A 144,179-nucleotide genomic window follows, 5' to 3' on the forward strand; every position below is an offset into this window, starting at 1 on the left:
TTTGACTTTTTGTTACGTTACAGCCTTATTCTAAAATTGATGATTTTTTAAAAAATTATTTTAATTATCACAAATACACAAGTATTCAGCCCATTTACTCAGTACTTTGTTGAAGCACCTTTGGCAGTGATTAGCCCCAAATCTTCTTGGGTATGACGCTACAAGCTTGGCACACCTGGATTTGGGGAGCGTCTCCACTTTCTTCTCTGCAGATTCTCAATCTCTGTCGGGTTGGGATGGGGAGCGTCGCTGCAAAGCTATTTTCAGGTCTCTCCAGAGATGTTTGATCGGGTTCAAGTCCGGGCTCTGGCTGGGTCACTCAAGGACATTCAGACTTGTCTCGAAGCCGCTCCTGCATTGTCTTGGCTGTGTGCTTAGAGCCGTTTTCCTGTTGGAAGGTTAACCTTCGACCCATTCAGAGGTCCTGAGTGCTCTGGAGAAGCTTTTCATCAAGGATCTCTGTACCTCTTTCCCTCGATCCTGACTAGCCTCTCAATCCCTGCCGCTGAAAAACATCCCCACAGCATGATGCTGCCACCAAGATTCACCATAGGGATGGTGCCAGGTTTCCTCTAGATGTGACGCTTGCATTCAAGTCAAAGAGTTCAATCTTGGTTTCATCAGACCAGAGAATCTTGTTTCTCATGGTCTGAGAGTCTTGAGGTGCCTTCTGGCAAACTCCAAGCGGGCTGTCATGTGCCTTTTACAAAGAAGTGGCTTCCATCTGGCTACTCTACCATAAAGGCCTGATTGGTGGAGTGCTGCAGAGATGGGAGAACCTTCCAGAAGGACAAACCTTTCCACAAAGGAACTCTGGCAGAGTGACCATTGGGTTCTTGGTCACGTCCCTGACCAAGGCCCTTCTCCCCCAATTGCTCAGTTTGGCTGGGAAGAGTCTTGGTGGTTTCAAACTTCTTCCATTTGACAATGGTGACCTTCAAATTGCACAGAAATGTTTTGGTACCCTTGTGCCTTGACACAATCCTGTCCCGGAGCTCTACGGACAATTCCTTCAACCTCACGGCTTAGTTTTTACTCTGACATGCACTGTCAACTGGGGGACCTTATATAGACAGGTGTGCCTTTCCAAATCATGTCCAATCAATTGAATTTACCACAGGTGGACTCCAATTATGTTGTAGAAACATCTCAAGGATGATCAATGGAAACAGGATGCACGTGAGCTCAGTTGAGTCTCAAAGGTTCTGAATACTTATGAAAATAAGGTGTCATGCCTCTCGAGGGACGGAGTGGTCTAAGGTACTGCATCGCAGTGCCACTAGACATTCTGGGTTCGAGTCCAGGGTCTGTCGAAGCAGGCCGTGACCGGGAGACCAATGGGTCGACGCACAATTGTCCCAGCGTCGTCCGGGTTAGGCCGGCAAGGATGCCCTTGTCTCATCGCGTACTAGTGACTCCTGTGGCGGGCCGGGCGTATGTTTCATCCGACACATTGGTGCGGCTGGCTTCCGGGTTGTATGGGCATTGTGTCAAGAAGCAGTGCGGCTTGGTCGGGTTGTGTTTCGGGAAGACGCATAGCTCTCGACCTTCGCCTTTCCCGAGTCCGTACGGGAGTTGCAGCGATGAGACAAGACTAACGATTGGATACCATGAAATTGGGGAGGAAAAAAAAGGGGTGAAAAATAAGGTTTCATTTTTTTTAAATAAATTAAGTAAAATTCTGTTTTCGCTTTGTCATTATGGGGTCCGGGAAAAAAGCAAATGACATTCCCTTTGTGTTGGGGGGAAATTATTCAATCAATTTCAGAATAAGGCTGTAACGTAACAAAATGTGGAAAAAGGAAGGGGCCTGAATACTTTTCTCCTTGAAGAACTTGGATAGGCAAAGGGAATGTCATTTGCTTTTTTTCCTTCTAGTTTTTCAAGCTATATTACTGTTGTCTGTCCCTCTTGAGACACTGTAGCAACATCAGCTATTATTAGCCAGTAACACAATTTCACAGCTAGCAATGTTGTTTAGACCACAATTTTATCTACATCGGTTATAAAAACATGTGCCATGAGATATCTTAAAAAGACCCAATTGTACCATCTGGCAGGCTAGTTGGGAACATTTTCTACAAGCCTGGTCTGATAAGTACTAGCGTCGGGCTAGCTTAAAATGTCCATCCCTGGATGAAACACACTCTTCATCAAAAGAGAGAAGAGCCGAGTAACAAAACAACCAATCAAACTCAACCCTCATGGGAGATGCCGAGTAACAAAACAACCAATCAAACTCAACCCTCATGGGAGATGCCGAGTAACAAAACAACCAATCAAACTCAACCCTCATGGGAGATGCCGAGTAACAAAACAACCAATCAAACTCAACCCTCATGGGAGATGCCGAGTAACAAAACAACCAATCAAACTCAACCCTCATGGGAGATGCCGAGTAACAAAACAACCAATCAAACTCAACCCTCATGGGAGATGCCGAGTAACAAAACAACCAATCAAACTCAACCCTCATGGGAGATGCCGAAACAAAACAACCAATCAAACTCAACCCTCATGGGAGATGCCGAGTAACAAAACAACCAATCAAACTCAACCCTCATGGGAGATGCCGAGTAACAAAACAACCAATCAAACTCAAATGGGAAGAGCCGAGTAACAAAACAACCAATCAAACTCAACCCTCATGGGAGATGCCGAGTAACAAAACAACCAATCAAACTCAACCCTCAAGATGCCGAGTAACAAAACAACCAATCAAACTCAACCCTCATGGGAGATGCCGAGTAACAAAACAACCAATCAAACTCAACCCTCATGGGAGATGCCGAGTAACAAAACAACCAATCAAACTCAACCCTCATGGGAGATGCCGAGTAACAAAACAACCAATCAAACTCAACCCTCATGGGAGATGCCGAGTAACAAAACAACCAATCAAACTCAACCCTCATGGGAAGAGCCGAGTAACAAAACAACCAATCAAACTCAACCCTCATGGGAAGAGCCGAGTAACAAAACAACCAATCAAACTCAACCCTCATGGGAAGAGCCGAGTAACAAAACAACCAATCAAACTCAACCCTCATGGGAAGAGCCGAGTAACAAAACAACCAATCAAACTCAACCCTCATGGGTTTACTTCCTGGTCCACTCAATTTGACAAATATCTCTGTCACATGGGGCGGCAGGGTAGCCTAGTGGTTAGAGCGTTGGACTAGATAAGAATTTGTTCTTAACTGACTTGCCTGGTTAAATAAAGGTAACATTTTTTATTTTTTAATCGGGGGCCCTACAGCAGAACAAAGTAATTGTTTATGGGGAGGACTTTTCAAATTTGAAGTATTTCCCGCTGTCAGTAGGCAAAGTACACTCCCATTCTGGGCACATGTTTAGACAAGGACCTGATCGTATTTCACTCTGCCTGCCGCAGTCCCGGTCTGCATGTCAAATGGTACCCTATTCCCTAAGAGTCCTGGTCGGAAATAGTGCACTAAATCGGGAATAGGGTGCCATTTGGAACTTGGCTTGCGTGTTCACGGCTCTGGGGAAAATACCAGGCACTGCATTCCACCAGTGGGCTGTGGGGGCTCTGTGTCTGGGGTGGGACTAGCCTTCCACAGATGACTTAGTGAGGCGAGGGCTTGACAGACTGGCTGCTTCAACTATCACACACACTGGAGCAAATTGGTAGCCAAGTCATCCATTACAAAGAGGTAAACAAGAACACTTAAAAAATAAAGGAAAAAAAAGTATGAAATGCAACTGCCTGCACACTTGTGATTTTGAACTTGGGAACAGACAGGAAAATGTCTAGATTGGAAGGCTCAAAATCCAATCCAATAAATTGTTCCTTTGTTAATACTCTCTCCTCATAGCTTTGCCAGGAAAATGAGAAACTGGCGCTGGATCGAACCTATCTTTCCCTACCAATCCATCCAACTTCTACTTTAGCCACATGCTCCAACAAACAATAACTGAGGCGGGGGGGGGGTTGCAGTACAATGCTTTATGACATGGGTTATTTCCCAAATGGCACCCTATTCCCTAAATAGTGCACTACTTTACCAGGGCCCATAGTGCTCTGGTCAGAAATAGTGCACTATATAGGGAATATGGTGCCATTTGGTAAATAACACTCTATTCCCTAAATAGTGCACTACTTTACCAGGGCCCATAGTGCTCTGGTCAGAAATAGTGCACTAGATAGGGAATATGGTGCCATTTGGGAAATAACCATGGGTTACAGATGTATCCTACATTAAATAAGTCTGGTGGTCCATACTGGGGAAACTACATACAACACAGGGTTACTATGATAAATGATCTGACAAAGTTAATGTTTTTCTGGCAGCGAATAACATCAGAAAGGCATTGGGTTTCCCAAATGAATCCTTCTTCCCAGTTTTAAAGCAGTGTACTGTGTACATCATCGCTACCATAGAATGCTTCTGGTTTCTGACTGTACATCCAAGTATGTGGAACTGCTAAGCAATGTTCTGACAACGTCATCGAAACATACGAAAGACCTTCAGAGTAAAGATATTGGTTCAATCTAACGGTGTAGCTACTACCTGATATAAAAAAAATAGGTTTGACGTAAAAAAAACTTCTATTCAATGTCGTTGCTACATCACGTGGGATTTTCCTTGTTGCACATAAGAGACAACAACAAGAAATCAGCTCCAGGTGATTTTTTTTCATTTAAGAAATCTGTTCATGTATTCCCACGCAATAGTAGAAATACACAACGTGAAATTGTACAAATGTAAGCAAGGTTTGAAATGACTGTTTTCGTCAAATATTATATCCGTTTGTGGCTTCTTGCGGTCAATTTGCAGTCTACAAATGATTTGTAATTATGTTCCGCCCCAACTCACCCTCCAACTATCCGCTCCAGAAGAAAGAAAAAAAGAAGAGGAAAAATAATCTAGTTGAAGATCCCTGGGGTAGACTGCCGTGTCCTTCAGCTACTGTATATGGAACCCAAAACACCAGAGCGATAACATGGTGGCCAGATGCTTAACTCATTAGGAGTAAATGAAAGGTAAATGAAAGCCTTTGTGGTAGGTGACTCACCACTCGAAATAAAAATCCTCTATAAAACTTCAAAAGACAAGTCCCGTCAAAACAGGCAAAAGTTAATTAAGAAAAATGGATAACTAAGAGCTTGATAACATACCTAGGTATATGTTTCCTATTGACGTCAGGCTGCAAAAACAGTTTAAAACAGATAACGAAATACTTCACATGCCATGTAGATGAGCATTCACTTTAGTTTCCATTCAAAAACTAAAATGCCCCTGTAACTACTGGCAAACTGACAACAGTAAAGGTTCAGTGCTTTGCATCAAGGTGCTGGTAGGCTATACAACATACACACCGCCATCGCAGAACTTTACTAACATCTTGGATATAAAAGCTTTAACACATTGAGAGAAAGAGAAATGAACCACGGGCCCGGGGGAGTGTAATCCTACCGTGACAACTTCATGTCAGTAACTCTGGCCAGATTTCAATAGGAATTAGATAGATAGAAGATAGATAGAAGCACTCAAGTACAGGGATCTCGTGCCTCCCGACAGATGTGTGTGCTTGTTTTGGTTAGACAGAGATCTAAATTCAGAACAGCCAAATCTAATACAGACTGTTTATTCAGTTTGATGGTATCGCTTAAAAAAATACCTTGTACACGTCTCCATACGTGCCGCTCCCCACTCGTTGAATAAGCTCGAAATCCTGCTGTGGGTTTTTTCTTTGAATTTCTCCACTAGGTCTTGGAAAGATGTCCATAGCAGCTAGCTAATTGGCTGGATAGCTTGTCAACACCTAGCTACTTTACATTTAGCTAGCTAGTTAGCTTGTGCAAATACACGTCACTATCATTCGAGGGGAGTACTTTTCAAGTTGTGATAACTTGCTTCTCTAAAGCTGCAGAAGTGTTGCTTCCAAATCTGGCCTCTGGTCCATTTCCTGCCAATGAGACAGAGAAGAAAAGTTAATGAGGAAACCTCTAGCTAATAGCTTGGTGCCTTGAACTGCACACACACACACAGTGTTGCTAAACACTTTCCCACCACCACCCCCCCCACTTCCCAAAACACGTTAAAATTGCACTATAAATTGTGCCTTCCATTATACTAATGTTATAACGTTTATTATAGTTTGAGATTTACTTTATGTTCGTATTCTTATGTTTTGTCATTTATTTTTGTTGTTGCAAAGGTACATGCAAGTAAAGCATTTCGTTGGACGTTGTATAGTAAGTTATAACATGTGCATCCTGTACATACTAACGTTACTAATGAAACTTTAAACTTTAAAAGGTAGCTACAAACCACAGATATAATTCCACAACAAAGACCGTCAAGAATCAACTGATTTGCTGACCAGCCGGTTAGGTAGAGGATAGCAAGCTAGCTAACAGTAACTAACTTCCAAACGGCTAACGTTAGCTTACGAAAGAAAGTCAGCAGATAAACCATATAGATTGATCATTGAATGTATATAACGTTACAGTTCAACAAAATTGCTTAACCCTCTGCAACGTTAGAGAGTTAATCAAATTAGTTGGTTACTATAGCTACCGGAGCGATATTATTAAACTGTTTTTTCCAAAACACGTAACGTTATCTAAACTTCTGGTTTTCATCCTCCTTCTCTAATAAAATATACACATTCAGAAAATGGGACACCAGACGAGTGCAATTAACTACCATGTAGAAACTAACAAGTGTCTCGGCCTTCCACTCCATGACCAAGAATAGTCAGCCTTGCTAGCAATCTATTTAGCATTACCCCGCAACTAACATGCGCTAACTAGCCGTTAGCTAATCCAACGTCTGCTCCACTTACCAATTACTCCATCCATATACGTTGACATACAAAAAGTCATATGTTCAATTCCTTTTCATCCCCCCCCAAAAAAACAAAACAAAAAAACATTAAAGTATTATTTATTCCTCAGAGAAAGTGTAAACTTGTTGCTGGCTGCTCACTCAGTAACTGCAACAAAAAAAAACGTATCTCGGCTGGAAGTCCCAACCTCACGTTTTCGACGTTATCACGTCATTTCCTCCTGTTGACAGTACGAGCTGCTACTAACTAGGGGAAATTGACTTTATTGTCACCTCACGTTTTCGACGTTAACACGTCATTTCCTCCTGTTGACAGTACGAGCTGCTGCTACTAACTAGGAGAAATGTACTTTATTGTCACCCATGCGTTCAACTGTAAACGCTAACTAGATTGCAAGAATAACAACAACTAGCATCATTGAATCGATCAAAAAAAAAACTATTGAAAGCATTGTTTTTGTCCAGACGAAATGACTGATATATGACGTGCGACTACTGCCACCTAGTGATACAAGCAAGCAACTGTAACAGAGAAGAATACAACTAGAAATTCCTGTAGAAATTACAACTAAAATTAGAGATTAATTTGGGATCTTCTGTGATAAGACCATTCATATTTAATTGTTGAATTGTATTATTTTTTAGAGTGGTAATTACACTTTCTTCTTCAGCTCTCTACTCTACTCACATATTTTCATAAACATTTTCCAACCTCATATTTAAAAAGCTCCCAGTTATTACTGTATGAATTGTCATTTATAGTTCTAAGTATTGTGAGGTGTCCTCAAATATTTTCTTTTTTTTGACTCTCTGGGGGATGTGAAATCAATTGGGGAGGCTGAGGGGGAACAGTTTAATCACCCTATTATATTTGAACACATCATGTATTCTATTGAACACCTTCAAAACAATAAGTCTCCTGGGACTGATGGTATATACCTGCTGAGTTTTACACAACGTTTTCTCCATTTCTGTTAGAGGTCTTTTCTAAAAGCATTGCAAATAATGCTTTCCCTCCCAGTTTGACTCCAGGTCTGATTACATTAATACCTAATCCCAAGAAAGACTTGCTTCTCCTCGATAATTGGCGTCCAATCTATCTGGTCAATAACGACTACAATAACGACTACAAAATATTAGCCTCTATATTTGCAAAAAGAATGAAGGCAGTATTGGACTCAATTATAGAAGAGACCCAATCTGGATTCACGAGGAACAAACATATATATTTATCTCCCTCACCAACTTCAAACATCTGCTATCTGAGCAGCTAACCGATCGCTGCAGCTGTACATAGTCTATCGGTAAATAGCCCACCCAATTTTACCTACATCATCCCCATACTGTTTATATTTATTTACTTTTCTGCTCTTTTGCACACCAAAATCTCTACCTGTACATGACCATCTGATAATTTATCACTCCAGTGTTAATTTGCAAAATTGTAATTATTCGCCTACCTCCTCATGCCTTTTGCACACAATGTATATAGACTCTTTTTTTTCTACTGTGTTATTGACTTGTTAATTGTTTACTCCATGTGTAACTCTGTGTTGTCTGTTCACACTGCTATGCTTTATCTTGGCCAGGTCGCAGTTGCAAATGAGAACTTGTTCTCAACTAGCTTACCTGGTTAAATAAAGGTGAAATAAAAATAAAATAAATTTAAAAAATCTAATCATATCCGACTGGTGACTATTCTGATCTAATCTTCAAAGATAGTTTTATTGTCTTCACAGACTTTTATAAAGCCTTCGATACAGTGGAACATGAGTTTATATTTCTCTCCCTGGAGAAATGTGGTTTTGGGGAATTCTTTTGTAGTACTATTAAAACTCTTGAATCAAATCAGATGTTATTGGTCACATACACATGGTTAGCTGATGTTATTGGTCACATACACATGGTTAGCAGATGTTATTGGTCACATACACATGGTTAGCAGATGTTATTGGTCACATACACATGGTTAACAGATGTTATTGGTCACATACACATGGTTAGCAGATGCTATTGGTCACATACACATGGTTAACAGATGTTATTGGTCACATACACATGGTTAGCAGATGTTATTGGTCACATACACATGGTTAACAGATGTTATTGGTCACATACACATGGTTAACAGATGTTATTGGTCGCATACACATGGTTAACAGATGTTATTGGTCACATACACATGGTTAGCAGATGGTATTGGTCACATGGTTAGCAGATGTTATTGGTCACATACACATGGTTAACAGATGTTATTGGTCACATACACATGGTTAACAGATGTTATTGGTCACATACACATGGTTAGCAGATGGTATTGGTCACATGGTTAACAGATGTTATTGGTCACATACACATGGTTAACAGATGTTATTGGTCACATGGTTAGCAGATGTTATTGGTCACATGGTTAGAAGATGGTATTGGTCACATGGTTAGCAGATGTTATTGGTCACATGGTTAGCAGATGGTATTGGTCACATGGTTAGCAGATGTTATTGGTCACATGGTTAGCAGATGTTATTGGTCACATGGTTAGCAGATGGTATTGGTCACATGGTTAGCAGATGTTATTGGTCACATGGTTAGCAGATGTTATTGGTCACATGGTTAGCAGATGTTATTGGTCACATGGTTAACAGATGTTATTGGTCACATACACATGGTTAGCAGATGGTATTGGTCACATACACATGGTTAACAGATGTTATTGGTCGCATACACATGGTTAACAGATGTTATTGGTCACATACACATGGTTAGCAGATGGTATTGGTCACATGGTTAGCAGATGTTATTGGTCACATACACATGGTTAACAGATGTTATTGGTCACATACACATGGTTAACAGATGTTATTGGTCACATACACATGGTTAGCAGATGGTATTGGTCACATGGTTAACAGATGTTATTGGTCACATACACATGGTTAACAGATGTTATTGGTCACATACACATGGTTAACAGATGTTATTGGTCACATGGTTAGCAGATGTTATTGGTCACATGGTTAGCTGATGTTATTGGTCACATGGTTAGCAGATGTTAATGATCACATGGTTAGCAGATGTTAATGATCACATGGTTAGCAGATGTTAATGATCACATGGTTAACAGATGTTATTGATCACATGGTTAGCAGATATTATTGGTTACATGGTTAACAGATGTTATTGATCACATACACATGGTTAGCAGATGTTATTGGTCACATACACATGGTTAGCAGATATTATTGGTCACATGGTTAGCAGATGTTAATGATCACATGGTTAGCAGATATTATTGGTCACATGGTTAACAGATGTTATTGATCACATGGTTAGCAGATATTATTGGTCACATGGTTAGAAGATGGTATTGGTCACATGGTTATGTTATTGGTCACATGGTTAGCAGATGGTATTGGTCACATGGTTAGCAGATGTTATTGGTCACATGGTTAAGATGTTATTGGTCACATGGTTAGCAGATGGTATTGGTCACATGGTTAGCAGATGTTAGGTCACATGGTTAGCAGATGTTATTGGTCACATGGTTAGCAGATGTTTTGGTCACATGGTTAGCAGATGTTATTGGTCACATACACATGGTTAGCAGATGGTATTGGTCACATACACATGGTTAACAGATGTTATTGGTCGCATACACATGGTTAAAGATGTTATGGTCACATACACATGGTTAGCAGATGGTATTGGTCACATGGTTAGCAGATGTTATTGGTCACATACACATGGTTAGCAGATGTTATTGGTTACATACACATGGTTAGCAGATGTTATTGGTCACATACACATGGTTAGCAGATGTTATTGGTTACATACACATGGTTAACAGATGTTTTTGGTCACATACACATGATTAACAGATGTTATTGGTCACATACACATGATTAACAGATGTTATTGGTCACATGGTTAGCAGATGTTATTGGTCACATGGTTAGCAGATGTTATTGGTCACATGGTTAGCAGATGTTATTGGTCACATGGTTAACAGATGTTATTGGTCACATGGTTAACAGATGTTATTGGTCACATGGTTAGCAGATGTTATTGGTCACATGGTTAGCAGATGTTATTGGTCACATGGTTAACAGATGTTATTGATCACATACACATGGTTAACAGATGGTATTGGTCACATACACATGGTTAACAGATGTTATTGGTCACATACACATGGTTAACAGATGGTATTGGTCACATACACATGGTTAGCAGATGGTATTGGTCACATGGTTAACAGATGTTATTGGTCACATACACATGGTTAACAGATGTTATTGGTCACATACACATGGTTAACAGATGTTATTGGTCACATGGTTAGCAGATGTTATTGGTCACATGGTTAGCTGATGTTATTGGTCACATGGTTAGCAGATGTTATTGGTCACATGGTTAGCAGATGGTATTGGTCACATGGTTAGCAGATGTTATTGGTCACATGGTTAGCAGATGTTATTGGTCACATGGTTAGCAGATGTTATTGGTCACATGGTTAACAGATGTTATTGATCACATACACATGGTTAGCTCTGGTATTGGTCACATACACATGGTTAACAGATGTTATTGGTCACATACACATGGTTAACAGATGTTATTGGTCACATACACATGGTTAGCAGATGGTATTGGTCACATGGTTAACAGATGTTATTGGTCACATACACATGGTTAACAGATGTTATTGGTCACATACACATGGTTAACAGATGTTATTGGTCACATGGTTAGCAGATGTTATTGGTCACATGGTTAGCTGATGTTATTGGTCACATGGTTAGCAGATGTTATTGGTCACATGGTTAGCAGATGGTATTGGTCACATGGTTAGCAGATGTTATTGGTCACATGGTTAGCAGATGTTATTGGTCACATGGTTAGCAGATGTTATTGGTCACATGGTTAACAGATGTTATTGATCACATACACATGGTTAGCAGATGGTATTGGTCACATACACATGGTTAACAGATGTTATTGGTCACATACACATGGTTAACATATGTTATTGGTCACATACACATGGTTAACAGATTTTAATGCGAGTGTAGCGAAATGCTTGTGCTTCTAGTTCCTCCAGTGCAGTAATATCTAACAAGTAATCTAACAATTCCCCAACAACTACCTAATACACACAAATCTAAAGGGGTGAATGAGAATATGTACATGTAAATATATAGATGAGCAATGACTGAGCGGCATAGGCAAGGTGCAATAGATGTTTTTTTTTATAGCATATACAGTATATACATATGATATGAGTAATGTAAGATATGTAAACATTATTAAAGTGGCATTATTAAAGTGACTAGTGAACCATTTATTAAAGTGGCCAGTGATTGGGTCTCAATTGCAGGCAGCAGCCTCTCTGAGTCAGTGATTGCTGTTTAACAGTCTGATGGCCTTGAGATATTCTCAGTCTCTCTGTCCCCGCTTTGATGCACCTGTACTGACCTCGCCTTCTGGATGATAGTGGGGTGAACAGGCAGTGGCTCGGGTGGTTGTTGTCCTTAATGATCTTTTTTGCCTTCCTGTGACATCAGGTGTTATAGGTGTCATGGAGGGCAGGTAGGTTGCCCCCGGTGATCCATGATATGAATGGGAACAGTTCCGTTAAGCATGGCACTTCTCCTAGATTTGATTTGAAAAGAGGAATTAGACAAGGGTGCCCACTTTTGACTTACCTCTTCCTGCTTGCAACCCAACTTCTTACAAGTTTTGTTAAATCAAGCGATTTAAAAGGGGTCTCTATTGCTGACAGAGATATTAAAAGGGATCTCTATTGCTAACAGAGATATTAAAAGGGATCCCTATTGCAAACAGAGATATTAAAAGGGATCTCTATAGCTGACAGAGATTTTAAAAGGGATCTCTATTGATGACAGAGATATTAAAAGGGATCTTTATTGCTGACAGAGATATTAAAAGGGATCTCTATTGCTGACAGAGATATTAAAAGGGGTCTCTATTGCTAACAGATATATTAAAAGGGATCTCTATTGCCAACAGAGATATTAAAAGGGATCTCTATTGCCGACAGAGATATTAAAAGGGATCTCTATAGCTGACAGAGATATTAAAAGGGATCTCTATTGCTGACAGAGATATTAAAAGGGATCTCTATTGCTAACAGAGATATTAAAAAGGGATCTCTATTGCTAACAGAGATATTAAAAAGGGATCTCTATTGCTAACAGAGATATTAAAAAGGGATCTCTATTGCTAACAGAGATATTAAAAGGGATCTCTATAGCTGACAGAGATATTAAAAGGGATCTCTATTGCTGACAGAGATATTAAAAAGGGGTCTCTATTGCTCACAGAGATATTAAAAGGGGTCTATATTGCTGACAGAGATATTAAAAGGGGTCTCTATTGCTCACAGAGATATTAAAAGGGGTCTCTATTGCTCACAGAGATATTAAAAAGGGATCTCTATTGCTAACAGAGATATTAAAAGGGATCTCTATTGCTAACAGAGATATTAAAAGGGGTCTCTATTGCTCACAGAGATATTATCATAAGTCAGCTTGCAGATGACACCACCCTCATTTTGAAAGATGCTGACCAGATTCCAAGAGCAGTCGATGTGATAAATATTTTTTCCAAAGCATCTGGTCTTTGTCTAAACCTTAATAAGTGTGAATTGTTTGCCCTTAAAGACAGTGTGATATGCAAAATTCCAGTCTAGGAAAAAGTAACGTACCTTGGGTTAACCATATGTAAGGGTCAACAGGAAAGATGCTCATTCAATTTTATACCTATTATTGAAAGAAAAAAAACTAAAAGAAGTTCAACTATTGGTTGCAGAGGGATTTATCCTTGAAAGGTCGAGTACTGCTCTAAAGTTGAAGGTATCTCCAGTCTTACTTATACGGCCCAGTCCCCTGCACGCGGCCCGGTCCCCTACACCTGGCCCGGTCCCCTGCACGCGGCCCGGTCCCCTGCACGCGGCCCAGTCCCCTGCACGCGGCCCGGTCCCCTACACGCGGCCCAGTCCCCTACACGCGGCCCGGTCCCTGCACGCGGCCCAGTCCCCTACACGCGGCCCAGTCCCCTACACGCGGCCCAGTCCCCTACACGCGGCCCAGTCCCCTGCACGCGGCCCAGTCCCCTGCACGCGGCCCGGTCCCCTGCACCTGGCCCGGTCCCTGCACGCGCGCCCGGTCCCCTACACCTGGCCCGGTCCCCTGCACGCGGCCCGGTCCCCTGCACGCGGCCCGTCCCCTGCACGCGGCCCGGTCCCCGACACGCGGCCCAGTCCCCTGACACGCGGCCCAGTCCCCTGCACGCGGCCCAGTCCCCTGCACGCCCCGGTCCCCGACACGCGGCCCAGTCCCCTACACGCGGCCCGGTCCCGACACGCGGCCCAGTCCCCGCACGCGGCCCGGTCCCCGACACGCGGCCCAGTCCCCTGCACGCGGCCCAGTCCCCTGCACGCGGCCCAGTCCCCTACACGCGGCCCAGTCCCCTGCACGCGGCCCAGTCCCCTACACGCGGCCCAGTCCCCTACACGCGGCCCAGTCCCCTGCACGCGGCCCAGTCCCCTACACGCGGCCCAAATACTGCAAATGTTTGTTAATGTAACTTATAAAACATCCTCTTAAATGGAATTTAATAAGTTCTGTGTACAAAAACAAAAGTTCATCAATTATTAAGATAAAGATGAAAGAATCCAACTTCAATTTTGAATTTCGTCCCTCATTATATCTTATATATATATATATCATTATATCTTATATATATATATATATATCTCATTATATCTTATATATATATCTCATTATATCTTATATATATATATATATATATATATATCATTATATCTTATATATATATATATATATATATATATATATATCATTATATCTTATATATATATATCATTATATCTTATATATATATATATATCATTATATCTTATTATATCATTATATCTTATATATATATCATTATATCTTATATATATATATATATATCTCATTATATCTTATATATATATATCTCATTATATCTTATATATATATATATATCATTATATCTTATATATATATATATCTCATTATATCTTATATATATATATATATCATTATATCTTATATATATATATATATCATTATATCTTATATATATATATATATCATTATATCTTATATATATATATATCATTATATCTTATATATATCTTATATCTTATATATATATATATATATCTCATTATATCTTATATATATATATCTCATTATATCTTATATATATATCTCATTATATCTTATATATATATATATATATCTCATTATATATTCTCTCGTTACTTTGTAACTATAGTAACTATAACATTAATCAGATTCCTACTAAATGATCTGCTTTTCATAGACTAATATTCTTAGCGTGGTTGTTAATATATAAACATAATTTTCCCCTGCGTAGGTATTTCATATGTAACAATAACGATGTTTTGTAGAGAAACAAGTCTTTATTTTTAAAGAACTGGTTTAATAATCATATCCTGCTGGTGAGTCAACTTTTTAATGCAGAAGGATTGTTACTCAATTATGAGGATTATCGTTACAATATCCCTGTTACACCTAGAGAGTTCGCCATAGTCTCTGACGCTATTCCATCTGGAACTCTCATGTTATTTAGAGGTGTAACCAGACCTCACCTTGTTGACCTGCCCTCCTAGAGAGTTCTCCATAGTCTCTGATGCTATTCCATCTGGAACTCTCATGTTATTTAGAGGTGTAGCCAGACCTCACCTTGTTGACCTGCCCTCCTAGAGAGTTCTCCATAGTCTCTGATGCTATTCCATCTGGAACTCTCATGTTATTTAGAGGTGTAACCAGACCTCACCTTGTTGACCTGCCCTCCTAGAGAGTTCTCCATAGTCTCTGACGCTATTCCATCTGGAACTCTCATGTTATTTAGAGGTGTAACCAGACCTCACCTTGTTGACCTGCCCTCCTAGAGAGTTCTCCATAGTCTCTGATGCTATTCCATCTGGAACTCTCATGTTATTTAGAGGTGCAGCCAGACCTCACCTTGTTGACCTGCCCTCCTAGAGAGTTCTCCATAGTCTCTGATGCTATTCCATCTGGAACTCTCATGTTATTTAGAGGTGTAACCAGACCTCACCTTGTTGACCTGCCCTCCTAGAGAGTTCTCCATAGTCTCTGATGCTATTCCATCTGGAACTCTCATGTTATTTAGAGGTGTAGCCAGACCTCACCTTGTTGACCTGCCCTCCTAGAGAGTTCTCCATAGTCTCTGATGCTATTCCATCTGGAACTCTCATGTTATTTAGAGGTGCAGCCAGACCTCACCTTGTTGACCTGCCCTCCTAGAGAGTTCTCCATAGTCTCTGATGCTATTCCATCTGGAACTCTCATGTTATTTAGAGGTGCAGCCAGACCTCACCTTGTTGACCTGCCCTCCTAGAGAGTTCTCCATAGTCTCTGATGCTATTCCATCTGGAACTCTCATGTTATTTAGAGGTGTAACCAGACCTCTATGTCACAACTTACTGGAATACATTTGTCAATAATATCTGTTGGGGAAAAAGTATGTTTATTACCACACAAACACCTGCTTGTTAACAAGGTGAAAGAGGTCTCTTTCAGAACGAACCATAAGTATGACCCTGTGAATCATTACCTGAAGAAACTAAAAAAAAAAAACCATTAACATTAACTGTCCTTTGTGTTGAGTATCCAGAAACAGTTTAGCATTTATTTTGGCATTGTCTACATTTAAAGAAACTATGGAAAGATATTCATAGATTTATAATTGTTAATATTCTTGATGACTTTTGTTTTTATGGCAAAATGTGCTGCTCGGTTTCCTTAAATATAAAAAGGATATAGAAAAACAATTTTACCTCATAAATCTAATTATGCTAATGAAAAAATGTAATATTCATATATGTAAATTCAATCATGTAAAACCACTCTTCCGTGTTTTCTGTAAGGAATTCTAGCAGTACATTAAGACCATTCAACATTCGTCTAATAAGAAAGCTCTTAAAACAATCTACATGTGTGCATCCTCTAAGGTCGGCAGGGTGGTAGGGTAGCCTAGTGGTTAGAGTGTAGAGGTGGCAGGGTAGCCTAGTGGTTAGAGTGTAGAGGTGGCAGGGTAGCCTAGTGGTTAGAGTGTAGAGGAGGCAGGGTAGCCTAGTGGTTAGAGTGTAGAGGTGGCAGGGTAGCCTAGTGGTTAGAGTGTAGAGGAGGCAGGGTAGCCTAGTGGTTAGAGTGTAGAGGTGGCAGGGTAGCCTAGTGGTTAGAGTGTAGAGGTGGCAGGCTAGCCTAGTGGTTAGAGTGTAGAGGTGGCAGGGTAGCCTAGTGGTTAGAGTGTAGAGGTGGCAGGGTAGCCTAGTGGTTAGAGTGTAGAGGAGGCAGGGTAGCCTAGTGGTTAGAGAGTAGAGGTGGCAGGCTAGCCTAGTGGTTAGAGTGTAGAGGTGGCAGGGTAGCCTAGTGGTTAGAGTGTAGAGGTGGCAGGGTAGCCTAGTGGTTAGAGTGTAGAGGCGGCAGGTAGCCTAGTGGTTAGAGTGTAGAGGTGGCAGGGTAGCCTAGTGTTTAGTGTAGAGGTGGCAGGGTAGCCTAGTGGTTAGAGTGTAGAGGTGGCAGGGTAGCCTAGTGGTTAGAGTGTAGAGGTGGCAGGGTAGCCTAGTGGTTAGAGTGTAGAGGTGGCAGGCTAGCCTAGTGGTTAGAGTGTAGAGGAGGCAGGGTAGCCTAGTGGTTAGAGTGTAGAGGTGGCAGGGTAGCCTAGTGGTTAGAGTGTAGAGGTGGCAGGGTAGCCTAGTGGTTAGAGTGTAGAGGTGGCAGGCTAGTCTAGTGGTTAGAGTGTAGAGGTGGCAGGGTAGCCTAGTGGTTAGAGTGTAGAGGTGGCAGGGTAGCCTAGTGGTTAGAGTGTAGAGGTGGCAGGGTAGCCTAGTGGTTATAGTGTAGAGGCGGCAGGGTAGCCTAGTGGTTATAGTGTAGAGGCGGCAGGGTAGCCTAGCGGTTAGTTTCTGAAATGTTCCGTATTGACTGACCTTCATGTCTTCAGGTAATGATGGACTGTCATTTCTCTTTGTTTATATGAGCTGTTCTTGCCATAATATTGACTTGGTCTGTTACCAAATAGGACTATCTTCTGTATACCACCTACCTTGTCACAACACAACCGATTGGCTCAAACGCATTAAAAAGGAAGGAAATTCCAAAAATAAATGTTTAACAAGGCACACCCTGTTAATTGAAATGCATTCCATGTGACTACCTCATGAAGCTGGTTGAGAGAATGCCAAGAGTGTGCAAAGCTGTCATCAAGGCAAAGGGTGACTATATCAAGAATCTCAAATATAAAATATATTTTTTTATATGTTTAACACTTTTTTGGTTACTACATGATTCCATATGTGTTATTTCATAGTTGATGTCTTCACTGTTATTCTACAATATAGAAAATAGTACAAATAAAGAAAAACCCTTGAATGAGTAGGTGTTCTAATACTTTTGACCGGTAGTGTATATATATTGTTTTAAAAAATTGTTTTTTTTTAGTTAGCAGTATCTTTATAACGCGCCCCCCCCACACACACACACACACACACACAAACGACAACCATTGAAACAGCACCTACTGGCGGCGGATACAGATACTGCACACCCAACTCCCGTCAGCTTCAGCATCCTCCCTTTTATGAGCCTTCTCCTCCGTGTCGGATTGAATAGGCTCATCCATTGCTCCGGTGTCTACATGACAGCCGTTTAGGATTGCACATACAGTCAACAGCAAGGAACACCATGGCGAGAAACCGTGAAGACAGAGACAGCTGGGGTGAGTGGTTCATAATTATGAAGACTACTAAATTGGTCATCTGCAGACCGCATAATAAGGGGTTCACTAGGCTACGGAGAGGCTCAGCAATGCCGCTGAAGGGATGTTTGTGTATGAATCATGATGTAGCAGTCGTTGCCATGTTTGCATGTTGTTGTCAGAACAAATCGTTATTATATATCTATTCAATTCTCAACCACAGCAGAAACGCTGGCCTGGACCAGACCCAACCAAGTCCCACTGATAAACTAATATAAACCCAAGCCAAGCGTCTACTATATTCACTCTACAGGCCAGTGCAGTGTCTGTCTAAGCATCCCGATCCACGCACCCTCTGGAATGATTCCGGCATAGAATAACGAAAGACAGCAGTACAAACACAACTCTAGAATGAACCAGTATTGGATAATGAAATACCTGTCAAGGCGATGCTACACGCGATAGTGGGTACGGGTGAACCTGAAGCAAACAGATGACATCGTCCTTACCGTTACATTTCACTCACAGCTATCGACATGTATATCTTTTTTTTTTCTTTTTTTTCTATTGATGTTTTTTTCTCATAGCTGTTTGATAAACACCAATTGTGCCACATCATTTGGGTCTGTTATCACATAGTAAAAACGAGCTTGTTATAACCATCGTCATTAGACAGACTAAGAGCTGCCCAGGCATAATGTAGCATATCATGATAGCTAAGAAGACTGGGTTCGAAACCGTAGGGTGGTATGAAATGCTATTGCTTATTATTCGAGAGAACTGAGGAACCATGAGCATGGACCGAGTTACATTTACCGTAGAGTAGACCTAGACTCTGGCTCGACTGATGTCTGAAGCTGCGCTGAAACAAGAGGAACCATGAGCATGGACCCAGTTACATTTACCGTAGAGTAGACCTAGACTCTGGCTCGACTGATGTCTGAAGCTGCGCTGAAACAAGAGGAACCATGATCATGGACCGAGTTACATTTACCGTAGAGTAGACCTAGACTCTGGCTCGACTGATGTCTGAAGCTGCGCTGAAACAAGAGGAACCATGAGCATGGACCGAGTTACATTTACCGTAGAGTAGACCTAGACTCTGGCTCGACTGATGTCTGAAGCTGCGCTGAAACAAGAGGAACCATGAGCATGGACCCAGTTACATTTACCGTAGAGTAGACCTAGACTCTGGCTCGACTGATGTCTGAAGCTGCGCTGAAACAAGAGGAACCATGAGCATGGACCCAGTTACATTTACCGTAGAGTAGACCTAGACTCTGGCTCGACTGATGTCTGAAGCTGCGCTGAAAAAAAAGGAACAAGGAGCAGCTCGTCTGGAGGTTGGGTTTGGCACCTTGTTCCCTATGTAGTGCACTACTTTTTGACCAGGGTCCATAGGGCTAGTATGTAATGTAGTGCACTACTTTTGACCAGGGTCCATAGGGCTAGTATGTAATGTAGTGCACTACTTTTGACCAGGGTCCATAGGGCTAGTATGTAATGACCAGGTAGTGCACTACTTTTTGACCAGGGTCCATAGGGCTAGTATGTAATGTAGTGCACTACTTTTTGACCAGGGTCCATAGGGCTAGTATGTAATGTAGTGTAGGCACTACTTTTTGACCAGGGTCCATAGGGCTAGTATGTAATGTAGTGCACTACTTTTGACCAGGGTCCATAGGGCTAGTATGTAATGTAGTGCACTACTTTTGACCAGGGTCCATAGGGCTAGTATGTAATGTAGTGCACTACTTTTTGACCAGGGTCCATAGGGCTAGTATGTAATGTAGTGCACTACTTTTTGACCAGGGTCCATAGGGCTAGTATGTAATGTAGTACACTACTTTTTGACCAGGGTCCATAGGGCTAGTATGTAATGTAGTACACTACTTTTGACCAGGGTCCATAGGGCTAGTATGTAATGTAGTGCACTACTTTTGACCAGGGTCCATAGGGCTAGTATGTAATGTAGTGCACTACTTTTTGACCAGGGTCCATAGGGCTAGTATGTAATGTAGTGCACTACTTTTGACCAGGGTCCATAGGGCTAGTATGTAATGTAGTGCACTACTTTTTGACCAGGTCCATAGGGCTAGTATGTAATGTAGTGCACTACTTTTTGACCAGGGTCCATAGGGCTAGTATGTAATGTAGTGCACTACTTTTGACCAGGGTCCATAGGGCTAGTATGTAATGTAAGCACTACTTTTGACACTACTTTTGACCAGGGTCCATAGGGCTAGTATGTAATGTAGTGCACTACTTTTGACCAGGGTCCATAGGGCTAGTATGTAATGTAGTGCACTACTTTTTGACCAGGGTCCATAGGGCTAGTATGTAATGTAGTGCACTACTTTTTGACCAGGGTCCATAGGGCTAGTATGTAATGTAGTGCACTACTTTTGACCAGGGTCCATAGGGCTAGTATGTAATGTAGTGCACTACTTTTTGACCAGGGTCCATAGGGCTAGTATGTAATGTAGTGCACTACTTTTTTAGGGCTAGTATGTAATGTAGCACTACTTTTGACCAGGGTCCATAGGGCTAGTATGTAATGTAGTGCACTACTTTTGACCAGGGTCCATAGGGCTAGTATGTAATGTAGCACACTACTTTTTGACCAGGGTCCATAGGGCTAGTATGTAATGTAGTGCACTTTTTGACCAGGGTCCATAGGGCTAGTATGTAATGTAGTGCACTACTTTTGACCAGGGTCCATAGGGCTAGTATGTAATGTAGTGCACTACTTTTGACCAGGGTCCATAGGGCTAGTATGTAATGTAGGCACTACTTTTGACCAGGGTCCATAGGGCTAGTATGTAATGTAGTGCACTACTTTTTGACCAGGGTCCATAGGGCTAGTATGTAATGTAGAGTGCACTACTTTTTGACCAGGGTCCATAGGGCTAGTATGTAATGTAGTGCACTACTTTTGACCAGGGTCCATAGGGCTAGTATGTAATGTAGTGCACTACTTTTTGACCAGGGTCCATAGGGCTAGTATGTAATGTAGCACACTACTTTTTTGACCAGGGTCCATAGGGCTAGTATGTAATGTAGTGCACTACTTTTGACCAGGGTCCATAGGGCTAGTATGTAATGTAGTGCACTACTTTTTGACCAGGGTCCATAGGGCTAGTATGTAATGTAGTGCACTACTTTTTGACCAGGGTCCATAGGGCTAGTATGTAATGTAGTGCACTACTTTTGACCAGGGTCCATAGGGCTAGTATGTAATGTAGTGCACTACTTTTTGACCAGGGTCCATAGGGCTAGTATGTAATGTAGTGCACTACTTTTGACCAGGGTCCATAGGGCTAGTATGTAATGTAGTGCACTACTTTTGACCAGGGTCCATAGGGCTAGTATGTAATGTAGTGCACTACTTTTGACCAGGGTCCATAGGGCTAGTATGTAATGTAGTGCACTACTTTTGACCAGGGTCCATAGGGCTAGTATGTAATGTAGTGCACTACTTTTTGACCAGGGTCCATAGGGCTAGTATGTAATGTAGTGCACTACTTTTGACCAGGGTGACCAGGGTCCATAGGGCTAGTATGTAATGTAGTGCACTACTTTTTGACCAGGGTCCATAGGGCTAGTATGTAATGTAGTGCACTACTTTTTGACCAGGGTCCATAGGGCTAGTATGTAATGTAGTGCACTTTTTGACCAGGGTCCATAGGGCTAGTATGTAATGTAGTGCACTACTTTTTGACCAGGGTCCATACTAGTATGTAATGTAGTGCACTACTTTTGACCAGGGTCCATAGGGCTAGTATGTAATGTAGTGCACTACTTTTTGACCAGGGTCCATAGGGCTAGTATGTAATGTAGTGCACTACTTTTGACCAGGGTCCATAGGGCTAGTATGTAATGTAGTGCACTACTTTTGACCAGGGTCCATACTAGTATGTAATGTAGTGCACTACTTTTGACCAGGGTCCATAGGGCTAGTATGTAATGTAGTGCACTACTTTTGACCAGGGTCCATAGGGCTAGTATGTAATGTAGTGCACTACTTTTTGACCAGGGTCCATAGGGCTAGTATGTAATGTAGTGCACTACTTTTTGACCAGGGTCCATAGGGCTAGTATGTAATGTAGTGCACTACTTTTTGACCAGGGTCCATAGGGCTAGTATGTAATGTAGTGCACTACTTTTTGACCAGGGTCCATAGGGCTAGTATGTAATGTAGTGCACTACTTTTGACCAGGGTCCATAGGGCTAGTATGTAATGTAGTGCACTACTTTTTGACCAGGGTCCATAGGGCTAGTATGTAATGTAGTGCACTACTTTTTGACCAGGGTCCATAGGGCTAGTATGTAATGTAGTGCACTACTTTTGACCAGGGTCCATAGGGCTAGTATGTAATGTAGTGCACTACTTTTGACCAGGGTCCATAGGGCTAGTATGTAATGTAGTGCACTACTTTTGACCAGGGTCCATAGGGCTAGTATGTAATGTAGTGCACTACTTTTTGACCAGGGTCCATAGGGCTAGTATGTAATGTAGCACACTACTTTTTGACCAGGGTCCATAGGGCTAGTATGTAATGTAGTGCACTACTTTTTGACCAGGGTCCATAGGGCTAGTATGTAATGTAGTGCACTACTTTTTGACCAGGGTCCATAGGGCTAGTATGTAATGTAGCACACTACTTTTTGACCAGGGTCCATAGGGCTAGTATGTAATGTAGTGCACTACTTTTGACCAGGGTCCATAGGGCTAGTATGTAATGTAGTGCACTACTTTTGACCAGGGTCCATAGGGCTAGTATGTAATGTAGCACACTACTTTTGACCAGGGTCCATAGGGCTAGTATGTAATGTAGTGCACTACTTTTGACCAGGGTCCATAGGGCTAGTATGTAATGTAGTGCACTACTTTTGACCAGGGTCCATAGGGCTAGTATGTAATGTAGTGCACTACTTTTTGACCAGGGTCCATAGGGCTAGTATGTAATGTAGCACACTACTTTTTGACCAGGGTCCATAGGGCTAGTATGTAATGTAGTGCACTACTTTTGACCAGGGTCCATAGGGCTAGTATGTAATGTAGCACACTACTTTTGACCAGGGTCCATAGGGCTAGTATGTAATGTAGTGCACTACTTTTGACCAGGGTCCATAGGGCTAGTATGTAATGTAGCACACTACTTTTGACCAGGGTCCATAGGGCTAGTATGTAATGTAGTGCACTACTTTTGACCAGGGTCCATAGGGCTAGTATGTAATGTAGTGCACTACTTTTTGACCAGGGTCCATAGGGCTAGTATGTAATGTAGCACACTACTTTTTGACCAGGGTCCATAGGGCTAGTATGTAATGTAGTGCACTACTTTTGACCAGGGTCCATAGGGCTAGTATGTAATGTAGTGCACTACTTTTTGACCAGGGTCCATACTAGTATGTAATGTAGTGCACTACTTTTGACCAGGGTCCATAGGGCTAGTATGTAATGTAGTGCACTACTTTTTGACCAGGGTCCATAGGGCTAGTATGTAATGTAGTGCACTACTTTTTGACCAGGGTCCATAGGGCTAGTATGTAATGTAGCACACTACTTTTTGACCAGGGTCCATAGGGCTAGTATGTAATGTAGTGCACTACTTTTTGACCAGGGTCCATAGGGCTAGTATGTAATGTAGTGCACTACTTTTTGACCAGGGTCCATAGGGCTAGTATGTAATGTAGTGCACTACTTTTTGACCAGGGTCCATAGGGCTAGTATGTAATGTAGTGCACTACTTTTTGACCAGGGTCCATAGGGCTAGTATGTAATGTAGTGCACTACTTTTGACCAGGGACAAGGGCCCAAATGACACCCTGTTTCCTATGTAGTGCACTACTTGTGACCAGGGACCCTATTCCCTATGTAGATAAGGGCCCAAATGGCAACCCATTTCCCTGTGGGCCCTGGTGGAAAGTAATGGACTACATAGGAAATAGCTATTTGGGATTGTAGCATTGGGCTCCAGAGTGGCGCAGCGGTCTAAGGCACTGCATCTCAGTGCTCGAGGCGTCACTACAGACCCTGGTTTGATTCCAGGCTGTATCGCAGCGGTCTAAGGCACTGCATCTCAGTGCTCGAGGCTTCACTACAGACCCTGGTTTGATTCCAGGCTGTATCGCAGCGGTCTAAGGCACTGCATCTCAGTGCTCGAGGCGTCACTACAGACCCTGGTTTGATTCCAGGCTGTATCGCAGCGGTCTAAGGCACTGCATCCCAGTGCTCGAGGCGTCACTACAGACCCTGGTTTGATTCCAGGCTGTATCCCAGCGGTCTAAGACACTGCATCTCAGTGCTCGAGGCGTCACTACAGACCCTGGTTTGATTCCAGGCTGTATCACAGCGGTCTAAGACACTGCATCTCAGTGCTCGAGGCGTCACTACGGACCCTGGTTTGATTCCAGGCTGTATCGCAGCGGTCTAAGACACTGCATCTCAGTGCTCGATGCGTCACTACAGACCCTGGTTTGATTCCAGGCTGTATCACAACCGGCCGTGAGTCCCATAGGGCACTGCTCCAGTTGGCCCAGGCGTCGTCCGGGTTAGGATTTGGTCTGGGGGAGGTCGCCATTGTAAAATAATAATTTATTCTTAACAGACTTGACTAGCTAAATAAAGGTTAAATGAAATAAATTTAAAAAATAACATTTATGTGGAGAGAACAAGTTTGTCTGTTAATTTCGGACAGGCATTGTTGCTATGGCCTTTTGTTAGTGAGAATAAATACATGCCCCAGTCTAGTCCAGACCTGAGAAACATCGGAGGATAAGACTGTTTAAATTATTAGCTGTATTCTGAACCCTTCATTCGTTTTAATGCTCCAAAACAGTCCCTTCCCACCTACAGTATTAGTCAGTTTTGGTTTAATGTGATTTGGGGTCTGTCCCAAATTGCATCCTATTCCCTATGTAGTGCACTACCTGTGACCAGGGTCCAACAGGGCTAGTATGTAACATAGTGCACTTCATAGGGAATAGGGTGCCATTTGGGACACACATTGCTATGTTTGTTATGTCATACAAATCTCTCATCTCTTACGTCATCTGATCTTACAAATGCAGAATTAGAGCTTGGAGTGGTTGTGGTTGATGATATCCTTAGATTGTTGTCAGAGAGAGAGAGAGAGTTCTATCTATCAACACGTCTCTGTGTTAGCAGCCAGCTGACCTGTTCATGCTAACCCAAGACATTACTTTGAGGAAGGAACATGATGAAATATTGGCTATTGTCAACCACACACACCGATGGACAGCCACCAACACCGACCGTACCGTGACTCTATGTCCCTCAGTCTTCTCCCTGTTAGTACACTAGACTAGCTAGCATTTTGCAGCCTACATAACCACCAGGCCTCTGGAGACTGTGGAGAGGCAGGCAAAATGGAGACCGTGGAGAGGCAGGCAAAATGGAGACCGTGGGGAGGCAGGCAGATTGAGACTGTGGAGAGGCAGGCAGATTGAGACCGTGGAGAGGCAGGTAGATTGGAGACTGTGGAGAGGCAGGCAAAATGGAGACCGTGGAGAGGCAGGCAGATTGAGACCGTGGAGAGGCAGGCAAAATGGAGACCGTGGAGAGGCAGGCAGATTGAGACCGTGGAGAGGCAGGCAGATTGAGACCGTGGAGAGGCAGGCAGATTGAGACCATGGAGAGGCAGGCAGATTGGAGACTGTGGAGAGGCAGTTAGATTGGAGACTGTGGAGAGGCAGGCAGATTGAGACTGTGGAGAGGCAGGCAGATTGAGACTGTGGAGAGGCAGGCAGGCAGATTGAGACCATAGAGAGGCAGGCAGATTGGAGACTGTGGAGAGGCAGGCAGATTGAGACTGTGGAGAGGCAGGTAGATTGGAGACTGTGGAGAGGCAGGTAGATTGGAGACTGTGGAGAGGCAGGTAGATTGGAGACTGTGGAGAGGCAGGCAGATTGGAGACTGTGGAGAGGCAGGCAGATTGGAGACTGTGGAGAGGCAGGCAGATTGGAGACCGTGGAGAGGCAGGCAGATTGAGACCATGGAGAGGCAGGTAGATTGGAGACTGTGGAGAGGCAGGCAGATTGGAGACTGTGGAGAGGCAGGCAGATTGAGACCATGGAGAGGCAGGCAGATTGGAGACTGTGGAGAAGCAGGTAGATTGGAGACTGTGGAAAGGCAGGCAGATTGAGACCATGGAGAGGCAGGCAGATTGGAGACTGTGGAGAGGCAGGCAGATTGAGACCATGGAGAAGCAGGTAGATTGGAGACTGTGGAGAGGCAGGCAGATTGAGACCATGGAGAGGCAGGCAGATTGGAGACTGTGGAGAGGCAGGCAGATTGAGACCGTGGAGAGGCAGGCAGATTGAGACCATGGAGAGGCAGGTAGATTGGAGACTGTGGAGAGGCAGGCAGATTGAGACCATGGAGAGGCAGGCAGATTGGAGACTGTGGAGAGGCAGGCAGATTGAGACCATGGAGAGGCAGGCAGATTGGAGACTGTGGAGAGGCAGGCAGATTGAGACCGTGGAGAGGCAGGCAGATTGAGACCATGGAGAGGCAGGTAGATTGGAGACTGTGGAGAGGCAGGCAGATTGAGACCATGGAGAGGCAGGCAGATTGGAGACTGTGGAGAGGCAGGCAGATTGAGACCATGGAGAAGCAGGTCGATTGGAGACTGTGCAGAGGCAGGCAGATTGAGACCATGGAGAGGCAGGCAGATTGGAGACTGTGGAGAGGCAGGCAGATTGAGACCGTGGAGAGGCAGGCAGATTGAGACCATGGAGAGGCAGGTAGATTGGAGACTGTGGAGAGGCAGGTAGATTGGAGACTGTGGAGAGGCAGGCAGATTGGAGACTGTGGAGAGGCAGGTAGATTGGAGACTGTGGAGAGGCAGGTAGATTGAGACCGTGGAGAGGCAGGCAGATTGAGACCATGGAGAGGCAGGTAGATTGGAGACTGTGGAGAGGCAGGTAGATTGGAGACTGTGGAGAGGCAGGCAGATTGGAGACCGTGGAGAGGCAGGCAGATTGGAGACCGTGGAGAGGCAGGCAGATTGGAGACTGTGGGGAGGCAGGCAGATTGGAGACTGTGGAGAGGCAGGTAGATTGGAGACCGTGGAGAGGCAGGTAGATTGGAGACTGTGGAGAGGCAGTTAGATTGGAGACTGTGGAGAAGCAGGCCTCTAGAGACTATGGAGAGGCAGGTAGATTGGAGACTGTGGAGAGGCAGGCAGATTGGAGACTGTGGAGAGGCAGGTAGATTGGAGACTGTGGAGAGGCAGGCAGATTGGAGACCGTGGAGAGGCAGGCAGATTGGAGACTGTGGAGAGGCAGGCAGATTGGAGACTGTGGAGAGGCAGGCAGATTGGAGACTGTGGAGAGGCAGGCAGATTGGAGACTGTGAAGAGGCAGTTAGATTGGAGACTGTGGAGAAGCGGGCCTCTAGAGACTATGGAGAGGCAGGCAGATTGTAGGCAGACTGAGTCACTGCCTTCCCGGAAAGGAAAGCTTCTCTCTCTCTCAATGTCAATTCAATTCAATTCAAGGGCTTTATTGGCATGGGAAACATGTGTTAACATTGCCAAAGCAAGTGAGGTAGACAACATACAAAGTGAATATATAAGGTGAAAAACAACAAAAATGAACAGTAAACATTACACATACAGAAGTTTCAAAACAGTAAAGACATTACAAATGTCATATTATATATATATACATACAATGTACAAATAGTTAAAGGACACAAGATAAAATAAATAAAATATGTGCAGTTGTGTCAGAAATGGCATCCTTTGTCCTGCAGGTCACTATCAGGTTTTGAAGGTGAGACCCAGATGCAGTCTGTGTCAGAGTAACAATGTTTGTTATGGCAACGGGGGGGGGCAGGAAAACGACAGTTCAAGGCAGGTAGGGGTCGATAACTAGAGTAGTGGGGGGAAAGGTTCAGGACGGCAGGCAGGCTCAGGGGCAGGCAGAGTGGTCAGGGCAAGCGAGCTCAGAGACAGGACAGGCAGAGTGGTCAGGCAAGTGGGCTCAGAGACAGGACAGGTAGAGTGGTCAGGGCAAGTGGGCTCAGAGACAGGACAGGCAGAGTGGTCAGGCAAGCAGGCTCAGAGACAGGACAGGCAGAATGGTCAGGCAAGTGGGCTCAGAGACAGGACAGGCAGAGTGGTCAGGCAAGAGGGCTCCAGATACAGGGCAGGCAGATGGTGAGGCAAGCGGGCTATATACAGGACAGGCAGAGTGGTCAGGCAAGCGGGCTCAGAGACAGGACAGGCAGAGTGGTCAGGCAAGTGGGCTCAGAGACAGGACAGGCAGAGTGGTCAGGGCATTGGGCTCAGTAGACAGGACAGGCAGAGTGGTCAAAGTGGGCTCAGAGACAGGACAGGCAGAGTGGTCAGGCAAGTGGGCTCAGAGACAGGACAGGCAGAGTGGTCATTTGCAAGTGGGCTGAGATACAGGACAGGCAGAGTGGTCAGGGAAAGTGGGCTCAGAGACAGGGCTAGGCAGAGTGGTCAGGCAAGTGGGCTCAGAGACAGGTCAGGCAGAGTGGTCAGGCAAGCCGGCTCAGAGACAGGGCAGGCAGAGTGGTCAGGCAGGCAGGCTCAGGGTCAGGCAGAGTGGTCAGGCAAGCGGGCTCAGAGACAGGGCAGGCAGAGTGGTCAGGCAAGCCGGCTCAGAGACAGGACAGGCAAGGCCTCAAAACCATGAGGGCGAGGAAAAAGCGAGACTCGGGAACAGCAGGCGTTCAGACAAAAACCACGGGTTGACTTAACAAACCAGAAGAACTGGCAACAGACAAACAGAGAACACAGGTATAAATACACAAGGGATACTGGGGAAGATGGGCGATACCTGGAGGGGGGTGGAGACAATCACAAAGACAGGTGAAGCAGATCAGGGTGTGACAGGGCACAACAGCTGACCAGAGCATCCTAAATGGCACCGCAGTCAGTCGGGCTCTGGTCAAGAGTTGTTCATTACACAGGGAATAGACAGCTGCACTCGGGAACGTTACAAACATAGGATGTGCAATATTCTTTCATTTTTACATTCCCTCCCCCATCATGTGACATCCCCCATCATGTGACATCCCCCATCATGTGACAGGGTCCTTCACAGACAAAGCCACCTATGACTGGAGCTCGGAGGAGGAGGAGCCTGATGGAAGTGCGCGGCCCATCCAGGTGCTGGTTGTCAGCAGGTCACACCTTGGTTGGACGAGGCGGCGCTGATCCGGATCCTATTGGCCATGGGTTTGTGTCCCTTTGAAGAGGTCCAGAACAGGGAAGTGGTGGCAATATCTGTGGGCCGGGCGTGTCCCAAGTCATTCCTCATGGACTTCATGCTGCATGTTACATGTACAGCCAGGTGAGTTCAAAGGTCATGGGTTGTGTAAATGATGGGGATTGGTAACCTCACTCCAGGCATGAAATGTCTCATGCACGCTAAATGATCCATCAAATCAAAGTGTATTTGTCATGTGCAGCTGAATACAACAGCTGTAGATTACAGTGAAATGTTTATTACAGGCTCTAACCAATAGTATATTAGGTGAACAATAGGTAGGTAAAGAAATAAAACAACAGTAAAAGACAGGTCATATGCATTAGAGAGTCTCTGAATTCAGTAGTGATTCTTATACAGTAGAGCTGGCTATATCAGTAGAGAGGCTATATACAGCTGGTCTATATACAGTAGAGAGGCCTGTATCTACAGTATTGAGGGGTCTATATATTGTCAGTATCTGGGCTATGTACATGTAGAGGGGGTCTATATCATTGTCTGGCCTGTATCTATGTATTGACTCATGCTGGTCTATATCATTGGCTGGCCTGTATCTATGTATTGACTCATGCTGGTCTATATCATTGGGTCCTGTATCAGTAGGGTATTGATCATGCTGAGATGTCATATGGCTGGCCTGTATCTAGGCTATTGTCTCAGCTGGCTTAAACGTTGGGAGGCCTGTCATCTATGTATTTGTGACATAGTGGTTCTCAGCTCCAGACCCAGTGCTGGAGATACAGGAAGTGTTATTGTTCAGAGAACACAGTGATGTCATGACTGGCATGGGTTCGTGTCCCTTTGATCCAGCAGTCATACTTGGCTTTTGGGACTGGCATGGGTTCGTGTCCCTTTGATCCAGCAGTCATACTTGGCTTTTGGGACTGGCATGGGTTCGTGTCCCTTTGATCCAGCAGTCATACTTTGCTTTTGAGACTGGCATGGGTTCGTGTCCCTTTGATCCAGCAGTCATACTTTGCTTTTGAGACTGGCATGGGTTCGTGTCCCTTTGATCCAGCAGTCATACTTGGCTTTTGGGACTGGCATGGGTTCGAGTCCCTTTGACCTGGTTAGGACCCAACTCTCAGCATGAAAGCGACATGCTATAAACTTTCCATCAGCGTCCTGCAGTGACATAATGTGATGATTATGATTATCGGATGATGTGTGATTTAGGTTAGGGAGTATTGGTGCGTTCCAAGAAGCATTTAACTGTGCTGTGTTTCCCTGCATTTTGTCTCTGAATTCACTCATCTGTGTATTTTTATCATTGGCTGGCCTGTATCTATGTATTGACTCATGCTGGTCTATATCATTGTCTGGCCTGTATCTATGTATTGACTCATGCTGGTCTATATCATTGTCTGGCCTGTATCTATGTATTGTCTCATGCTGGTCTATATCATTGGCTGGCCTGTATCTATGTATTGTCTCATGCTGGTCTATGTCATTGTCTGGCCTGTATCTATGTATTGTCTCATGCTGGTCTATGTCATTGTCTGGCCTGTATCTATGTATTGACTCATGCTGGTCTATATCATTGTCTGGCCTGTATCTATGTATTGACTCATGCTGGTCTATATCATTGTCTGGCCTGTATCTATGTATTGTCTCATGCTGGTCTATATCATTGTCTGGCCTGTATCTATGTATTGACTCATGCTGGTCTATATCATTGGCTGGCCTGTATCTATGTATTGTCTCATGCTGGTCTATATCATTGGCTGGCCTGTATCTATGTATTGTCTCATGCTGGTCTATATCATTGTCTGGCCTGTATCTATGTATTGACTCATGCTGGTCTATGTCATTGGCTGGCCTGTATCTATGTATTGTCTCATGCTGGTCTATATCATTGTCTGGCCTGTATCTATGTATTGTCTCATGCTGGTCTATATCATTGGCTGGCCTGTATCTATGTATTGACTCATGCTGGTCTATGTCATTGGCTGGCCTGTATCTATGTATTGTCTCATGCTGGTCTATGTCATTGTCTGGCCTGTATCTATGTATTGACTCATGCTGGTCTATATCATTGGCTGGCCTGTATCTATGTATTGACTCATGCTGGTCTATATCATTGGCTGGCCTGTATCTATGTATTGACTCATGCTGGTCTATATCATTGTCTGGCCTGTATCTATGTATTGTCTCATGCTGGTCTATATCATTGTCTGGCCTGTATCTATGTATTGACTCATGCTGGTCTATATCATTGGCTGGCCTGTATCTATGTATTGTCTCATGCTGGTCTATATCATTGTCTGGCCTGTATCTATGTATTGACTCATGCTGGTCTATATCTGTGTCCGCAGGCATCTGAAGAGTGGCTGGGGGAGGCAGAGGAGCCTCTGACTGGGTTCTCCTGGAGGGGTGGATCTGAGAGAGAGACCACAGGGATTCAGATCTGGAGCGAAGTCTTTCTGGTGGACAAGCCAGATGGACGCAAGGTACCAGAGCCTGACCTTTGACCTGTTGTCACTGTTTGGCTGTGTACCAAATGGCACCCTATTCTCTACATAGTGCCCTACTTTAGACCAGGGCCTTATTCCCTATATAGTGCACTACTTTAGACCAGAGCCCTATTCCCTATATAGTGCACTACTTTAGACCAGAGCCCTATTCCCTACATAGTGCACTACATTAGACCAGGGCCTTATTCCCTATATAGTGCACTACTTTAGACCAGAGCCCTATTCCCTACATAGACCAGAGCCCTAGTAGTGCACTACTTTAGACCAGAGCCCTTTTCCTACATAGTGCACTACATTAGACCAGAGTGTAGTGCACTACATTAGACCAGAGCCCTATTCCCTATGTAGTGCCAGAGCCCTACATTAGACCAGAGCCCTATTCCCTATGTAGTGCACTACATTAGACCAGAGCGTAGTGCACTACTTTAGACCAGAGCCCTATTTCCTATATAGTGCACTACTTTAGACCAGAGCCCTATTCCCTATATAGTGCACTACTTTAGACCAGAGCCCTATTCCTACATAGTGCACTACTTTAGACCAGAGCCCTATTTCCTATGTAGTGCACTACTTTTAGACCAGAGCCCTATTCCCTATATAGTCACTACTTTAGACCAGAGCCCTATTCCCTATATAGGTCACTACTTTAGACCAGAGCCCTATTCCCTATTTAGACCAGAGCCCTATTCCCTATATAGTGCACTACATTAGACCAGAGCCCTATTCCCTATAGTAGTGTGCACTACTTTAGACCAGAGCCCTATTCCCTACATAGTGCACTACTACTTTAGACCAGAGCCCTATTCCCTATATAGTGCACTACATTAGACCAGAGCCCTATTCCCTATGTAGTGCACTACTTTAGACCAGAGCCCTATTTCCTATGTAGTGCACTACTTTAGACCAGAGCGTAGTGCACTACTTTAGACCAGAGCCCTATTCCCTACATAGTGCACTACTTTAGACCAGAGCCCTATTCCCTACATAGTGCACTACTTTAGACCAGAGCCCTATATAGTGCACTACTTTAGACCAGAGCCCTATTCCCTACATAGTGCACTACTTTAGACCAGAGCCCTATTTCCTATATAGTGCACTACTTTAGACCAGAGCCCTATTCCCTATATAGTGCACTACTTTAGACCAGAGCCCTATTCCCTATATAGTGCACTACTTTAGACCAGAGCCCTATTCCCTATATAGTGCACTACTTTAGACCAGAGCCCTATGGGTAGATTCTGTATGATGACTACAGTTAAAGGCCCAATCTGTGATTTTTGTCTTTACAGATGTTTTTTCATCACGTTAATTAATGTATCATACAGACGGTTCTATTGACATGTAGAGGTAACTGCCAAAGTAAAGGAAACACCTGAGTAAATGAGGGTTCTGGTGGCTCTGTCATGGTGCCGGGGGGTTGCATTTTCCTGGCATGGTTCAAGGTCCACTCAGCGCCTTAGAGGACAAAGGTAAAGACCAATAAAAAAAAGGCCTACACAGCCATTCTGAGTGATCCCCTTCAACCAATGGGGAATCATTTCTATCCAGATGGGAGTGGTCTCTTTCAGGATGATAAACGCCCTCCATCCTCATGGCCACGAGTTGTTACTGAATGGTTTGATGAGCATGAGGAAATATGTATACCATATGTGATTCAGTCTTCGTGGAGGGATTGGTGTCGCATCCCTCCTATAGAGTTCCAGACACTTGTAGAATCTATACCGAGGCGCAATGAAGCGGTTCTTGGGACTCGTGGTGGCCCATCACCCTATTAAGCCACTTTATGTCGGTGTGTGTGTGTGTGTGTGTGTGCTCTTCATTTTGGCAGTTACCTGTACACACCAATTGATTCTTAAAGAATATCCCTTATGAATTCCTCTGCGAGCTCTGTGAAACTGCAACTCGGTGTTGAGTGAAGACTTAACGTTCTCCTGTCTCGTCCCTCAGGTGGCTGTTCTACTGATGGATACTCAGGGAACGTTCGACAGCCAGTCGACGTTGAGGGATTCAGCCACCGTGTTCGCACTGAGCACCATGATCAGCTCCATGCAGGTACAACAGCTCTTGATAGACCTTGAGGAGGGTGGATGAACATAAATAATGACATTTCTTGTAGACCTTGACGACGGTAGATCTTCTCTGTTATTCAGGATTACCTTTGTTAGCCCCCCAAAAAATAATACATTTTTTTAATGTAGAAAATGTAATAACTTTCAAACACTTGTATGTTATATTATTATTATTATTATTATTATTATTATTATTATTATTATAAATTATTATTATTATTATTATTATTATTATTATTATTATTATTATATATTATTATTATTATGATATATTATGATATATTATTATTATATATTATTATTATAATATATTATTATTATGTTATATTATTATTATGTTATATTATTATTATTATTATTATTAGTATATATTATTATATATATATTATTATATATTATTATTATATATTATTATTATTATTATTATTACTATTATTTATATTATTATATATTATTATTATATATATATAATAATAATTATTATTATTATATATTATTATAATATATTTGTATTATTATTATTATATTATTATTATTATATTATTATTATATATTATTATATATTATTATGTTATATTTCCCAGGTGTACAACATCTCCCAGAATGTCCAGGAGGATGATCTTCAACACTTACAGGTACAGTAGACGGATTGATTACATCACCTACTGTATCACTGAGGTCTTTTACTGTGGAGACGTTCAGATAGATGATGACCCCCCCCACCCCCACCCCACAGAAATGAACTGTTTCTCCTAACATGTTCAATAAATTCACTTGACTTTTAAATTCCTGATTGTGATCGATGTTGTCTTTTCCTGTTTGTAGCTCTTCACTGAGTATGGTAGACTGGCCATGGAGGAGACGTTCCTCAAGCCATTCCAGGTAGGACATTTCCCTTCCTGTTCTTCCGTTCTGGCCTTGCGCAACCGGACCATAGACTTAGATAGACATCTCTAGTGACCCAAACGCCTGTTTTAGCACGGGCAGCACCATTGAAGACTTTCACCCGTTTGAAGTAATCAACTGAGTGGGACTTCCTATGAATCGCATCAGGAGAGATCAGCCAATGAACGTAACTCCTACGCAAACATTCCATAACTGCAGGAGGAAGTAAATTACCAACCTTGTCTTTATACCTGTTCAGACAATACCCTCCAGGGGGCAGTATGCACCCTTTAAGTTTGTTTACTGACTCATACAAGTAGTAGAAGAAGAAATTCACTACTTTAAAATGGAGAATTCCCCTAATGGCGCTGCCCATCCTGTCACAGAAGCCATTATCACACAGATACAAATAAACGCCCTCTCTCTACCTCTATGAGCCAGGCTGAATGCTGTGAAACAGAATTATGAGCTTACGCAATAAGGCTGGTTTAACAAAGATAATTGGGGTGGCAGGTAGACGAGTGGTTAGAGCGTTGGGCCAGTAACCGAAAGGCTGCTCGATCGAATCCCTGAGCCGACAAGGTAAAAAACCTGTTGTTCTGCCCCTGAACAAGGCAGCTAACCCACTGTTCCTAGGCTGTCATTCTTAACTGACTTGCCTACTTAAACAAAAACAAATTATTTAAAAAATAATTCAGTTTACCAGAGCAGGAACTATTTACAGCGCCTTCAGAATGTATTCAGACCCCTTTGACTTATTCCATATTTTGTTGTGTTGCAGCCTCAAAATAGATTAAATTGTTTTTTTTCTTCTTCTCAGGACAGTGACACAATCTCAATTTAATCTTTTAAAAATATATATTTTTAAGTCAAGGGGTGTGAACACATTCTGAAGGAACTGTAAATCCTCTCTACTTTGGTAGTGTAACAGTATAACTTTAGACTGTCCCCTCGCCCATACCCGGGCGCGAACCAGGGACCTTCTGCACACATCAACAACAGTCACCCCTCGAAGCATCGTTACCCATCGCTCCACAAAAGTCGCGGCCCTTGCAGAGCAAAGGGGAACCGCTACTTCAAGGTCTCAGAGCGAGTGACGTCACCAATTGAAATGCTATTTAGCGCCGCACCACCGCTAACTAAGCTAGCAGTTTCACCTCCGTTACAGTAACATCTTGCTGTCACAAACTTGCCTTGTTTATTTTGATACACTTTACTCTATGTTAGTCAGCGCACCTCTACATACATTTTTAGAGGTACTGCACATCAGCTCATGCTGTTTACGTCCTACTGCGTGGTAACCTAGTGAACCTGTGTGTCGTTTCAGTCCATGATATTCCTAGTCCGGGATTGGAGTTTCCCTTACGAGTTTGGCTATGGACAGGAAGGAGGCATGAAGTTCCTGGAGAAGAGGCTCAAGGTCAGAGGTCACAGATGATTTTTCGTGCATCTAAAGATAAAAACAACAACAACAACAGTTATATTAACAGTTTGTCATTCATTGAAACTGAAAGGGATGCTATTTATTCTCCATAATTATGTAAGCTGTAATAATAATAATAATAATAATAATAATAATAATAATAATATAAGCAGAGGTTTTCATCTGAAGAAACATACAGATCCCTGTGATCCCCTGCAGGAATGGATCTCACAGCCTCGGCATCAGTAGTAACAACACTGTTACCAACTGTGGTTGTGTCTCTGTCTGTGGTTGTGTCTGTCTGTGGTTGTATCTGTGTCTTTCTGGGGTTGGTCTGTGTCTTTCTGTCTCTGTCTGTGGTTGTGTTTCTGTCTGTGGTTGTGTCTCTGACTGTGGTTGTATCTGTGTCTGTCTGTGGTTGTGTTTCTGACTGTGGTTGTGTCTCTGTCTGTGGTTGTATCTGTGTCTTTCTGTCTGTGGTTGTGTTTCTGACTGTGGTTGTGTTTCTGTCTGTGGTTGTGTCTCTGACTGTGGTTGTGTTTCTGTCTGGGGTTGTTCTGTGGTTGTGTCTCTGTCTGTGGTTGTGTTTCTGTCTGTGGTTGTGTCTCTGACTGTGGTTGTGTCTCTGTCTGTGGTTGTATCTGTGTCTTTCTGGGGTTGGTCTGTGGTTGTGTCTCTGTCTGTGGTTGTGTCTCTGTCTGTGGTTGTGTCTCTGTCTGTGGTTGTATCTGTGTCTTTCTGGGGTTGTTCTGTGGTTGTGTCTCTGTCTGTGGTTGTGTCTCTGTCTGCGGTTGTGTCTCTGTCTGTGGTTGTGTCTCTGTCTGTGGTTGTATCTGTGTCTTTCTGGGGTTGGTCTGCGGTTGTGTCTCTGTCTGTGGTTGTGTTTCTGTCTGTGGTTGTGTCTCTGACTGTGGTTGTGTTTCTGTCTGTGGTTGTGTCTCTGTCTGTGGTTGTATCTGTGTCTTTCTGGGGTTGGTCTGCGGTTGTGTTTCGGTCTGCGGTTGTGTCTCTGTCTGTGGTTGTGTCTTTTTCTGTGGTTGTATCTGTGTCTTTCTGGGGTTGTTCTGTGGTTGTGTCTCTGTCTGTGGTTGTGTCTCTGTCTGTGGTTGTATCTGTGTCTTTCTGGGGTTGGTCTGCGGTTGTGTCTCTGTCTGTGGTTGTGTCTCTGTCTGTGTTTGTCTGTGTCCGTCTGTGTCTGTGGTTGGATCTGTGTCTTTCTGGGGTTGGTCTGTGGTTGATGTGTGTCTGTGGTCGTGTCTGTGCATGTCTGTGGTCACGCGTGTCTATGGTTGTACGCGTCTGTGGTTGTCTGTGTGCCCATGGGTGTCGGTCTGTGGTTGTACGTGTCTGTGGTTGGTATGTGTCTGTGGTTGTACGTGTCTGTGGTTGGTATGTGTCTGTGGTTGTCTGTGGTTGACTGAGTGCCCATGGGTGTCTGTCTGTGGTTGATATGTGTCTGTGGTTGTCTGTGTGCCCATGGGTGTCTGTCTGTGGTTGATATCTGTCTGTGGTTGGTCTGTGTCTGTGGTTGTCTGTGTGCCCATGGGTGTCGGTCTGTGGTTGTACGTGTCTGTGGTTGTCTGTGTGCCCATGGGTGTCGGTCTGTGGTTGATATGTGTCTGTGGTTGTCTGTGGTTGTCTGTGTGCCCATGGGTGTCTGTCTGTGGTTGATATGTGTCTGTGGTTGTCTGTGGTTGTCTGTGTGCCCATGGGTGTCTGTCTGTGGTTGTCTGCCTGTGGTTGGTCTGTGGCCGTACGTGTCTGTGGTTGTGTGTGCCTGTGTTGTACGTGTCTGTGGTTGTACGTGTCTGTGGTCGTCTGCGCGTGTCTGTGGTTGGTCTGTGGCCGTACGTGTCTGTGGTTGTGTGTGTCTGTGGTTGGTCTGTGGCCGTACATGTCTGTGGTTGTGTGTGTCTGTGTTCTAGATCTCTGAGAACCAGCATGAGGAGCTGCAGAATGTTCGTAAACACATCCACTCCTGCTTCACCAACATATCCTGCTTCCTGATGCCCCACCCCGGACTCAAAGTGGCCACCAACCCCAACTTCGACGGCAGACTCAAAGGTCAACTACGACACGATCACCCGGTCTTAATACACACACAGCCCACAGTTAGTTTCCTACAAAAAATATACGGTAACTGTCTGATCAAATTCCATATAATAGAGAAGGTTCAAGGAATTATGAAATTGTCACACCATGACAAGAAGGACACCAGTAGGTTTTTTTTCTCCTATAGGCCAACTATTCCTCTCCCTAACCTGTTTGCAGAGGGTCGTTGGTTATCTCCCAGCTCAGGGTCATCAGCACTACTGTTATACATAACGACCTTTCCAATCTTCTCCCTAACCCGTGTGCAGAGGGTCGTTGGTTATCTCCCAGCTCAGGGTCATCAGCACTACTGTTATACATAACGACCTTTCCAATCTTCTCCCTAACCCGTGTGCAGAGGGTCGTTGGTTATCTCCCAGCTCAGGGTCATCAGCACTACTGTTATACATAACGACCTTTCCAATCTTCTCCCTAACCCGTGTGCAGAGGGTCCGTGGTTCATCTCCCTGCAGCTGGTCAGGGTCATCAGGAACTGGATGTCATAGATCAACGAGCAACATCACCTGCAGAGGCCTCCTGGAACTTCAAGGTTAGAGACAGAGGGTTGATTGAAGAGATGATCTCCCTAGATACTAGGGTATCTATATCATATGATACTATATGTATCTATATCTATATACTGTATGTTTCCAATATGTATCTAACTGTATGATCTATATGATACTGTATTATCTATATCTATATGATACCATATGTATCTATATGATACTGTCATCAGCACTACTGTTATACATGTATCTACTATATGATACTATATGTATCTATATGATACTCCTAACTGTATGAGGGTCTATATCTATATGATACTGTATCTATATGGTCATAGCATATGATACTATATGTATCTATATGATACCTATGTTCCATATCTATATATACCTGTATGTATCTATATCTATATGATACTGTATGTATCTATATGATACTGTATGTATCTATATCTATATGATACTGTATGTATCTATATCTATATGATACTATATGTATCTATATGCAATCTATATCCCTATACTGTATGTATCTATATGATACTATATGTATCTATATCTATATGATACTATATGTATCTAGGTGCTGGTCCCGTATGCTGCTGATCTATATGAACTGTATGTATCAATATGATACTATATGATCTACTATATGATAGCAATGTATCTATATGATACTGCCTGCTATCTATATCTATATGTATAGAGACACTATATGTTGATTGAAGAGATGATACTGTATGTATCTATATGATACTGTATGTATCTACTGTATGATACTGTATGTATCTACTGTATGATACTATATCTATATGATACTATATGTATCTATATGATACTGTATGTATCTATATGATACTGTATGTATCTATATCTATATGATACTGTATGTATCTATATCTATATGATACTGTATGTATCTATATGATACTGTATGTATATGTATCTATATGATACTGTATGTATCTATATGATACTGTATGTATCTATATCTATATGATACTATATCTATATGATACTATATGTATCTATATCTATATGATACTGTATGTATCTATATGATACTGTATGTATCTATATCTATATGATACTGTATGTATCTATATGATACTGTATGTATCTATATGATACTGTATGTATCTATATCTATATGATACTGTATGTATCTATATCTATATGATACTGTATGTATCTATATGATACTGTATGTATCTACATGTACTAAATTATTCCATATGTGTTATTTCATAGTGTTGATGTCTTCACTATTATTTCACAATGTAGAAAATAGTAGAAATATAGAAAAACCCTGGAATGAGTAGGTGTGTCCAAACCTTTTGACTGGTAATGTAGGTGTTTGGTGACATTATCTTTTTTCTTTCAGGCATACATCAAAATCTACCAGGGTGAGGAGCTGCCACACCCTAAGTCCATGCTGCAGGTACACGATTACCTCCTTGTCTTATAGCTTATAGTGTTATGCCTAAAGGTGGCCTTGTGGCTAGAGATTGGAAAGTTCCCTGAGATTGGAAAGTTCGGAGTACAGTCCCCGGCCGAGTCATACTAAATACTGAGTCATATTAAAGACAAAAAATGGGGCACAATGCGTCTCTGCTTGGCACTCGTAGTTGTGCAGTTATGGTCAGTAGTTTTGACCTGTAGTGGTGGTCGGTAGTTGTGTGGTTGTGGTCAGTAGTTGTGTGGTTGTGGTCAGTAGGTGTGTGGTTGTGGTCAGTAGTTGTGTAGTTGTGGTCAGTATGTGTGTGGTTGTGGTCAGTAGGTGTGTGGTTGTGGTCAGTAGTTGTGTGGTTGTGGTCGGTAGGTGTGTGGTTGTGGTCAGTAGTTGTGTGGTTGTGGTCGGTAGTTGTGTGGTGGTGGTCAGTAGTTGTGTGGTTGTGGTCAGTATTTGTGGTCAGTAGTTGTGTGGTTGTGGTCAGTAGTTGTGGTCAGTTGTTGTGGTCAGTAGTTGTGTGGTTGTGATCAGTAGTTGTGGTCAGTAGTTGTGGTCAGTAGTTGTGTAGTTGTGGTCAGTAGTTGTGTGGTTGTGGTCAGTAGTTGTGTGGTTGTGGTCAGTAATGGTGGTCAGTAGTTGTGGTTGTGGTCAGTAGTTGTGTAGTTGTGGTCAGTAGTTGTGTGGTTGTGGTCAGTAGTTGTGTGGTTGTGGTCAGTAGTTGTGTGGTTGTGGTCAGTAGTTGTGTGGTTGTGGTCAGTAGTTATGGTCAGCGATTGTGTGTTGTGGTCAGTATTTCATTTGATTGTGGTCAGTAATTGTGGTCACTAGTTGTGTGATTGTGGTCAGTATTTGTGGTTGTGGTCAGTATTTGTGGTTGTGATCAGTATTTGTGGTTGGTAGTTGTGTGGTTGTGGTCAGTAGCTGTGGTTGGTAGTTGTGTGATTGTGGTCAGTAGTTGTGTGGTTATGGTCAGTAGTGTGTGGTTGTGGTCAGTAGCTGTGGTCAGATTTTGTGTGGTTGTGGTCAGTAGTTGTATGGTTGTGGTCAGTAGTCGTGTGGTTGTGGTCATTGTGGTTGGTCAGTAGTCGTGTGGTTGTGGTCAGTAGTTTTGTGGTGTAGTTGTGGTCAGTATTTGTGGTTGTGGTCAGTAGTTGTGGTTGTGGTCAGTAGTTATGTGGTTGTGGTCAGTAGTTGTGTGGTTGTGGTCAGTAGTTGTGTGGTTGGTAGTTGTGTGGTTGTGGTCAGTAGTTGTGTGGTTGTGTAGTTGTGTGGTTGTGGTCAGTAGTTGTGTGTTTGTGGTCAGTAGTTGTGTGTTTGTGGTCAGTAGTTGTGGTCAGTAGTTGTATGGTTGTGGTCAGTAGTTGTGTGTTTGTGGTCAGTAGTTGTATGGTTGTTGCCAATAGTTGTGGTCAGTAGTTGGATCTGTGGTTGTGTGGTTGTGGTCAGTAGTTGTGTGGTTGTGGTCAGTAGTTGTGTGGTTGTGGTCAGTAGTTGTGTGGTTGTGGTCAGTAGTTGTGTGTTTGTGGTCAGTAGTTGTGTGGTCACGTATAGTGTGGTTGTGGTCAGTAGTTATGTGGTTCAGTAGTTGTGGTCAGTAGTTGTGTGTTTGTGGTCAGTAGTTGTGTGGTTCAGTAGTTGTGTGGTTGTGGTCAGTAGTTGTATGGTTGTTGCTAAACGTGACCACACAACTACTGACCACAACCACACAACTTGTGGTGGCCAGTGTTCCATGATTAAAGTGACCAGTGTTCCATGATTAAAGTGACCAGTGATTCCATTATTAAAGTGACTAGTGTTCCATTATTAAAGTGACCAGTGTTCCATTATTAAAGTGACCAGTGTTCCATTATTAAAGTGACCAGTGTTCCATTATTAAAGTGACCAGTGTTCCATTATTAAAGTGACCAGTGTTCCATTATTAAAGTGACCAGTGTTCCATTATTAAAGTGACCAGTGTTCCATTATTAAAGTGACCAGTGTTCCATTATTAAAGTGACCAGTGTTCCATGATTAAAGTGACCAGTGTTCCATTATTAAAGTGACCAGTGTTCCATTATTAAAGTGACCAGTGTTCCATTATTAAAGTGACCAGTGTTCCATTATTAAAGTGACCAGTGTTCCATTATTTTTAGTGACGAGTGTTCCATTATTAAAGTGACTAGTGTTCCATTATTAAAGTGACTAGTGTTCCAATATTAAAGTGACCAGTGTTCCATTATTAAAGTGACTAGTGTTCCAATATTAAAGTGACTAGTGTTCCATTATTAAAGTGACCAGTGTTCCAATATTAAAGGGGCCAGTGTTCCATTATTAAAGGGACCAGTGTTCCATTATTAAAGGGACCAGTGATTCCAAGTCTATGTATATAGGACAGCAGGGGTGTGAATACTAATGTAAAGTTTTTTTATTTTTATGAATGTAATTCATTTTGAATTCAAGTTGTAACACAACAAAATGTGGAACAAGGAAAGGGTTAGCGTCATGTCCAGTTGGTGGTTTTTTTACCCGGTAAGTTGACTGAGAACACATTCTCATTTACATCAACGACCTGGGGAATAGTTATAGGGGAGATGAATGAGCCAAATGTAAGCTGGGGATGATTAAGTGACCGTGATGATATGAGGGCCAGATTGGGAATTTAGCCATGGACACCGAGGTTAGAGTCAGGACACCTGTTTAACGTCCTAGCTGAAAGATGGCACCCTACACAGGGCAATGTCCCCAATCACTACCCTGGGGCAAAGGGATATTTGTTTTAAACCAGAGGGAAGAGTGCATCCCACTGGCCCTCCAACACCACTTCCAGTAGCATCTGGTCTCATACAGGGACCAATCAGGACCTACCCTGCTTAGCTTCAGAGGCAAACCAACAGTGGGATGCAGGGTGGTATGCTGCTGGTACTTGAACATCATGCTGCCTAGCACTACAGAAACAGGAGATAGACCCCTGCTCCTATGAGCCATTCTCATAAGCTGCCTCACTACAGAAACAGGCTCAGACAAGCCAAGGCTTACCGCATTACAATGCATTATGCCACATATATATATATATTCCCGACGAAGATATAACATGTGTTCTGTTGTGTTTTGTTGTCTTTCCTCAGGCCACAGCGGAGGCCAACAACCTGGCAGCAGTGGCAGCAGCCAGGGACCTGTACAACAGGAAGATGGAGCAGGTACTGTAAGAAGGTTGTTTCTATACTTACCCCCAATTCAAAATGCTGATGCTGTTGCCTTCCTGAGACCTGTACAACAGGAAGATGGAGCAGGTACTGTAAGAAGGTTGTTTCTATACTTACCTCCAATTCAAAATGCTGATGCTGTTGCCTTCCTGAGACCTGTACAACAGGAAGATGGAGCAGGTACTGTAAGAAGGTTGTTTCTATACTTACCCCCAATTCAAAATGCTGATGCTGTTGCCTTCCTGAGACCTGTACAACAGGGAGATGGAGCAGGTACTGTAAGAAGGTTGTTTCTATACTTACCTCCAATTCAAAATGCTGATGCTGTTGCCTTCCTGAGACCTGTACAACAGGAAGATGGAGCAGGTACTGTAAGAAGGTTGTTTCTATACTTACCCCCAATTCAAAATGCTGATGCTGTTGCCTTCCTGAGACCTGTACAACAGGAAGATGGAGCAGGTACTGTAAGAAGGTTGTTTCTATACTTACCTCCAATTCAAAATGCTGATGCTGTTGCCTTCCTGAGACCTGTACAACAGGAAGATGGAGCAGGTACTGTAAGAAGGTTGTTTCTATACTTACCCCCAATTCAAAATGCTGATGCTGTTGCCTTCCTGAGACCTGTACAACAGGAAGATGGAGCAGGTACTGTAAGAAGGTTGTTTCTATACTTACCTCCAATTAAAATGCTGATGCTGTTGCCTTCCTGAGACCTATTGAGAGCTTCTGTTGTCCCTCCCGGATCCAGAAACGTTTTTGACCCCCCCCCCCGGCTAATGTCCCCCAGCCAATAGTCGCTGTTGTTGTCCCGGCCAATAGTCGGCGTCGGCGTACCCCCAATAGTCGTTTCCCCTCGGCCAATAGTCGTTCTCCTGGAGAGTTAATAATCTTTTTCAGGCGTTTTTCAAACCTCTCCTCGGGGGACACCCAGCCGTTCCATGTATTTGATCTATTCCAGAACTAGCGCACCTGATTCAACTTGTCAACTAATCATCAAACCCTTGACCAGGTTAACCAGGTGAGCTTGTTCAGGGCTACAGCAATTTTGTGGAACGTCTGGGTGTCCCCCAAGGAGATGTTTCAGAACCACTGCTCTATTATCACACTATGGTGAAGGTATCTAATAACCCTCCCTCCCTCTCCAGGTGTGTGGTGGGGACCGGCCCTTCCTGGCCCCGGCAGAGCTCCAGGCCAGACAGAGTGACATCAGAGAGGAAGCCCTCCAGGTGTTCCGTGGGGTCAAGAAGATGGGAGGGGAGGAGTTCAGCCGACGGTACCTGCTACAGCTGGAGGGAGAAGTACGTCACCGCGGTCTCCCCACCCGGGAAACCAATATCTTTCATAGCCGTTAGCCCAATTACGGAAATTCCCTCTCGGGTCGAGGGTCAGGCGAGACCGATTTTAAGTCTCAAAGAAGTAAGGCTACCTCACTTACTGACTTTATTGTCCCAAATGGGGACATTTTGTTGCAGTGTCATGTACACATTTAAAGTGGCGTTTAAATACAAAACAAAGTGGACAATACAACTTTCATAACAGTTACGCACCAATAAAAATAATAATAGTAAGAAAAAAAAAGAAGAAAAAAATTGTTACATAAAAGATAGAAGAAAAGCCTGCTGGCCTTACGGAGTCAATGGGAGCATTCACACCTCATCACGAGAGTGTATGTCTTGAGTCACCTCTGCTTCATTCAGCATTTCAAACAATCCACCTGAATACATAAACATTGAGGGGCGGTTTCCCGGACACAGATTAGACTAAGGACTTAATCTGTGCCCTGAACCCGCCCGTTAAATACATATTTGGCAAGTGGCAACCCAGCTAGCACATAACGTTCTGTGAACCATATTTTTCTTAGAGTTTGGTGAGAGCCTATGGGTATTTGTTGCAAGATACCCAGTTATATTCTGTTCTCAGCAGCAACAAAACTCTCTCTATCCTCTATCTTTTTTTAAGCGTGTTCAAGTGCGTTGGCCACACCTCATCTTAATATTAAGGAGTGCTTGTTTTCCTTTGAAATGGGGTCTGTTTGAATAGACTCAAATTTGTATGAATAAAAAAAAAACATTGCAAGCTAGCTTCATCCTGGCGGCACAGATGACTCATTCCATGAATAGAGAACAGAAGATCATAGTCTTGAATCTCACTGATGCCATGCCACAATAAAAAAAGAAACACGCTTATAGTGTTATTAAAAGTTCTAGTAAAATGTTCTCAGTACCTCCCTGGAACCATAGTAAAACGTTCTCAGAACCTCCCTGGAACCATAGTAAAACATTCTCAGAACCTCCCTGGAACCATAGTAAAACATTCTCAGAACCTCCCTGGAACCATAGTAAAACGTTCTCAGAACCTCCCTGGAACCATAGTAAAACGTTCTCAGAACCTCCCTGGAACCATAGTAAAACGTTCTCAGAACCTCCCTGGAACCATAGTAAAACGTTCTCAGAACCTCCCTGGAACCATAGTAAAACGTTCTCAGAACCTCCCTGGAACCATAGTAAAACGTTCTCAGAACCTCCCTGGAACCATAGTAAAACGTTCTCAGAACCTCCCTGGAACCATAGTAAAACGTTCTCAGAACCTCCCTGGAACCATAGTAAAACATTATCAGAACCTCCCTGGAACCTAAAAATATATGTTCCCAGAACAGGCAAAGTTTTCACTACCGTTCTCAGAATTTTTTCTTTAAGTTCAGTTTTACCCGTCAGGCAATGTCTTTCGTTCTCAGAACCAATGAGAAACCAAAAACGTACATTCCCACAACTTCCAAGGAACCAAATGTGCTAGCTGGGAAGTGGAAACAATCACCTTAACTAGTGTTGCTTTGCCAGAATTCCGGTTTTCCAGAAATCCTGGTTGAAGGATTGCAGATTTTCCCTCCTGATTCCTGGATTTCTGAAAAACCCGGACATTTACTCGACTTTTGCAAAACTAAACATAACCAACCTTGTTCCAGGTGGACGAGGTGTTCGTTCAATACATCAAGCACAACGACTCCAAGAACATCTTCCACGCCGCCCGCACCCCGGCCACGCTGTTCGTGGTCATCTTCAGCATGTACGTGGTGGCGGGCATCACAGGCTTCGTGGGGGTGGACATCATCGCCAGCGTGTGTAATATGATTCTGGGCCTGGCGTTGATCACCCTGTGTACCTGGGCCTACATACGCTACTCTGGGGAGTACCGAGAGCTGGGTCAAGTCATCGACCAGGTGGCTGGAGCCCTCTGGGACCAGGTAAGTCCCAGAACTCGCTTTATATATGGCCACGAGGAGTAGCGTGAAGTTGCGCCTAGACCCTGATCTTGGTTCAAATCAAATCACACTTATTTATATAGCCCTTCGTACATCAGCTGATATCTCAAAGTGCTGTACAGAAACCCAGCCTAAAACCCCAAACAGCAAGCAATGCAGGTGTAGAAGCACGGTGGCTAGGAAAAACTCCCTAGAAAGGCCAAAACCTAGGAAGAAACCTAGAGAGTAACCAGGCTATGTGGGGTGGCCAGTCCTCTTCTGGCTGTGCCGGGTTCAGTTTATAGTTTCCCCCACTAATGGATAAAGTTACAATTGGGGGAAAGGAAGCTGATCCTAGAACTCTACCAAGGGGAAAGTTCAGTGTGTCAAATGGATAAGGTGTCCAGTTTAGGACATTGCCACCTTACTCTACCTCTAATTGAGTCGATCCGGTATTTTATTTCTGACCATGCACTTGTAACAGTGTAGCTTCCGTCCCACTCCTCGCCCCTACCTGGGCTTGAACCAGGGACTCTCTGCACACATCAACAACAGTCACCCCTCGAAGCATCGTTACCCATCGCTCCACAAAAGTCGCGGCCCTCGCAGAGCAAAGGGGGAACAACTACTTCAAGGTCTCAGAGCGAGTGATGTCGCGCGGATTGAAACGCTATTAGCGCGCACCACCGCTAACTAGCTAGCCATTTCACATCGGTTACATACTCCACGGTGTTATCTTTTAAATGTGTAGCTTAACCCAATGAGTCTCACCATAACGGCGGGCACATTTTGGACTCCTAACCACTTTTTAAACATTGTGTGATTGGTTTATACCGTTGGGTTCGTCTATTTCTTCTGCATGCCAACAATTAGACTGTGTGATTAATGGTGCCTGAGCAAGAGAGGGTTGTGTGACAAGGGCGGACCCCGAAAGGGCTCGGGGGGGCGGGTCTTTTTGCAGAAAAGTCCGTAGAGTCCGATTGGTTAGAGCTACAAATTATTATAACATTTCTATGATACTCACAAGCTACACAAGAGTGATTAGGGGCGGCAGGGTAGCCTAGTGGTTAGAGCGTTGGACTAGGAACCGGAAGGTTGCAAGTTCAAACCCCAGAGCTGAATCTGTCGTTCTGTCCCTGAACAGGCAGTTAACCCACTGTTCCTAGGCTGTCATTGAAAATAAGAATTTGTTCTTAACTGACTTGCCTAGAAATACTTTCCCCCAACACTTTCTCTAGTCAATGTTAACTATAAAGTAGGCTAACCTTACCTGTTTGCAAGCTTTGCCACGGAATGAGCAGCAGCATTACAGAACCATTGTTAGACTGGAAAATTAGATGGAACATTCCTCATCTGCTAGATGTGCAATTAAAGGGGCTAGATGCACAATTATGGGGAATTATACAATGTGTTCATTTCGTTCCAGACCAAAATGGTATTCTGTTGTGATTTAAACATTGACATGGACTCAGAACATCCAATTTTGTTGTTTCTCTATGAATTATTGTAATTTTAAACCTGAGAAAATATAATTTGGTGAAAAAATATCTTCTAATTTTATAGAGCCCCCCCTGTTTATGAACCATTATTTAACCGGGTATATTGACAGAAAACATAGTGAACTACTTCCTCTTGCACACTAAGGACCAGGGGAAGAGTTGCAGGGAGAAAATAATGTTCCTATTTGAAAGCTATAAAAAAAAAAAAATCAGCAGTTAATTTAGCTCTCATGGTAGAAAAGACCCCTGACCTAGAGACATGTATTTACAGGGCATCCAAACCACTAGGTGGCGACATACACCCAGATGACCGCGTTGAACCAATACAACGTCTGGAAATGATCAAAGCCTTTTTTTTTTAGAGTTTAAGTTTCTGAAGAAAACAAATATTGATTATATTGATTATATTGATTTTTATTATTTGTCTAAGACTCTGTTTTTATTGTTGTTTTGCAACAGGGAAGCACAAATGAGGTAAGTACACTGGGGGAGGAGTTGTGTCAGTGTAGAACTTATTGTATGTTATCCTATCTATCTTTAGCATTCCAATAATGGTTAAAGTCCCAAATGCAACCTCTTGCTCTGCTGTTGTTCAGGCTCTGTAGAAGTCTACATTTGACCCTTTCTGTATTTTGCCATATTGCACATTTGAAACAAATTATCTTTAGCATTCTGACAACGGTTAATATGTAGAATTCCACCCCTCTTTTTTTTTTTGCCAGATAGTGACGACCCCTCTCTCTCTCTCTCTCTCCTCTTTTCCCCTCTCCTCTCCTATTCGCCTTTCCAGGCTCTATATAAGCTGTATACTGCTGCAGCCAGTCACAGGCACCTGTACCACCATGCGTTCCCTGGCCCCCAGGCCCCCGGAGAGACGAGCGATACCCACGAGGAACCCACCAGGAAGAGGAACTGACACGGCGACCTGATTGGCCAGAGCACAGCAGGGACTGCTGGGAATCTTTTCAGTAGCATGATGGATAGAGGAGGGGGAGGAGAAGCAGGAATGAGGAGGGAGGCATCCTCACCCGTTGGGACACTCTTTTACTATGGTATTGGCCGGAAAAAATTCCAGCTACGTTCACTATTTTAAATCTATATGTGGACAAATGTAATGTCCCAGAAGTAGTGGCATAATCTCCCTTTGAACTGGGTTGCTTGGCCTGTTGCCTTCAAATAATAATGGGCATTTCACACATCATTGTCTTTCACAGACCACATTCAACCTCTTCTATCTGTCTGTAAGAAAAGACATCTGTAAATAACACACAGAACAGCAGGAAAGGATGAGTACAGATCCACAGACTCCACATGCAAATTCCTATCAGCAGTTTGTCTGGACGGCGGTGCAGTAAGTTACAGTTAACCGTTGATTTCATTGTGTTACGTGAGATAGCATGACGGCCGTCAGCACCGACCGGTCAGCATCATCACCATCGCTTTAGAATGTTATCTGTCCGGAAAAGACAATGCTTCGGATTTCATGAATGGAAGATGCCATTGAGGAGAAGTTTAAATCAAAATTGACCTCTGACCTATAAACAGAATGGACGGTCCATGTATATTGATTATCAGGTTAAGTGCTGCTTCTCTAAAGGAAATTATTCCATGTTTGAAAGCCAATGGTTTTGCCCCAAATGGCTCCCTCTTCCTTATATAGTTCACTACTGTTTCTTTTACCAGGGCCCTGGTTAAAGGTCATTGTATTTTACTAGGCAAGTCAGTTAAGAACAAATTATTTTTAACAATGGGACTCACGACCGGTTGTGATACAGTCTGGAATCGAACCAGGGACTGTAGTGACGCCCCCTAGCACTGAGATGCAGTGCCTTAGACCACTGTGCTACTCAGGAGCCTAATGTGCTCTATAGGGAATAGGATGTCATTGGGGACACGTGCAAAGTCTTTGTTTAAATATACCTATTTTTTGTCAGCATGGTAAATCATCAGTGTCTACCATTTTAGATTCTCCAAGCTTATCTTCAGTGCGCTGTATTTCTTGACATTTCACATGTTTAGGGCTTGACCTTTGACCTGGCACTTGGTTTGTTTTTTTGTAATATAGGTACTGCGTAGCCATGTCATGCAACTACAGTTTCATATAGCTACGACAGCACTCACACGTCTCGCTGCATAATGATGCCACGTGTTGATCAGAACGCAATCATCCACTGTCTATGGTCTATAAAACATACCCCCTCATACATGTTTTGGTTTGGGGAGGTGGGACCCTATATTCAGACTTGCGATAAATTGACTTAAAAAAAAACTTTTAAAAATATGCTGATTTAAGTCCATGTTCTCTGAATCGGGCCGATATAGCCTATGGTGTCTCTATGGTCACACATTTAGCCTGGAACAGAATTGACTACCGGGGATGAGATTACGGGTAAGTCACTGGATAGTTTAGTAGACATTGTAGACAACCTCCCTGGAACCATAGTTAAACATTCTCAGAACCTCCCTGGAACCATAGTTAAACATTCTCAGAACCTCCCTGGATAGTTTAGTAGACATGGACCAGTGAGTAGGGTGTGACGGGCTGGCTAGGTGAGTAGGGTGTGACGGGCTGGCTCGGTGAGTAGGGTGTGACGGGCTGGCTAGGTGAGTAGGTTGTGACGGGCTGGCTAGGTGAGTAGGGTGTGACGGGCTGGCTAGGTGAGTAGGTTGTGACGGGCTGGCTAGGTGAGTAGGTTGTGACGGGCTGGCTAGGTGAGTAGGGTGTGACGGGCTGGCGAGGTGAGTAGGTTGTGACGGGCTGGCTCGGTGAGTAGGTTGTGACGGGCTGGCTAGGTGAGTAGGTGTGACGGGCTGGCTAGGTGAGTAGGTTGTGACGGGCTGGCTAGGTGTAGGGTGTGAGGGCTGGCTTGGTTGACGGGCTGGCTAGGTGAGTAGGTTGTGACGGGCTGGCTAGGTGAGTAGGTTGTGACGGGCTGGCTAGGTGAGTAGGTTGTGACGGGCTGGCTAGGTGAGTAGGGTGTGACGGGCTGGCTAGGTGAGTAGGTTGTGACGGGCTGGCTAGGTGAGTAGGTTGTGACGGGCTGGCTAGGTGAGTAGGTTGTGACGGGCTGGCAAGGTGAGTAGGGTGTGACGGGCTGGCTAGGTGAGTAGGTTGTGACGGGCTGGCTCGGTGAGTAGGGTGTGACGGGCTGGCTAGGTGAGTAGGTTGTGACGGGCTGGCTAGGTGAGTAGGTTGTGACGGGCTGGCTAGGTGAGTAGGTTGTGACGGGCTGGCTAGGTGAGTAGGTTGTGACGGGCTGGCTAGGTGAGTAGGTTGTGACGGGCTGGCTAGGTGAGTAGGGTGTGACGGGCTGGCAAGGTGAGTAGGTTGTGACGGGCTGGCTAGGTGAGTAGGGTGTGACGGGCTGGCAAGGTGAGTAGGGTGTGACGGGCTGGCTAGGTGAGTAGGTTGTGACGGGCTGGCTAGGTGAGTAGGTTGTGACGGGCTGGCTAGGTGAGTAGGTTGTGACGGGCTGGCTAGGTGAGTAGGTTGTGACGGGCTGGCTAGGTGAGTAGGTTGTGACGGGCTGGCTAGGTGAGTAGGTTGTGACGGGCTGGCTAGGTGAGTAGGTTGTGACGGGCTGGCTAGGTGAGTAGGTTGTGACGGGCTGGCTAGGTGAGTAGGGTGTGACGGGCTGGCTAGGTGAGTAGGTTGTGACGGGCTGGCTAGGTGAGTAGGTTGTGACGGGCTGGCTAGGTGAGTAGGTTGTGACGGGCTGGCTAGGTGAGTAGGTTGTGACGGGCTGGCTAGGTGAGTAGGTTGTGACGGGCTGGCTAGGTGAGTAGGGTGTGACGGGCTGGCAAGGTGAGTAGGGTGTGACGGGCTGGCAAGGTGAGTAGGGTGTGACGGGCTGGCAAGGTGAGTAGGGTGTGACGGGCTGGCTAGGTGAGTAGGTTGTGACGGGCTGGGGGAATAGATGTTAGTAGATAGTGAGGTAATAGATGTTAGTAGATAGTGAGGTAATAGATGTTAGTAGATAGTGAGGTAATAGATGTTAGTAGATAGTGTGGTAATAGATGTTAGTAGATAGTGAGGTAATAGATGTTAGTAGATAGTGAGGTAATAGATGTTAGTAGATAGTGAGGTAATAGATGTTAGTAGATAGTGAGGGAATAGATGTTAGTAGATAGTGAGGGAATAGATGTTAGTAGATAGTGAGGTAATAGATGTTAGTAGATAGTGAGGTAATAGATGTTAGTAGATAGTGAGGTAATAGATGTTAGTAGATAGTGAGGTAATAGATGTTAGTAGATAGTGAGGTAATAGATGTTAGTAGATAGTGAGGTAATAGATGTTAGTAGATAGTGAGGTAATAGATGTTAGTAGATAGTGAGGTAATATATGTTAGTAGATAGTGAGGTAATAGATGTTAGTAGATAGTGAGGTAATAGATGTTAGTAGATAGTGAGGTAATAGATGTTAGTAGATAGTGAGGTAATAGATGTTAGTAGATAGTGAGGGCTGAGGCAACAGATGTTAGTCCATTGTACAGAAAGATGAGTGAGACCATTCCCAGCTAGCACATAACGGTCTGAGAACTATATGTTTCTTAGATCTTGGTGAGAGCGTTGTCTTGTCCTAGTTATTTAAAACCTTCCCACAGTGTTCTGGGAATGGTGCAGGCTATCCAGCTAGCACATAACCAGAACCTTATTTTCCTATGTGGGAATGTAATTAAATCAGCATAACATTATTTCATTTTTAATACCCCTTTTTCGTGGTATCCAAATTGTTACAGTCTTGTCCCATCGCTGCAACTCCTGTACGGACTCAGGAGAGGCGAAGGTTGAGAGCGTGTGTCCTCCGAAACACGACCCAGCCAAGCCTCGCTGCTTCTTGACACACTGCTCGCTTAACCCGGAAAGGCAGCCGCACCAATGTGTCGGAGGAAACACTGTATACCTGGCGACCGTGTCAGAGTGCATTGCGCCTCGGCCCGCCACAGGAATCGCTAGTGCGCGATGGGACAAGAACATCCCTGCCGGCCAAACCTCCCCTAACCCGGACGGCAATTGTGCGCCGCCAGAGCCTGGACTGGAACCACTGAGCCAGTTAGAAGGCCCAGCATAACATTTTCTACGGGGTTCCTCGTGGTTCTATTTAAAGTTATGTTCTCAATACATTCAGAGAACGTTAAGAAACAACGTTCTTCTGTGGGAATTTCAGTACTTCATTATGGTCCAATTTAAAATGATTTTCTCAGAACGTTTCCATAAAAAGACACAATAAAACATTAGTAACGCTCAAAGTATATTATAAGAATGTTATTTAAAAACCTATACATTCTGTTCTCTGCATCAACAAAACTCTCTCTATCCTCTATCTTGTTAAGTATGTTCAGGTGTGTTGGCCGCGCCCACTAATTGGCCACACCTGATATTAACGAGTGCTTGTTTGTTTTGAAATGGGGTCTGTTTGAATAGACGAAATGGAACAGATTTGTATGAGTAAAAAAAAAAACATTCTAGCGCCATCCTAGTAGCGCAGTGGACTAATTCCATGAATAGACAATAGAAAATCATAGGTTAAAATCTCACTGATGCCATGCCACAACAAAAACAGTTAACCTAAGCTAGCAGTATTATTAAAAGGCTTATTGAAACACGTTGTCAGAACGTTATTTAATTACCTTCAAATAACCAATAATATCCGTTCTCATAAGGTTAATAAAACCTCCCAGGAAAACTTTCAGGGAACCGTAGTAAAACGTTCTCAGAACCTCCCTGGAACCATAGTAAAACGTTCTCAGAACCTCCCTGGAACCATAGTAAAACGTTCTCAGAACCTCCCTGGAACCATAGTTAAACATTCTCAGAACCTCCCTGGAACCATAGTTAAACATTCTCAGAACCTCCCTGGAACCATAGGTAAACATTCTCAGAACCTCCCTGGAACCATAGTTAAACATTCTCAGAATCTCCCTGGAACCATAGTTAAACATTCTCAGAACCTCCCTGGAACCATAGGTAAACGTTCTCGGACACGTTCCCAGAACCAATGGGAAATCAAAAACGTAGGTTCCCACAACTTCCAAGGAACCAAATGTGCTAGCTGGGATGTTGTTGGTTCACATTGAATGGTATAGCAGTGGAACACACATCAGATTGAGTTCTAGAAGTACTGTACTGGTCATTAATCTAGGAAACCTGGTTGAGAAATATCCCCCCCTTCTTACTAGGCTGGTCCCAGATCCATTTGTGCTGTCTTAACAACTCCCATGGTCAATGTCATACCACTGTGACAACGACCATAGCCGTCTATCTGTACTTACTGCATGGTAAAGAACCAGAGGGGTGTACTATAACACAGGATAAATGAGTTAGCCAGGGACTTTGATAAACAAAACAGAAATAACTGTGGATTTTCTGATTCAAAGAAAAGCTAATACAGTATGTGTTTTTGGTCGTTGAGTCAGTTAACCTTGAAATGGTTTTAGTCTATCTTCCTAAGAAATAGAAGTATATTTTAGAGTATTCAGGCAAGTTAACTCCTTGATTCTGCCGTGCGGTATTCCCTTCTGAAAAGCCACAGTTTCCCCAAACAGCTTGTACTCGTTAACCAGTAGAGGTTGTGTTATTGTTGGGAACGCTTTTTTGTGTTCGCAAACAATATATCAGTGGGCTTGGTGGACTGTCAAAATGTGTAGATTGTGTTCAATTTGATGAGAAAAACAACGATCCATGTGTATATTACTACATTTGAAGGATAATCTATCAAAGTTATTGTATATGCAAAAATATAAAACAGCTTATTTTTCGGTGGGGTAATTTTAGTTGTTTCCATGTTTTATGTAACCTGTAAGGTTGTTGTTATGGTTACGTGTCAAGAAGGATGTCTATAAAAGGTCTGACCAGACCAAAGAGGTTTGTCCTGTAACAATCTCCCAGAGAGCCATGAACACGATAGCCCAGGCCTGAGTCCAAAATGGCGCCCTATTCCCTTTACAGTGCACTACTTTTGACCAGGGTCAATAGGGAGTAGGGATGCCGTTTGGGACGGACACAGAAACAAACACACAGCAGCATCAAAGTGGTTTCATCCTCGTGGTCTTCCACACTACAGTATAATGTAACGTCACCGTTCACAACAATTCATTGTCATCATTTTTTATTAAAAAAAATGGGAGAAAAAAAAAACGTCTCTGTTGTCTGAGCTTCAATATACACAGTGATTGGGTAATGAAAGGAGAACGTCAAAATGTCCCTGCTGTACATCTGGGCCGTGTCTGAAACAGGAAGGGGAGGAACTGCAACCTGCAGGCTCCAATTGTCTAATAAGAAAATGTTCGTTGTTGTTATCCGTTACGAAGCACGACCCAGGTATTGACTTGTGAAGAAAAGAAAAAAACGAATAGCTATTGGTCTGTTTTAGTACATGTACCTGTCAGTATGTGTTACAAACAACTATGAAACCAGGATCATCTCCTACATTATTTATTGATAGTTGCTTTTCCAAAAGCAAATGTTTACAAGAACAGAAAAGTAAATGACAGGTGATAAGTGGTTTGTGTGAATCGTTTGAAGAGTAGCTACATAGTTGGGGGTTTTGGAGGAAAAGTCACATTTTTAGGCCCTCTTCACAGGCTTGAAACGTATATTATTATTTTTTCACAGCAGATTTTGTTTGTCCTGGATCTGCACTCCACAAAGGGTTAAATACCAGCCGTACGGTGACGTCATTCTGAACCGATGGGTTGGAGCTAGCCGTACGGTAACATTCTGAACCGATGGGTTGGAGCTAGCCCTACGGTAACATTCTGAACCGATGGGTTAGAGCTAGCCCTACAGTAACATAATTCTGAACAGATGGGTTGGTGCTAGCCGTACGGTGACGTCATTCTGAACCGATGGGTTGGTGCTAGCCCTACGGTAACAGCATTCTGAACCGATGGGTTGGAGCTAGCCCTACGGTAACGTCATTCTGAACCGATGGGCTGGTGCTAGCCGTACGGTGACGTCATTCTGAACCGATGGGTTGGAACTAGCCGTACGGTGACGTCATTCTGAACCGATGGGTTGGTGCTAGCCCTACGGTAACATTCAGAACCGATGAGTTGGTGCTAGCCCTACGGTAACATTCAGAACCGATGGGTTGGAGCTAGCCCTACGGTGACGTCATTCTGAACCGATGGGTTGGAGGAGCTAGCCCTATGGCGACGTCATTCTGAACCGATGGGTTGGAGCTAGCCCTACGGTGACGTCATTCTGAACCGATGGGTTGGTCCTAGCCCTACGGTAACATTCTGAACCGATGGGTTGGAGCTAGCCCTACGGTAACATTCTGAACCGATGGGTTGGTGCTAGCCCTACGGTAACATTCTGAACCGATGGGTTGGAGCTAGCCCTACGGTAACATTCAGAACCGATGGGTTGGAGCTAGCCCTACGGTAACATTCTGAACCGATGGGTTGGAGCTAGCCCTACGGTGACATCATTCTGAACCGATGGGTTGGAGCTAGCCCTACGGTAACATTCAGAACCGATGGGTTGGAGCTAGCCCTACGGTAACATTCTGAACCGATGGGTTGGAGCTAGCCCTACGGTAACATCATTCTGAACCGATGGGTTGGTGCTAGCCCTACGGTCACGTCATTCTGAACCGATGGGTTGGTGCTAGCCCTACGGTGACGTCATTCTGAACCGATGGGTTGGTCCTAGCCCTACGGTAACATCATTCTGAACCGATGGGTTGGTCCTAGCCCTACGGTGACATCATTCTGAACCGATGGGTTGGAGCTAGCCCTACGGTAACATTCTGAACTGATGGGTTGGAGCTAGCCCTACGGTAACATCATTCTGAACCGATGGGTTGGAGCTAGCCCTACGGTGACATCATTCTGAACCGATGGGTTGGAGCTAGCCCTACGGCGACATCATTCTGAACCGATGGGTTGGAGCTAGCCCTACGGTAACATTCAGAACCGATGGGTTGGAGCTAGCCCTACGGTAACATTCTGAACCGATGGGTTGGAGCTAGCCCTACGGTAACATCATTCTGAACCGATGGGTTGGTGCTAGCCCTACGGTAACATCATTCTGAACCGATGGGTTGGAGCTAGCCGTACGGTCACGTCATTCTGAACCGATCGGTTGGTGCTAGCCCTACGGTAACATCATTCTGAACCGATGGGTTGGTGCTAGCCCTACGGTAACATCATTCTGAACCGATGGGTTGGAGCTAGCCGTACGGTCACGTCATTCTGAACCGATGGGTTGGTGCTAGCCCTACGGTAACATTCAGAACCAATGGGTTGGAGCTAGCCATACGGTCACGTCATTCTGAACCGATGGGTTGGTGCTAGCCCTACGGTGACGTCATTCTGAACCGATGGGTTGGTCCTAGCCCTACGGTAACATTCAGAACCGATGGGTTGGAGCTAGCCCTACGGTAACATTCTGAACCGATGGGTTGGCGCTAGCCCCTACGGTGACATCATTCTGAACCGATGGGTTGGTCCTAGCCCTACGGTAACATTCCAGAACCGATGGGTTGGTGCTAGCCCTACGGTAACATTCAGAACCGATGAGTTGGTGCTAGCCCTACGGTACCATTCTGAACCGATGGGTTGGTGCTAGCCCTACGGTAACATTCTGAACCGATGGGTTGGAGCTAGCCCTACGGTGACGTCATTCTGAACCGATGGGTTGGTCCTAGCCCTACGGTAACATTCTGAACCGATGGGTTGGTCCTAGCCCTACGGTAACATTCTGAACCGATGGGTTGGAGCTAGCCCTACGGTCACGTCATTCTGAACCGATGGGTTGGAGCTAGCCCTACGGTGACGTCATTCTGAACCGATGGGTTGGTCCTAGCCCTACGGTCACGTCATTCTGAACCGATGGGTTGGAGCTAGCCCTACGGTGACGTCATTCTGAACCGATGGGTTGGTTCTAGCCCTACGGTAACATTCAGAACCGATGGGTTGGAGCTAGCCCTACGGTAACATCATTCTGAACCGATGGGTTGGAGCTAGCCCTACGGTGACGTCATTCTGAACCGATGGGTTGGTCCTAGCCCTACGGTACCATTCTGAACCGATGGGTTGGTGCTAGCCCTACGGTAACATTCAGAACTGATGGGTTGGAGCTAGCCCTACGGTGACGTCATTCTGAACCGATGGGTTGGTCCTAGCCCTACGGTACCATTCTGAACCGATGGGTTGGTGCTAGCCCTACGGTAACATTCAGAACCGATGGGTTGGAGCTAGCCCTACGGTAACATTCAGAACCGATGGGTTGGAGCTAGCCCTACGGTCACGTCATTCTGAACCGATGGGTTGGTGCTAGCCCTACGGTGACGTCATTCTGAACCGATGGGTTGGTTCTAGCCCTACGGTAACATTCAGAACCGATGGGTTGGAGCTAGCCCTACGGTAACGTCATTCTGAACCGATGGGTTGGTGCTAGCCCTACGGTAACATTCTGAACCGATGGGTTGGAGCTAGCCCTACGGTAACATCATTCTGAACTGATGGGTTGGAGCTAGCCCTACGGTCACGTCATTCTGAACCGATGGGTTGGAGCTAGCCCTACGGTGACGTCATTCTGAACCAATGGGTTGGTCCCTAGCCCTACGGTAACATTCAGAACCGATGGGTTGGAGCTAGCCCTACGGTAACATTCAGAACCGATGGGTTGGAGCTAGCCCTACGGTCACGTCATTCTGAACCGATGGGTTGGTGCTAGCCCTACGGTGACGTCATTCTGAACCAATGGGTTGGTCCTAGCCCTATGGTAACATTCAGAACCGATGGGTTGGAGCTAGCCCTACGGTGTAACATCATTCTGAACCGATGGGTTGGAGCTAGCCCTACGGTAACATCATTCTGAACCGATGGGTTGGAGCTGGGTTGGTGCTAGCCCTACGGTAACATCATTCTGAACCGATGGGTTGTAGCTAGCCCTACGGTAACATTCTGAACCGATGGGTTGTAGCTAGCCCTACGGTAACATCATTCTGCCCTAAATCATTCTGATGGGTTGGTGCTAGCCCTACGGCGACGTCATTCTGAACCGATGGGTTGGTGCTAGCCCTACGGTAACATCATTCTGAACCGATGGGTTGGTGCTAGCCCTACGGCAACATCATTCTGAACCGATGGGTTGGAGCTAGCCCTACGGCAACATCATTCTGAACCGATGGGTTGGAGCTAGCCCTACGGCGACGTCATTCTGAACCGATGGGTTGGAGCTAGCCCTACGGCGACGTCATTCTGAACCGATGGGTTGGAGCTAGCCCTAGGTAACATTCTGAACCGATGGGTTGGAGCTAGCCCTACGGTGACATCATTCTGAACCGATGGGTTGGAGCTAGCCCTACGGTAACATTCTGAACCGATGGGTTGGAGCTAGCCCTACGGTAACATTCTGAACCGATGGGTTGGAGCTAGCCCTACGGCGACGTCATTCTGAACCGATGGGTTGGAGCTAGCCCTACGGTGACATCATTCTGAACCGATGGGTTGGAGCTAGCCCTACGGTGACATCATTCTGAACCGATGGGTTGGAGCTAGCCCTACGGTAACATTCAGAACCGATGGGTTGGAGCTAGCCCTACGGTAACATTCTGAACCGATGGGTTGGAGCTAGCCCTACGGTAACATCATTCTGAACCGATGGGTTGGTGCTAGCCGTACGGTGACGTCATTCTGAACCGATGGGTTGGAGCTAGCCATACGGTCACGTCATTCTGAACCGATGGGTTGGTGCGAGCCCTACGGTGACGTCATTCTGAACCGATGGGTTGGTCCTAGCCCTACGGTAACATTCTGAACTAATGGGTTGGAGCTAGCCCTACGGTAACATTCAGAACCGATGGGTTGGAGCTAGCCCTGTGTCACGTCATTCTGAACCGATGGGTTGGTGCTAGCCCTACGGTGACGTCATTCTGAACCGATGGGTTGGTCCTAGCCCTACGGTAACATTCTGAACCGATGGGTTGGAGCTAGCCCTACGGTAACATTCTGAACCGATGGGTTGGTGCTAGCCCTACGGTAACATTCTGAACCGATGGGTTGGAGCTAGCCCTACGGTAACATTCAGAACCGATGGGTTGGAGCTAGCCCTACGGTCACGTCATTCTGAACCGATGGGTTGGAGCTAGCCCTACGGTGACGTCATTCTGAACCAATGGGTTGGTCCTAGCCCTACGGTAACATTCAGAACCGATGGGTTGGAGCTAGGCCTACGGTAACATTCAGAACCGATGGGTTGGAGCTGGCCCTACGGTCACGTCATTCTGAACCGATGGGTTGGTGCTAGCCCTACGGTGACGTCATTCTGAACCAATGGGTTGGTCCTAGCCCTATGGTAACATTCAGAACCGATGGGTTGGAGCTAGCCCTACGGTAACATCATTCTGAACCGATGGGTTGGAGCTTAGCCCTACGGTAACATCATTCTGAACCGATGGGTTGGTGCTAGCCCTACGGTAACATCATTCTGAACCGATGGGTTGTAGCTAGCCCTACGGTAACATTCTGAACCGATGGGTTGGTGCTAGCCCTACGGTAACATCATTCTGAAAACGATGGGTTGGTGCTAGCCCTGGCGACGTCATTCTGAACCGATGGGTTGGAGCTAGCCCTACGGTAACATCATTCTGAACCGATGGGTTGGTGCTAGCCCTACGGCGACGTCATTCTGAACCGATGGGTTGGTGCTAGCCCTATGGTAACATCATTCTGAACCGATGGGTTGGTGCTAGCCCTACGGCGACGTCATTCTGAACCGATGGGTTGGAGCTATTACGGCGACGTCATTCTGAACCGATGGGTTGGAGCTAGCCCTAGGTAACATTCTGAACCGATGGGTTGGAGCTAGCCCTACGGTGACATCATTCTGAACCGATGGGTTGGAGCTAGCCCTACGGTAACATTCTCCTGAACCGATGGGTTGGAGCTAGCCCTACGGTAACATTCTGAACCGATGGGTTGGAGCTAGCCCTACGGCGACGTCATTCTGAACCGATGGGTTGGAGCTAGCCCTACGGTGACATCATTCTGAACCGATGGGTTGGAGCTAGCTCCTACGGTGACATCATTCTGAACCGATGGGTTGGAGCTAGCCCTACGGTAACATTCAGAACCGATGGGTTGGAGCTAACCCTACGGTAACATTCTGAACCGATGGGTTGGTGCTAGCCCTACGGTAACATACTTCTGAACCGATGGGTTGGTGCTAGCCCTACGGTAACATCATTCTGAACCGATGGGTTGGAGCTAGCCGTGGGTCACGTCATTCTGAACCGATTGGTTGGTGCTAGCCCTACGGTAACATCATTCTGAACCGATGGGTTGGTGCTAGCCCTACGGTAACATCATTCTGAACCGATGGGTTGGAGCTAGCCGTACGGTCACGTCATTCTGAACCGATGGGTTGGTGCTAGCCCTACGGTAACATTCAGAACCAATGGGTTGGAGCTAGCCCTACGGTCACGTCATTCTGAACCGATGGGTTGGTGCTAGCCCTACGGTGACGTCATTCTGAACCGATGGGTTGGTCCTAGCCCTACGGTAACATTCAGAACCGATGGGTTGGAGCTAGCCCTACGGTAACATTCTGAACCGATGGGTTGGCGCTAGCCCTACGGTGACATCATTCTGAACCGATGGGTTGGTCCTAGCCCTACGGTAACATTCAGAACCGATGGGTTGGAGCTAGCCCTACGGTAACATCATTCTGAACTGATGGGTTGGAGCTAGCCCTACGGTCACGTCATTCTGAACCGATGGGTTGGAGCTAGCCCTACGGTGACGTCATTCTGAACCGATGGGTTGGTCCTAGCCCTACGGTACCATTCTGAACCGATGGGTTGGTGCTAGCCCTACGGTAACATTCTGAACCGATGGGTTGGAGCTCCCCTACGGTCACGTCATTCTGAACCGATGGGTTGGAGCTAGCCCTACGGTGACGTCATTCTGAACCGATGGGTTGGTCCTAGCCCTACGGTCACGTCATTCTGAACCGATGGGTTGGAGCTTACGGTAACATTCTGAACCGATGGGTTGGTCCTAGCCCTACGGTAACATTCTGAACCGATGGGTTGGAGCTAGCCCTACGGTAACATCATTCTGAACCGATGGGTTGGAGCTTCCCTACGGTAACATTCTGAACCGATGGGTTGGTCCTAGCCCTACGGTAACATTCTGAACCGATGGGTTGGAGCTAGCCCTACGGTAACATCATTTTGAACTGATGGGTTGGAGCTAGCCCTACGGTCACGTCATTCTGAACCGATGGGTTGGAGCTAGCCCTACGGTGACGTCATTCTGAACCGATGGGTTGGTCCTAGCCCTACGGTAACATTCAGAACCGATGGGTTGGAGCTAGCCCTACGGTAACATTCAGAACCGATGGGTTGGAGCTAGCCCTACGGTCACGTCATTCTGAACCGATGGGTTGGTGCTAGCCCTACGGTGACGTCATTCTGAACCGATGGGTTGGTCCTAGCCCTACGGTAACATTCAGAACCGATGGGTTGGAGCTAGCCCTACGGTAACATTCTGAACCGATGGGTTGGTCCTAGCCCTACGGTAACATTCTGAACCGATGGGTTGGAGCTAGCCCTACGGTAACATTCTGAACCGATGGGTTGGAGCTAGCCCTACGGTCACGTCATTCTGAACCGATGGGTTGGAGCTAGCCCTACGGTGACGCCATTCTGAACCAATGGGTTGGTCCTAGCCCTACGGTAACATTCAGAACCGATGGGTTGGAGCTAGCCCTACGGTAACATTCAGAACCGATGGGTTGGAGCTAGCCCTACGGTCACGTCATTCTGAACCGATGGGTTGGTGCTAGCCCTACGGTGACGCCATTCTGAACCAATGGGTTGGTCCTAGCCCTATGGTAACATTCAGAACCGATGGGTTGGAGCTAGCCCTACCCATTCTGAACCGATGGGTTGGAGCTAGCCCTACGGTAACATCATTCTGAACCGATGGGTTGGTGCTAGCCCTACGGTAACATCATTCTGAACCGATGGGTTGGAGCTAGCCCTACGGTAACATTCTGAACCGATGGGTTGGTGCTAGCCCTACGGTAACATCATTCTGAACCGATGGGTTGGTGCTAGCCCTACGGCGACGTCATTCTGAACCGATGGGTTGGAGCTAGCCCTACGGTAACATCATTCTGAACCGATGGGTTGGTGCTAGCCCTACGGCGACGTCATTCTGAACCGATGGGTTGGTGCTAGCCCTACGGTAACATCATTCTGAACCGATGGGTTGGTGCTAGCCCTACGGTAACATCATTCTGAACCGATGGGTTGGAGCTAGCCCTCGACGTCATTCTGAACCGATGGGTTGGAGCTAGCCCTAGGTAACATTCTGAACCGATGGGTTGGAGCTAGCCCTACGGTGACATCATTCTGAACCGATGGGTTGGAGCTAGCCCTACGGTAACATTCTGAACCGATGGGTTGGAGCTAGCCCTACGGTAACATTCTGAACCGATGGGTTGGAGCCAGCCCTACGGCGACGTCATTCTGAACCGATGGGTTGGAGCTAGCCCTACGGTGACATCATTCTGAACCGATGGGTTGGAGCTAGCCCTACGGTGACATCATTCTGAACCGATGGGTTGGAGCTAGCCCTACGGTAACATTCAGAACCGATGGGTTGGAGCTAGCCCTACGGTAACATTCTGAACCGATGGGTTGGTGCTAGCCCTACGGTAACATACTTCTGAACCGATGGGTTGGTGCTAGCCCTACGGTAACATCATTCTGAACCGATGGGTTGGTGCTAGCCGTACGGTCACGTCATTCTGAACCGATTGGTTGGTGCTAGCCCTACGGTAACATACTTCTGAACCGATGGGTTGGTGCTAGCCCTACGGTCATTCTGAACCGATTTGGAGCTGAACCACGTTCTGAACCGATGGGTTGGTGCTAGCCCTACGGTAACATTCAGAACCAATGGGTTGGAGCTAGCCCTACGGTCACGTCATTCTGAACCGATGGGTTGGTGCTAGCCCTACGGTGACGTCATTCTGAACCGATGGGTTGGTCCTAGCCAGGTAACATTCAGAACCGATGGGTTGGAGCTAGCCCTACGGTAACATTCTGAACCGATGGGTTGGCGCTAGCCCTACGGTGACATCATTCTGAACCGATGGGTTGGTCCTAGCCCTACGGTAACATTCAGAACCGATGGGTTGGAGCTAGCCCTACGGTAACATTCTGAACCGATGGGTTGGTCCTAGCCCTACGGTAACATTCTGAACCGCTGGGTTGGAGCTAGCCCTACGGTGACATCATTCTGAACCGATGGGTTGGAGCTAGCCCTACGGTAACATTCTGAACCGATGGGTTGGTCCTAGCCCTACGGTAACATTCTGAACCGATGGGTTGGAGCTAGCCCTACGGTCACGTCATTCTGAACCGATGGGTTGGAGCTAGCCCTACGGTGACGTCATTCTGAACCGATGGGTTGGTGCTGGCCCTACGGCGACGTCATTCTGAACCGATGGGTTGGAGCTAGCCCTACAGTAACATCATTCTGAACCGATGGGTTGGTGCTAGCCCTACGGCGACGTCATTCTGAACCGATGGGTTGGTGCTAGCCCTATGGTAACATCATTCTGAACCGATGGGTTGGTGCTAGCCCTACGGCGACGTCATTCTGAACCGATGGGTTGGAGCTAGCCCTACGGCGTCATTCTGAACCGATGGGTTGGAGCTAGCCCTAGGTAACATTCTGAACCGATGGGTTGGAGCTAGCCCTACGGTGACATCATTCTGAACCGATGGGTTGGAGCTAGCCCTACGGTAACATTCTGAACCGATGGGTTGAGCTAGCCCTACGGTAACATTCTGAACCGATGGGTTGGAGCTAGCCCTACGGCGACGTTCTGAACCGATGGGTTGGAGCTAGCCCTACGGTGACATCATTCAGAACCGATGGGTTGGAGCTAACCCTACGGTAACATTCTGAACCGATGGGTTGGTGCTAGCCCTACGGTAACATACTTCTGAACCGATGGGTTGGTGCTAGCCCTACGGTAACATCATTCTGAACCGATGGGTTGGAGCTAGCCGTACGGTCACGTCATTCTGAACCGATTGGTTGGTGCCCCTACGGTAACATACTTCTGAACCGATGGGTTGGTGCTTACGGTAACATCATTCTGAACCGATGGGTTGGAGCTAGCCGTACGGTCACGTCATTCTGAACCGATGGGTTGGTGCTAGCCCTACGGTAACATTCCAGAACCAATGGGTTGGAGCTAGCCCTACGGTCACGTCATTCTGAACCGATGGGTTGGTGCTGGCCCCTACGGTGACGTCATTCTGAACCGATGGGTTGGTCCTAGCCCTACGGTAACATTCAGAACCGATGGGTTGGAGCTAGCCCTACGGTAACATTCTGAACCGATGGGTTGGCGCTAGCCCTACGGTGACATCATTCTGAACCGATGGGTTGGTCCTAGCCCTACGGTAACATTCAGAACCGATGGGTTGGTGCTAGCCCTACGGTAACATTCTGAACCGATGGGTTGGTGCTAGCCCTACGGTAACATTCTGAACCGATGGGTTGGAGCTAGCCCTACGGTGACATCATTCTGAACCGATGGGTTGGAGCTAGCCCTACGGTAACATTCTGAACCGATGGGTTGGTGCTAGCCCTACGGTAACATTCTGAACCGATGGGTTGGAGCTAGCCCTACGGTAACATTCTGAACCGATGGGTTGGAGCTAGCCCTACGGTAACATCATTCTGAACCGATGGGTTGGTGCTAGCCCTACGGTCACGTCATTCTGAACCGATGGGTTGGAGCTAGCCCTACGGTAACATTCTGAACCGATGGGTTGGTCCTAGCCCTACGGTAACATTCTGAACCGATGGGTTGGAGCTAGCCCTACGGTAACATTCTGAACCGATGGGTTGGAGCTAGCCCTACGGTAACATTCTGAACCGATGGGTTGGTCCTAGCCCTACGGTAACATTCTGAACCGATGGGTTGGAGCTAGCCCTACGGTAACATCATTCTGAACTGATGGGTTGGAGCTAGCCCTACGGTCACGTCATTCTGAACCGATGGGTTGGAGCTAGCCCTACGGTGACGTCATTCTGAACCGATGGGTTGGTCCTAGCCCTACGGTACCATTCTGAACCGATGGGTTGGTGCTAGCCCTACGGTAACATTCAGAACCGATGGGTTGGTGCTAGCCCTACGGTAACGTCATTCTGAACCGATGGGTTGGAGCTAGCCCTACGGTGACGTCATTCTGAACCGATGGGTTGGTCCTAGCCCTACGGTAACATTCTGAACCGATGGGTTGGAGCTAGCCCTACGGTAACATTCTGAACCGATGGGTTGGTCCTAGCCCTACGGTAACATTCTGAACCGATGGGTTGGAGCTAGCCCTACGGTAACATCATTCTGAACTGATGGGTTGGAGCTAGCCCTACGGTCACGTCATTCTGAACCGATGGGTTGGAGCTAGCCCTACGGTGACGTCATTCTGAACCAATGGGTTGGTCCTAGCCCTACGGTAACATTCAGAACCGATGGGTTGGAGCTAGCCCTACGGTAACATTCAGAACCGATGGGTTGGAGCTAGCCCTACGGTCACGTCATTCTGAACCGATGGGTTGGTGCTAGCCCTACGGTGACGTCATTCTGAACCAATGGGTTGGTCCTAGCCCTATGGTAACATTCAGAACCGATGGGTTGGAGCTAGCCCTACGGTAACATCATTCTGAACCGATGGGTTGGAGCTAGCCCTACGGTAACATCATTCTGAACCGATGGGTTGGTGCTAGCCCTACGGTAACATCATTCTGAACCGATGGGTTGGAGCTAGCCCTACGGTAACATTCTGAACCGATGGGTTGGTGCTAGCCCTACGGTAACATCATTCTGAAACGATGGGTTGGTGCTAGCCCTACGGCGACGTCATTCTGAACCGATGGGTTGGAGCTAGCCCTACGGTAACATCATTCTGAACCGATGGGTTGGAGCTAGCCCTACGGCGACGTCATTCTGAACCGATGGGTTGGTGCTAGCCCTATGGTAACATCATTCTGAACCGATGGGTTGGTGCTAGCCCTACGGCGACGTCATTCTGAACCGATGGGTTGGAGCTAGCCCTACGGCGACGTCATTCTGAACCGATGGGTTGGAGCTAGCCCTAGGTAACATTCTGAACCGATGGGTTGGAGCTAGCCCTACGGTAACATTCTGAACCGATGGGTTGGTCCTAGCCCTACGGTAACATTCTGAACCGATGGGTTGGAGCTAGCCCTACGGTAACATTCTGAACCGATGGGTTGGTGCTAGCCCTACGGTAACATTCTGAACCGATGGGTTGGAGCTAGCCCTACGGTGACATCATTCTGAACCGATGGGTTGGAGCTAGCCCTACGGTGACATCATTCTGAACCGATGGGTTGGAGCTAGCCCTACGGTAACATTCAGAACCGATGGGTTGGAGCTAGCCCTACGGTAACATTCTGAACCGATGGGTTGGAGCTAGCCCTACGGTAACATCATTCTGAACCGATGGGTTGGTGCTAGCCCTACGGTCACGTCATTCTGAACCGATGGGTTGGAGCTAGCCGTGCACGGTCACGTCATTCTGAACCGATTGGTTGGTGCTAGCCCTACGGTAACATACTTCTGAACCGATGGGTTGGTGCTAGCCCTACGGTAACATCATTCTGAACCGATGGGTTGGAGCTAGCCGTACGGTCACGTCATTCTGAACCGATGGGTTGGTGCTAGCCCTACGGTAACATTCAGAACCAATGGGTTGGAGCTAGCCCTACGGTCACGTCATTCTGAACCGATGGGTTGGTGCTGGCCCTACGGTGACGTCATTCTGAACCGATGGGTTGGTCCTAGCCCTACGGTAACATTCAGAACCGATGGGTTGGAGCTAGCCCTACGGTAACATTCTGAACCGATGGGTTGGCGCTAGCCCTACGGTGACATCATTCTGAACCGATGGGTTGGTCCTGCCCTACGGTAACATTCAGAACCGATGGGTTGGAGCTAGCCCTACGGTAACATTCTGAACCGATGGGTTGGTCCTAGCCCTACGGTAACATTCTGAACCGCTGGGTTGGAGCTAGCCCTACGGTGACATCATTCTGAACCGATGGGTTGGAGCTAGCCCTACGGTAACATTCTGAACCGATGGGTTGGTCCTAGCCCTACGGTAACATTCTGAACCGATGGGTTGGAGCTAGCCCTACGGTCACGTCATTCTGAACCGATGGGTTGGAGCTAGCCCTACGGTGACGTCATTCTGAACCGATGGGTTGGTCCTAGCCCTACGGTCACGTCATTCTGAACCGATGGGTTGGAGCTAGCCCTACGGTAACATTCTGAACCGATGGGTTGGTCCTAGCCCTACGGTAACATTCTGAACCGATGGGTTGGAGCTAGCCCTACGGTAACATCATTCTGAACCGATGGGTTGGAGCTAGCCCTACGGTAACATTCTGAACCGATGGGTTGGTCCTAGCCCTACGGTAACATTCTGAACCGATGGGTTGGAGCTAGCCCTACGGTAACATCATTTTGAACTGATGGGTTGGAGCTAGCCGTACGGTCACGTCATTCTGAACCGATGGGTTGGAGCTAGCCCTACGGTAACATTCTGAACCGATGGGTTGGAGCTAGCCCTACGGTAACATTCTGAACCGATGGGTTGGAGCTAGCCCTACGGCGACGTCATTCTGAACCGATGGGTTGGAGCTAGCCCTACGGTGACATCATTCTGAACCGATGGGTTGGAGCTAGCCCTACGGCGACATCATTCTGAACCGATGGGTTGGAGCTAGCCCTACGGTAACATTCAGAACCGATGGGTTGGAGCTAGCCCTACGGTAACATTCTGAACCGATGGGTTGGAGCTAGCCCTACGGTAACATCATTCTGAACCGATGGGTTGGAGCTAGCCCTACGGTAACATTCTGAACCGATGGGTTGGAGCTAGCCCTACGGTAACATCATTCTGAACCGATTGGTTGGTGCTAGCCCTACGGTAACATCATTCTGAACCGATGGGTTGGTGCTAGCCCTACGGTAACATCATTCTGAACCGATGGGTTGGAGCTAGCCCTACGGTCACGTCATTCTGAACCGATGGGTTGGTGCTAGCCCTACGGTAACATTCAGAACCAATGGGTTGGAGCTAGCCCTACGGTCACGTCATTCTGAACCGATGGGTTGGTGCTAGCCCTACGGTGACGTCATTCTGAACCGATGGGTTGGTCCTAGCCCTACGGTAACATTCAGAACCGATGGGTTGGAGCTAGCCCTACGGTAACATTCTGAACCGATGGGTTGGCGCTAGCCCTACGGTGACATCATTCTGAACCGATGGGTTGGTGCTAGCCCTACGGTAACATTCTGAACCGATGGGTTGGAGCTAGCCCTACGGTAACATTCTGAACCGATGGGTTGGTCCTAGCCCTACGGTAACATTCTGAACCGCTGGGTTGGAGCTAGCCCTACGGTGACATCATTCTGAACCGATGGGTTGGAGCTAGCCCTACGGTAACATTCTGAACCGATGGGTTGGTCCTAGCCCTACGGTAACATTCTGAACCGATGGGTTGGAGCTAGCCCTACGGTCACGTCATTCTGAACCGATGGGTTGGAGCTAGCCCTACGGTGACGTCATTCTGAACCGATGGGTTGGTCCTAGCCCTACGGTCACGTCATTCTGAACCGATGGGTTGGAGCTAGCCCTACGGTAACATTCTGAACCGATGGGTTGGTGCTAGCCCTACGGTAACATTCTGAACCGATGGGTTGGAGCTAGCCCTACGGTAACATTCTGAACCGATGGGTTGGAGCTAGCCCTACGGTAACATTCTGAACCGATGGGTTGGTCCTAGCCCTACGGTAACATTCTGAACCGATGGGTTGGAGCTAGCCCTACGGTAACATCATTTTGAACTGATGGGTTGGAGCTAGCCCTACGGTCACGTCATTCTGAACCGATGGGTTGGAGCTAGCCCTACGGTGACGTCATTCTGAACCGATGGGTTGGTCCTAGCCCTACGGTAACATTCAGAACCGATGGGTTGGAGCTAGCCCTACGGTAACATTCAGAACCGATGGGTTGGAGCTAGCCCTACGGTCACGTCATTCTGAACCGATGGGTTGGAGCTAGCCCTACGGTGACGTCATTCTGAACCGATGGGTTGGTGCTAGCCCTACGGTAACATTCAGAACCGATGGGTTGGAGCTAGCCCTACGGTAACATTCTGAACCGATGGGTTGGAGCTAGCCCTACGGTAACATCATTCTGAACTGATGGGTTGGAGCTAGCCCTACGGTCACGTCATTCTGAACCGATGGGTTGGAGCTAGCCCTACGGTGACGTCATTCTGAACCAATGGGTTGGTCCTAGCCCTACGGTAACATTCAGAACCGATGGGTTGGAGCTAGCCCTACGGTAACATTCAGAACCGATGGGTTGGAGCTAGCCCTACGGTCACGTCATTCTGAACCGATGGGTTGGTGCTAGCCCTACGGTGACGTCATTCTGAACCAATGGGTTGGTCCTAGCCCTATGGTAACATTCAGAACCGATGGGTTGGAGCTAGCCCTACGGTAACATCATTCTGAACCGATGGGTTGGAGCTAGCCCTACGGTAACATCATTCTGAACCGATGGGTTGGAGCTAGCCCTACGGTAACATCATTCTGAACCGATGGGTTGGTGCTAGCCCTACGGTAACATCATTCTGAACCGATGGGTTGGAGCTAGCCCTAGGTAACATTCTGAACCGATGGGTTGGAGCTAGCCCTACGGTGACATCATTCTGAACCGATGGGTTGGAGCTAGCCCTACGGTAACATTCTGAACCGATGGGTTGGAGCTAGCCCTACGGTAACATTCTGAACCGATGGGTTGGAGCTAGCCCTACGGCGACGTCATTCTGAACCGATGGGTTGGAGCTAGCCCTACGGTGACATCATTCTGAACCGATGGGTTGGAGCTAGCCCTACGGTGACATCATTCTGAACCGATGGGTTGGAGCTAGCCCTACGGTAACATTCTGAACCGATGGGTTGGTGCTAGCCCTACGGTAACATACTTCTGAACCGATGGGTTGGTGCTAGCCCTACGGTAACATCATTCTGAACCGATGGGTTGGAGCTAGCCGTACGGTCACGTCATTCTGAACCGATTGGTTGGTGCTAGCCCTACGGTAACATACTTCTGAACCGATGGTTTGGTGCTAGCCCTACGGTAACATCATTCTGAACCGATGGGTTGGAGCTAGCCGTACGGTCACGTCATTCTGAACCGATGGGTTGGTGCTAGCCCTACGGTAACATTCAGAACCAATGGGTTGGAGCTAGCCCTACGGTAACATTCTGAACCGATGGGTTGGCGCTAGCCCTACGGTGACATCATTCTGAACCGATGGGTTGGTCCTAGCCCTACGGTAACATTCAGAACCGATGGGTTGGAGCTAGCCCTACGGTAACATTCTGAACCGATGGGTTGGTCCTAGCCCTACGGTAACATTCTGAACCGATGGGTTGGAGCTAGCCCTACGGTGACATCATTCTGAACCGATGGGTTGGAGCTAGCCCTACGGTAACATTCTGAACCGATGGGTTGGTCCTAGCCCTACGGTAACATTCTGAACCGATGGGTTGGAGCTAGCCCTACGGTAACGTCATTCTGAACCGATGGGTTGGAGCTAGCCCTACGGTGACGTCATTCTGAACCGATGGGTTGGTCCTAGCCCTACGGTCACGTCATTCTGAACCGATGGGTTGGAGCTAGCCCTACGGTAACATTCTGAACCGATGGGTTGGTCCTAGCCCTACGGTAACATTCTGAACCGATGGGTTGGAGCTAGCCCTACGGTAACATCATTCTGAACCGATGGGTTGGAGCTAGCCCTACGGTAACATTCTGAACCGATGGGTTGGTCCTAGCCCTCGGTAACATTCTGAACCGATGGGTTGGAGCTAGCCCTACGGTAACATCATTTTGAACTGATGGGTTGGTGCTAGCCCTACGGTAACATTCTGAACCGATGGGTTGGAGCTAGCCCTACGGTGACGTCATTCTGAACCGATGGGTTGGTCCTAGCCCTACGGTAACATTCAGAACCGATGGGTTGGAGCTAGCCCTACGGTAACATTCAGAACCGATGGGTTGGAGCTAGCCCTACGGCGACGTCATTCTGAACCGATGGGTTGGAGCTAGCCCTACGGCGACGTCATTCTGAACCGATGGGTTGGAGCTAGCCCTAGGTAACATTCTGAACCGATGGGTTGGAGCTAGCCCTACGGTAACATTCTGAACCGATGGGTTGGAGCTAGCCCTACGGTAACATTCTGAACCGATGGGTTGGAGCTAGCCCTACGGCGACGTCATTCAGAACCGAAATCCACAACAAGAAAATAACCAGTTATCGGAGCGTTCATCCCAAAAGGCACCCTATTCCCTACACAGTGCACTACTTTATACTAACTCTATGGGACTAGTGCACTACGGGATAGGGTGTCATGTGGGACGTAGGCAGAGTTCATCTTCATACAGAGGAAAATGCACTTCGGTTGTTTGGAAAAGATAAGGCATCTGAACCATTAGTGATGTGTAGTGCATTCAGAGTCGTGGACTTTTTCCACATTTGGTTAAGTTACAGCCTTATTCTAAAATGGATTAAATACATTTGTTTCCTCATCAACCTACAAACAATAATGACAAACCAAAAAAAACAGGTTTTAGAAATATTTGCAAGTTCTGTTTTAATAAAAAAATAAAAAAATAACTTATGTAAATAAGTATTCAGACCCTTCGTTATGAGACTCGAGATTTTGAGCTCAGGTGCATCCTGTTTCCATTGATCATCCTTGAGAGGTTTCTACAACTTGGAGTCCACCTGTGGTAAATTCAATTGATTGGACATGATTTGGAAAGGCACACACACCTGTCTAAGGTCCCACAACACAGGAGTGGCTTCAGGACAAGTCTCTGAATGTCCAACAAAGTACTGAGTAAAAGGGTCTGAATACTTACGTAAATATGATATTTCAGTTAAATAAATAAAAACTGTTTTTGCCTTGTCATTATTTGATAGTGTGTAGATTGAGGGAAAAAACATCCATTTTAGAATAGGGCTGTAACGTCACAAAATGTGGAGAAAGTCAAGGGGTCTGAATACTTTGCACAGTATATAAACTATGCCAAATGGCACCCTAGTCCCTTTATAGTGCACTTCTTTGGACCAGGGCCCAGAGTGTCTTTTAAAATAAACAAATCCCATTATAATAAGGATATTCCTGATGTATAGTGATGCAGACAACCCTGAGTCACACCAATGACTACCATAATATATATAATATATGCCATTTAGCAGACGCTTTTAACCAAAGCGACTTACAGTCATGTGTGCATACATTCTACGTATGGGTGGTCCCGGGAATCGAACCCACTACCCTGGCGTTACAAGCGCCATGCTCTACCAACTGTGCTACAGAAGGACCACACCAAATATGATGATTTTTCCTACAGTTTCAAGTCTTCAAAATAAGAGATAGTACACATCAAAAAATGTACAGGAATTACACATTTTAGAGGATTGTCTTATTAAAAAAAAAAAAAAATGAAGTTGAAAAAAAAAAACCAACAATGGATCACATTTTTATTGGGGCTCCAAATGCTTACAAAGAAATACAATTACGTACAATGATAAATTCTGCTCCATAAATGTTTTTATCTGGAAACATACATTTATTTAATGAAAAGGTGAAGCTGCCAGTCCTTCTCTCCCAACTTCAGAAAAAAGAAAAGTGACATCGTAGCAATCATTTTACAAAGCGCAATACGAAAACAGGTGCTGTTCCTGTGAGGGAAAAGTCTGTAAATCTTATAGTCACTTATGGACATTCAAACAATAAGCAGGTCTTTAAAGACCCTGTGATCGTCTTCAGTCTTTATTAAAAAAAAAGAACAGATATCATACAACAACCCAGGGATGTGTTCAGTGGGGGCACACTGTAGCAAAACCTTTTGGGAAAAACATCCCGGTAGTCCCTCCCCATGTTGCAGTCTGTTCTTCCATTTGTTGCCTAATGAACACAACCCCAGTTCTCAGATGACATTTTCGGTATCTCTCTCGGTGTGTGTGTGTATCTCTCTCTCGGTGTGTGTGTGTATCTCTCTCTCGGTGTGTGTGTGTGTGTATCTCTCTCTCGGTGTGTGTGTGTGTGTATCTCTCTCTCGGTGTGTGTGTGTGTATCTCTCTCTCGTGTATCTCTCTCGGTGTGTGTGTGTGTGTATCTCTCTCTCGGTGTGTGTGTGTGTGTCTCTCTCTCTCGGTGTGTGTGTGTGTGTATCTCTCTCTCTCGGTGTGTGTGTGTATCTCTCTCTCTCTCGGTCGGTCGGTCTCTCTCTCTCTCTCGGTCGGTCGGTGTCTCTCTCTCTCTCTCGGTCGGTCGTGTCGGTGTCTCTCTCTCTCTCTCGGTCGGTCGGTGTCTCTCTCTCTCTCTCTCGGTCGGTCGGTGTCTGTCTCTCTCTCTCTCTCGGTCGGTCGGTGTCTCTCTCTCTCTCTCTCGGTCTCTCTCTCTCTCTCTCTCTCGGGGTGTCTGTCTCTCTCTCTCTCTCGGTCTCTCTCTCTCTCGGTCGGTCTGTCTCTCTCTCTCTCTCGGTCGGTCGGTGTCTCTCTCTCTCTCTCTCGGTCGGTCGGTGTCTCTCTCTCTCTCTCTCGGTCGGTGTCTCTCTCTCTCTCTCTCTCGGGTGTCTCTCTCTCTCTCTCTCCCAGTCGGGTCGGTGTCTCTCTCTCTCTCTCTCTCTCGGTCGGTCGGTCTCTCTCTCTCTCTCTCTCTCGGTCTCTCTCTCTCTCTCTCGGTCGGTGTCTCTCTCTCTCTCTCTCGGTCGGGTCGGTGTCTCTCTCTCTCTCTCTCTCGGTCGGTCGGTGTCTCTCTCTCTCTCTCTCGGTCGGTCGGTGTCTCTCTCTCTCTCTCTCTCTCTCTCGGTCTCTCTCTCTCTCTCTCTCTCTCTCTCTCTCTCGGTCGGTCGGTGTCTCTCTCTCTCTCTCTCTCTCTCTCGGGTCTCTCAGGTCTCTCTCTCTCTCTCTCTCTCTCTCTCTCTCTCTCTCTCTCTCTCTCTCTCTCTCTCTCTCTCTCTCTCTCTCTCTCTCTCTCTCTCTCTCTCTCTCTCTCTCTCTCTCTCTCTCTCTCTCTCTCTCTCTCTCTCTCTCTCTCTCTCTCTCTCTCTCTCTCTCTCTCTCTCTCTCTCTCTCATTGAGATGACCCCTGACCTACTGGGGCGGAAACCTCTAAAGGGGCGAATCATCACGAAGGGAGGGGGACCTGCGTAACCACGTGATGTGAGCAGCATCTGGACATTTGGCTGATATAAAAACGGGGAGACGACGACATACGTTTGGGTGAGGAGGAGACGGCAATAAGGAGGTCAATCATAACAAGAGATGAACCCTGACCTACTGGGGCAGGGCGGAAACCTCTAAAGGGGCGGACTTCCTTGTTGTAGAAACCTCAGACGGGTGGAGCTCTGTACTGTCGCAGCTTCAGGGGGAGAACTTCATAGGAAGTTCAAAGTCCCAGGTCCAGCTATCCACAGGCTCCATTCCTCTGTCCAGTCAGTTCAGGGTCATATTCATTAGTGCACACTGTAGCCACCCCCCCACCACCACCATTTTGTCTTGTTTGCTTCCTAGTGAATAGGGCCTACTTCCCTGTGAAGTTCTTGTCTGGCTGCTCCTGGGCCCCGAGTGTACCACTGTTACCTCGGTTTCCTTTGGTCCACCTCAGACATCAGGGCCTGACGGTAGGCCTCGTAGGACTTGACGATGCGCTCCAGTTCCTTCATGAAGAGCAGCTTCAACATGCCCTGGTACGTGTCCAGATCCACCAGCTGGAACAGCTCCCACTTCAGGATATGGTCATACCTGGAGCAGAAAGGGAAGACAGATTTTTTTTATTTGACAACAAAACATGGCTGCATGTCACAATGGTAAAATATAAAAACAAAAACTGGAGACACGACAAAGCTAGTGTAGCTAACAAAATACTTTAGATCTGTAAACTATTTTATCAGGTTCCCTTCTTCTTCTTCTTCTTCATCTTGGCTGAGGTGAAACAATGAACTTTTGCTGTTAATTATCTAGAAAAGCAACACCGTCTCCAAAACCGTTCATTAAAAAATAAATAAGAATTACATAATTTTTCAACTCAATCAAACCTCTGTAGTTATGAGCCAGTATTTGTGAGAAATGCCAGGTACGGTCGACTCACTTGAGTGGGGCGCGGGCATACACCTGTAGCCAGTCAGGGATCTCTGCCGTGTGGTACGGATTGGCTGGTACCAGAACCGGATGGTTCCGCTCGGCTGGGCGAGGCCGGTATACAACGGGAGGAGGCTGGTCATATTGGAGCACGCTGGAAATGGAAAAGTACAAATAATAGAATTATATCTTTTTTTAAATGTATTCCCTTTTTTGTTTCTAAAAAGGGACTACAAATTCACTGACTGTGTCAGTGTACAACCGGAGTGGGCTGGTCTTAGTGAAGAACACTGGAATAGAAGGAGGAGTTACAATGAAGACAAATCTGGGGGGAAAAAACACAACGATTTCAAACATTTTACTGAGTTACAGTTCATATAATAAGGAAATCAGTCAATTGAAATAAATCCATTAGGCCCTAATCTAAGGACTGGGAATACAGATGTGCATCTGATTAAACATTTTTAAGGTAAAGTAGGAGAGTTGATCAGAAAACTAGTCAGTATCTGGCGTGACCATGTGCCTCATGCAGCGCGACATCTCCTTCACATAGAGTTGGTCAGGCTGTTGATTGTGGTCTGTGGAATGTTGTCTCGCTCCTCTTCAATGGCTGTGCGAAGTTGCGGGAACTGGAACACGCTGTCGTACACGTTGATCCAGAGCATCCCAAACATGCTCAGTGGGTGACATGTCTGGTGAGTATGCAGGTCATGGAAGAACTTGGACATTTTCAGCTTCCAGAAATTGTGAAACATGAGGTGATTGTCGTGCGGATGAATGGCACGACAATGGGCCTCAGGATCTCGTCATGGAATCTGTGAATTCAAATTGCCATCGATAAAATGCAATGAGTTTGTTGTCCGTAGTTTATGCCTGCCACATACCATAACCTCACCATGGGGCACTCTGTTCACAATGTCATCAGCAAACCGCTCACCCACACAAAACACCATACACTCTGTCTGCCATCTGCCCGGTGCTGTTGAAACGTGGATTCATCCATAAAGAGGACACTTCTCCAGCGAAGCCAATGGCCATCAAATGTTAACATTTTCTCACTGAAGTCAGTTACAATGCAGAACTACAGTCGGGTCAAGACCATGGCGAGGACGACGAGCACGCAGAGGAGCTTCTCTGAGAGGTTTTTTAACAGTTTGTGCAGAAATTATTCGGTTGTGCAAAACCCACAGTTTAATTAGCTGTCCGGGTGGCTGGTCTCAGACGACCCCCGCAGATGAAGAAGCCGGATGTAGAGGTCCTGGGTTGGCGTGGTTACACGTGGTCTGTGGGGTTGGCGTGGTTACACGTGGTCTGGGGTTGGCGTGGTTACACGTGGTCTGGGGTTGGCGTGGTTACACGTGGTCTGTGGGGTTGGCGTGGTTACACGTGGTCTGCGGTTGTGAAGCCAGTCGGACGTACTACAAAATTCTCTACTGGGGCTTAACAGCTCTCTGGTGGACATTCCTGCAGTCAGCATGCCGATTGCGCTCTCCCTCAAAACTTGAGACATCTTTGGCATGGTGTTGTGTGACAAAACAGCACATTTTAGAGTGGCCTTTTGTCCCCTTTTGTAAATGATCATACTGTTTAATCAGCTTCTTGATATGCCACACCTGTCAAGTATCGATGGATTATCTTGGCAAATGAGAAATGCTCCCTAACGGGGATGTAAACAAATTTGTTTTCTTGTTGTGAGTATTGAACATTTGTGGAATCTTTTATTTCATCTCATGAAACCAACATGTTACGTTTATATTTTGGTTCAGTGTAAAAGACAGTTTACCTAGGAGCACAGGGGTGGAGTATCTCTGTCTCTACAGTTTACCTAGGAGCACAGGGGTGGAGTATCTCTGTCTCTACAGTTTACCTAGGAGCACAGGGGTGGAGTATCCCTGTCTCTACAGTTTACCTAGGAGCACAGGGGTGGAGTATCCCTGTCTCTACAGTTTACCTAGGAGCACAGGGGTGGAGTATCCCTGTCTCTACAGTTTACCTAGGAGCACAGGGGTGGAGTATCCTGTCTCTACAGTTTACCTAGGAGCACAGGGGTGGAGTATCCCTGTCTCTACAGTTTACCTAGGAGCACAGGGGTGGAGTATCTCTGTCTCTACAGTTTACCTAGGAGCACAGGGGTGGAGTATCTCTGTCTCTACAGTTTACCTAGGAGCACAGGGGTGGAGTATCCCTGTCTCTACAGTTTACCTAGGAGCACAGGGGTGGAGTATCCTGTCTCTACAGTTTACCTAGGAGCACAGGGGTGGAGTATCTCTGTCTCTACAGTTTACCTAGGAGCACAGGGGTGGAGTATCTCTGTCTCTACAGTTTACCTAGGAGCACAGGGGTGGAGTATCCCTGTCTCTACAGTTTACCTAGGAGCACAGGGGTGGAGTATCTCTGTCTCTTTACCTAGGAGCACAGGGGTGGAGTATCTCTGTCTCTACAGTTTACCTAGGAGCACAGGGGTGGAGTATCTCTGTCTCTACAGTTTACCTAGGAGCACAGGGGTGGAGTATCTCTGTCTCTACAGTTTACCTAGGAGCACAGGGGTGGAGTATCTCTGTCTCTACAGTTTACCTAGGAGCACAGGGATGGAGTATCCCTGTCTCTACAGTTTACCTAGGAGCACAGGGGTGGAGTATCCCTGTCTCTACAGTTTACCTAGGAGCACAGGGGTGGAGTATCTCTGTCTCTACAGTTTACCTAGGAGCACAGGGGTGGAGTATCTGTCTCTACAGTTTACCTAGGAGCACAGGGTTGGAGTATCCCTGTCTCTACAGTTTACCTAGGAGCACAGGGGTGGAGTATCTCTGTCTCTACAGTTTACCTAGGAGCACAGGGGTGGAGTATCCCTGTCTCTACAGTTTACCTAGGAGCACAGGGTGGAGTATCCCTGTCTCTACAGTTTACCTAGGAGCACAGGGTGGAGTATCCCTGTCTCTACAGTTTACCTAGGAGCACAGGGTGGAGTATCCCTGTCTCTACAGTTTACCTAGGAGCACAGGGGTGGAGTATCCCTGTCTCTACAGTTTACCTAGGAGCACAGGGGTGGAGTATCTCTGTCTCTACAGTTTACCTAGGAGCACAGGGGTGGAGTATCCCTGTCTCTACAGTTTACCTAGGAGCACAGGGGTGGAGTATCCCTGTCTCTACAGTTTACCTAGGAGCATCTCTGTCTCTACAGTTTACCTAGGAGCACAGGGGTGGAGTATCTCTGTCTCTACAGTTTACCTAGGAGCACAGGGGTGGAGTATCTCTGTCTCTACAGTTTACCTAGGAGCACAGGGGTGGAGTATCCATGTCTCTACAGTTTACCTAGGAGCACAGGGGTGGAGTATCCCTGTCTCTACAGTTTACCTAGGAGCATCTCTGTCTCTACAGTTTACCTAGGAGCACAGGGGTGGAGTATCTCTGTCTCTACAGTTTACCTAGGAGCACAGGGGTGGAGTATCTGTCTCTACAGTTTACCTAGGAGCACAGGGGTGGAGTATCTCTGTCTCTACAGTTTACCTAGGAGCACAGGGGTGTCTATACTGAGCCCTCTTGTTGACGTGGTCCACGTAGTAGGGTCCAAACTCAGCCGACTCCACCTTCTCCCAGCCAGGGGGCAGACCCTCTCTCTCCAGGGGGTGGGACCAGTGGGTGGTGTTGGTGTTGTGGTCGATGTAGTACTTCCTGCCTCGGATGGTCCAGTCTACCGTCCAACCACGGGGCAGGGAGAGGTCCTCATAGCTCAGACTGGACAGGTTCCCCAGAGACTTGGACTGCAGTCGACCGATACCTGAGGGGAGGAGTTAGATACCTTAAACCTTCAGAGGATGGCTGGCTGGTCAAACAAATGGTTCAGTCCCAAATGACACCATATTCCCTATGTAGTGCACTACTTTTGACAAGAGCCCTATGGGGAAATAGTGTGCCACTTGGGACATACCCTTAAAAACCCTAAACCTGGCATCCCGGGTGGCACAGTGGTCTAGGGCACTGCATCGCAGCACTAGCTTTGCCACCAAAGACTCTGGGTTCACGCCCAGGCTCTGTCGCAGCCGGCCGCGACCGGGAGGTCCGTGGGGCAACGCACAATTGGTCGAGCATCGTCCGGGTTAGGGAGGGTTTGGCCGGGTCAGGGAGGGTTTGGCCGGTAGGGAAATCCTTGTCTCATCGCACACCAGCGACTCCTGTGGCGGGCCGGGTGCAGTGCGCACCAACCAAGGTTGCCAGGTGCACGGTGTTTCCTCCGACACATTGGTGCGGCTGGCTTCCGGGTTGGATGCGTCCTGTATTAACACCCTGCCGCCGGGCCCCGGTACCGTCCTGTAGTAAAACCCTGGTGCCGGGCCCTGGTACCGTCCTGTAGTAAAACCTGATGCCGGGCCCCGGTGCCGTCCTGTAGTAAACCCTGCCCCGGTACCGTCCTGTAGTAAACCCATTGCCGGGCCCCGGTACCGACCCTGTGCTGCTGTCAGCCTGGTGCCGGGCCCGGTACCGTCCTGTATTAACACCCTTCTTTGGGTCCCGGTACCGTCCTGTAGTAAAACCCTGGTGCCGGGCCCCGGTACCGTCCTGTAGGAAAACCCTGGTGCCGGGGACCGGTACCGCCCTATTAACACCCTGCCGCCGAGGAATCCCGGTACCGTCCTGTAGTAAAACCCTGGGTGCAGAGGAGGTAAAACCTGCTGCTGGGCCCCGGTACCGTCCTGCAGTAAACTCTGCTGCCGGGCCAGGTACCATTTACTGAGGAGTAAACTCTGCTGCTGGGCCCCGGTACCGTCCTGCAGTAAACTCTGCTGCCGGGCCCCGGTCCATTTACAGTAGTAAAACCTGCTGCCTCTGGTACCGTCCTGTAGTTAAACCCTGGTGCCGGGCCCCATGTCCTCTGGGGAAACCCTGGTGCCATTTACCAGACCGGAGTAAAACCCTGGTGCCGGGCCCGGTTACCGTCCTGTAGTAAAACCCTGCCTCTGGGGACCGTCCTGTTAAAACCCTGCTGCCGGGCCCTGTCCTCCTGTAGTAAAACCCTGGTGCGGGCCCGGTACCGTCCCTGCAGTATAACTCTGCTGCCGGGGACCGGTACCGTCCTGCAGTAAACTCTGCTGCCGGGGCCCGGCATGTCCCTGCAGTAAACTCTGCCGCCGGCCCCGGTACCGTCCTGCAGTAAACTCTGCTGCCGGGGCCCGGTACCGTCCTGTAGTAAAACCCTGGTGCCGGGCCCCGGTACCGTCCTGCAGTAAACCCTGGTGCCGGGCCCGGTACCGTCCTGCAGTAAACCCTGGTGCCGGGCCCTGGTACCGTCCTGTAGTAAAACCTGCTGCCGGGCCCGGTACCGTCCTGTCCTGCTGGGGCCCCGGTACCGTCCTGTAGTAAAACCCTGGTGCCGGGCCCGGTACCGTCCTCAGTAAAACCCTGCTGCCGGGCCCCGGTACCGTCCTGTAGTAAAAACCTGCTGCCGGGCCCTGGTACCGTCCTGTAGTAAAAACCTGATGCCGCCCCGGTACCGTCCTGTAGTAAAACCCTGGTGCCGGGCCCTGGTACCGTCCTGTAGTAAAACCTGATGCCGGGCCCCGGTATGGCTATAGCCAACTCTCATTGCCTGACCCTGTGCTGCTGTCAGCCTCATCTAGGGTGTCTGCATGTCTGTTCTAGCCTATTCTTTGCTACTATATACACTATGCATCTATGAGGAAAGAGTAGGGGACAGCGTCCATTTACAGAGGAGGAATCATGTCCTCTGGGGACAGCGTCCATTTACAGAGGAGGAAACATGTCCTCTGGGGACAGCGTCCATTTACAGAGGAGGAATCATGTCCTCTGGGAACAGCGTCCATTTATAGAGGAAACATGTCCTCTGGGGACAGCGTCCATTTACAGAGGAGGAATCATGTCCTCTGGGGACAGCGTCCATTTATAGAGGAAACATGTCCTCTGGGGACAGCGTCCATTTACAGAGGAGGAATCATGTCCTCTGGGGACAGCGTCCATTTACAGAGGAGGAAACATGTCCTCTGGGGACAGCCCATTTACAGAGGAGGAATCATGTCCTCAGGGGACAGCGGCCCATTTACAGAGGAGGAATCATGTCCTCTGGGGACAGCGTCCATTTATAGAGGAGGAATCATGTCCTCAGGGGACAGCGTCCATTTACAGAGGAGGAAACATGTCCTCTGGGGACAGCGTCCATTTACAGAGGAATCATGTCCTCTGGGGACAGCGTCCATTTACAGAGGAGGAATCATGTCCTCTGGGGACAGCGTCCATTTACAGAGGAGGAATCATGTCCTCTGGGGACAGCGTCCATTTACAGAGGAGGAATCATGTCCTCTGGGGACAGCGTCCATTTATAGAGGAGGAATCATGTCCTCAGGGGACAGCGTCCATTTACAGAGGAGGAAACATGTCCTCTGGGGACAGCGTCCATTTACAGAGGAATCATGTCCTCTGGGGACAGCGCCCATTTACAGAGGAGGAATCATGTCCTCTGGGGACAGCGGCCATTTACAGAGGAGGAATCATGTCCTCTGGGGACAGCCCATTTACAGAGGAGGAATCATGTCCTCTGGGGACAGCGTCCATTTACAGAGGAGGAATCATGTCCTCTGGGGACAGCGTCCATTTACAGAGGAGGAATCATGTCCTCTGGGGACAGCGTCCATTTACAGAGGAGGAATCATGTCCTCTGGGGACAGCGTCCATTTACAGAGTTGGAATCATGTCCTCTGGGGACAGCGTCCATTTACAGAGTTGGAATCATGTCCTCTGGGGACAGCGTCCATTTACAGAGGAGGAAACATGTCCTCTGGGGACAGCGTCCATTTACAGAGGAGGAAACATGTCCTCTGGGGACAGCGTCCATTTACAGAGGAGGAAACATGTCCTCTGGGGACAGCGTCCATTTACAGAGGAGGAAACATGTCCTCTGGGGACAGCGTCCATTTACAGAGGAGGAAACATGTCCTCTGGGGACAGCGTCCATTTACAGAGGAGGAAACATGTCCTCTGGGGACAGCGTCCATTTACAGAGGAGGAAACATGTCCTCTGGGGACAGCGTCCATTTACAGAGGAGGAAACATGTCCTCTGGGGACAGCGTCCATTTACAGAGGAGGAAACATGTCCTCTGGGGACAGCGTCCATTTACAGAGGAGGAAACATGTCCTCTGGGGACAGCGTCCATTTACAGAGGAGGAAACATGTACATTTGATTTGATTTGATTTATAGAGTCCTCTCCTATTTAAAAAGAGACATTCTGACACACCAACTGTACAAACACTGAAACACACAGCGTTGCTGCTGATCCCTTTTTAACAACACGGCCCTAGATATACTACTCCCCCTCTGACACGGCCCTAGATATACTACTCCCCCTCTGACACGGCCCTAGATATACTACTCCCCCTCTGACACGGCCCTAGATATACTACTCCCCCTCTGACACGGCCCTAGATATACTACTCCCCCTCTGACACGGCCCTAGATATACTACTCCCCCTCTGACACGGCCCTAGATATACTACTCCCCCTCTGACACGGCCCTAGATATACTACTCCCCCTCTGACACGGCCCTAGATATACTACTCCCCCTCTGACACGGCCCTAGATATACTACTCCCCCTCTGACACTGCCCTAGATATACTACTCCCCTCTGACACGTCCCTAGATATACTACTCCCCTCTGACACGTCCCTAGATATACTACTCCCTCTGACACGGCCCTAGATATACTACTCCCTCTGACACGGCCCTAGATATACTACTCCCTCTGACACGATATATACTACTCCCCTCTGACACGGCCCTAGATATACTACTCCCCCTCTGACACGGCCCTAGATATACTACTCCCCCTCTGACACGGCCCTAGATATACTACTCCCCCTCTGACACGGCCCTAGATATACTACTCCCCTCTGACACGGCCCTAGATATACTACTCCCCTCTGACACGGCCCTAGATATACTACTTACCCTCTGACACATCCCTAGATATACTACTCCCCTCTGACACGGCTCCTAGATATACTACTCCCCTCTGACACGGCCCTAGATATACTACTCCCCCTCTGACACGGCCCTAGATATACTACTCCCCCTCTGACACGGCCCTAGATATACTACTCCCTCTCTGACACGGCCCTAGATATACTACTCCCCCTCTGACACGGCCCTAGATATACTACTCCCCCTCTGACACGGCCCTAGATATACTACTCCCCCTCTGACACGGCCCTAGATATACTACTCCCTCTCTGACACGGCCCTAGATATACTACTCCCTCTCTGACACACGGTGATTTGTGTCCCACCTCTCGATGAATGGCAGGAAATGGGAGAGTAAATGTATTGAAATGGACAGGAAAGCGCGGGCAGAAATCTGAGCTCAAATTCAAACAGAGCATATGTCCCTTCTCCTGAAGTGTGCACGCCCTTTCCACACAATAAAAACACATTGGATTGTTGGAAGCATAGGCCAAGAGCCCACGTTGGCCCACCATAGTACTTATACATTACCAAAAGTATGTGGACACTTGGCTCGCAGTCAGCGTCCCAATTCATCCCAAAAAGTGCTCGATGGAGGTTGAGGTAAGGGCTCTGTGCAGGCCAGTCAAGTTTTTCCCACACCGATCTCGACAAACCATTTCTGTACGGACCTCGCTTCGTGCATGGGAGGTCTTGTCATGTTGACACAGGAAAGGGCCTTTCCCAAACTGTTGCCACAAAGTTGTAAGCACAGAATAGTCTAGAATGTCATTGTATCCTGTAGTGTTAAGATTTCCCTTCTCTGGAACTAAAGGGCCTGAACCATGAAAACAGCCCCAGACAATTATTCCTCCTCCACCAAACTTTACAGTTGGCACTATGCATTGGGGCAAGCAGCGTTCTCCTGGCATCCGCCAAACCCAGATTCATCTGACTGCCAGATGGTGAAGTGTGATTCATCACTCCAGAGAACTGCTCCAGAGTCCAATGGCGGCGAGCTTTACACCACTCCAGCCGACGCTTGGCATTGCGCGTGGTGATCTGAGGCTTGTGTGCGGCTGCTCGGCCATGGAAACCCAGTTCATGAAGCTCCCAACGAACAGTTATTGTGCCGATGTCGCTTCCAGAGGCCGTTTGAAACTCGACAGTGAGTGTTGCAACCCAGGACAGATGATTTTCACACTCTTTAGCGCTCAGCGGTCTCGTACTGTGAGCATGTGTGACCTACCACTCTGAGGCCGAGTCATTACTCCTAGATGTTTCCACTTTACAATAACAGCACTTACAGTTGACCAGGGCAGCTCTAGCAGGGCCAGGGCAGCTCTAACAGGACCAGGGCAGCTCTAGCAGGGCCAGGGCAGCTCTAGCAGGGCCAGGGCAGCTCTAGCAGGGCCACTCTAGCAGGACCAGGGCAGCTCTAGCAGGGCCAGGGCAGCTCTAGCAGGGCCAGGGCAGCTCTAGCAGGACCAGGGCAGCTCTAGCAGGGCCACTCTAGCAGGACCAGGGCAGCTCTAGCAGGACCAGGGCAGCTCTAGCAGGACCAGGGCCACTCTAGCAGGGCCACTCTAGCAGGGCCAGGGCAGCTCTAGCAGGGCCAGGGCAGGGCAGCCTAGCAGGGACAGGGCCACTCTAGCAGGACCAGGGCAGCTCTAGCAGGACAGCTCTAGCAGGGCCAGGGCAGCTCTAGCAGGGCCAGGGCAGCTCTAACAGGGCCACTCGAGCAGGGCCAGGGCAGCTCTAGCAGGGCCAGGGCAGCTCTAGCAGGGCCAGGGCAGCTCTAGCAGGGCCAGGGCAGCTCTAGCAGGGCCAGGGCAGCTCTAGCTGGGCCACTCTAGCAGGGCCAGGGCAGCTCTAGCAGGACCAGGGCAGCTCTAGCAGGGCCAGGGCAGCTCTAGCAGGGCAGCTCTAGCAGGGCCAGGGCAGCTCTAGCAGGACAGCTCTAGCAGGACAGCTCTAGCAGGACAGCTCTAGCAGGGCCAGGGCAGCTCTAGCAGGGCCAGGGCAGCTCTAGCAGGGCCAGGGCAACTCTAGCAGGGCCAGGGCAGCTCTAGCAGGGCCAGGGCAGCTCTAGCAGGGCCAGGGCAGCTCTAGCAGGGCCAGGGCAGCTCTAGCAGGAATGTGTCCATTTTCTCAACACTGAAAACACCACCAACATCCCTCCTGATGCACCAGTGGGAATTCACATCAAGACTCGCATTCAAGAGTCTATTGAAGTAACGTGTGTATAATGTCATGTGTTTAACACAGAAGACGGGTAAAAGGCAACAGATGACGTGCACCAGTCTGGGGATTTAGTCATGTGACTTGAGGCAGTCCCACTCCCATCAGCCAATAACTAGTTTGTAGCGAGACTTGTTTTTTGAAGATACAAACAGCGAGGTGGATTGAACCGGCACCGCCCCTTTCCCTTAAGGCTCTATCCAAACTAAAAACCCAGGACCTGTTAGTCGAGCAGCCGGAAACACTGTAGCAACTAACACCTTCTTTTAACTACGGACCCGAAGAAGAGTTCAACTGGTTAAACTATAGCCAACGCATTTCATACTCATACCGAGGAGCGGCAGTCCAGGATTGAACCCGTGGATATGTAGCCTAGTCACCACATTCAATAAGCAAGGGAACCTCCCTATTGGCACCATTTTTACCTATGAAAGCCCCAACTCTACCTACATGTACATATTACCTCAATCACCTCGACTAACCGGTGACCCCGCACATTGACTCTGTACCGGTACCCCTTGTATATATCCTCCACTCTGTACCGGTACCCCCTGTATATATCCTCCACATTGACTCTGTACCGTAATATCCCTGTATATAGCCTCCACATTGACTTTGTACCCCCTTGTATATATCCCCACTCTGTATATAGCCTCCACATTGACTTTGTACCGTAATACCCTGTATATAGCCACCACATTGACTCTGTACTGTAATACCCTGTATAAGCCTCCACATTGACTTTGACTACCGTACATACCCTGTATATAGCCTCCACATTGACTCTGTACCGGTACCCCCTGGTATAAAGTCTTGCTCTTATTATTTTACTGCTGCTCTTTAATAACTTGTTACTTCTAATTTTCTATTCGTACTGCATTGTTGTTTAGGGGCTCATAAGCATTTCACATTCGGTGCATGTGACTAATAAAATTTGATAGGCCACTACTTTTGACCGAGGCTCATAGTGAACAAGTGTAGAGCCCTACCAGCACCACCTTCATGGCATTAACAACTCACATTCTAAAGACAATTCCAAGCCTTTTGTCGTCATTTTCTTTTTGTTCACTAAAATTCCATGCCATCTAATTAACGAGTCCTTATAAGACACTTCGTCAATATTAAAGTTGGTTCCACTGATTTGACTATTATGACTACGGATATTGACTTGAGTAAGACTGGGTTTGTGTTTCACCTGCTGCCGGTCTGTTGGGGGCCGGGGGAGTGTGTTGTCGTGGTGGTAGGCTTTGATGTTCACTCTGTTCATAGTATCTATAGTCCTCATGAAAGTGGTCAGGAGCACTGGGGTGCTGATGTGGCTGAGGCAGTCTCTGCTGCTGCTGGCTTTCGGAGTAAGGCTCCGGAGTCAGGGGGTGGTAGTAGAGCCCAGCATCCTCATTCTCAGCCATGGCGCTCACGTCTGTGAGGAAGGACTGTGAGGAGCCTCCGTACTCGTGGGTTATATCCCCCAGGCTTCCAGGTAGGTACGGAGGGGCTGACATCCGGTGGCGTTCCCGCAGAGCCGCCTCGTGGGGTGACCTCAGCACAGGGGGAGAGCGTAGGAAGCTCTTGTTGCCGGCCAACACAGGCCCCACGGGATAGGCTGAGCCAGGCTCCGGCAGAGGGACCTTGGGGCGTCTGGGGATAGTGGGTCCATGTCGGATGAACGAGGGCATGAGATCTGAAATAGGACCAACAGCTGTAGGTCAAGACAAAAGGATGCTACTAACTATCGTCCAAAAGATGACTTGACTATTCTACAATATATTGTAATTACTTCGCCACCATGGCCCATTTATTACCTTACCTCCCTTATCTCACCTCATTTGCACTCACTGTATGTAGATTTCCCCCTACTGTATTATTGACTGTATGTTTGTTTTACTCCATGTGTAACTGTGTTGTTTGTGTCGAACTGCTTCGCGTTCTCTTGGCCAGGTCACAATAGTAAATGAGAACTTGATCTCAACTGGCCTACCTGGTTAAATAAATAAATATAACTGACCAATACACCAAATCTGATTATTGATTTTAAAAATATTGCAATATTGTAACCTTCCAGAAATATGTTAATGTTCTCTACACTGACTCAGAATACATCTATTCTACAGGTAACTTAGCATGTACCACAAAAAATCATATTTTGCCGTTTAGACGGCAACTACCTGTTGTCCATGAGTATGCTATGGACACTTAGCACATAGAGAAACAACAAGGTTAGTCAACACTCCAGCAACATCTTTACATTGGTGGGTAACGGAAGTAAATTGAAGCCTGTCACATAACAAAGTCAGGGGGGGGAATCCACAATGGATGGATGTAGAGCTACAGGGGGACTCCACAATGGATGGATGTAGAGCTACAGGGGGACTCCACAATGGATGGATGTAGAGCTACAGGGGGACTCCACAATGGATGGATGTAGAGCTACAGGGGGACTCCACAATGGATGGATGTAGAGCTACAGGGGGACTCCACAATGGATGGATGTAGAGCTACAGGGGGAGACTCCACAATGGATGGATGAATGTAGAGCTACAGGGAGACAATCCACAATGGATGGATGGATGAATGTAGAGCTACAGGGGGACTCCACAATGGATGGATGTGTAGAGCTACAGGGGGACTCCACAATGGATGGATGGATGGGGGACTGGATGGATGTAGAGCTACAGGGGGACTCCACAATGGATGGATGAATGTAGAGCTACAGGGGAGACTCCACAATGGATGGATGTAGAGCTACAGGGGGACTCCACAATGGATGGATGTAGAGCTACAGGGGGACTCCACAATGGATGGATGGATGTAGAGCTACAGGGGAGATCCACAATGGATGGATGAATGTAGAGCTACAGGGGGAGAATCCACAATGGATGGATGGATGTAGAGCTACAGGGGAGAATCCACAATGGATGGATGGATGTAGAGCTACAGGGGGAGATCCACAATGGATGGATGAATGTAGAGCTACAGGGAGAGAATCCACAATGGATGGATGTAGAGCTACAGGGAGAGAATCCACAATGGATGGATGTAGAGCTACAGGGGAGAATCCACAATGGATGGATGGATGTTGAGCTACAGGGGGAGAATCCACAATGGATGAATGGATGTAGAGCTACAGGGGAGAATCCACAATGGATGGATGGATGATGTAGAGCTACAGGGAGAGAATCCACAATGGATGGATGAATGTAGAGCTACAGGGGGAGAATCCACAATGGATGGATGGATGAATGTAGAGCTACAGGGAGAGAATCCACAATGGATGGATGATGTAGAGCTACAGGGAGAGAATCCACAATGGATGGATGGATGTTGAGCTACAGGGGAGAATCCACAATGGATGAATGGATGTTGAGCTACAGGGAGAGAATCCACAATGGATGGATGGATGAATGTAGAGCTACAGGGAGAGAATCCACAATGGATGGATGGATGAATGTAGAGCTACAGGGAGAGAATCCACAATGGATGAATGGATGTTGAGCTACAGGGGGATCCACAATGGATGGATGGATGAATGTAGAGCTACAGGGAGAGAATCCACAATGGATGGATGGATGAATGTAGAGCTACAGGGGGGAATCCACAATGGATGGATGAATGTAGAGCTACAGGGAGAGAATCCACAATGGATGGATGAATGTAGAGCTACAGGGGAGAATCCACAATGGATGGATGAATGTAGAGCTACAGGGAGAGAATCCACAATGGATGGATGAATGTAGAGCTACAGGGAGAGAATCCACAATGGATGGATGATGTAGAGCTACAGGGAGAGAATCCACAATGGATGGGTGAATGTAGAGCTACAGGGAGAGAATCCACAATGGATGGATGGATGAATGAGCTACAGGGAGAGAATCCACAATGGATGAATGGATGTTGAGCTACAGGGGGGAATCCACAATGGATGGATGGATGAATGTAGAGCTACAGGGGGAGAATCCACAATGGATGGATGAATGTAGAGCTACAGGGAGAGAATCCACAATGGATGGATGAATGTAGAGCTACAGGGAGAGAATCCACAATGGATGGGTGAATGTAGAGCTACAGGGAGAGAATCCACAATGGATGGATGAATGTAGAGCTACAGGGGGAGACTCCACAATGGATGGGTGAATGTAGAGCTACAGGGAGAGAATCCACAATGGATGGATGAATGTAGAGCTACAGGGAGAGAATCCACAATGGATGGATGAATGTAGAGCTACAGGGGGGGATCCACAATGGATGGATGAACGTAGAGCTACAGGGAGAGACTCCACAATGGATGGATGGATGTAGAGCTACAGGGAGAGAATCCACAATGGATGGATGGATGAATGTAGAGCTACAGGGAGAGAATCCACAATGGATGGATGATGTAGAGCTACAGGGCTTGGAGAAGGCTCAATAGACATGTAACAGTCCGGACCAGAACTAGCTACATCTCAACTTTGGCTATTGCTAGCAAGCTAGATGCTAGTCAGCCATAATAACTATTAGATAGTAGAATACAGTTTACCAAACATGTTATGCTTGGGTATAATCATAGGACCTAAAACGTGTGAATTGTATCAAGTGTTTTTATGAAGAGACATTGGTAGCAGCAGCCAGCTACCACCCGGCTACTCAACCCTGCACCTTAGAGGCTGCTGCCCTATATACACGGAATCACTGGTCACTTTAATAATGTTTACATACTGCTTTACTCATTTCATATGTATAACGTTAGTGTATTTTAGTCTATGCCATTCCGACATTGCTCATCCTAATATTTATATATTTATTTCTTAATATTTATATATGTAATACTTCTGCACTGCTGAGAATAGGAACACAGTCATTTCGCTGGTGGGTATAATGTGTGTTACTTTCCAACAGGAATCAGTAAAAAAAAAAAAAAAACTTGGTCAAAAACAAGGTTTCCAACAAATAACGCATGTAGAAAATTGTATAGCGGCAGAATAAGATACCGGGTAATAAACTACGTTTCTCACTCGCCATGTTTACTCCGGTAGCCTATGGACAAACATTAAGATTTAACTACGTGATGAGTTGATGTCTATTCGGTCGTTATTTAGCTCATGTTAGGTGAATTAAATCATGACACTTTTCTATGCGTTGTTTGTTGGCAACCTTGTACTTTACGAACGTTTTTTTGGAACAGATTCCTGTTGAAATGTTTCCACAAATTATACCCACCGGCAATGACATCTGCTAAATATGTGTATGTGACCAATACAATTTAAACGTGGCTAGATAACCAACTATCTAGCGAATTTAGCTCCTTTAACCAACGTACTTTTCAGGAGTGGTGATGTCTCCTTCTTCACAGATCGTCCATGTGCCTCGGCTGGTGTCGACGCTTCGTTTTTATTTTTCTTTCTTGGAAGCATAACTCAAACAAAAAAGAGCGAGACATCAATGCAATGTGAGAAACTCGTACAAAGTTCCCCCAAAACTACCAGAGTCCCTTCCAATCTGCAGCGTGTACATTTTAGCTGGTTAGGGACTTGATTAGTTAAGTTTCACACTTGTTAATTTTCCTGGTAATTTAGACAAAAAGCCCGAAACAGAACGATTGCTTGTAACGTTAGCCAGTTACTCTGAAGTAAACTGTTTTCGCCCAGTTAAAAAATAAATCACAAATTGTCTCCAAGGCACTTGAAGTCAGCTGTTTTTCCTATTCAGTGTGTTTATTCAGCACCCAGCCCATGTCATCACATCACAAAAACTGCTCAACGCCTCTACGAGTCATTCAGAACCAGCCCGCCGAGGGTTGTGGGATGGGAATGGTGAAGGGTAGAGTTTCACATTTTGAACAAACATTTGTATAAACATATAAAACTACTTACTAACTTCGTCCCCTTCTTCTGTGATTTGAAGCATTTCCAAATTAACCAGTGGTCCAAAGCAAGCCCAACAACCCCTTCTCAAAGTTCGTTTTAAAAGATATTCCCCCTTCTGAGAACAAACCTAAAAATATCCAACCATATGGGACTGGGCTGTCATTCAAAGCAGGGACAAACAGTCACAAGGTCACGACCCATTGGATTAGCATGGGATGGTTGATGTGTTGTTTTATTTCTGCTTCCTATCATTGCTGAGGGATGTGTCAACTGATACCCTACTCCTTATTTATACTACACAACATTTGACCAGGACTTATAGGGTGCCATTTTGGACACACTCTGAGATGCAGTGAACATATAAGAAAGTGCACAATGAATCCATACAGCTTTGATTCTTAGTGTGTAACCTGAGTGAGAAGTGTGCTCTTGGTAACTAAAGGTTATAATATAAACGCAGTGTGATTCCGAAATGGCACCCTATTCCCTATTATATAGTGCTCTACTGGCACCCTATTCCCTATATATAGTGCTCTACTGGCACCCTATTCCCTATATAGTGCTCTACTGGAACCCTATTCCCTATATAGTGCTCTACTGGCACCCAATTCCTATATAGTGCTCTACTGGAACCCTATTCCCTATATAGTGCTCTACTGGAACCCTATTCCCTATATAGTGCTCTACTGGAACCCTATTCCAAAATATAGTGCTCTACTGGCCCCTATTCCCTATATAGTGCTCTACTGGAACCCTATTCCCTATGTAGTGCTCTACTGGCACCCTATTCCCTATGTAGTGCTCTACTGGCACCCTATTCCCTATATAGTGCTCTACTGGAACCCTATTCCCTATATAGTGCTCTACTGGAACCCTATTCCCTATATAGTGCTCTACTGGCCCCCTATTCCCTATGTAGTGCTCTACTGGCACCCTATTCCCTATATAGTGCTCTACTGGCACCCTATTCCCTATATATAGTGCTCTACTGGCACCCTATTCCCTATATAGTGCTCTACTGGCACCCTATTCCCTATATAGTGCTCTACTGGCACCCTATTCCCTATAGTGCTCTACTGGAACCCTATTCCCTATTGTGACGACCCTCCCACTCTGTCTGCCGTATTCTTTCGCTTTGCTCTTGTTTTCCTTATTAGGATGTCAGTGGGCGGAGCTTTGAGGGTCGTCAGCGACATGGGACACACCTGGGCCCGGGTGTGTCCCAGGATAAATACACCACTTCCCCATTCATTGAGGAGACTCTCTCCATGCAGACACACTGAGAGATTTTGGTTGTGTCATTTTTTTTGTTTTTTTTGTGGCGGTTTGTTCGCGTTGGCACCTTTCAACACCCCTCATTATCACATTTCATTTATGCACGCAACCACTCACTTACACTACTGATTACTGACTACACACACCATTGTTAATTGCATTTAGTTTACCTCAGTTAATAAAAATATTTTGTTTTTCCTTATCTCCACGTTGTCTCCCTTTTTGTTACAAACTTCTAGCTGGTTTGTGATACTGTATAGTGCATTACTGGCACCGTATTCTCTATATAGTGCAGTACTGGCACCCTATTCCCTATATAGTGCATTACTGGCACCCTATTCCCTATATAGTGCAGTACTGGCACCCTATTCCCTATATAGTGCACTACTGGCACCGTATTCTCTATATAGTGCAGTACTGGCACCCTATTCCCTATATAGTGCATTACTGGCACCCTATTCCCTATATAGTGCAGTACTGGCACCCTATTCCCTATATAGTGCTCTACTGGCACCCTATTCCCTATATAGTGCTCTACTGGCACCCTATTCCCTATATAGCGCACTACTTTAGACATCCAGTTAAGAGCGTCCGGCTTGTAACCGAAAGGTTGCTGGTTTGAATCCCTGAGCCGACTAGGTGAAACATCTGCCGATGTGCTCTTGAGCAAGGTGTAACCGATGTGAAATGGCTAGCTAGTTAGCGCGGCTGCGCGCTAATAGCGTTTCAATCGGTGGCGTCACTCGCTCTGAGACCTTGAAGTAGTTGTTCCCCTTGCTTTTTAAAATTTATTTCACCTTTATTTCACCAGGTAGGCTAGTTGAGAACACCTTTATTTAACCAGGTAGGCTAGTTGAGAACAAGTTCTCATTTGCAACTGGGACCTGGCCAATATAAAGCATAGCAATTCGACACACAACAACACAGAGTTACACATGGAATAAACAAAACATACAGTCAGTAATACAGTAGAACAAAAGAAAACAAAAAGTCTATGTACAGTGAGTGCAAATGAGGTAAGTATGGGGATGAGGTAGGTTTATAGATGGGCTGTTTACAGATGGGCTAAGTACAGGTGCAGTGATCTGTAAACTGCTCTGACAGCTGGTGCTTAAAGTTAGTGAGGAAGATGTGAGTCTCCAGCTTCAGAGATTTTTGCAATTCGTTCCAGTCATGGGCAGCAGAGAACTGCTGCCCATGAAAAAAAGACGACCAAAGGAGGAATTGGCTTTGGGGGTGACCAGTGCGATATACCTGCTGGAGCGCGTGCTACGAGTGGATGCTTCTATGGTGACCAGTGAGCTGAGATAAGGCGGAGCTTTACCTAGCAGAGACTTGTAGATAACCTGTAGCCAGTGGGTTTGGCGACGAGTATGAAGCGAGGACCAACCAACGAGAGCGTACAGGTCACAATGGTGGGTAGTATATGGGGCTTTGGTGACAAAATGGATGGCACTGTGATAGACTGCATCCAGTTTGTTGAGTAGAGTGTTGGAGTCTATTTTATAGATGACATCACCGAAGTCGAGGATCGGTAGGATGGTCAATTTTACGAGGGTATGTTTGGCAGCATGAGTGAAGGATGCTTTGTTGCGATATAGGAAGCCGATTCTAGATTTAATTTTGGATTGGAGATGCTTAATGTTTAGTCAAGAAGGAGAGTTTACAGTCTAATCAGACGCCCAGGTATTTGTAATTGTCCACGTATTCTAAGTCAGAGCCGTCCAGAGTAGTGATGCTGGACAGGCGAGCAGGTGCGGGCAGCGATCGATTGAAAAGCATGCATTTAGTTTTACTTGCATTTAAGAGCAGTTGGAGGCCATGGAAAGAGAGTTGTATGGCATTGAAGCTCGTCTGGAGGGTTGTTAACGCAGTGTCCAAAGAAGGGCCAGAAGTATACAGAATGGTGTCGTCTGCGTAGAGGTGGATCAGAGACTCACCAGCAGCAAGAGCGACATCAGTGGTGTATACAGAGAAGAGAGTCGGTCCAAGAATTGAACCCTGTGGCACCCCCATAGAGACTGCCAGAGGCCCGAACAACAGGCCTTCCGATTTGACACTGAACTCTATCAGAGAAATAGTTGGTGAACCAGGCGAGGCAATCATTTGAGAAACCAAGTCTGTTGAGTCTGCCGATGAGGATGTGGTGATTGACAGAGTCGAAAGCCTTGGCCAGATCAATGAATACGGCTGCACACTATTGTTTCTTACCGATGGGGGTTAAGATATCGTTTAGGACCTTGAGCGTGGCTGAGGTGCACCCATGACCAGCTCTGAAACCAGATTGCATAGCGGAGAAGTTACGGTAGGATTCGAAATGGTCGGTGATCTGTTTGTTAACTTGGCTTTCGAAGACCTTAGAGAGGCAGGGTAGGATAGATATAGGTCTGTAGCAGTTTTGAGTTTGTGTTGCAGGAAGCAAATTTCTGCTTGAAAAAGCTAGCCTTGGCTTTTCTAACTGCCTGTGTATATTGGTTTCTAACTTCCCTGAAAAGTTGCATATGACGGGGGCTGTTCGATGCTAATGCAGAACGCCACAGGATGTTTTTGTGTTGGTTAAGGGCAGTCAGGTCTGGAGAGAACCAAGGGCTATAACTGTTCCTGGTTCTACATTTCTTGAATAGGGCATGCTTATTTAAGATGGTGAGGAAGGCATTAAAAAAAACATAACCAGGCATCCTCTACTGACGGGATGAGGTCAATATCCTTCCAGGATACCCGGGCCAGGTCGATTAGAAAGGCCTGCTCGCTGAAGTGTTTCAGGGAGTGCTTGATAGTGATGAGTGGAGGTCGTTTGACCGCTGACCCATTACGGATGCAGGCAATGAGGCAGTGATCGTGCCACTGACACGGCCTGCAACGAAAACATGCGGTCTCTCCTTCACTGCAGCCGAGGTGAGTAGTAAGACATTTAAACGTGTTAACCCTCGCAAGGCTGCAGGCCCAGACGGCATCCCCAGCCGCACCCTCAGAGCATGCGCAGACCAGCTGGCCGGTGTGTTTACGGACATATTCAATCAATCCCTATACCAGTCTGCTGTTCCCACATGCTTCAAGAGGGCCACCATTGTTCCTGTTCCCAAGAAAGCTAAGGTAACTGAGCTTAACGACTACCGCCCGTAGCACTCACTTCCGTCATCATGAAGTGCTGTGAGAGACTAGTCAAGGACCATATCACCTCCACCCTACCTGACACCCTAGACCCACTCCAATTTGCTTACTGCCCAAATAGGTCCACAGACGATGCAATCTCAACCACACTGCACACTGCCCTAACCCACCTGGACAAGAGGAATACCTATGTGAGAATGCTGTTTATCGACTACAGCTCGGCATTCAACACCATAGTACCCTCCAAGCTCGTCATCAAGCTCGAGACCCTGGGTCTCGACCCCGCCCCTGTGCAACTGGGTACTGGACTTCCTGACGGGCCGCCCCCAGGTGGTGAGGGTAGGCAACAACATCTCCTCCCCGCTGATCCTCAACACGGGGCCCCACAAGGGTGCGTTCTGAGCCCTCTCCTGTACTCCCTGTTCACCCACGACTGCGTGGCCACGCGCGCCTCCAACTCAATCATCAAGTTTGCGGACGACACAACAGTGGTAGGCTTGATTACCAACAACGACGAGACGGCCTACAGGCAGGAGGTGAGGGCCCTCGGAGTGTGGTGTCAGGAAAATAACCTCACACTCAACATCAACAAAACTAAGGAGATGATTGTGGACTTCAGGAAACAGCAGAGGAACACCCCCTATCCACATCGATGGAACAGTAGTGGAGAGGGTAGCAAGTTTTAAGTTCCTCAGCATACACATCACAGACAAACTGAATTGGTCCACTCACACTGACAGCGTCGTGAAGAAGGCGCAGCAGCGCCTCTTCAACCTCAGGAGGCTGAAGAAATTCGGCTTGTCACCAAAAGCACTCACAAACTTCTACAGATGCACAATCGAGAGCATCCTGGCGGGCTGTATCACCGCCTGGTACGGCAACTGCTCCGCCCTCAACCGTAAGGCTCTCCAGAGGGTAGTGAGGTCTGCACAACGCATCACCGGGGGCAAACTACCTGCCCTCCAGGACACCTACACCACCCGATGTTACAGGAAGGCCATAAAGATCATCAAGGACATCAACCACCCGAACCACTGCCTGTTCACCCCGCTATCATCCAGAAGGCAAGAGGTCAGTACAGGTGCATCAAAGCTGGGACCGAGAGACTGAAAAAAGCTTCTATCTCAGGGCATCAGACTGTTAAACAGCCACCACTAACATTGAGTGGCTGCTGCCAACACACTGTCATTGACACTGACCCAACTCCAGCCACTTTAATAATGGGAATATATCACGAGCCACTTTAAACAATGCTACCTTATATAATGTTACTTACCCTACATTATTCATCTCATATGCATATGGAACATACTGTACTCTACATCATCGACTGCATCCTTATGTAATACATGTATCACTAGCCACTTTAACTATGCCACTTTGTTTACTTTGTCTACATACTCATCTCATATGTATATACTGTACTCTGCATCATCTACTGCATCCTTATGTAATACATGTATCACTAGCCACTTTAACTATGCCACTTTGTTTACTTTGTCTACATACTCATCTCATATGTATATACTGTACTGATACCATCTACTGTATGCTGCTCTGTACCATCACTCATTCATATATCCTTATTTACATATTCCTTATCCCCTTACACTGTGTATAAGACAGTAGTTTTGGAATTGTTAGTTAGATTACTTGTTGGTTATCACTGCATTGTCGGAACTAGAAGCACAAGCATTTCGCTACACTCGCATTAACATCTGCTAACCATGTGTATGTGACAAATAAAATAAAATTTGATTTGATTTGATTTCATAGTAATCTGTCTCCATAGTAATCTGTCTCCATAGTAATCTGTCTCCATAGTAATCTGTCTCCATAGTAATCTGTCTCCATAGTAATCTGTCTCCATAGTAATCTGTCCCCATAGTAATCTGTCCCCATGGTAATCTGTCTTCATAGTAATACTGTCTTCATAGTAATATGTCCCCATGGTAATGTCTCCATAGTAATCTGTCTCCATAGTAATTTGTCTCCATAGTAATCTGTCTCCATAGTAATCTGTCTCCATAGTAATCTGTCCCCATGGTAATCTGTCTCCATAATAATGTCTTCATAGTAATCTGTCTCCATAGTAATGTCTCCATAGTAATATGTCCCCATGGTAATCTGTCTCCATAATAATGTCTCCATAGTAATCTGTCTCCATAGTAATCTGTCCCCATGGTAATCTGTCTCCATAATAATGTCTTCATAGTAATCTGTCTCCATAGTAATGTCTCCATAGTAATCTGTCCCCATGGTAATCTGTCTCCATAATAATGTCTTCATAGTAATCTGTCTCCATAGTAATGTCTTCATAGTAATCTGTCTCCATAGTAATGTCTCCATAGTAATCTGTCTCCATAATAATGTCTTCATAGTAATCTGTCCCCATAGTAATCTGTCTCCATAGTAATGTCTTCATAGTAATCTGTCCCCATAGTAATCTGTCTCCATAGTAATATGTCCCCATGGTAATCTGTCTCCATAGTAATCTGTCTCCATAGTAATGTCTCCATAATAATCTGTCTTCATAGTAATCTGCCTCAATAGTAATCTGTCTCCATAGTAATCTGTGCCCATAGTAATCTGCCTCCATAGTAATGTCTCCATAATAATCTGTCTTCATAGTAATCTGTCTCCATAGTAATCTGTCCCCATAGTAATCTGCCTCCATAGTAATTGCCCCCATAGTAATCTGTCTCCATAGTAATATGTCCCCATAGTAATCTGTCCCCATGGTAATCTGTCTCCATAGTAATCTGTGCCCATAGTAATCTGCCCCCATTGTAATGTCTCCATAATAATCTGTCTTCATAGTAATCTGCCTCAATAGTAATGTCTCCATAGTAATCTGTCTCCATAGTAATCTGTCTCCATAGTAATCTGTCTCCATAGTAATCTGCCTCCATAGTAATCTGTCTCCATAGTAATCTGTCTCCATAGTAATCTGTCTCCATAGTAATATGTCCCCATAGTAATCTGTCCCCATGGTAATCTGTCTCCATAGTAATCTGTGCCCATAGTAATCTGCCCCCATAGTAATGTCTCCATAATAATCTGTCTTCATAGTAATCTGCCTCAATAGTAATGTCTCCATAGTAATCTGTCTCCATAGTAATCTGTCCCCATAGTAATCTGTGCCCATAGTAATCTGCCTCCATAGTAATGTCTCCATAATAATCTGTCTTCATAGTAATCTGCCTCAATAGTAATGTCTCCATAGTAATCTGTCTCCATAGTAATCTGTCCCCATAGTAATCTGCCTCAATAGTAATGTCTCCATAATAATCTGTCTTCATAGTAATCTGTCTCCATAGTAATCTGTGCCCATAGTAATCTGTCTCCATAGTAATCTGTGCCCATAGTAATCTGTCTCCATAGTAATCTGTCTTCATAGTAATCTGTCTCCATAGTAATCTGTGCCCATAGTAATCTGTCTCCATAATAATCTGTCTTCATAGTAATCTGTCTCCATAGTAATCTGTGCCCATAGTAATCTGTCTCCATAGTAATCTGTGCCCATAGTAATCTGTCTCCATAATAATCTGTCTTCATAGTAATCTGTCTCCATAGTAATCTGTGCCCATAGTAATCTGTCTCCATAGTAATCTGTCCCCATGGTAATGTCTCCATAGTAATCTGTCTCCATAGTAATCTGTGCCCATAGTAATCTGCCTCAATAGTAATGTCTCCATAATAATCTGTCTTCATAGTAATCTGTCTCCATAATAATCTGTCTTCATAGTAATCTGCCTCAATAGTAATGTCTCCATAATAATCTGTCTCCATAGTAATCTGCCTCAATAGTAATGTCTCCATAATAATCTGTCTTCATAGTAATCTGTCTCAATAGTAATCTGCCTCAATAGTAATGTCTCCATAATAATGTGTCTTCATAGTAATCTGTCTCCATAGTAATCTGTGCCCATAGTAATCTGCCTCCATAGTAATGTCTCCATAATAATCTGTCTTCATAGTAATCTGCCTCAATAGTAATGTCTCCATAATAATCTGTCTCCATAGTAATCTGCCTCAATAGTAATGTCTCCATAATAATCTGTCTCCATAGTAATCTGTCTCAATAGTAATCTGCCTCAATAGTAATGTCTCCATAATAATCTGTCTCCATAGTAATCTGTGCCCATAGTAATCTGCCCCCATAGTAATGTCTCCATAATAATCTGTCTCCATAGTAATCTGCCTCCATAGTAATCTGTCTCCATAGTAATCTGTCTCCATAGTAATCTGTCTCCATAGTAATATGTCCCCATAGTAATCTGTCCCCATGGTAATCTGTCTCCATAGTAATCTGTGCCCATAGTAATCTGCCCCCATAGTAATGTCTCCATAATAATCTGCCTCAATAGTAATGTCTCCATAGTAATCTGTCTCCATAGTAATCTGTCCCCATAGTAATCTGTGCCCATAGTAATCTGCCTCCATAGTAATGTCTCCATAATAATCTGTCTTCATAGTAATCTGCCTCAATAGTAATGTCTCCATAGTAATCTGTCTCCATAGTAATCTGTCCCCATAGTAATCTGCCTCAATAGTAATGTCTCCATAATAATCTGTCTTCATAGTAATCTGTCTCCATAGTAATCTGTGCCCATAGTAATCTGTCTCCATAGTAATCTGTGCCCATAGTAATCTGTCTCCATAGTAATCTGTCTTCATAGTAATCTGTCTCCATAGTAATCTGTGCCCATAGTAATCTGTCTCCATAATAATCTGTCTTCATAGTAATCTGTCTCCATAGTAATCTGTGCCCATAGTAATCTGTCTCCATAGTAATCTGTGCCCATAGTAATCTGTCTCCATAATAATCTGTCTTCATAGTAATCTGTCTCCATAGTAATCTGTGCCCATAGTAATCTGTCTCCATAGTAATATGTCCCCATGGTAATGTCTCCATAGTAATCTGTCTCCATAGTAATCTGTGCCCATAGTAATCTGCCTCAATAGTAATGTCTCCATAATAATCTGTCTTCATAGTAATCTGTCTCCATAATAATCTGTCTTCATAGTAATCTGCCTCAATAGTAATGTCTCCATAATAATCTGTCTCCATAGTAATCTGCCTCAATAGTAATGTCTCCATAATAATGTGTCTTCATAGTAATCTGTCTCCATAGTAATCTGTGCCCATAGTAATCTGCCTCCATAGTAATGTCTCCATAATAATCTGTCTTCATAGTAATCTGCCTCAATAGTAATGTCTCCATAATAATCTGTCTCCATAGTAATCTGCCTCAATAGTAATGTCTCCATAATAATCTGTCTCCATAGTAATCTGTCTCAATAGTAATCTGCCTCAATAGTAATGTCTCCATAATAATCTGTCTCCATAGTAATCTGCCTCAATAGTAATGTCTCCATAATAATCTGTCTTCATAGTAATCTGCCTCAATAGTAATGTCTCCATAATAATCTGTCTCCATAGTAATCTGCCTCAATAGTAATGTCTCCATAATAATCTGTCTTCATAGTAATCTGCCTCAATAGTAATGTCTCCATAATAATCTGTCTCCATAGTAATCTGTCCCCATAGTAATCTGCCTCAATAGTAATGTCTCCATAGTAATCTGTCTCCATAGTAATCTGTCCCCATAGTAATCTGCCTCAATAGTAATGTCTCCATAATAATCTGTCTCCATAGTAATCTGCCTCAATAGTAATGTCTCCATAATAATCTGTCTCCATAGTAATCTGCCTCAATAGTAATGTCTCCATAATAATCTGTCTCCATAGTAATCTGTCCCCATAGTAATCTGCCTCAATAGTAATGTCTCCATAGTAATCTGTCTCCATAGTAATCTGTCCCCATAGTAATCTGCCTCAATAGTAATGTCTCCATAGTAATCTGTCTCCATAGTAATCTGTGCCCATAGTAATCTGCCTCCATAGTAATGTCTCCATAATAATCTGTCTTCATAGTAATCTGCCTCAATAGTAATGTCTCCATAGTAATCTGTCTCCATAGTAATCTGTCCCCATAGTAATCTGCCTCAATAGTAATGTCTCCATAATAATGTGTCTTCATAGTAATCTGTCTCCATAGTAATCTGTGCCCATAGTAATCTGCCTCCATAGTAATGTCTCCATAATAATCTGTCTTCATAGTAATCTGCCTCAATAGTAATGTCTCCATAATAATCTGTCTCCATAGTAATCTGTCCCCATAGTAATCTGCCTCCATAGTAATGTCTCCATAGTAATCTGTGCCCATAGTAATCTGCCTCCATAGTAATGTCTCCATAATAATCTGTCTTCATAGTAATCTGCCTCAATAGTAATGTCTCCATAATAATCTGTCTCCATAGTAATCTGCCTCAATAGTAATGTCTCCATAATAATCTGTCTCCATAGTAATCTGTCCCCATAGTAATCTGCCTCAATAGTAATGTCTCCATAGTAATCTGTCTCCATAGTAATCTGTCCCCATAGTAATCTGCCCCAATAGTAATGTCTCCATAATAATCTGTCTTCATAGTAATCTGCCCCCATAGTAATGTCTCCATAATAATCTGTCTCCATAGTAATCTGTCCCCATAGTAATCTGTCCCCATGGTAATCTGTCCCCATGGTAATCTGTCTCCATAGTAATCTGTGCCCATAGTAATCTGCCCCCATAGTAATGTCTCCATAATAATCTGTCTCCATAGTAATCTGTCTCCATAGTAATCTGTCCCCATGGTAATCTGTCCCCATGGTAATCTGTCTCCATAGTAATCTGTGCCCATAGTAATCTGCCTCCATAGTAATCTGCCCCCATAGTAATGTCTCCATATAATCTGTCTTCATAGTAATCTGCCTCAATAGTAATGTCTCCATAGTAATCTGTCTCCATAGTAATCTGTCCCCATAGTAATCTGCCTCAATAGTAATGTCTCCATAGTAATCTGTCTCCATAGTAAGATGTTCAAATGTTCATAGATGAACAGCAGGGTCAAATAATAATAATCACAGTGGTTGTAGAGGGTGCAACAGGTCAGCACCTCAGGAGTAAATGTCAGTTGGCTTTTCATAGCAGATCATTCGGAGTATCTCTACCACTCCTGCTGTCTCTAGAGAGTTGAAAACAGCAGGTCTGGGACAGGTAGCAAGTCCGGTGAACAGGACAAGGCTTCCATTTCCGCAGGCAGAACAGTTGCTGAGTCGGGTTTTGTGGGCCTCCTTGCTCGCACACGCTTTTTCAGTTCTGCCCACACATTTTCTATAGGATTGAGGTCAGGGCTTTGTGATGGCCACTCAAATACCTTGACTTTGTTGTTCTTAAGCTATTTTGCCACAACTTTGGAAGTATGCTTGGGGTCATTGTCCATTTGGAAGACCCATTTGCGACCAAGCTTTAACTTCCTGACTGATGTCTTGAGATGTTGCTTCAATATATCCACCAATTTTCCCATTTCTTCATGATGCCATCTATTTTGTGAAGTGCACCAGTCCCTCCTACAGCAAAGCACCCCACAACATGATACTGCCACCCCCGTGCTTCACGGTTGGGATGGTGTTCTTCGGCTTACAAGCTCCCCCCTTTTTCCTCCAAACATAACGATGGTCATTATGGCCAAACAGTTCTATTTTTGTTTCATCAGACAAAAGGACATTTCTCCAAAAAGTACAATCTTTGTCCTCATGTGCAGTTGCAAACTGTAGTCTGGCTTTTTTATGGCGGTTTTGGAGCAGTGGCTTCTTCCTTGCTGAATGTCCTTTCACGTTATGCTGATATAGGACTAGTTTTACTGTGGACATAGATACTATTGTACCTGTTTCCTCCAGCATTTTCACAAAGTCCTTTTCTGTTGTTCTGGGATTGATCTCAAGGAGACAGAATGCTTTTTGAAGGTAGGCCTTGAAATACATCCACAGGTACACCTCCAATTGACTCAAATGGTGTCAATTAGCTCATCAGAAGCTTCTAAAGCCATGACCTCATTTTCTGGAAATTTCCAACCCACTGGAATTGTGATACAGTGAAATAAGTGATAAGTGAAATAATTTGTCTGTAAACAATTGTTGGACAAATTACTTGTGTCATACACAAAGTAGATGTCCTAACCGACTTGCCAAAACTATAGTTTGTTAACAAGACATTTGGGGAGTGGTTGAAAAACAAGTTGCAAAGGAAAAGCCATATGGCCAATAACAATAAAATATTAAGATGGGCAAAAGAACACAGACACTGGACAGAGGAACTCTGCCTTGAAGGCCAGCATCCCAGAGTCGCCTCTCTTGATGTTGAGACTGGTGTTTTGCGGGTACTATTTCATGAAGCTGCCTGTTGAGGACTTGTGAGGCGTCTGTTTCTCAAACTAGACATTCTAATGTAATAATAATATAATATATGCCATTTAGCAGACGCTTTTATCCAAAGCGACTTACAGTCCTGTGTGCATACATTCTACGTATGGGTGGTCCCGGGAATCGAACCCACTACCCTGGCGTTACAAGCGCCATGCTCTACCAACTGAGCTACAGAAGGACCAATGTACTTGTCCTCTTGCTCAGTTGTGCACCGGGGCCTCCCATTCCTCTTTCTATTCTGGTTAGAGCCAGTTTGCGCTGTTCTGTGAAAGGAGTAGTACACAAGGTTTTACGAGATCTTTAATTTTCTTGTCAATTTCTCGCATCGAATGGCCTTCATTTCTCAGAACAAGAATAGACTGATGAGTTTCAGAAGAAAGGCCTTTGTTTCTGGCCATTTTGAGCCTGTAATCGAACCCACAAATGCTGATGCTCCATGTACTCAACGAGTCTAAAGGCCAGTTTTATTGCTTTTTTAATCAGTTTTTAGCTGTGCTAACATCATTGCAAAAGAGTTCCTAATGATCAATTAGACTTTGAAAATGATCAACTTGGATTAGCTAACACAACGTGCTATTGGAACACAGGAGTGATGGTTGCTGATAATGGGCCTCTGTACTCCTATGTAGATATTCCATAAAAAATATGCCGTTTCCAGCAACAATAGTCATTTACAACATTAACAGTGTGTACAATGTATTTCTGATCAATTTGATGTTATTTAAATGGCCACAAAATGTGCTTTTCTTTAAAAAACAAGGACATTTCTAAGTGACTCAATGTGTATATATATATCTATGTATATGTGTGTATATATATGTGTATGTATATATATATGTGTATATATATGTGTATATATGTGTATATATATGTGTATATATATGTATATGTGTATATACATGTGTATACATATGTGTATGTATATGTGTATATATATGTGTATATATATATGTGTATATATATGTATATGTGTATATACATGTGTATATATATATATGTGTATATATATATATGTGCATATATAAAAGTATGTGGAAACACCCCTCAAATTAGTGGATTCGGCTACAGGTGTATAATTGCTGACGGGTGTATAAATCAAGCACACAGCCATGCAATCTGCATAGACAAACATTAGCAGTAGAATGGCTTTACTGAAGAGTTCAGTAACATTCAACATGGCACCGTCATAGGATGCCACCTTTCCAACAAGTCATTTCGTCAAATGTCTGCCCTGCTAGAGCTGCCCCGGTCAACTGTAAGTGTTGTCATTGTGAAGTGGAAATGTCGAGGAGCAACAACGGCTCAGCCGCGAAGTGGTAGGCCACACAAGCTCTCAGAACAGGACCACTGAGTGCTGAAGCGCATAAAAATCGTCTGTCCTCAGTTGCAACACTCACTACAGAGTTCCAAACTTCCTCTGGAAGCAACGTCAGCACAATAACTGTTTATCGGGAGCTTAATGAAATGGGTTTCCATGGCCGAGCAGCCGCACACAAGCCTAAGATCACCATGCGCAATACCAAGCGTCGGCTGGAGTGGTGTAAAGCTCGCCGCCATTGGACTCTGGAGCAGTGGAAACACGTTCTCTGGAGTGATGAATCACGCTTCACCATCTGGCAGTCTGACAGACGCATCTGGGTTTGGCAGATGCCAGGAGAACGCTACCTGCCACAATGCATAGTGTCAACTGTAAAGTTTGGTGGAGGAGGAATAATGGTCTGGGGCTGTTTTTTATGGTTCGGGCCCCTTATTCCAGTGAAGGGAAATCGTAACGCTACAGCATACACTGACATTCTAGATGATTCTGTGCTTCTTACTTTGTGGCAACAGTTTGGGAAAGGCCCTTTCTTGTATCAGCATGACAAAGCAAGGTCCATACAAAAATGGCTTGTCGAGATTGGTGTGGAAAAACTTGACTGGCCTGGACAGAGTCCTGACCTCACCCGCATCGATTGCCAATCGCCCAACCTCACTAATGCTCGTGGCTGAATGGAAGCAAGTCCCCGCAGCAATGTTCCAACATCTAGTGGAAAGCCTTCCCAGAAAAGTGGAGGCTGTTATAGCAGCAAAGGGGGGGACCAACTCCATATTAATGCCCATGATGGTACCAGAACTAATTTTAAGGTAAAAAAATACATGTTAATGATTCCACAATCAGGGCAGGCAATTGACTGGCTGTGACCAGGGTCAGTTAAACCACCATTTCTTTCAAATAAAACGCCTGGCGAGATAAAATGCTGATTAAAAGCGTCACTTCTCATTTTTTCTCAGTGATGATGCCAGAGTTTGGCACAACTTGCTTTGGCAGGGAAAGCAGAGGATTTTCCACACTTCAGTGCATTAACGTTATTCCAAAATACTGAGCAATCACCAGCAATCTGAGATAGAACTTATAAAGTAGCTAGATTTCTAGATTTAGATTTCTAGATTGATCTTTCTAGATTGAGATTTCTAGATTTAGATTCTAGATTTCAATTTCTAGATTTAGATTTCTAGATTGATCTTTCTAGATTTAGATTTTTATATTCAGAGTTCTAGATTTAGATTTCTAAATGTATCTTTCTAGATTCAGATTTCTAGATTCAGATTTCTAGATTTAGATTTCTAGATTTATCGGTCTAGATTCAGATTTCTAGATTTCTAGATGTAGATTTCTAGATTCAGATTCTATATTTATATTTCTAGATTTCTAGATTCAGATTTCGTTATTGAGGAAGTGCATCTATTTCTCAATAGCCTGAAATACTGTCACTCAGTTACAGAGTCAGTTTTTCTTGGGGGGGGATAAGGTCCAAAAATTGTATTTTGGCTTATGGCCACATCTACATCCAAAATCTGACATTTTTGGGGGGATGCCACAAGAGTTGATTTCACATATGTTGTAATGATGATGTTGTAATCAGCAATGTCAATATCCTTATCTGGGAATGAGCCCTTTAGCCAAGTATCTGTTATTGCAGCAGTTGAAATACCCTTTATTCCATTCACATAAGTAGTATGTGGGGCGGCAGGGTAGCCTAGCGGTTAGACTCTTAGAGTGTAGCGGAGGCAGTGTAGCCTAGCGGTTATAGTGTAGAGGAGGTAGGGTAGCCTAGCGGTTAGAGTGTAGAGGAGGCAGGGTAGTCTAGCGGTTAGAGTGTAGCGGAGGCAGGGTTGCCTAGCGGTTAGAGTGTAGAGGTGGTAGGGTAGCCTAGCGGTTAGAGTGTAGAGGAGGCAGGTAGCCTAGTGGTTAGAGTGTAGAGGAGGCAGGGTAGCCTAGCGGTTAGAGTGTAGAGGAGGCAGGGTAGTCTAGCGGTTAGAGTGTAGCGGAGGCAGGGTTGCCTAGCGGTTATAGTGTAGAGGTGGTAGGGTAGCCTAGCGGTTAGAGTGTAGAGGAGGCAGGTAGCCTAGTGGTTAGAGTGTAGAGGAGGCAGGGTAGCCTAGCGGTTAGAGTGTAGAGGAGGCAGTGTAGCCTAGCGGTTAGAGTGTAGAGGAGGCAGTGTAGCCTAGCGGTTAGAGTGTAGAGGAGGCAGGGTAGCCTAGCGGTTAGAGTGTAGAGGAGGCAGTGTAGCCTAGCGGTTAGAGTGTAGAGGAGGCAGTGTAGCCTAGCGGTTAGAGTGTAGAGGAGGCAGGGTAGCCTAGCGGTTAGAGTGTAGAGGAGGCAGGGTCGCCTAGCGGTTAGAATGTAGAGGAGGTAGGGTAGCCTAGTGGTTAGAGTGTAGAGGAGGTAGGGTAGCCTAGCGGTTAGAGTGTAGAGGAGGCAGGGTTACCTAGCGGTTAGAGTGTAGAGGAGGCAGGGTAGCCTAGCGGTTAGAGTGTAGAGGTGGCAGGGTAGCCTAGCGGTTAGAGTGTAGAGGCGGCAGGGTAGCCTAGCGGTTAGAGTGTAGAGGAGGCAGGGTAGCCTAGCGGTTAGAGTGTAGAGGAGGCAGGGTAGCCTAGCGGTTAGAGTGTAGAGGAGGCAGGGTTGCCTAGCGGTTAGAGTGTAGAGGAGGCAGGGTAGCCTAGCGGTTAGAGTGTAGAGGAGGTAGGGTAGCCTAGCGGTTAGAGTGTAGAGGAGGCAGGGTAGCCTAGCGGTTAGAGTGTAGAGGAGGCAGGGTAGCCTAGCGGTTAGAGTGTAGAGGCGGCAGGGTAGCCTAGTGGTTAGAGTGTAGAGGGGGCAGGGTGGCCTAGTGGTTAGAGTGTAGAGGCGGCAGGGTAGCCTAGCGGTTAGAGTGTAGAGGCAGCAGGGTAGCCTCGCGGTTAGAGTGTAGAGGCGGCAGTGTTGCCTAGTGGTTAGAGCGTTGGACTAGTAACCGGAAGGTTGCAAGTTCAAACCCCCGAGCTGACAAGGTACAAATCTGTCGTTCTGCCACCTGAACAGGCTTTTAACCCACTGTTCCTAGGCCGTCATTAAAAATAAGAATTTGTTCTGAACTGACTTGCCTGGTTAAATAAAGGTACAAATAAAAAATGTGTTGTCCTTCATTAAGTACATAACTTTGGAGACAATACCGCCCTTTCTGTCTGTTACTGTACATAAAACTGGTGACACTAACAACCACATGTAACAAAACACACACAGTTTATTCAATTTACAAAGTGGTTTGTATACATGATTATACCATTTATTGTGCATTTAAATACACATATTAAACCCTCTTTATCCGGCTATAATAACTGAAAAGTGACAGTATTGATTCCCATAGTGTTGAACAGACAACCAATTGTATCAGGGTTGGGATCAATTCCATTTCAATTGTATCAGGGTTGTGATCAATTCCATTTCAATTCCATTTCAATTCAGGAAGTACACTGACATTCCAAATCTCTTCAATGCTTTTCAATTAGGAAAATGTGGAATTGGAATTTGGTTTACTTCCTGAATTGATTGTAACTGAAATGGAATTGACCCCCCCCCAACCCTGAAGTGCACTTCAGTATCAGGAATGTTCTCTGGTTTAGTGTCATGGTAAAAAAAACTTAGTGCTCCGGTACTTTGGTGGTTGGGTATGGCAGTAGGGTAGAGGTCAACATAGACAGTAGTCTAGTAGGGTAGAGGTCACCATAGACAGTAGTCTTGGTGGTTGGGTATGGCAGTAGGGTAGAGGTCACCATAGACAGTAGTCTAGTAGGGTAGAGGTCAACATAGACAGTAGTCTAGTAGGGTATAGGTCAACATAGACAGTAGTCTAGTAGGGTAGAGGTCACCATAGACAGTAGTCTAGTAGGGTAGAGGTCAACATAGACAGTAGTCTAGTAGGGTAGAGGTCAACATAGACAGTAGTCTAGTAGGGTAGAGGTCAACATAGACAGTAGTCTAGTAGGGTAGAGGTCAACATAGACAGTAGTCTAGTAGGGTAGAGGTCAACATAGACAGTAGTCTAGTAGGGTAGAGGTCAACATAGACAGTAGTCTAGTAGGGTAGAGGTCACCATAGACAGTAGTCTTGGTGGTTGGGTATGGCAGTAGGGTAGAGGTCAACATAGACAGTAGTCTTGGTGGTTGGGTATGACAGTAGGGTAGAGGTCACCATAGACAGTAGTCTTGGTGGGTAGAGGGTCAACATAGACAGTAGTCTAGTAGGGTAGAGGTCACCATAGACAGTAGTCTTGGTGGTTGGGTATGGCAGTAGGGTAGAGGTCACCATAGACAGTAGTCTAGTAGGGTAGAGGTCAACATAGACAGTAGTCTAGTAGGGTAGAGGTCACCATAGACAGTAGTCTTGGTGGTTGGGTATGGCAGTAGGGTAGAGGTCAACATAGACAGTAGTCTAGTAGGGTAGAGGTCACCATAGACAGTAGTCTTGGTGTTCGGGGTATGGCAGTAGGGTAGAGGTCACCATAGACAGTAGTCTTGGTGGTTGGGTATGACAGTAGGGTAGAGGTCACCATAGACAGTAGTCTTGGTGGTTGCGTATGACAGTAGGGTAGAGGTCACCATAGACAGTAGTCTTGGTGTTCGGGGTATGACAGTAGGGTAGAGGTCACCATAGACAGTGTCTTGGTGGTTGGGTATGACAGTAGGGTAGAGGTCAACATAGACAGTAGTCTTGGTGGTTGGGTATGACAGTAGGGTAGAGGTCAACATAGACAGTAGTCTTGGTGGTTGCGTATGACAGTAGGGTAGAGGTCACCATAGACAGTAGTCTTGGTGTTCGGGGTATGACAGTAGGGTAGAGGTCACCATAGACAGTAGTCTTGGTGGTTGGGTATGACAGTAGGGTAGAGGTCTGGACTGAGGACTGAGGGTTAAGGGGCTCAGCTGTTAGTAGTAGGGAGGACTGAGGGTTTAGGGGCTCAGCTGTTAGTAGTAGGGAGGACTGAGGGTTAAGGGGCTCAGCTGTTAGTAGTAGGGAGGACTGAGGGTTAAGGGGCTCAGCTGTTAGTAGTAGGGAGGACTGAGGGTTAAGGGGCTCAGCTGTTAGTAGTAGGGAGGACTGAGGGTTAAGGGGCTCAGCTGTTAGTAGTAGGGAGGACTGAGGGTTAAGGGGCTCAGCTGTTAGTAGTAGGGAGGACTGAGGGTTAAGGGGCTCAGCTGTTAGTAGTAGGGAGGACTGAGGGTTACGGGGCTCAGGTGGAATGTGAATGTAACACTCGAGTTCCATGTTCCGTCCAGCTACTGGGGTCAGGGGTCAAAGTGTAGTATTAGTTCCATGTTCTGTCCAGCTACTGGGGTCAGGGGTCAAAGTGTAGTATTAGTTCCATGTTCTGTCCAGCTACTGGGGTCAGGGGTCAAAGTGTAGTATTAGATCCATGTTCTGTCCAGCTACTGGGGTCAGGGGTCAAAGTGTAGTATTAGATCCATGTTCCGTCCAGCTACTGGGGTGAGGGGTCAAAGTGTAGTATTAGATCCATGTTCCGTCCAGCTACTGGGGTGAGGGGTCAAAGTGTAGTATTAGATCCATGTTCCGTCCAGCTACTGGGGTGAGGGGTCAAAGTGTAGTATTAGATCCATGTTCCGTCCAGCTATTGGGGTGAGGGGTAAAAGTGTAGTATTAGGAACAGGTGAAATGGTAGGGCATGGGGGCTAGGGGTGAGGGGCTCAGGTCTCTGACTATCTTGTTGAGGCTGGAGATCTTCTCTTCCAGTAGGTAGTTCTTCTTCTCTGCTACTTTCTGTCTCCGCTCGGTCATCTCCAAGGCCTTCAGCAGCTGGGCGTTCTCCACGTACAGGTCCTTGATCAACGAATCAGCTTTGCCGTTCTTGTGGAGCTGGAGACAGAACGGAGAGGGAACCTAAACAACCTCACCCTGGTACTGTGTATATATATATATATATAAATATATATATATATATATATATATATATATATATATATATATATATATATATATAGTCTATACCTTTCAATACAATTATTTCCTTTGTCGTTGTCCCAGAGATGTGTGTTTGCTGTGAACAAACTTCACCAGTAAAACTAATACTTACAGCAAACTGATTAACATAGAAATAAGACTGTTGAGATTTACAGGAAACCTTTTCTTGATATTACGTCTGAATGTCTACATCAAAAGGAGGAAACACATCGATAACAAAGTGTACCTGATCTTTGAGTTGGCAGACCTTCTCCTTGAGCAGCAGCTTGACATTATGCAGAGACAGCTCTATCTCCCTCATACGTTCCTCCATCTTCATCATCATCATCATCATCGTCGCCCTCTCGTTCTGGTGACGGAGAAGAGGTACACAGATGAGACGGGGTATTAGGCTCCGATGTAGAGAATGTAGGAAATGATCTGTGGCCTCTTACAGCAACTTGCTTGATATCCTTTAGTTCTGCCACGTGTTTAGGGTATAAACATCTTATATATTATAACCATCTTTATCTTTATTTATCTTTATAACCATCTTTATCTTTATTTATCTTTATAACCATCTTATATATTATAACCATCTTATATATTATAACCATCTTTATCTTTATTTATCTTTATAACCATCTTTATCTTTATAACCATCTTTATCTTTATTTATCTTTATAACCATCTTATATATTATAACCATCTTTATCTTTATTTATCTTTATAACCATCTTTATCTTTATTTATCTTTATAACCATCTTATTTATCTTTATAACCATCTTTATCTTTATTTATCTTTATAACCATCTTATATATTATAACCATCTTTATCTTTATAACCATCTTTATCTTTATTTATCTTTATAACCATCTTTATCTTTATTTATCTTTATAACCATCTTATATATTATAACCATCTTTATCTTTATAACCATCTTTATCTTTATAACCATCTTTATCTTTATAACCATCTTTATCTTTATTTATCTTTATAACCATCTTATATATTATAACCATCTTTATCTTTATTTATCTTTATAACCATCTTTATCTTTATTTATCTTTATAACCATCTTATATATTATAACCATCTTTATCTTTATTTATCTTTATAACCATCTTATATATTATAACCATCTTTATCTTTATTTATCTTTATAACCATCTTTATCTTTATTTATCTTTATAACCATCTTTATCTTTATTTATCTTTATAACCATCTTTATCTTTATTTATCTTTATAACCATCTTATATATTATAACCATCTTTATCTTTATTTATCTTTATAACCATCTTTATCTTTATTTATCTTTATAACCATCTTATATATTATAACCATCTTTATCTTTATAACCATCTTTATCTTTATTTATCTTTATAACCATCTTTATCTTTATAACCATCTTTATCTTTATTTATCTTTATAACCATCTTATATATTATAACCATCTTTATCTTTATTTATCTTTATAACCATCTTATATATTATAACCATCTTTATCTTTATAACCATCTTTATCTTTATTTATCTTTATAACCATCTTATATATTATAACCATCTTATATATTATAACCATCTTTATCTTTATAACCATCTTTATCTTTATTTATCTTTATAACCATCTTTATCTTTATAACCATCTTATATATTATAACCATCTTTATCTTTATAACCATCTTATATATTATAACCATCTTTATCTTTATAACCATCTTATATATTATAACCATCTTTATCTTTATAACCATCTTTATCTTTATAACCATCTTTATCTTTATTAACCATCTTTATCTTTATTTATCTTTATAACCATCTTTATCTTTATTTATCTTTTACGTATCATCTGCCATGTTAATAAATAAATACACGGTTTAATTAATTAGGAAATCATTTTTAAAACACTATATATGTCTGGCTGTATGTACTGCTAAATACTCATAGCTGAGTAATATGCTATAAATACTCACAGCTGAGTAATATGCTATAAATACTCATAGCTGAGTGATATGCTATAAATACTCATAGCTGAGTAATATGCTATAAATACTCATAGCTGAGTAATATGCTATAAATACTCATAGCTGAGTAATATGCTATAAATACTCATAGCTGAGTAATATGCTATAAATACTCATAGCTGAGTGATATGCTATAAATACTCATAGCTGAGTAATATGCTATAAATACTCATAGCTGAGTAATATGCTATAAATACTCATAGCTGAGTAATATGCTATAAATACTCATAGCTGAGTAATATGCTATAAATACTCATAGCTGAGTAATATGCTATAAATACTCATAGCTGAGTAATATGCTATAAATACTCATAGCTGAGTAATATGCTATAAATACTCATAGCTGAGTAATATGCTATAAATACTCATAGCTGAGTAATATGCTGTAAATACTCATAGCTGAGTAATATGCTATAAATACTCATAGCTGAGTGATATGCTATAAATACTCATAGCTGAGTAATATGCTATAAATACTCATAGCTGAGTAATATGCTGTAAATACTCATAGCTGAGTAATATGCTATAAATACTCATAGCTGAGTGATATGCTATAAATACTCATAGCTGAGTAATATGCTATAAATACTCATAGCTGAGTAATATGCTATAAATACTCATAGCTGAGTAATATGCTATAAATACTCATAGCTGAGTGATATGCTATAAATACTCATAGCTGAGTAATATGCTATAAATACTCATAGCTGAGTAATATGCTATAAATACTCATAGCTGAGTAATATGCTATAAATACTCATAGCTGAGTGATATGCTATAAATACTCATAGCTGAGTAATATGCTAGAAATACTGCTATAATATGCTACTCATAGCTGAGTAATATGCTATAAATACTCATAGCTGAGTGATATGCTATAAATACTCATAGCTGAGTGATATGCTATAAATACTCATAGCTGAGTAATATGCTAGAAATACTCATAGCTGAGTAATATGCTATAAATACTCATAGCTGAGTGATATGCTATAAATACTCATAGCTGAGTAATATGCTATAAATACTCATAGCTGAGTAATATGCTATAAATACTCATAGCTGAGTAATATGCTATAAATACTCATAGCTGAGTGATATGCTATAAATACTCATAGCTGTGTAATATGCTGTAAATAATCATAAAATTATTGTGTTCTATGTGGTAATCTATTCTTACAATAGCAAAGATGTGTCAAGATAACATCTGAGAGAGGATACCATCAGATCCCGTGGTATATAACACCAAGGAAGAAGGCCGCTGAACACAAAAACCCCATGAAACTAGATGCTTTATTAGGTCTTGATTCTCCTCCGGTGAAATACATTGTACTGCATTTATTACAAAGTGACATCACAGCTAAATAAATAGATTTTAAAAAAACACAAAAACTAATATATAAATATAAAATTATTTGATCCAGAAACTTAAAATACAATCTACAAAACAATCAAACATAAAAAGTCAAACACACACAGCGCAATAGAGAATATAATCTTGACTTCTGAAGACCCTGAGACTTCTTATCTGAGCTTCTACAGTAAACAGGAAGTGATACATGAACATAATAAAACTGATGGAAGAACAGGAATCAAAACATTTGCATAATTACAATGAAAATGTTTCCCATTTGTTTACTATCAAACTATTGTTGAGTTCAATACCGTTGGTAACTAACCGGTACTGCAAGAACGTTGGACTAGTAACCGGAAGGTTGCAAGATCGAATCCCCGAGCCGACAAGGTAAACATCTGTCGTTCTGCCCCCTGAACAAGGCAGTTAAACCCACTGTTCCCAGGCCGTCATTGAAAATAAGAATTAGTTCTTAACTGACTTGCCTGATTAAATAAAAGGTAAAATAAATACAAATAAATAAATAAAAAGATAAAAACAAAAAACTATCGTTTTTAAAAATGTTAAATATCAATATGCAGGTCTGGAAAAATATGTCCAATAATACATTCTGTTGAAACTAAATTAAGAATTAGTTCTTAACTGAATTGCCTGGTTAAATAAAGGAATCTACTGCAAATCGGAGTATATTTCATGGATCTAGGTCGTTGAAGTTCACCTACTGTTACGGAGCTCAAGTTGTTTCAGAAAGCCCTTTGATCTGAGGAAAATAACAAAGGACTACCCTGTTTTACGCTGGTACACTGCCACCTAGTGGCAGCATACCATCGTTACACATTCATGCCCTTACGATGAAGTAGTTCTCACATCCCATTCCAATCACTGTCCACTGTACCGTAACACTCTGATTTATTACTTCCAGTGTTTCAAGCATAAGTGGGGCAGGGGGACGAGGTCAGGGGACAGAGAATGGAGACTTGGAGGACTGGATGAGGCTGGGGTTAGCTGATGTGAGAAGGACGGACAGAGAGAAAGGAGGACTGGATGGGGCTGGGGTTAGTTGATGTGAGAAGGACGGACAGAGAGAAAGGTTTGGAGGATTGGATGGGGCTGGGGTTAGTTGATGTGAGAAGGACGGACAGAGAGAAAGGAGGACTGGGTGGGGCTGGGGTTAGTTGATGTGAGAAGGACGGACAGAGAGAAAGGTTTGGAGGACTGGATGGGGCTGGGGTTAGTTGATGTGAGAAGGACGGACAGAGAGAAAGGCTTGGAGGACTGGGTGGGGCATGTGAAGAGGACTGGACAATAATTCGGGGAGTCTTGAAGGATAGAGGCAGGATTTGGGGGTTAGGTGCGTCAGGCAGGGGAAAAGGTTTGGAGGACTGGGGGAACGTGATGTTAGAAGCTGCCAAGTTGCTTGCTGTCTGTCAGAGTCCACCAATCCTCCGGTAGCTGTCTGCATGAGCGGCCCTCGGTTCTGGCATTGCAGCACCCTGGAGAGAGAAGGCAGGTACACTTCACCAGGGCTCACCCCTCCATCCAGTCCTCTAATACATGAAGCTTCTAAAGGCAGGGCTATGCAATTAGCGCAGCTTTAAATAGTCCCCTCTGTCTGGGACAACTGAAGGACTCAGTGCAATCTGAGAACAGGGCTAAACAGTTAGATGACTAGACTATAGCAAAACTAACTAAAATTGGTTATTATGCTATTACTTCACAGTGTAGCAAAGGACGAACCACCTCAACATGTTAGAGAGGCCATGACAGAGACAAGGCCTAGTGCTATTCAGATGTTAGAGAGGCCATGACAGAGACAAGGCCTAGTGCTATTCAGATGTTAGAGAGGCCATGACAGAGACAAGGCCTAGTGCTATTCAGAGGGAGGAGGATGGTTCTGCTTCATTAAACAGGAGACACATGAACAGTCCAGTATCACCACGTACCTTCACCCCACCCAGACTATAATCACCCCCTACCCAGACTATAATCACCCCACCCAGACTATAATCACCCCCTACCCAGACTATAATCACCCCACCCAGACTATAATCACCCCCTACCCAGACTAGAATCACCCCACCCAGACTATAATCACCCCCCACCCAGACTATAATCACCCCACCCAGACTATAATCACCCCCTACCCAGACTATAATCACCCCCTACCCAGACTATAATCACCCCCTACCCAGACTATAATCACCCCCTACCCAGACTATAATCACCCCACCCAGACTATAATCACCCCCTACCCAGACTAGAATCACCCCACCCAGACTATAATCACCCCCCACCCAGACTATAATCACCCCCACCCAGACTATAATCACCCCCTACCCAGACTATAATCACCCCCTACCCAGACTATAATCACCCCCTACCCAGACTATAATCACCCCACCCAGACTATAATCACCCCACCCAGACTATAATCACCTCACCCAGACAATAATCACCCCCCACCCAGACTATAATCAACCCACCCAGACTATAATCACCCCACCCAGACAATAATCACCCCACCCAGACAATAATCACCCCACCCAGACTATAATCACCCCCTACCCAGACTATAATCACCCCCTACCCAGACTATAATCACCCCCTACCCAGACTATAATCACCCCACCCAGACTATAATCACCTCACCCAGACAATAATCACCCCCCACCCAGACTATAATCACCCCACCCAGACTATAATCACCCCACCCAGACAATAATCACCCCACCCAGACAATAATCACCCCACCCAGACTATAATCACCCCCTACCCAGACTATAATCACCCCCTACCCAGACAATAATCACCCCACCCAGACAATAATCACCCCACCCAGACAATAATCACCCCTACCCAGACAATAATCACCCCAGCCAGACAATAATCACCCCCTACCCAGACAATAATCACCCACCCAGACAATAATCACCCCACCCAGACAATAATCACCCACCCAGACAATAATCACCCCACCCAGACTATAATCACCCCCACCCAGACTATAATCACCCCCCACCCAGACTATAATCACCACCTCCCCAGACTATAATCACCCCCACCCAGACTATAATCACCCACCACCCAGACTATAATCACCCCACCCAGACTATAATCACCCCCCACCCAGACTATAATCACCCCACACCCAGATTATAATCACCCCCTACCCAGACTATAATCACCCCCTACCCAGACTATAATCACCCACCACCCAGACTATAATCACCCACCACCCAGACTATAATCACCCCTACCCAGACTATAATCACCCACCACCCAGACTATAATCACCCCACCCAGACTATAATCACCCCCACCCAGACTATAATCACCCCCCACCCAGACTATAATCACCCCCCACCCAGACTATAATCACCCCACACTATGATCACCCCACACCATCCCAGACTACTACCACCATATCAGAGCTCTACATCAAAGAACACTGCACCCAAAAACCACACAATAAAACACCAAACCCAGAAGATGATCACGCCCACGCACACACACCCACACACACACACACACACACACACACACACACACACACACACACACACACACACACACACACACACACACACACACACACACACACACGTGTGAGAACATGAAGGTGGTGTAGTGATGAAGGTGGTGTAGTGATGCAGGTGGTGTAGTGATGAAGGTGGTGTAGTGATGAAGGTGGTGTAGTGATGAAGGTGGTGTAGTGATGAAGGTGGTGTAGTGATGAAGGTGGTGTAGTGATGAAGGTGGTGTAGTGATGCAGGTGGTGTAGTGATGAAGGTGGTGTAGTGATGAAGGTGGTGTAGTGATGCAGGTGGTGTAGTGATGAAGGTGGTGTAGTGATGCAGGTGGTGTAGTGATGAAGGTGGTGTAGTGATGAAGGTAGTGTAGTGATGAAGGTGGTGTAGTGATGAAGGTGGTGTAGTGATGAAGGTGGTGTAGTGATGAAGGTGGTGTAGTGATGAAGGTGGTGTAGTGATGAAGGTGGTGTAGTGATGCAGGTGGTGTAGTGATGAAGGTGGTGTAGTGATGAAGGTGTTGTAGTGATGCAGGTGGTGTAGTGATGAAGGTGGTGTAGTGATGCAGGTGGTGTAGTGATGAAGGTGGTGTAGTGATGAAGGTGGTGTAGTGATGAAGGTAGTGTAGTGATGAAGGGGTGTAGTGATGAAGGTGGTGTAGTGATGAAGGTGGTGTAGTGATGAAGGTGGTGTAGTGATGCAGGTGGTGTAGTGATGAAGGTGGTGTAGTGATGCAGGTGGTGTAGTGATGAAGGTGGTGTAGTGATGAAGGTGGTGTAGTGATGAAGGTGGTGTAGTGATGCAGGTGGTGTAGTGATGCAGGTGGTGTAGTGATGAAGGTGGTGTAGTGATGAAGGTGGTGTAGTGATGAAGGTGGTGTAGTGATGAAGGTGGTGTAGTGATGCAGGTGGTGTAGTGATGCAGGTGGTGTAGTGATGAAGGTGGTGTAGTGATGAAGGTGGTGTAGTGATGCAGGTGGTGTAGTGATGCAGGTGGTGTAGTGATGAAGGTGGTGTAGTGATGCAGGTGGTGTAGTGATGAAGGTGGTGACGTGATGAAGGTGGTGTAGTGATGAAGGTGGTGTAGTGATGAAGTTGGTGTAGTGATGAAGGTGGTGTAGTGATGAAACCAGGACAAAATGTTACAGCTACAGAAATAAAATAATAACATATTGAATGAAAATATATATTTATATTCCCCAACTGTTATAGAGGTAGAATATAATATATATTTATATTAGCCAACTGTTATAGTGGTAGAATATAATATATATTTATATTAGCCAACTGTTATAGAGGTAGAATATAATATATATTTATATTAGCCAACTGTTATAGTGGTAGAATATAAAATATATTTATATTAGCCAACTGTTATAGTGGTAGAATATAAAATATATTTATATTACTCAACTGTTATAGTGGTAGAATATAAAATATATTTATATTACTCAACTGTTATAGTGGTAGAATATAAAATATATTTATATTCCTCAACTGTTATAGTGGTAGAATATAAAATATATTTATATTCCTCAACTGTTATAGAGGTAGAATATAAAATATATTTATATTCCTCAACTGTTATAGTGGTAGAATATAAAATATATTTATATTCCTCAACTGTTATAGTGGTAGAATATAAAATATATTTATATTCCTCAACTGTTATAGTGGTAGAATAGAAAATATATTTATATTCCTCAACTGTTATAGTGGTAGAATATAAAATATATTTATATTCCTCAACTGTTATAGTGGTAGAATAGAAAATATATTTATATTCCTCAACTGTTATAGTGGTAGAATATAAAATATATTTATATTCCTCAACTGTTATAGTGGTAGAATATAAAATATATTTATATTCCTCAACTGTTATAGTGGTAGAATATAAAATATATTAATATTCCCCAACTGTTATTGAGGTAGAATAGAAAAGCCACATCATTTGTCACTTCTCTTATCAAATATTTATATTCCCCAAAGTAAAAATTGAGAGATATTTTGTCAGGTGTTTGTGGTTCAGGTCCCATCAGAGTGTAATCAAGACAGATCAAAAGGTATAGGTCCCATCAGAGTGTAGTAACAAGACAGATCAGAAGGGTACAGGTCCCATCAGAGTGTAATCAAGGTGTTTGTGGTTCAGGTCCCATCAGAGTGTAATCAAGGTGTTTATGGTTCAGGTCCCATCAGAGTGTAATCAAGGTGTTTGTGGTCCAGGTCCCATCAGAGTGTAATCAAGGTGTTTATGGTTCAGGTCCCATCAGAGTGTAATCAAGGTGTTTATGGTTCAGGTCCCATCAGAGTGTAATCAAGGTGTTTATGGTTCAGGTCCCATCAGAGTGTAATCAAGGTGTTTATGGTTCAGGTCCCATCAGAGTGTAATCAAGGTGTTTATGGTCCAGGTCCCATCAGAGTGTAATCAAGGTGTTTGTGGTTCAGGTCCCATCAGAGTGTAATCAAGGTGTTTATGGTTCAGGTCCCATCAGAGTGTAATCAAGGTGTTTGTGGTTCAGGTCCCATCAGAGTGTAATCAAGGTGTTTGTGGTTCAGGTCCCATCAGAGTGTAATCAAGGTGTTTGTGGTTCAGGTCCCATCAGAGTGTAATCAAGGTGTTTGTGGTCCAGGTCCCATCAGAGTGTAATCAAGGTGTTTGTGGTTCAGGTCCCATCAGAGTGTAATCAAGACAGATCAGAAGGTCCAGGTCCCATCAGAGTGTAATCAAGACAGATCAGAAGGTACAGGTCCCATCAGAGTGTAATCAAGGTGTTTATGGTTCAGGTCCCATCAGAGTGTAATCAAGACAGATCAGAAGGTTCAGGTCCCATCAGAGTGTAATCAAGACAGATAAGAAGGTACAGGTCCCATCAGAGTGTAATCAAGGTGTTTGTGGTTCAGGTCCCATCAGAGTGTAATCAAGGTGTTTGTGGTTCAGGTCCCATCAGAGTGTAATCAAGGTGTTTGTGGTTCAGGTCCCATCAGAGTGTAATCAAGGTGTTTGTGGTTCAGGTCCCATCAGAGTGTAATCAAGGTGTTTGTGGTTCAGGTCCCATCAGAGTGTAATCAAGGTGTTTATGGTCCAGGTCCCATCAGAGTGTAATCAAGGTGTTTGTGGTTCAGGTCCCATCAGAGTTTAATCAAGGTGTTTGTGGTTCAGGTCCCATCAGAGTGTAATCAAGGTGTTTGTGGTTCAGGTCCCATCAGAGTGTAATCAAGGTGTTTGTGGTCCAGGTCCCATCAGAGTGTAATCAAGGTGTTTGTGGTTCAGGTCCCATCAGAGTGTAATCAAGGCAGATCAGAAGGTTCAGGTCCCATCAGAGTGTAATCAAGGTGTTTATGGTTCAGGTCCCATCAGAGTGTAATCAAGGTGTTTATGGTCCAGGTCCCATCAGAGTGTAATCAAGGTGTTTGTGGTTCAGGTCCCATCAGAGTGTAATCAAGACAGATCAGAAGGTTCAGGTCCCATCAGAGTGTAATCAAGGTGTTTGTGGTCCAGGTCCCATCAGAGTGTAATCAAGGTGTTTGTGGTTCAGGTCCCATCAGAGTGTAATCAAGACAGATCAGAAGGTTCAGGTCCCATCAGAGTGTAATCAAGACAGATCAGAAGGTTCAGGTCCCATCAGAGTGTAATCAAGACAGATCAGAAGGTTCAGGTCCCATCAGAGTGTAATCAAGACAGATCAGAAGGTTCAGGTCCCATCAGAGTGTAATCAAGACAGATCAGAAGGTCCAGGTATTCCCATAATCAACAGTAAAGTGTGAATGTGTCAGTAATGAGTTGAACACAGTGAGAGTGATGATACTGTATATTAAGTGCTAGATTGTAGATCACCAGATATGCCAACTGCATATTGATTCAAAGAGCAGGAATGGCATATATAATTAGGATTCAGTTATAGTTAGAGGCATGATTAGCCTGCTACGGGATGTGATGGGTAGCCCTGATCTCTCTCTCTCTCACCTGTATGTTCTCTGGGTTGAGGTCGTCCCTGCGGTGTTGCTCTCTCCGCTCACCAGGCATCCTGCGAGGGGATGTGGGCAGCAGACCAACCAGCTGGACTTGGAGGGCCTGGAGACACCAGACAGACAGACAGTCAGGAGAGAGACAAGGAGAGACACAGAGAAAAGAAGAGAGACCAAAAGAGAGAGAAGAGAGAGAAAGGACATAATGTAGGGTGGGAAGGAGAGAGATTAAATAGATGAAGGTTATGTCAAAGGGACATGAGTGTGAGGATAGGAGGAGCCAGGCCAACTGATGCCAGGCCAACTGTTGCCAGGCCAACTGTTGCCAGCCCAACTGTTGCCAGCCCAACTGTGTTTCTGGAAAACTACTGGAGTTACATGGTAGTTTTAAAACTAGTTTTATAGAAAACGACAGAAGAAGAAAAGGAGACATTAAAAGGGAGTCCAGGTGTTTGACAGGGAAAGACAGATGCCGTGAGATTAGATGAGAGGAGGGGGGTACGTGAGGGGGAAGTTAGGGAAGGTCCAGGTGTTTGACAGGGAAAGACAGATGCAGTGAGATTAGATGAGAGGAGGGTACGTGAGGGGGAAGTTAGGGAAGGTCCAGGTGTTTGACAGGGAAAGACAGATGCCGTGAGATTAGATGAGAGGAGGGGGTACGTGTGGGGGAAGTTAGGGAAGGTCCAGGTGTTTGACAGGGAAAGACAGATGCAGTGAGATTAGATGAGAGGAGGGTACGTGAGGGGGAAGTTAGGGAAGGTCCAGGTGTTTGACAGGGAAAGACAGATGCAGTGAGATTAGATGAGAGGAGGAGGGTACGTGTGGGGGAAGTTAGGGAAGGTCCAGGTGTTTGACAGGGAAAGACAGATGCAGTGAGATTAGATGAGAGGAGGGGGTACGTGAGGGGGAAGTTAGGGAAGGTCCAGGTGTTTGACAGGGAAAGACAGATGCAGTGAGATTAGATGAGAGGAGGGTACGTGAGGGGGAAGTTAGGGAAGGTCCAGGTGTTTGACAGGGAAAGACAGATGCAGTGAGATTAGATGAGAGGAGGGTACGTGAGGGGGAAGTTAGGGAAGGTCGGTAGAGAACTGACCTCCAGAAGCCGTGCCTGTAGCTGGGCCTGTTGGGTCTTCAGACCTTCGTTCTCCTGACGAAGACTCTCCAGCTCTCTCTGGACCTCACACACCTGACAACCACCACACAAGGCCATGAGAAAACGTAAGACATAACAAACATAACAAATCCATTGACAAAAAAGTGAGAACTGCTTCAGAAATACATGTTACTTATGAATGGTAGGTAGGTGGGAAGCATTGTTGTGAGTTTTGTTTTCCATATTTTCGACATTAGGTTCATCCAATTAATAATCAAAGAAAATTTGTTATCAATAAAAAATAAAAATAATGTACTGTATGAAATGTCTGAATTTCAAATAAAACGTGAAAAAAACGATCAAGAAATCATAACAGTATACATAAATATAATAACAGATCCTCCTATATAAATGACCTTGTTCTGAGCAGAGAGTAGCTCCTGATGCATCACGTTCAGCTCTCTCTTCAGAGCAGTCTTCTCCTGTTCCACGGTCTTCACCACACTGGACTGGCCCTGCTGTTTCTGCTGCTTCACGGTTAAGATGGCTGCCTCCAGCTGACGCGTCTGTGGAAAGACAATACAGGGTTTCAAAAAGGTATGCATATGCAGGGTGTATGGTTCTATAACATCTCTAGAACGTAAAGGGGACGGTTTCCTGGACACACATTAAAGCCTAGACCTTGACTGAAATCCACGCTCAGCTCAGAATATCCATTAAAAGCTCTGTGTCTGGAGAAAATACTGGCCCCTAGACCTTGAGACATCAAAACCAATTTGATTATGTCTGCATTTTATTTGCCTCTGTTATCTCACCTTGTCCCTGCTGTGGTGAAGGTCGTCCTTGGTGTTGTGGAGCTCCATGGTCAGCCTCTCGTTCTCCTGCCTCAGCAGCTGCTGCTCCTGTTCCACCAACCTGGCCAGCTCGTCCCGGTACAACTTCTTGTGCTGGCTCTGGTATCCGCTGGAGTGCAGGGCCATCTCCAGAACCTGGTTCTGATTTAAGGAAACAACCAGGCTGAGCATTCTCTGCCCCTTAGAAATAACTAAATTTTTATTTAACCAATCAATCTCATTGAGGTCAGGACACCTGGACTGAATAATTACCAGAAAGGACAAAGCCCCTCAGACCACAGCGATTTCACTAGATTTAGTAATTGTATTTTTTATGCCCTAGTCATTTTATTTGGTGATGCTAATTGACATAAAAGGTTACTAGACGATAAATATAGGTGCCAATGTGGATAGTTGAATCACCACAGGTCTATCCGGCTTGTCTAATCAACCAATCAGAAATGTAGCTGAGCTGGCCCCCTGGTTTGGGTGTTTTGCTACAGGGTGTCTGGTTAAAGACGAGGTGTATATAACTTCAAAGAAATAACTTTAATCAATGTCACCACACCAACCAATCAACCACCCACCCAGCCAACGAACCAATTACCCACCTAAACAACCAACCAATCAACCACCCACCCAGCCAACGAACCAATTACCCACCTAAACAACCACCCAGCCAACGAACCAATTACCCACCTAAACAACCACCCAGCAAACGAACCAATTACCCACCTAAACAACCAACCAATCAACCACCCACCCAGCCAACGAACCAATTACCCACCTAAACAACCACCCAGCCAACGAACCAATTACCCACCTAAACAACCAACCAATCAACCACCCACCCACCCAGCCAACGAACCAATTACCCACCTAAACAACCACCCAGCCAACGAACCAATTACCCACCTAAACAACCAACCAATCAACCACCCACCCAGCCAACGCACAAATTAACCACCTAAACAACCACCCAGCCAACGAACCAATTACCCACCTAAACAACCAGCGAACCAACCAACCACCCACCCCCCCACCCAGCCAACCAAACGATCAGCGTGTCGTCAAAAGAAGGTCTTACCTTATCGTTGGCATTCTGCAGCTGTTTGTGCAGTGACATCACTTCCTGTTTGAGGGCGTCCTTCTCCTGCTGTGACACGCGGAGGTCTGACTTGAGACGGGCGTTTTGGAGGTTAACAGACTGGAGACTTTCATCCAACACATGAGTCTGAAAGAGGAGGAGAATACTTTGGTCATAATTCTAACAAATCAGAATGAATTCGAAAATGTTTTATTGTCCACGTGACAAATTTGTCTTTGGCTTGACACACTTTGGTCATGAATAGATTTACAAAACGTAGGTACCTTTTTTTTCCTTAGATGCCCCAGTATTATTCCCCCCCCCCTCCCAAAAGACATACTTTTACATAATTCTAACAAATCAGAAGGAATTCGAAAAAACTTTATTGTCCACGTGACAAATTTTGGCTTGACACACATAGAACAGACATTCTAAATGACGACAACTTAGAATGAAAGTAGCGACACGTTGAATGATAGACTATAGCAGTGTCATAAGTGGTTGCCAGGAAACAAGGCAAGAGTCAAAGGTTGCCAGACTGAACAGAGCATCCTTACCCTCTCCTGAGACTTGGCAAGCTGATTGCGTAATCCCTGGGTTAGTTTCTCCAAAGCCTTGTGTTCCTGCAGGAGAAGGGAGAGCTGGCACTCCACAGCCCCCATCTTAGCCACCTACAGATGGACACAGGGAAGAGGAGTGTGGTAAAGTAAGTACCACACCTAAAATACTACACAGACGTCTCACATGGCATTCAAACCCCATCTGTGCCTTCATATTTCCCTCCTTATCCATTTCGCCTTTCTAATTGTAACTTTCTATCTTAATAAATACTAAATCTTTACAGGCGTTACCTATAACACACACACAAACACACACACACACACACACACACACACACACACACACACACACACACACACACACACACACACACACACACACACACACACACACACACACACACACACACACACACACACACACACACACACACAGTAAGTTCTATAGATATTCAAACACCCATGATGTTTCTCTGCTCATGTCTCACCTTATCGCGGAGGGTGGTGATTTGTAGCACCTGCTGGGCCTTGCCCTCCTCTAGTAGTACAGTCCCTTCCACAGCGTTGGTCAGCTCCGCCTCCAGGGCAGACGCACACACTGCCATCTGACACGGGAGAACAAGTCGTTAGCCAATAGGAATCCAATACTTTTCCCTCAATATGTCTTTGCTCTATTTCTACTATCCGCATAACTCGCTTCCTACTCAAAACGCATCGGAGAAGAAGGCCAGAGAGCAGGGACCTTTCCTCGCTTCCTACTCAAAACGCATCGGAGAAGAAGGCCAGAGAGCAGGGACCTTTCCTCGCTTCCTACTCAAAACGCATCGGAGAAGAAGGCCAGAGACCAGGGTACCTTTCCTCGCTTCCTACTCAAAACGCATCGGAGAAGAAGGCCAGAGAGCAGGGACCTTTCCTCGCTTCCTACTCAAAACGCATCGGAGAAGAAGGCCAGAGAGCAGGGACCTTTCCTCGCTTCCTACTCAAAACGCAGCGGAGAAGAAGGCCAAAGAGCAGGGACCTTTCCTCGCTTCCTACTCAAAACGCATCGGAGAAGAAGGCCAGAGACCAGGGTACCTTTCCTCGCTTCCTACTCAAAACGCAGCGGAGAAGAAGGCCAGAGACCAGCATACCTTTCTTCGCTTCCTACTCAAAATGCAAAGGAGAAGAAGGCCAGAGAGCAGGGTACCTTTCCTCGCTTCCTACTCAAAACGCATCGGAGAAGAAGGCCAGAGACCAGGGTACCTTTCCTCGCTTCCTACTCAAAACACATCGGAGAAGAAGGCCAGAGAGCAGGGACCTTTCCCCGCTTCCTACTCAAAACGCATCGGAGAAGAAGGCCAGAGAGCAGGGACCTTTCCTCGCTTCCTACTCAAAACGCATCGGAGAAGAAGGCCAGAGAGCAGGGACCTTTCCTCGCTTCCTACTCAAAACGCATCGGAGAAGAAGGCCAGAGACCAGGGTACCTTTCCTCGCTTCCTACTCAAAACACATCGGAGAAGAAGGCCAGAGAGCAGGGACCTTTCCTCGCTTCCTACTCAAAACGCATCGGAGAAGAAGGCCAGAGAGCAGGGACCTTTCCTCGCTTCCTACTCAAAACGCATCGGAGAAGAAGGCAGGGACCTTGAATCTTCTTGTACAATGCCTTTTGAGGAAGAGGCGAGGAGCGAAGAGCAAGGAATCAAACAAATACTAACTATGAAAAAGCGCAAAAAGCCTGAAAATGGACTCTGACAGTTTTACCTTGGTCCTGTTGTCCTCTGGTTCATTGTGCTGCTGGTCTCTGACAGCCTCCTGTCTCTCACTCTGTCTGAGCAGTTCCCCCAGCTGTTGGCTCAACCCCTCCACTCCTGCTGCATTCTGGGCGTTCTTCTCCGACAGCAGCCCGTTCTCATCCTCCAGCTGCTGACTGCGGAGACGCAGCTCAGATATCTGCAATGGTGGGGGGGGGGATATGCAGATTTAGGTTAGCTTATTACAGTATAACATACACCTTACCGAGGTGAAAGGTCAGGACTTGTTTTCTCGTGTGGGTGCCTCTACTGGATGTCGTTGTGCATCAGAAACGGTACCCTATATTACCTACACAGTGCACTACTTTTGACCAGGCCCGGTGCCAAAAGTAGTGCACTATATAGGGAATGGGGTGCCATGTCTGACACAGACAGAGATATTAGATTAGCTCTTTATTGCTGATGGCTCTACTACAGGTCTTTCTTGAAATCAAGCTACATAGGCTTTAGAAACAGCCACATATAGAGGAGAACCATGTTATAGGGTCAAATGTTGAGTTGGTTTACTTTAGTCTTACCTGTCTCTTGAAACTCTCTGCTTTCTTTTGTGCAGATATCTTCTCCTTCCTGAAACGCTCCAGTTTCAAGCTAAGGTAGGGGAGAGGGAAGTGTCAATTCATATGACCCAATGACATGAAACCTACACCATACAGTAATACCACGGGAAATCCCAGGGGAAATGTTTGTTGGGTTAGGGCGGACCAACATTTCTGGGACCGGGGGCTTAATATGTTTTAATATCGTATATTGGCATGAGGTTTCTTACATCGTCTCCTCCTGGGTCTCTCTCAGGTCCTCTTCCTTCAGCACGGAGATCTTGTGTCTGAGTAAGAGGTTCTCCTCTGCTAAACGACCCGCCTCATTCCTACAGCCAACAAGAAGAAACCACATCAGCCAACAGAAGACCTCAAGTCTCTATGCTAGCTGATTTGATAAAACACAACCATCATCACATTATTCCTGTTTTGTAGACTAATTAAGAGTTTGTTAACACAGAGTGAATTAAGTATATAAAGTAAACTGAACCATTGAATTGAGGTGTTTAAAAGCAGAACCCCATATATATCAGGGAGTAGATGTGCTCTAGTAGTCCACAAACAACATGCACCAATGACAGGACAGGACAGGGCAGTTTTACAAAGGGTGTTGCATAGCAACAGGGTGGGATTGTACAGTGGCAAGGCCACCACATGGCCTGTTATTATAGCTGTTGCTTCACATGCAACTTTCTGAACTAGAAATATGAATTACAAGAGAATTGACGTCACAGATCTACTTCAAAACACAGACGTCACAGCAATGCTACAGGAAGTTACATTAATAAGCCAATGACAGCACTTACATCTAGTGCCACAGGAAGTTGCGTTAGCCAATGACAGCACTACATCTAGTGCCACAGGAAGTTGCGTTAGCCAATGACAGCACTACATCTAGTGCCACAGGAAGTTGCGTTAGCCAATGACAGCACTACTTCTGGTGCCACAAGAAGTTGCATTAGCCAATGACAGCACTACTTCTAGTGCCACAGGAAGTTGCGTTAGCCAATGACAGCACTACATCTAGTGCCACAGGAAGTTGCGTTAGCCAATGACAGCACTACTTCTGGTGCCACAGGAAGTTGCATTAGCCAATGACAGCACTACTTCTGGTGCCACAGGAAGTTGCATTAGCCAATGACAGCACTACTTCTGGTGCCACAGGAAGTTGCGTTAGCCAATGACAGCACTACTTCTGGTGCCACAGGAAGTTGTGTTAGCCAATGACAGCATTAATAAGCCAAGCACAATATTGCAGCAGGGATGGGATTCAGAAAGCAGCAGGTGCAAAGGGTCGGTAACTGGGATCATACATCTCCAAGTTACCTATGGGTCTGCATCTTTTCATGCATCTTCAGCGACTTGTCCTGCAGGTCTGTTAGGGCTCTGCGGAGCTTGGCGTTCTGCTTCTCGAACTCCGTGCAGCAGTCCTCCAGCTCCGACACCACTTGTATCTTAGCCTCCAGTTGGGAGTTCAGGTCCAGGAAGGACTCTTGTTCTTGTTCTGTGGTGGCGTCTTCCTCGGACTCGGCCTCCAGCTGCAGAGCCATGAGAATCTCATCCTGCCTCTCTAACTCGCTGACTAGCTCAGTCAGCTTACAATTCTCCTCTCTCATCCTGGTGATCTCGTCCACCAACGCTACTTGCTGATCTTGGAAGTCTTGGATGATGTGCATCTTGCTCTCAAGGCCCACAACTCTCTTCTCCAGCCGACAGTTTTGTTCCTCCAGCTTGGCGTTTTCACAGATACACTCCTCGTATCGGATCTGAAGCGAGGTCATATCTGAAGACGTCACCTTGATCTCGTTGGCCTGAGCTTTGAGGGTGCCGTTTTTCTCTAAAGCTTGCTGATCGTTTTCTGCTGAAAGACTCTCTAGTGCATCCGACTTCTGCTGAAGCTCGGAGATCTTCTGCTGTAGCGCCAGGTTCTCCTCAGTGGCACTGTCATACTGGCTCTGTAGCTGAGCCAGAAGACTGGTCTCGCTCTCCAACTGACTGACTTGCTCATGGAGCTCCAGGATCTCACGGATATAGTCATCTTGCTCATTCACTGCTTCTTCGCACCTCTGCTGCAGCTGAGGAATCAGTTCCACAGGCTTTTTCTCTAGATCTTGAGTTTCCTCGAAAAGACAAGCCACTTTGGTATCGTCAGTGTCATGACCTATCTCCTCTAGGGCTGAAGAGACAACCAGAGACACAAAACTCTTCACTTCTTCATTAATCAGATCATCTTGAAGTTCCTCCTCTTCAGGCTTATCTTCGAAAACAGTTTCTTGTACACTAGCATCATTCTGTCCAATCTTATCAGGGGAGGAGTCTTCACACTTAATCTCAGAGGGACAGACATCTCCATCAATGTCATCACTTTGACGTTTCTCCTCTGGAATGGACATTGCTACAATGTCATTGTTAGTGTCTTCGTCCATGTTGTTCTCAGCCTGACATTGGCATTCAGACGACTGGGATTCCTCAACAAGGTCTTGGCATTCTTCTGGAATAGCAGCGACTTCACCATTGCATGCCTCAACACTGATAATGTTTTCAGGACATACCTCAATGTCTTCAGAGGTTTCAGCATTCATCCTTCCCTCACTAGCGTTGTCATCTTGTGCTTGCTCCTCAACGGCAACCGATTCGACCACTGGGTCTGGGCCATCGTCCACAGTAGTTTCATCATCGCATGTCCCATCAAAATGAAGAGTTATGGTGTCTTCAGGACATTCCTCTAACCTATTTGGAGTTTCAGGTATCATCTCCACCTCATCATCTTGTCCTTGTTCACCACAGGTTTCAGATGCCTCTACTAAGACATTCAGGTTGTCTGAGGTAACAGTTATTTCTTGATCACAAACTTCTGCAATGATGTTCTCAGAAATATCCATCTCATGAGGTGATACAGTAATAATCTCAACTTTGTCATTTGGTCCCTGCTCCATAGGGAATACATATTCTACGTCAAGGCCTTCACAGTCCTCTGGAACAACATTGTCACATGTCTCATCACTAACGGTAATGTTTTCTGAACCTACTTGTTCTTCAAGAGCTGCAGCCTCTATACGTTCCTCTCCTAGTGGTGCTACATTTACTTCATTTGATTCTCCCATTTCTTTGCCCCCTTTTATGTCTGCAGAGTCTAGAAGTTGGTTGAGCTCATTCTCGATTTCCTGAATTCTAATACTAAGCTGGTCTCTCTCGACCAGAAGCTCTCCTTTCTCATTGTCCTGCAGGTCAGAGGAAGGATGGCTCTCCTTCAGCTTCAGTTCCAGGTCTGAGATGTTCTCTTGCAGCTCCAGCCTCTCAAACTGAAAGTCCACAGCTGCCTGTCTCAGGAGCTTCTCCAGTTCTTTGATCTTCAACTTCTGGTTATCATGTTCTGAGAGCAGCTCACTCATCTCCTCAAGCTGCTTCTCAGCCAAGGAGTGTCTCACCTCTAATTCAGAAAGGTTTCCCTGAAGTTCTGCCCTCTCCTGCTTGAAGTCCTCCACGGCCTGGTTCAGCAGAAGCTCGATCTCCTGGGCTTTCTTCTCAGACTTGGCCAGAAGCTCGTCTTTAGTGTCCAGGTTCTCCTGCAGCCTATTGTGAAGATCATTCAGCTGCCTACTCAGCTCAATCTCTTTGGTCTGGGCTAAACTGATGAAACTCTCCAGCTCCTTTTGGAGTTCATGGTTCTTCGCAACCAATGCGCCCATCTCTTCCTTATGGATACTCTCTAGCAGCTCCCTCTCTTTCACCAGGTCCTGGGTGATGGTCTCTCGCTCTTGTTCTCTGGTTTCCTGCAGAACTCTCCTCTGCTCTTCAGCTTTCTGAAGGGCTTCCTCTGTTTCCGCATCCCATTTGGTTTTCTGCTCAGCGTGGTTGTCAGTGAGTGCCTTCAGCTCGCTCTGATAGTGCTTCTCCAGGTTGGAAACGTCAGTTTGGAAGCGTTCTGCGACAGCGTCTTGGTCGCCTGAGAACCGGGCCTCCACCTCCCTGATTTTCTGGGAAAAGTGGCTCTCTAGTTCTTTCCTGTACATGGTTAATCAGCAAGAGTTATGGACCACAGTTCCCACACCCTCAGAAATACTCACCTAAATCTACTTCCATAGCATAGCTGTAGTTACAATTGTCAAGTGGTTCACTACATTTAAGTAAATATGATTAAGGTTTTCATGGACAATGCTGGGACCATTTAAGAACAGTCTTACCTCTCCTCAGCGATTTCCTCTCGCAGTTTGTCCAGCAGACCGCTGAGCTGTTCCCTCTCCTCACTGTGTTTGGCACTCAGTTCCTGCACGGCCTGTCTGTGGACCTCCTCCAGGCGCTCCTTCTCCTCCTCCATCATCTGCTGCAGCCTCTTCTCCACCTCCTCCTTCTCTCCCGCAAGCCTCTCTCTGTCCTCCTGCAGCTGCTCCTGGAGCATCCCCTCATAGTCCTCCTCCAGCTGGAGTCTCTCCCTGTCCCAGTCCTCCCTGAGCCTCCTCTCCACCTCCTCCTGCTGCTCCTGCTGCTTCAGATTCTCCTCCGCCAACCGGGTGAGGAAAGTCTCCTCCAGACACTCCTTGAGCTGAACTTGTTCCAGCTCCCACTGCTCAGTGAGCCGTATCTCCCTACTGTCCTGCTCCTTGACTAGACGTAACATCTCCTCCTCTAACACGGTCTGGAGCGACTCGTTACTCTGCTCATCCAGCTGAGCCTTCTCCCTCTCCCACTCCTCTGTGAGTCGCATCTCTAACTCCTCTCGCTCTGCCTGGAACTTCAAACTCACCTCCTCTATCCTAGCCTTCATCGCCTCCTCGTGGCTCTGCTGTAACTCCATCTTCTCCCTCTCCCACTCCTCTAACAGTTTCCTCTCCACCTTCTCCCGCTCCTCCTGTAGATTCCCCTTCTCTTCTTCCAGCCTGACCTGAAGGATGTTGTCGTGCTGCACGTCCAGCTTGTTGAGTTCCAAGGCGTGAAGTTTCCTCAGCTCCTGCATCTCTGTGTCCAGGCCCAGCTCAGCCTTCGCTTGTTGGGCCTCCAGGACTTTCAGCTGCTCCTCCAGGGCAGAAATCTGGATGCGGGACTCCAGGAGCTCCTGTCTCAGGCTGCTCACCTAATAGAATAATACATATTTGTATATTTACACTTGTTTTTTAACCAAGTACGTTGACTGAGAACACATTCTCATTTACAGCAACAACCTGAGGAATAGTTACAGTTGAAGTTGGAAGTTTACATACACCTTACACGGAACCCAAACTGGCTGCGTGCACCATCAAACATACATTTATTTTGTCCCCCCAACACCAAACGCTCACGATCACGACACGCAGGTTAAAATATCAAAATAAACACTGAACCAATTACATTAATTTGGGGACAGGTTGAAAAGCATTAAACATTTATGGCAATTTAGCTAGCTAGCTAGCTTGCACTTGCTAGCTAATTTGTCCTATTTAGCTAGCTTGCTGTTGCTAGCTAATTTGTCCTGGGATATAAACATTGAGTTGTTATTTTTACCTGAAATGCACATGGTCCTCTACTCCGACAATCAATCCACACATAAAACGGTCAACTGAATCGTTTCTCTCATCCTTCCACTTTCATTAGGTGCATTACCGCCACTGACCTCGTTGTTCTTTCCGTCACCTACGTGGGTATAACCAATGAGGAGATGGCACGTGGGTACCTGCTTCTATAAACAAATGCGGAGATGGGAGAGGCAGGACTTGCAGCGCAATCTGAGTCAGAAATAGAACTGACTTCTATTTTAGCCCTTGGCAACGCAGACGTTCCTTGCCGCGCTCGAGCGTGTGGGTGCAATAATTTAATAATATAGATTTCTACATTTATTTTGCAACGCTCGCACATGCGATGCGAGCGGTGTGGTCAGCCTGTTTGCCAAATACATTTAAACTCAGTTGTTCACAATTCCTGACATTTAATCCTAGTAAAAAATTCCCTGTTTTAGGTCAATTAGGATCACCACTTTATTTTAAGAATGTGAAATGTCAGAATAATAGTAGAGAGAATTATTTATTTCAGCTTTTATTTCTTTCATCATATTCCCAGTGGGTCAGAAGTTTACATACCTTCAATTAGTATTTGGTAGCATTGCCTTGAAATGGTTTAACTTGGTTCAAAAGTTTTGGGTAGCCTTCCACAAGCTTCCCACAATAAGTTGTGTGAATTTTGGATCATTCCTCCTGACAGAGCTTGTGTAACTGAGTCAGGTTTGTAGGCCTCCTTGCTAGCACACGCTTTTTCAGTTCTGCCCACAAATTTTCTATGGGATTGAGGTCAAGGCTTTGTGATGGCCACTACAATACCTTGACTTTGTTGTCCTTAAGCCATTTTGCCACAACTTTGTAAGTATGCTTGCATTGTCCATTTGGAAGACCCATTTGCGACCAAGCTTTAACTTCCTAACTGATGTCTTGAGATGTTGCTTCAATATATCCACATAATTTTAATTCTACATGTAGCCATCTATTTTGTGAAGTGCACCAGTCCCTCCTGCAGCAAAGCACCCACACAACATGATGCTACCACCCCCATGCTTCACGGTTAGGATGGTGTTCTTTGGCTTGCAAGCTTCAAAACATAACGATGGTCATTATGGCCAAACAGTTCTATTTCTGTTACATCAGACCAAATGACATTTCTCCAAAAAGTACGATATTTGTCCCCATGTGCAGTTGCAAACCGTAGTATGGCTTTTTTATGGCGGTTTTGGAGCAGTGGCTTCTTCCTTGCTGAGCCGCCTTTCAGGTTATGTCGATATGGGACTCGTTTTACTGTGGATATAGATACTTTTGTACCTGTTTCTTCACAATGTCCTTTCCTGTTGTTCTGGGATTGATTTGCACTTTTCGCACCAAAGTAAGTTAATCTCTAGGAAACAGAACGTGTCTCCTTCCTGAGCGGTATGACGGCTGTGTGGTCCCATGGTGTTTATACTTGCGTACTATTGTTTGTACAGATGAATGTGGTACCTTCAGGCGTTTGAAAATTGCTCCCAAGGATGAACCAGACTTGTGGAGGTCTACAATGTTTTTTCTAAGGTCTTGGCTGATTTCTTTTGATTTTCCCATGATGTCAAGCAAAGAGGCACTGAGTTTGAAAGTAGGCCTTGAAATACAGCCACAGGTACACCTCCAATCGACTCAAATTATGTCAATTAGCCTATCAGAAGCTTCTAAAGCAATGACATAATTTTCTAGAATTTTCTAAGCTGTTTAAAGGCACAGTCAATTTAGTGTATGTAAACTTCTGACCCACTGGAATCAACAAAAATCGTGGAAAAATTACTTGTGTCATGCACAAAGTAGATGTCCTAACCGACTTGCTAAAACTATAGTTATTAACAAGACATTTGTGGAGTGGTTGAAAAATGAGTTTTAATGACTCCAACCTAAGTGTATGTAAACTCATGACTTCAACTGTATCTGTATGCCATTTGGCAGACGTTAAAAAAAAAGGGGGACTTACTTCAGTGAGTGCTTACATTTTCATACGGTTGGCCGAGTAGGAATCGAACCCACAACCCTAGCATTGTTAGCTCCATGCCTTTATCAACTAAGCCACTCACCTCCTCCTCCTGGTGCTCCTGCTTCTCCTTCACCCCAGCCTGTCTCTGCTCTAGACCGGCCCGCTCCTCCTCAGCATTGTGTAGTTGGGCCTGAAGCTCCAGGGCTCGGTTCTGGATGATGGACATCTCCCCTCGTAGTGCCTGGAATTATTGATTTTGTTATTAAAGTGTATTGTATCTTCAGGATGCCCAGTTCACATGAACTTATAAAAACAGTGTATTCATGACTGAAAGATTTAATTTACAGTGTGTTATAAACTTCAGTAGCAAAATAAATAATTATACATGTACACACACCTGGATCTCCTCCAGGTGCTGCAGGGACAAGGCCTCCTTCTGGGCCTCCAGGTCGGCTTTCTGCTCCTCCACCTTCTGGTCAAACTCACTCACCTGCAAATGACACGGGAGAAAATCCAATGTAGCTAAATCAGATCCGTCTCTGGGACAAAAAACCTGTGTGGTCCAACGGCACCCATCTATGCCATAGTCAGCATGGGTTTGACTCCGACCCACAGCCCTATGACTCTAACCCCCCTATCATCCTTGTCGTCTACTACTACTACTACTACTACTACTACTACTACTACTACTACTACTACTACGGTTGTCACGACTTCTGCTGAAGTCGGCTCCTCTCCTTGTCCGGGCGGCGTTCGACGTCACCGGCTTTCTAGCCATCGCCGCTCCATTTCTCATTGTTCCATTTGTTTTGTCTTGTTTCATACACACTTGGTTTTCATTCCATAATCACACTGCATGTATTTAGTCCTCTGTTCCCCTCCATGTCTTTGTGTGTAATTGTTTATTGTTATGTGAGTATGTTCAATGTTTGATGTCATTTTGTGCCTATTTCATGACCGGAATAAAAGTGCGCCTGTTAACTCTACTCTGCTCTCCTGCACCTGACTTCGCCTCCCTTACACAGCCGTAACAACGGTCCAATCTAAAATCACAAAAAAAATACAAAAGGAGTGAGACTGCCCCATCTAGCTACAACAAATCTCTGAGAAGGTAGACATGGCATGGTTTAAGAATACGGTTAAAACACTGCTAGGTATGAATCGGTCACCTTGCTCTCCAGCTGAGCCTGTAGCTCCTCCATCTCTCGGAGGTGCTTCTCTTTCAGCCGCTCCAGCATCATCTCTGCTTCCAGGCTCATGTTGAACAATGGCTGGCCCTCCTCTGAGCCTAGACCTGGAGACACTCAAATCAATCAAATTTATTTTATAAAGCCCCTTTTTAAAAATCCGCAGCTGTCACAAAGTGGTTTACAGATTTACCAGCCTAAAAAACCCACAAAAGACTAGCCAATGCAGAAGCAGAATCCTAGCACCACCAGAGGTCTCGTCACAGTACCCAAGTCGAGAACAGACTATGGGAGGCGCATTGCATTTGACTGGCCAGAATCACTGATCTACATATCACCTTGCATCCCAAATAACTACTCATTAGGTGATCAAGATTTTCCATCTTGCATTGCTCAAACAGATTCCCCCTAAACACTATATTGGATGAGGATGAGATATGGGCATGAATATATTACAGTGCTACTTACCACCAGGGTCCAAGGGGCTAACATTTGGGATGGAACCTATGTTGTGCTATTTTTCTGCCTCTGCATTGCTCGTTGGAGTTTTAGGCAGGGGTGTCTGAAAGCTCTTTGGAGTTTTAGGCAGGGGTGTCTGAAAGCTCGTTGGAGTTTTAGGCAGGGGTGTCTGTAAAGCTCGTTGGAGTTTTAGGCCGGGTGTCTGTAAAGCTCGTTGGAGTTTTAGGCAGGGGTGTCTGTAAAGCCCGTTGGAGTTTTAGGCAGGGTGTCTGTAAAGCTCGTTGGAGTTTTAGGTGGGGTCTCTGTAAAGCCCGTTGGAGTTTTAGGCAGGGGTGTCTGTAAAGCCCGTTGGAGTTTTAGGCAGGGTGTCTGTAAAGCCCGTTGGAGTTTTAGGCAGGGGTATCTGTAAAGCCCTTTGTGAAATCTGATGTTACGAAAAGGACTTTATAAAATACATTTGATTAAATGATTTGTACGTACCTGGGTCTGACTCCATGCCAGGACTCTTACTCTCCAGGTCCTCAGAGAGAGAGGGTTTGAGACAGAGCTGAGAGGTGCGGCCCAGGTTGTGGTACTCCTGCAGCTCTGCTTGAAGCTCATCGATGCGATCCTGCAGCTCCTGTCACATTCACCACAAATCAAAACAGAAAGATTAGTATCTAAAAACAGGTCATTTATCTTTGGAAGTGCACTCTGTCTGAAACAGTTAACACGTTGATTTGATTTGTTCTAGTGAGAGCTATTACCTGGCACTGCACCGTGTGTGTGTGTGTGTGTGTGTGTGTGTGTGTGGGGGGGGGGTAGAGTCCAGTGAGCGTGTGTGTGTGTGTGTGTGGGGGTAGAGTCCAGTGTGTGTGTGTGTTGTTTTTGCACTAACTCTTGCACTGACTATGCACACACACACACACACACACACACACACACACACACACACACACACACACACACACACACACACACACACACACACACACACACACACACACACACACACAAACTGTTGCTACTGCATCTATCCTGTTTCTTAGTTACTTTAACCCTACCTATATGTACATAGCTACCTCAATTACCTCGTACCCCTGCACATTGACTCGGTACAGGTACTCCATGTATATAGTCATGTTATTACCTGGTACCCCTGCACATTGACTCTGATAGACATGTTAGGTACTCCATGACTATATAGTCATGTTATTGGTACCTGGTACCCCTGCACATTGACTCTGATAGTCATGTTACTACCTGGTACCCCTGGTACATCCTGATAGTTGACTACCTGACCCCTAGTATTTTATTTGTTATTTTTATTCACAGTGTATTTATTTCATGTTACTATTTCCCATTTCATGAAATAAATCAAAAAGATTTACCTGTTATTTTTATTGTGTATTTATTTCCGTTTAAGCATTGCCCTGAAATAAGTCTAAACCTGTTGTTTACCTGCATTTCACTGTTAGTCTACACCTGTTGTTTAAAGCATTTCACTGTTAGTCTACACCTGTTGTTTACCAAGCATTTCACTGTTAGTCTACACCTGTTGTTTACCAAGCATTTCACTGTTAGTATACACCTGTTGTTTACCAAGCATTTCACTGTTAGTCTACACCTGTTGTTTACCAAGCATTTCACTGTTAGTCTACACCTGTTGTTTACCAAGCATTTCACTGTTAGTCTACACCTGTTGTTTACTAAGCATTTCACTGTTAGTCTACACCTGTTGTTTACCAAGCATTTCACTGTTAGTCTACACCTGTTGTTTACCAAGCATTTCTCTGTTAGTCTACACCTGTTGTTTACCAAGCATTTCCCTGTTCGTCTACACCTGTTGTTTACAAAGCATTTCACTGTTAGTATACACCTGTTGTTTACAGAGCATTTCACTGTTAGTCTACACCTGTTGTTTACAAAGCATTTCACTGTTAGTCTACACCTGTTGTTTACACCTGTTGTTTACCAAGCATGTGACGAATTCGATTTGATGTGTGTGTTTCCAGTAAGCGTTCTCACCCGACACTGTTCCTCATAGCTACTGCGTAGCCGTCTGAGACTCTCCTCCTGTAGGAAGAACTCAGCACTGCCCAGGTCCAGATCCCCAAACTGAGCAAACAGAACCAACACCAATGGTTAGATACTTATACTTTAGATAGATTCTCATATCAAATCAAATGTATTTATAAAGCCCTTCTTAACATCAGCTGATATCTCAAAGTGGTGTACAGAAACTCAGACTAAAACCCCCAAAACAGCAAGCAATGCAGGGTTGGAAGCACCTTCCTCTTCTACCTGTATAGCAATTAGTCATTACTAAATCTCTCCAGATTATTGCCGATGAACAGCAGTGTTTAGCACCTAAATATGAAATGAGATTAATGTGGATTATTACGTATTGCCGGTCAGAAGACGCTAGCCTGGAAAACGTGTTCTTTTACACTTTTGTTTTGTCTGAAAGTTAATATAGTGATACTGTGGAAGAGAATGGCCCTTCACCTTTTCCTTCAGGATGTTGTCCAGGTTCCTCTGCAGTTTGCTGACCTGGTTTTCTGCCTCTACCAGTTTCTCAGTGCTGTCCAGCAGCTCCATCTCCAGACGCCTACTCTCCTGAGGGTTACAGTTAGAGTTGGGGGTTTAGAGTTACGGTTAGGGTTAGTTAGGGTTGGAGGTTAAAGTTGGAGGTTAAAGTTAGGGTTGGGGTTTAAAGTTGGGGTTAGGGTTTAAAGTTAAAGTTAGGGTTAGTTAGGGTTGGAGGTTAAAGTTGGGGTTAGGGTTTAAAGTTGGGGTTAGGGTTTAAAGTTGGGGTTAGGGTTTAAATTTGGGGTTAGGGTTTAAAGTTGGGGTTAGGGTTTAAAGTTGGGGTTAGGGTTTAAAGTTGGGGTTAGGGTTTAAAGTTGGGGTTGGAGGTTAAAGTTAGGGTTGGGGTTTAAAGTTAAAGTTAGGGTTGGAGGTTAGAGTTGGGGTTAGGGTTTAAAGTTGGGGTTAGGGTTTAAAGTTAAAGTTAGGGTTGGAGGTTAGAGTTGGGGTTGGGGTTAGTTGGGGTTGGAGGTGAAAGTTGGGGTTGGGTTTTAAAGTTGGGGTTTAAAGTTAAAGTTAGGGTTGGAGCTTGGAGTTGGGGTTAGGGTTTAAAGTTGGGGTTAGGGTTTAAAGTTGGGGTTAGGGTTAGTTAGGGTTGGAGGTTAAAGTTGGAGTTTAAAGTTGGGGTTAGGGTTTAAAGTTGGGGTTAGGGTTTAAAGTTGGGGTTAGGGTTTAAAGTTGGGGTTAGGGTTTAAAGTTGGGGTTAGGGTTTAAAGTTGGGGTTAGGGTTTAAAGTTGGGGTTAGGGTTTAAAATTGGGGTTAGGGTTTAAAGTTGGGGTTAGGGTTTAAAGTTGGGGTTAGGGTTTAAAGTTGGGGTTAGGGTTTAAAGTTGGGGTTAGGGTTTAAAGTTGGGGTTAGGGTTAGTTAGGGTTGGAGGTTAAAGTTGGAGTTTAAAGTTGGGGTTAGGGTTTAAAGTTGGGGTTAGGGTTTAAAGTTGGGGTTAGGGTTTAAAGTTGGGGTTAGGGTTTAAAATTGGGGTTAGGGTTTAAAGTTGGGGTTAGGGTTTAAAGTTGGGGTTAGGGTTTAAAGTTGGGGTTAGGGTTTAAAGTTGGGGCTAGGATTTAAAGTTGGGGTTTAGAGTTGGAGGTTAGGGTTGGGGTTAGCTATGGGGGTTAGAGTTGGAGGTTAAAGTTGGAGGTTAAAATTGGAGATAGGGTTGGAGGTAGGGTTGGGGGTTAAAGTTGGAGTTGGGGTTGGAGGTTAAAGTTGGGGTTAGGGTTTAAAGGTGGGGTTTAGAGTTGGAGGTTAGGGTTAGGGTTAGAGATGGAGGTTATAGATGGAGGTTAGAGTTGGAGATAAAGTTGGAGGTAGGGTTGTAGGTAGGATTGGGGGTTAAAGTCGGAGTTGGGGTTGGAGGTTAAAGTTGGGGTCAGGGTTTAAAGTTGGGGTTTAGAGTTCAGGGTTAGGGTTGGGATTAGAGTTCGAGGTTAGAGTTGGAGGTTAAAGTTAGAGTTGGGGTTGGAGGCTAAAGTTTGGGGTTAAGGAGACAGATCACCAGTTTCTCAGTGCTGTTCAGCAGCTCTACACTGAGTATACCAAACAGGAACACCTTCCTAATATTGAGTTGCACCCCCCCTTTGCCCTGAGAACAGCCTCAATTCATCAGGACATGGACACTACAAGGTGTCGAACGCGTTCCACAGGGATGCTGGCCCATGTTCCACAGGGATGCTGGCCCATGTTCCACAGGGATGCTGGCCCATGTTGATTCCAATGCTTCCCACAGATGTGTCAAGATGCCTGGTTGTCCTTTGGGTGGTGGACCGTTCGTGATACACACAGGAAACTGTTGAGTGTGAAAACCCCAGCAACGTTGCAGTTCTAGACACTCAAAACGGTGCGTCTGGCACCTACTACCATACCCTGCTCAAAGGCACTTCAATATTTCATTTTTTTTCATTCATCGTCTGAATGGCACACATACACAATCCATGTCTTCTTCTATGGTATAACAGCATTCGCAAAACAATTACAATTTTTAACCTTCATTTAACTAGGCAGTTAAGAACAAAATTCTTATTTACAATGACGGCCTAGGAACAGTGGTTTAACTGACGTGTTCAGGGACAGAATGACAGATTTTTACCTTGTCAGCTCGGGGACTCAATCTAGCAACCTTTCGGTTACTGGCCCAACACTCTAACCACTAGGCAGCGGTGGTCTGTGTTAGTTACCTTGACAGTGAGTGAGAGGTGGTCTGTGTTAGTTACCTTGACAGTGAGTGAGAGGTGGTCTGTGTTAGTTACCTTGACAGTGAGTGAGAGGTGGTCTGTGTTAGTTACCTTGACAGTGAGTGAGAGGTGGTCTGTGTTAGTTACCTTGACAGTGAGTGAGAGGTGGTCTCTGAGGAAGGTCTCGTCGTCTCTGAGCTTCTCCATCTCTGCCTCTAGTTTCTCTCTCTGCTGACCAGTCTGCTGCTGAATCTGGTCCATCTCTTTAATGAGCTCTGACCGGACAGACACCAGCTTCTCCCTGTGTTCCTGCTCCAGCTTCCTACAATACACACACACACACACATACACAGGCGCGCACACACGTGCACACACACGCACACACGTGCACACACACACACACACACACACACACACACACACACACACACACACACACACACACACACACACACACACACACACACACACACACACACACACAACCGACTCAATTACATTTGATTCAATGCAATTTATCCCCTCTGTTTTTCCCAGAGGCAATTGTTAGTTTACAAGTAACATCCTACAGACATCAATGACTGGAGAGACAAGGAAGGGGAAGGTCACAGGCCCATAGAAGA

The 144,179-nt window shown here is 45.3% G+C and overlaps 4 protein-coding genes and 4 long non-coding RNA genes across 64 annotated transcripts in view; 4 read left to right on the forward strand and 4 right to left on the reverse strand.

Annotated features, from left to right (window-relative positions):
- The window catches only part of map4k5 (mitogen-activated protein kinase kinase kinase kinase 5), a 123,264-nt gene extending 116,209 nt beyond the window's left edge, over positions 1-7,055 (reverse strand). The window contains exons 1-2 of the mRNA XM_052485369.1: positions 6,817-7,055; positions 5,647-5,934 (exon numbers count right to left, since the gene is read on the reverse strand). Of these exons, the coding sequence (XP_052341329.1) occupies positions 5,647-5,754 (108 nt within the window). The 5' untranslated portion in view covers positions 5,755-5,934; positions 6,817-7,055. The remainder of the gene's footprint in view (positions 1-5,646; positions 5,935-6,816) is intronic.
- Positions 7,056-15,590: 8,535 nt separating this feature from the next.
- LOC127913497 (uncharacterized) lies at positions 15,591-19,972 on the reverse strand. The gene is made up of 3 exons (XR_008085738.1): positions 19,642-19,972; positions 15,873-19,552; positions 15,591-15,684 (listed from the first exon to the last, which is right to left on the reverse strand). It is a non-coding gene; the product is annotated as an uncharacterized LOC127913497 (long non-coding RNA).
- Positions 18,523-51,156, forward strand: atl1 (atlastin GTPase 1). Its single transcript, XM_052485612.1, is given in 16 exon segments — positions 18,523-18,656; positions 29,727-29,828; positions 29,831-29,970; positions 29,973-29,987; positions 32,219-32,353; positions 34,325-34,429; positions 35,031-35,081; positions 35,272-35,328; positions 36,659-36,751; positions 38,680-38,896; positions 40,677-40,795; positions 43,912-43,983; positions 45,135-45,287; positions 46,952-47,230; positions 49,186-49,200; positions 49,517-51,156. Coding segments are annotated over 16 exon segments (1,713 nt in total). The 5' UTR covers positions 18,523-18,622; the 3' UTR covers positions 49,643-51,156.
- Positions 51,157-76,009: 24,853 nt separating this feature from the next.
- Positions 76,010-93,285, reverse strand: sav1 (salvador family WW domain containing protein 1). The gene is made up of 6 exons (XM_052485614.1): positions 93,010-93,285; positions 92,457-92,552; positions 88,356-88,841; positions 80,478-80,748; positions 76,981-77,124; positions 76,010-76,634 (listed from the first exon to the last, which is right to left on the reverse strand). Exons 1-6 carry the CDS (start codon positions 93,041-93,043, stop codon positions 76,469-76,471), a joined length of 1,197 nt encoding a protein of 398 aa, XP_052341574.1. The 5' UTR covers positions 93,044-93,285; the 3' UTR covers positions 76,010-76,468.
- A 17,197-nt stretch (positions 93,286-110,482) lies between these two features.
- Positions 110,483-111,972, forward strand: LOC127913501 (uncharacterized). 41 transcript variants are annotated; one of them, XR_008085768.1, is made up of 7 exons: positions 110,483-110,860; positions 110,893-111,084; positions 111,134-111,182; positions 111,248-111,296; positions 111,329-111,409; positions 111,492-111,639; positions 111,688-111,969. It is a non-coding gene; the product is annotated as an uncharacterized LOC127913501 (long non-coding RNA). The 41 variants fall into 41 exon arrangements; XR_008085777.1 differs by lacking the exon at positions 111,134-111,182 and having other exon boundaries at positions 110,893-111,052; positions 111,329-111,360; positions 111,410-111,589; XR_008085746.1 differs by lacking the exons at positions 111,134-111,182; positions 111,248-111,296 and having other exon boundaries at positions 110,893-111,052; positions 111,297-111,409; positions 111,492-111,589; positions 111,688-111,736; positions 111,786-111,969.
- Positions 111,973-112,406: 434 nt separating this feature from the next.
- nin (ninein (GSK3B interacting protein)) overlaps positions 112,407-144,179 on the reverse strand; it is an 86,647-nt gene continuing 54,874 nt past the window's right edge. For 13 of the 15 annotated variants that reach the window (XM_052485616.1, XM_052485615.1, XM_052485622.1 and 10 more), the window contains 21 exons: positions 143,704-143,878; positions 141,304-141,414; positions 140,824-140,913; positions 139,297-139,435; positions 138,340-138,464; positions 137,568-137,660; positions 137,271-137,411; positions 133,906-134,792; positions 131,048-133,726; positions 129,952-130,050; positions 129,704-129,773; positions 129,136-129,324; positions 127,884-128,000; positions 127,393-127,506; positions 126,836-126,982; positions 125,731-125,910; positions 125,332-125,481; positions 124,916-125,008; positions 123,821-123,928; positions 113,199-113,321; positions 112,407-112,867 (listed from right to left, as the gene is read on the reverse strand). In XM_052485616.1, coding sequence (XP_052341576.1) covers positions 112,652-112,867; positions 113,199-113,321; positions 123,821-123,928; positions 124,916-125,008; positions 125,332-125,481; positions 125,731-125,910; positions 126,836-126,982; positions 127,393-127,506; positions 127,884-128,000; positions 129,136-129,324; positions 129,704-129,773; positions 129,952-130,050; positions 131,048-133,726; positions 133,906-134,792; positions 137,271-137,411; positions 137,568-137,660; positions 138,340-138,464; positions 139,297-139,435; positions 140,824-140,913; positions 141,304-141,414; positions 143,704-143,878 — 6,046 coding nt within the window. In that variant the 3' untranslated portion in view covers positions 112,407-112,651. Of the gene's footprint in view, positions 112,868-113,198; positions 113,322-116,250; positions 117,824-123,820; positions 123,929-124,915; positions 125,009-125,331; positions 125,482-125,730; positions 125,911-126,835; positions 126,983-127,392; positions 127,507-127,883; positions 128,001-129,135; positions 129,325-129,703; positions 129,774-129,951; positions 130,051-131,047; positions 133,727-133,905; positions 134,793-137,270; positions 137,412-137,567; positions 137,661-138,339; positions 138,465-139,296; positions 139,436-140,823; positions 140,914-141,303; positions 141,415-143,703; positions 143,879-144,179 lie in introns of those variants that run through there. The other 2 variants (XM_052485629.1, XM_052485617.1) reach the window with 2 other exon arrangements.
- Positions 119,842-120,978, forward strand: LOC127913507 (uncharacterized). 3 transcript variants are annotated; one of them, XR_008085800.1, is made up of 3 exons: positions 119,842-119,949; positions 120,120-120,459; positions 120,680-120,978. It is a non-coding gene; the product is annotated as an uncharacterized LOC127913507 (long non-coding RNA). The 3 variants fall into 3 exon arrangements; XR_008085801.1 differs by lacking the exon at positions 120,120-120,459 and adding an exon at positions 120,527-120,645; XR_008085802.1 differs by lacking the exon at positions 120,120-120,459 and adding an exon at positions 120,527-120,628.
- Positions 122,057-123,284, forward strand: LOC127913506 (uncharacterized). Its single transcript, XR_008085798.1, has 4 exons — positions 122,057-122,449; positions 122,721-122,927; positions 123,002-123,118; positions 123,159-123,284. It is a non-coding gene; the product is annotated as an uncharacterized LOC127913506 (long non-coding RNA).

The sequence above is a fragment of the Oncorhynchus keta genome, chromosome 29 (assembly GCF_023373465.1).
Source record: "Oncorhynchus keta strain PuntledgeMale-10-30-2019 chromosome 29, Oket_V2, whole genome shotgun sequence".
Taxonomy (NCBI): Eukaryota; Metazoa; Chordata; class Actinopteri; order Salmoniformes; family Salmonidae; genus Oncorhynchus; species Oncorhynchus keta.

What these genes read in the sequence shown, in the direction of transcription:
- sav1 (XM_052485614.1), bottom strand. Translation starts at nt 93,043, where the DNA reads ATGCTTCAAATCACAGAAGAAGGGGACGAAGTTA. An exon ending in CCCCAACAGACCGGCAGCAG is followed by an intron (nt 80,749 to 88,355) that starts GTGAAACACAAA and finishes TCCTCCCCTCAG; the next exon opens with GTATCGGTCGACTGCAGTCC. An exon ending in TATGCCCGCGCCCCACTCAA is followed by an intron (nt 76,635 to 76,980) that starts GTGAGTCGACCG and finishes TTTCTGCTCCAG; the next exon opens with GTATGACCATATCCTGAAGT.